Source organism: Lutra lutra, chromosome 3, assembly GCF_902655055.1.
Source record: "Lutra lutra chromosome 3, mLutLut1.2, whole genome shotgun sequence".
In the NCBI taxonomy this organism is placed as follows: Eukaryota; Metazoa; Chordata; class Mammalia; order Carnivora; family Mustelidae; genus Lutra; species Lutra lutra.
In genome coordinates this window covers 192,665,310-192,809,488 of record NC_062280.1, presented here as the reverse complement: position 1 = coordinate 192,809,488, position 144,179 = coordinate 192,665,310, and the positions used below count along the sequence as shown (strand labels likewise).

The following is a 144,179-nucleotide window of genomic DNA, read 5'->3' as shown; positions in this document are numbered from 1 at the left end:
GTGAGTCAACTGAAGAGCTTAAGTTGTAGTAACATGGAATGGCCTTCCAGATCTTTCCGTGATGGCTTTCCTTTCACTCTGTACTGAGAAGGAATGTCATTTCATTGCTGCATTTCCCTGCCTTCCATTTCCCCTCTGATTCTGTGGAACTGGCCAGCAGGACAGGAAGCAAAGGGTCAGGAAAGAGGGAGATTAATCCTGCAGTCTCTCCCACATCAAGAACTTTGTGAATCTACTATAGATAAGAGACTAAGAGTTCAGGCTGCAGACCAGACTGACCTTGAGTCCTTGAGTCCTGGCTTTCTGCTGTACCCTTTCCTGACTGTGTGACCCTGTGCAAGATTTATAACCTCTCTAAACCTCAGGTCCCTTACTGGTTACAAAAAAAAAAAAAAAAAAAAAAAGAAAAGAAAAGAAAAGAAAAAGTAATTATAAAGCCCTCATGTGTTTGATGAAGAGATAAATTAAGATAGCTTATGTCAATGCTACCACAGTGTTGTGATAAAGTTGCTTAGGATTATAGACTGTCATGAGTGCTCCGGGTCACAGTGCATTTTATGCCTTTTGAGTCCACAACAGTGACATAGATTAAGGAGGTTTGTCTGGAGGGGGCCATTGTTCTCAGTCAAGAATTAATGTTGAAAGCCTGCCTCATATTAGCACGAATATCCTATCTGCATCAGTTTCTTAGGCTGTAATAGCAAAGTACCACAAGTGAGTGGCTCAAAGCAAATTTATTCTCTCACAGTTCTGGAGGCTAGAAGTCTGAAACCAAGGTGGCAGATAGGCTTTGCTCCCCTGAGAGCCCAGGTAGAATCCTTCCCTGTGTCTGCAGCTCGTGGAGTGGCCAGTAATCCTCGGCATTGCTTGGCTTGTCGTGGCCTCCCTCCAATCTCTGTCTCCACCCCATGACCTTCTCCATGTGTCTCTGCTTTGGGGTTTTCTCCTCTTCTCATAAAGACACCTGTCAGACTGAGTCAGGGGCCCGTGTGCTCCAGCATCAAGATCTCCTCTTAACTAATTAGATCTATAACAACCCTATTTCCAAATAAAGTCACATTCTGAAAAATGGAGATTAGGTCTTCCATATTTCTTTTTGGAGGACACAATTCAACCCCTAACAGTATCTCCAGCTGGATCCTTGCAATGGTTTCTTTCAAAGGCCTTCCTGCTCCAGGCTCTGCCCATCCCCCACCACATAGAGGCACTGACACTGTTGTCTAAACAGAATGAGATCTGGGTTAACAGTGTGGATTATAACAAGTGTTGTGAAATTATTTACTCCTGATAAGCAACTGAATTTAATCAAGTTGTATTGAGCATTTTAGGATCTCCTCTGGACCATGCTCATGATTCAGGCATCTGTCATCATGTTTTGATTGGTTCCTTTGACAAGAGGCTCTCACTCTAATTTGAAGCAGATAAGATAACATGCCCCAAGCAGAACTTACACTGTGGACATCTACCTTTTGGGGGCCAGATACTATCCATAATAAGACCTTTTACCAATTCTTCTATTTGAGAATACTTGACAAATCTTTTGTTATTTTCATAAATTTGAAATTCATAAGGAGAACCAATTACCAGTCAACTGAATTGATGCTCGGGCACCGAAATGTTGGAACTACTTACTTGAAATGTTTTAACATCATCTCAGAAAAAATTTCAAAAGGAAGTTCTTCAGTAGTACTCCCAATCCTACAAAATGTTATTTTTTTTTAAAGATTTTATTTATGTATTTGACAGACAGAGATCTAAAGTAGGTGGAGAGCCAGGCAGAGAGAGAGAGAGAGGACGAAGCAGGGTCTGCACTGAGCTGGGAGCCCAATGAGGGGGCTCAATCCCAGGACCCTGGGATCATGACCTGAGCTGAAGGCAGAGACTTTAATCCACTGAGCCACCCTGGCGCCCTACAGAATGTTATTTTTATAAGAAACAACCTAAGAAAAACCGTGCGTATGACACCACATTCACTTTATATCAGAAAGCTTAAAGTGACAGCTTCTAAAACAAATGTTTTATTATGTAACCACAAACTTTTGTTCAATGAATCCATCCATCCTAAAATCCCCAGGACAATTTAGTTCAGACGTACAGATCCAAGTCCAGCCTGCTAAGGACTATGAACTTTCTGTCCACAGATTCAAGGATGGAAGTGTTCAGATTCTGCAAGAGAAAAAGCTTGCCAGGTGAAAAAAAATGCAACTCAAAGTCCAGGGAAAGGAAGGTCACAAGTTGTTAGAGTTTCAGGTGGTCTCAATAGTGACATGTCAGGGAAATTCAAGAATTGCTTCACGTTCTGTGAGTTCAAAGTTCTCCTCATTGTCAAACTACACCTCAACGCCCACAGAACAGAGAGTTAAATGCCTTTTGAATTATTTTCTCACAAAGATCATTAGGAAAGTAATTATAGAAACCACAATGTGGATTTTCATTATAAGAGGCTCACACTAGATGTATCCATGTTGGGATGGTCAATGTCATGCCTGCAAAAACGTTCTCTCACTATCCCAAAACCTTCTTGGTCACATCAGCAATACTACCATTGCAAATATATAATGTTTTAGATGCTTAGTATGTGCTAGACAGTGTTCTAGGGCTTTATAAACAGTCATCACTTAATTCTTCCAATAACTTAATAAGGTGGGTACTGTGATAATCTTCATTTTACAGATAAGCAAACTCAGCTGCCTGAACATTCTGAGCTCCAGAGTCTGTAGACCCTTAAACGCTATAGTATCTTGACTCTAAGTACCATTTTTGTCACAGCACTTATACTTTGACCATTATCTAATAGACATCTCACCTTTAAAATACCTGGGAAACAAAATGCCTTATTTCTCCCAACACTTATTTCTCCTATAATTTTTCTCATCTTTGTATGTGGTTTATCAATTCTTTCGGTTACCCAGGCTGGAAACTTAAGAGTGACCCTTGAATCCTCTCTTTTCTTCACACTCGGCTTCCCATCTACCAGCATCTCCCTTCTAGATATTTCTAGAATCAAGCCACTTACCGTCATGCCCACATATCACCCCCATTCAAGTAGCTACTAATTTTCACCTGGACCATGGCAGTAGCTTCTTCAAAAGCCTTCCTGCTTCATATACCCTGTCCCCAGCACATATACAACCATACATATTCTGGAGACTCTTTATTTTATTATTATTTTTTTTTATTTTCAAGTTTACTCTTTTTACACCTCCATTTGGTTATTGATTTCGTCTAGGTGATTTTTAAATTTCAGATATTGTACTTTTTAGTTCTAGAATTTCCATGTGGTTCTTTTTTTTTTAATTGTGTGTGTGTGTGTGTGTGTGTTTATAAATACTTTTTCTTTGCAGTATTTTTAAAATTTTATTTAAATTTGACTTATTTAATGTAAAATGCAGTATTGGTTTCAGGAGGAGAATCTAGTAATTTCTCGCTTACATATAACACCCAGTGCTCATCAAGTGCCCTCCTTAATACCCATCCCTCATCTAGCCCACCCCCCCCCACCTCCTTCCATCAGTCTTTTAAAACAAAAACAGATAGTGGCAGAACTCAGGTCAAACCTACCAAAAGTTCCCATTGTAATGGATGACCAAACTGTGCTTCCATTGAGAGACAAATTCCCTGCCCGCTGGGTCCCATCTTCTTCCCTCACCCAGGCACCTTCTTCCTGTAATTGTCTCCTCTCATCGGACATCACCTGTCCTTCTCTCCTAGATCCTCCCCATCAGCAAGGCTGTGCCAGGTGGGTCTTTAGCTACCACTGTTCTTCTTGTGTGTGCTCTATCTTGAAATTGCTGTGCAAACTCATATTAAATACTATCCCTAGTCACTCCCTAACTTCTCTTTTTTTTTTTAACAGAACACATCACTATGTAAAATTTATTTATATGAACACTGTTCATCAGCTTACGTACTTCTTGTCCCTATCGTTAGATTTCCAAGCTTCGTGAAACAAGAACTCTTGATCATAGCTACTCCCTGAGCATCTAGAATGGTGACTTGTCTCCAGTAGACACAGCAGAAACACCTTGGAATAAATTAATGAATAAGGGAGTAAATGGATAGATCCCGATACTCGTTCCATGTCTTTCCTTTACTATAAAGAAAATGCTTTATCTGGGATATGGGTCTGACTAGTACCCAAACACATTTCTTGGATCTTGCATATTTCCTTCTTATTTTAGTGTGCATTAGTACCTTCTATTAGTTTATTAAACTTCTTAATAGCAGCTCTATGTACCTACTACTATTTGATATAAATGCATCATCAACCCTGAATTGTATTACTTTACTCATCCCCATGAATTATTCACTTTATGTCCCAATAGTTGAATTCACCATCTCCAATTTCCCCTGCAATCAATAATCAACGCCATGGTTTCTTTGAACGCTCTCCATTACTTTCTGAAATCACTTTAAATTCAAGTTTTATTACCTACATTGTTGCAAACCCTTTTGGCAAATGGCTTGAAAGAAACAAATTCATGTATTTAAATCTATGTACTATCTCTTTTCAAAATCTCACTTCTTAACCTCCCCAACCTGCCTAACAATTATATACATCTCTAAGGTGGCTTCAGGCCCCTTTCCTCCTGAGACTACAAAAGCAATTACACTTTTAAAATGCTACTGCAAAAAACTAATCACAATAAACAGAATGAAATGTCATTCTGAATGACAGGACGGAGCTTTGGAAAACATCAGTATTTACGTGGCAAACCCGTTTGCGGAGCCCACCAACAGGTTGCACAATTCTCCCTACAGTGTTGACAAACACAATTGCCGAGGCTACTGGGCTGTAATAAGGAGAGCTGGAAAGAGGCTGGGAGAAAGCTCCTAATGATAGTATTTGGAGTTTATTGTCGTCCAATAAAGATAATCGCCTGCTCTGCCTGTAAAGTCACAGCTGACAAAGTCATATTGTCTCACACGGCTTAGTGCCATCCAGAGATTGGCAGGAGAATCCTGCCTCTCCCTCTTTCTCAGGTTCTGTAGAGAAATGGCATTGTGACTTCTAAGGAGAGGAGCCTGTCTTTGACCTAGGACGTGTTTGGGAGCCGATGGGAAAATAACAAGATAGCTATGCCCAGTGTTCTGGGCAGAAGCACCTGGGGTGTTCCTTATGAAAAAATAAAGTCTGGAGATCTGCTGTACAACATATGCCTGTAGTTGACAATAGTGTGTTGTGCACTTAAAAATTTAAGAGGGTAGACCTCGTGTTAAGTATTCTTATCTAATACACAGGAAAAGGGCCATCAGAAAACAAAAACAAACAAATAAATAACAAGTCTCCACTTGAGTGAAAAACATTGTTTCTGAAGCAAACTTCTCTCTCTGGAAAGTCTGGGACAAGACATCCTGGCTAAATATCGCAGTGCCCATTCGTGGAGCCAGTCTGGAGAAGACCAAATCCCTAGTCAATGTGTGATGTGGAAAAGCTTAGGGATGCTACCATGGGGTGTTCACAGGCAGGCAGGAAGAACAGGGACTCCCCTGTCACTCCCTCAAGGGATGACTGAGTGCCTGGTGATGAATTCACGCTGCCTATGGCCTTGGACTTGTTCTCCCAGGAAGTGTTCCCACAACTGAAAGTGGGAATTAGTTTATAGAACAATCTGTCTTTAACACAGACCATGTGTCAGTGCACACTCCTACAGTTCTGGAAGGGGAAGAAACAAGTTCACTGCTTTTCAGGAAGCGACATGACTGGGTATTCTGGATCTTTGAAATATTCAGTGGTTAAAATACATGTTTTCAGTGTCTAGTGCGGTAACAATGTTCCTCAGACATCAAGCGTTCAGGGGATTTCTTCTTAAGTTCCCTCAGGACAGAAGACAATCTCAGACATAGGGCTTAGAGTCCCCTCTCCTGTCTCCCAACATCCTAGGCAATCTCTGTAGGCAGCCTCATCCATCTGGTTTAAATATTGAGGTTCTGAGTAGAGGGTGTTTTTTTGTTGTTGTTGTTTTGTCTTGTTTTGTTTTGTTTTGTTTTAACCTGAAAATGATTGTCTAGTGATGGGTGCAGGAAAAAACAATATCTTAACAGTCCACTCTTCCTAATGGGGATGCTACCCTGAGACACACAGAGGTGTGTCTTAAGTACCTTGGGGAGCTCCGTGGAGATGAATATGTTTAGATTCATAGACAATAGCAAGATCTTGGGCCAAAAAACACTATTGGAAATATTTATGAGATTTCTCTTACACAGGATAAAAGCAACCAGGATTCTTGTGATGAACTAGGTTATCTGAGGCATTAGCTTTGTAAAGAAAAGAAAAGATATCTGGGCTGAGGGCATGTGACCTCTCTAGATTACCTGGATTACCATTACCTTACCAGTAAACTGATCAGCACTCTAGCTGTACAGTCATTTCCAAGCCAAGCACCTGCAAGTTAGGTCAGCTGGTCACTGCAAACAGGTAACTTCCAAGGTCGCGGTGCTCCTTCTCAGTCCTCACCCCAGTCCTTGTCCTAGGCCTAGTTGACCACTCCTTTCTGGGGACCCAGATAGCACCCTTCTCTGTTTCTCATCCTCCCTGCCCCCTACTTCCATTGAGCCACCTTGACTCTCTTCCCTCTTTGCTTCTATTTAGGGTCTACTTAGGGGCTGATGCTCCTTTCACCTGCAGCCACAAATGACCGGGGCCAAAGGAAAAGCAACTCAGCCAAAGAGAAAATGTCAAGACCCAAAGCAGAGACATGGGTCTAAATGAGGACCCAGGATCTGGTTGTGAGACCAGGGAAGGAGGGGGAGCAAAATGAGGTCCCAGAGAGAAGAACAGGGATGGAGGGAACGTGTGTAGACAGGTGATCAGGGTCTGATCAGGCTGTAACTTAAAGGTTGTAGGGTGATGTCCATAACACACATTACCTATTCTAGACCTCCTACCTTGTGTAGGCGGGCTACAACCATAAAGGGCCTGGGATACACAACATGTGTGCCCCAAGATTCTCTTCCAATGCCTCTCTGTTCCCATCTCATCTCACATTTTCATCTTTATATACCCAGAAATGCCAAGTGCATCTCAACCCAGCATAGCTAACATTGGTCTTTTATTCCAACCTGCTCTCATTTTCAAAATCCCCTGTCCCTTGCCTTAACCCAGGGGTCAGAACACTTCTCCTATAAAGGGACAACTAGGAAATGTTTTAGGCTTTGTGGCCCATGCAGTATCTTCACCAGTAGTCAACCCTACCTTCATGGCATGAAAGCAACCATAAATAATACAGAAATGAGCAGTCGTGGCTGTGTTCCAGTAAAACTTTATTTACAAAAGTTGTCAACAGGCTCAATTTATCCCAAAGGACAGCAGTTAGCTAAACTTTGCTTAACCACTCACCCAGTGTAAGCTGAACTCCTGAAAGTCATCATGCATGCTTCCTTCCTTCTTACTACCCAAACCAAACTGAAGACTAAGCCCTATTGATTTTATCATCCAGGTATCTCCAAATCCTACCATGCTCCTTATTCTTGCCTCAACTGTTACAATGGCCTCCTGACTAGATTCACCTCTCTCCCTTTCTTTTTTCTTTTAAAGATTTATTCATTGGGGAGTGAGATAGAAAGAGAGAGAGTGAGACTCTCAAGCAGACTCCCCATTGAGCACAAACATGGACAGGCAACTCAGTCTTACAACCTTGAGACCATGACCTGAGCTGATACCAAGATTCAGATGCTTAACTGATGGCACCACCCAGAAGCCCCTCACACCTCTCCCTTTCAATTTATCTTTTTCTCTTCTAAAAATATGTTGTACATAATTTTTGTATTATTGCCTGAATTAATATTAGCCAACAATGATTTTGGAGCCTGTAAGAGAAACTCAAAACCCTCTTCATGACCCCTGTGTAATCAGGACCCTCAGTCTCATATCCTTACAACCTCTTCACCACATCACACATTCCATCTATCCTGGATGTATACATGGCTGGCAACTCCTCAGATGCCTGCACCTTGCCTGGACTATTCATGTCATTCCTTCTACCGATGTTCTCCTGCATTCCCCACACTGGTCTAAATGGCTAATTCCAACTCATTAAGACCCACCATGGACACTCAGTGAACCATCATCCAGCAGAGCTGATCTGTCCTATTTTTCTGCTGCTGTACCTAATGCATATCTCTCTTAGAGCATCTATCTCATTTTATCACAAATATTTTTATAGGTATCTTACATCTTTTATAGGAAGCACTTAATAGATCTCTAGCACAAAATACCTGCTCATTAAATGGCTGCTGATTTAATAAATTAATGAATGAATGAATCAGTCATTGTATCCCAAGTCATATCCATGATGGCTTTACATACTTGGTGGCATTTGTTCACTTAGAAATTGATAACCGTAGGGTTTAATTCATCTTGAAATTACTTATGTACCTTAAATATTTTTTAATATGTTCAGTTAGCCACTGTATAGTACATCATTAGTTTTTGATGTAGTGTTCAATGATTCATTAGTTGCCTATAACACCAGCACTCATCATAACATGCACTCTCCTTAGTACAGCTTTTCAAGCAAGAAGTTGAAAGACGTGATTAGCAAAAACTATTCTTTCAAATTTTTATAACTGTCTCTAGAATATATTCTCAATACGATCATATATCCACTACAAATTTAATTCATAATTTAACTTATATTAAAATATTGTATGTAAAAATATTATTATTATTATTATTACTTGAAAACAAACTGCAAGATATTTTGGCAAGCTTAACTTTATATAGGCTCTAATTTGAAAATTCAAGTTTGAATTTGAAAGTTCAAATTCAACTTTCTTTTTTTTTTAATTTTATATTTTTAAAGGATTTTATTTATTTACCTGACAGAGGGAGAGAGATCACAAATAGGCAGAGAGGCAGGCAGAGAGAGAGGGGGTAGCAGGCTCCCTGCTGAGCAGAGAGTCCAATGCGGGGCTCGATCCCAAGACTCTGAGATGATGACCTGAGCTGAAGGCAGAGACTTTAACCCACTGAGCCACCCAGGCACCCCCAAATTCAACTTTCTAAGTTATTTAGAGGCTTGGTAATAAAGCATCAACTAGCAACACGGATTATGAAGCGTGGCTGTTTCTTCCACTACAACAAGGTTTGGCAAACTTTTCTATAAAAGGCTAGACAGTAATATTTTAGGTTCTGAAAGGCATAGTGTCCCTCTTGCATATTTGTGTGTGTGTGTGTGTGTGTGTGTGTGCTTTATAACCCTCTAAAATTGTAAAAACCCATCTTAGTTTGCATGCTATAAAAAAATCTTTTTTATTTTTTTATTTTTTTAAAGATTTTATTTATTTATTTGACAGATAGAGATCACAAGTAGGAAGAGAGTCAGGCAGAGAGAGAGGAAGGGAAGCAGACTCCCCGCTGAGCAGAAAGCCAGATGCAGGGCTTGATCCCAGGACCCTGGGATCATAACCTGAGCTGAAGGCAGAGGCTTAACCCACTGAGCCACCCAGGTGCCCCTAAAAAAAAATCTTTTTTTAAAGATTTATTTATCTATTTGAGAGAAAGAGCATGCATGAGTTGGGAAGGGCAGCGGGAAAGAATCTTCAGACTCCCCGCTGAGTGTGGTGACACAGAGGTTGATCTCAAGACCTATGAGATCGTCACATGAGCCAAAACCAAAAGTTGGACACTTAACTGACAGAGACAACCAGGCATCCCTATAAAAAAATTTTTTAAAATATTTTTAAAAAGCCACTAATTATCAGGATGGTATAACTCATAAGGTATAGTTTGCCAATCTTGTTCTACAACAATTTGTTTGCATTCTACTAATTATTTCATTTTAGCACGTTTTATCAATTGATTTATTAGATGAGTCTTAAATAAATAAGTAGTGCATTCATACCTATATGTACATCAGGTAATGGGAATTCAGTTAAATTCTTTGAGTCTCAACAGTGATTAGCACAAAACTGTATTTATTCTACTTTGTTTTTTTTGTTTTAGAAGGTAAAATCAAAAACTTATTGGCCAGTTATCATGGTATGTGGGCAAATATGTAGTCTAAAATGATCCCAGGTTTTAGGAATAATGGCGTTGGTGAAAAAGATGAGTAATATATCTGAAGAGGTACACACACATTTCTAACTGACTGTTACATTAGTTTCCCAGATGTTCCTTAGGCACCTAACACTGTACTGAAATTAGAAATATGGGAAGATCAGGGGGACAAAGAGAGTGTGTGCTGTACCATATGATGCAGCATGGTGGAAATATCCAACAGACAGATGTATATTATTGTCTTTAGACAGAAGACAGGCATGACTGAAGGTACATTCTTGAGAATCATAAGCATACAGGGTGTAGTTTAAACCAAGAGAGTGAATGAAAGTACCCAGAAAGAAGGTGTAGGAGAAGAAGAGGAGATATGCATAGGACAATCTTGGCAGAACATGGGAGTGTTCTATTCTTGGTCTCACCATGTAGGGTGTCACCTAAAGCACAGTAAGATAGTCATGGGGGCAATGGCTTTCTCTCTAGGAAGTATTTGCTACCCCATTTGTCCCAAAAATATATTCTAAAAGTGGTATGGGGAAAGGGGACAAATAAAGATAGGAGCAAAGCAACCCAAGACTTGTTTCCCTAAATCCCGTTGGTGTTTCTAAAAACTGAATGGAGTGACAACCACCATTGTCTCTGGGCACCTATTTCAAAAGAGGTTGGACTTATGTAGTTAGAACGTCACTGGTCAAAGGAATTACTTGTCTTTGTAGTTCACACATTTACAGTCTACCTGTAAATAGCTATGCACGCAACAAGAATCATAAATTCTCCTTGACTAGAACTCTACCATTTTTCCCATGGCTTCAGCTCTTTCCTGCATTTTCTGCAGCTACATCAAAGTGCAACAGATAGTCTTCAAGTAATTTTTATTTAGATTCTTTATAATGCATGCTCTTCATTATCACTAGTTTCATGGCTATTAACTTTGTTTTGTGATGTTCTCTAGGACTCGGTGTTAGCTTTGGAGAGGTGAGTAGCCACAGTTCATAATTATAGAAGATGCAATATATTTTAAAGAAACAAGGGCTTCAGTGAAAAATTACTTAAACAGCTTTTTCTATAATTGCTAAACTCACCTTCATGACCAACAGTGTACATTATTCATTCCTAAAAGAATGTTTCAGGTTAAGATTGAGTGAAAATGTAAGAGGTGATTAAATTCATGTTCATTCTCAGCCAAAGCTGACAATTTTAGAATTAAAATTTGAATCTTTCTTTGCTTTCAAGGTAGATTGGGTCCTAATACTGCATAATTTTGTAGACTAGTTTTTCCTACCTTTCAAACTACAAAACGGAATGTTGGCATGCAAAGGTCATCTCGGCCAGCCACTTTTTTACAAAACATGGTGCAGTGACATTTGAATTCAACCTTGTGTCTACTGAACTACTCACTAGACTTCCCTTGACAGATCTGAGTATGATGGATGCAGATTTCCATCCAAAAGGTTTGGCTAGGCCTCAGCAGTAATATAACCTTTCTTAAAGGTTATTTTTAACCACTTGCTAAAAATTCCTGAAGGAAAAAAAGTGACGTGCCCTTTAGTAAAATGAATACAATAATATACCTACAATTGATACCACTGCAGTGAGTTTGGCGAGTTGCCCAAAAGAGAATCTACTCCTTAATAGCCAGGGGCTGCCCAGTTCCTGCCCAACACCTTGATTGGGGGACTCAACCGAAGATTATGTAGAAACTGAGCCACACTCTCATTCTGAAACAAAGAGAAAGACAAGGAAATAAAACCTCTAAGGTAGTTCTTGCAAACCCTTCATTATATTGTCAATTAACTCTGATATTGTTTTTATAAAGTCAAATCAAATATAATGCAATGGATTTATTCATTAGGAATCTCATTGACTTGGTGAAGGTTAATCTAACAGTTAAACAATGTGTGGTTTTATTTTCAAAGGATTTTAGTATGATTCCATCTCTGAGAGATAAAGTAGAATTAAGAAGTGTAGCAATCAGCACATTGACTGGACCAACAAAATTAGCACCACTCCATTTCAGATAATAGCCTAAAATTATTTCCCAAATAAGACTCCATGTACTTTTATAATTTGTTAGTGATTGGTTAAGAAAAAAGGTTGTACAAATATAATTAATCTTCTGGCTCACAGAGTTTCAGTAATGCAGATTTCACTTTGACAGCATCAAAGCCAATAGATTGCCATTTTTAGTTCATAACTAAAAATCTATTATTCCAGGGTTCTCCGGTTATTAAGGTAATAGGAGTAATTAGCAGCAGCGCCATGCGGGCTACACATGGTTTGGACTGGATATTTCTGGGTTTGGGTGAATGGGTGGCAACTCATCAAAGCCTTCTCCATGAATCCCTGTTCCTTCACTGTTGGGCAAGCATGGATGTAGACAATTCCAGGAGACGGCTCCAAGGAAGATACAAATCTCTGGGGAAGATTTCTCCCATTCCTTCAAAGCAGAATTAGAAACTGCAGATAGGGCTTTGAGGCAATGTTCAGAGAGGGACAGAAACCCAAACAGGAAAGGAAGAGTTACTGAAAAGGATTACCCTTCTCTGAGATCAACATCATGATTTTGTCTCAAAGCCATTTAACTGTTTTTCCAATTTCTGCTTTAAAAAAAAAAAAGTAAACTTCTCTATTTCACTCATTTCTTTCTTAAAAAAGGTTAAGTGTATTTTCTCTCTTACTTTACAAAAAGGAGGAATTTCTTTCAGCCAATTTAACTAGTATAAAAGGCTAGAAATCAAATGCCCATGTTTTGAGATGCCTATCACTCAAAAAGAAGCCTTGTTTACCATTTTATTTCAACTACCTACTCAAATATTAATATTGGTTATTTTTTTCTTATAAATCAATTTACTTTTGGCCTCTGTGAGCACTCTAAGCTTAAGTCTACCTCAGGAAAGTTGGTAATAAAACACATGAGATGTAAGAACCTAATCAAAATTCCACTTTTAAAATCAACGTTTCCAGCTTTATTGATTAGACAATGATGCCTAGAAGTGTAAAGATAGAAAACCCTCACGGGAGGTTTGTAAATCAGTTTCCTGTCTCATTCTTTAAATGAATGAATGTAAAACTTTCCAAAAGAAGGGGTAAAACAATCAGGACAGGACGTCTGATATGTTTCAAAGTACAGAGATACAGTGTAAGTAACGTTTCCATTTTATGGATTTTGTGTCTTTAAATGCACTAAACACTGTCAACATGATTCTACTGTGACATCTTAGTTGGCAAATATATATTCACTTCTGAAATGCCCATTGGGCATTTAAGGCTCCATGAGAATTCCCACGGACACAACATGACCACAGATCATATACATGCACTAAAAAAAATTGACTTAGGTTGAAACAATTCTTCTAAAAAGTAACATTTTAGTAATCATTGAATTTAAAATCTTCTGGATATAATTTTTCAGCCTTCGATGTAGGATAAAATTTCATACTTTACACATTTGAATATCTCCAGTAAGCATTAAACCACACAGGATTTATGATAGGGATTGGTGAATGGACGGACAGATAAATGGGTGAATACCTCATATTTGCATGACAGGTTATAAGAAAACTGAATTAATAAAAAAATGCCAGGCCCTTCTTCTCAGAGGTGAATATTGAAATAAGAAGAAAAATGAAGGTAAAGCCCCTTCTCTTAAGGGATACTCTTACACCCTTAGGTCTGTGGCAGAAGAGACCCTTCTTGATTAAGGACTTGAGCCAATGAAGAATTCTAGTCAGAAGGAGGGTGGAAAATGATATTAAGAATAAAAAGGAACTAAGAAAAAGAAGGGAAGTTAGATTAGAGAATGAGAATGGCCCCAAATTTTTAGGTCCTCTTATAGCTAGTTGAAACTTTTTTTTTTTTTAAGATTTTATTTATTTGTTTGAGAGACAGAGAGAGATAATGAGAGAGAGCACGAGCAAGGGCGGTGGGGGAAGGAAGAATCAGTCTTCCTGCTGACCCGGTTCCTCCAGGACACCTGGACCATGACTAACCAGCTGAGCCACCCAGGCACCCCTACTTGAAACTTTATAATAGAGACAATCTGAAGAAAATGAAATTTGTGATGGATTTTATTGGCATTTTTAGAGATATAATTTTAGCGGTAGAATAGAGAAAAGATAATTCAGATGCGAAATGTTGAAACATTATACAAAGATGACAGCAAGGGAATGGAGAGTAGAGTCCAGGCGTGCAGAGCATTTCTTTCTCCCAAAGGCTAGGTCTTGAAGACCAATGAAAGGACGTGGATGGCAGAAGGGAAAGAGCTGGCAAAGACCAGCATCTCCAGCTCGGGAGAAGGGAGGTATGGTGAGATCATCAATGGAGAATTCAGGAGAAAGGGCAACTAATTTAGTTGGAGCAGAACTTAGTATAATTTTTCAAATGCTAATTCCACGGTAGGTGTGACACATTCGAGAAAAGGAATGTCTTGTGATTTCTGGAAGCCTAAGTCTGTCATTCCAGAGAGAGACTGCAATTGTTTATTCATGAAGCACCACCAAAGTCAAAACCTGAAGAACAGAAGAAAAGGGAAGGGACCGCTAATATTTATTAGCAAAGGAAGAAGATCCAAAACAGGGTGGGGAAAAAAAAAATCAGAATCCTAATGAGAGAATCAGGATAGGCTGGGGTTCTGGAAGCCAAAGGAAAAGTGGGTTTTTAAGAAATAGGAAGGAAATAGTTAAGCCAAACACTGTGGGGGGGAAAATCAAGAACAGTGTTAGTACAATATAGAAAGTCAGTGTTATTAAATAAGGCAGTTTCACCGTGTTTAGTTGGGGGAGTTTGAGTGTAACATGCTGGACAAGGAAAGCAGAAGTTACTTTGTTAATTCATGTATTCATTCAGCCGCTCCTTAGATATTTATTAACCATCTATTACATGCCAAGCACACTTCAAGACACTGGGGATGTTGCAATGGACAAAATAAGCACCTTTTTTCTTACATTCTGGTGAGGAGACCATCCTTCCAAAAGATTCATCACGAGGACTGGGAAGAATGAGCTATTGCTTGAATAGGGAAGCAGAGTAACGGGAAAGCTTTTCAGGACAAAGAAAACCTAAGGGATCTGTGGCCTGAAGGAAGGAGAGGTTGGAAGGTAAAGAAGGAAGGAGAGGTTGGAAGGTAAAGGAGAAGAGATACCAAAGAAACCGAACAATAAACAGGAGCCCAAGGGCTGCGGGAGGGGCAGGTGGCCTCCAAGCCTGCAGTAAAGGTTCCTTTGCCTCCAGTAATCCTCCCTCTCTGGTCACTGAAAATCCCCAAAGCCAAATACTTGAGGGGACTGGAAATTTAGGGAAGGCATTATAGCTGTTCAGTGATCCTGGCGTTGCTAAGTGTAAGACATCACCCAGATGACGGGCCAGATCTGTATGACTGGCCGCCACACAAACCTCCGAGAAGAGGGCACATCAGACCCAAGGAGAACTCAGGAAGTGCCTCTCTGGTTGACCTTGATCTCCAAGACCACACACCAGCACTGGGCGCAGAATCCCACACTGAAGGAAACCGCATCCCGGAAGCACCTACTCCTTAATTTTAAAGCCTTTAAGTGGAATTCCTAGTGAAGAGTTTAGCACAGGGGAGACCATGAAATCTTAAACTGATTTGAATGGTCTAGAAAACTCCTAGTAGTGGTAAGCACAGCACAAGCAGAACCAAAGTGCTTTAGCCAAACCATACATCACTACCTTCCTCAACACTGCATTAACCAGACACATATTGTGGTGGTGGTATTCTCAGACGAGTGGCTGAGCTAATTACGCTCCCTAGAACCCACAGTATGCCATGTTCATCCATGGTTACAGGGTTCCTCTGGCGTTTCACTTTGTTTCCTTTTCCTTGACTGTGTGCTCAGCTGAATTCTACCCCTCCCAACAGATACCTACCTCCTGTAATGTGTTTGAAATAGATCCTTAAATATGTGTGCATCCTTGTAAAACCGTAGTCCTCTGTTTGTGTTGTTGATTTACATAAGGAGTATTTGCAATAAATCCCCCACTGTTTCCTCTCTTTTCATCTCAGCATTAGGTTTTAAAAATCCATGCATGTTGCTGAATGTACAGTCTGTCAGTATAATGCAAATTAGCTTATGTACAAACGGTAAAGAGGAAAATGATGTAGGACTACAAAGAAGTTACACTGCTTCACAAGCTCTTTTCCCAGCTTTGGAATGTTTACAAACACTAATAAAGAGCCTCTGATACAAAGAACACAAGCCCAGCTGAATGGCTCGAGCAGGACAGACGGCAGTGGTGTTCTCAACGCCTGCTTAGCCCACATCCTCTTGTCTTGGCTTGACCACCTACCCACTTGGAAGGCTTTATATGTGCTTCTCTTCAGTCTTTTGTGCTTTTTACTCTTTTCTCCAAATTCAGCAGGCTGAACACTTCTTTACACTCCCTTCCGGCAGGCTACATTCAAATTATGGTGATAACCCTTCCTATGTGCTTCGGTATTTTTTTATGCATTAGGAAATTGATGTTTTTAACTGTTAATGCATCCATTAGAATAATTATTGTTCTTTTCAGTATTTTCATAGTGTAGTACGTAAGTTTGGAGTGACTTGCCCCAACCCTATTTTTCCCATTAGGGCTGTTAATGTTAGGGCACAGTTTTGCCCAACACGAGATTTTCAGTTTTCAAATATTTTGTAGAAGAAAAAGGGCATACATGTAAGCCACCTACGTCGCAAGTTGAGTTACTTATGCTCTTCAGTATTTACTCACCCATTGTCTTAATAATGAATATTGGGACCATCTCCAACATTGCAAATAATTCCATCAATAGCTAAGTGTAATACTTAAAGGAGACAATCCCTAATCTCAAGGAATGTTTTTAGTTGGAAAGAGAGAATAAATTCATAAAATGATGAATAAAAATAGTAGAAAATGGTGTATGCCTGTTCCAAATGAGTGATACAGCAAAACAATGGAAAGTAAAGGAAATATTCCATTAATGGTTTTAGCAAAATTGATTCTTTTGATAGGTTTCATTATTGAGATATTCACTACCCCTTTCTCATTGGACTCATTTCCATCAGGCCTATCTCTGGAAAAAGATAATACTTCTCACTCATGGTTATCAGTGTTGGTCATATCACTTGCATTGTCTAAGAAATGTGACTGGACATGATTGGGCCACAGCAGAAGAGAAGCTTTAATAGTCAAGGTATAATTCTATCACCTCTCTTTCTTTTCTTTGGCACATCACAGATAAAGCCTGATCCTTCAGGATCTAGAATAAAAAAAGACATGGAGCAGAGTCTTAGCTAAACTGAGACGTTGTAAGCCACTGACATGTGGGGTTCTTTGTTACTGCAGCTTAAACTTGAACTGACTAATGGAACTATTCATTTGGGATAGAAGGGGAAGAAGTTAAATCCTTGCTTTTCACTATAAGTAGTTGATTAAGGAAAAAAGTATAAAAGCATGAGGGAAAATGGAGTAATTTTTTGATATATCTGAGTACTGATAGACTTTATAAATAAGGTATATAATCCAATAGCCATAAAGTGTGACATTTTGAGCTATGTAAAAATTTAATATGCAACAACACATATAATTATACAGCCTGGGAGAACATTTTGATTGAGATTTTATATATATATATATATATATATATATATATATATATATCTCAAGCAAGTGACCTATAGCTATAATGCAAATATTGATTTCAATCCAAATCAATATGAAAAAATAATAAATTGGAAAAGTGGGCAAAAGCAATACAAAGAAAAAAATCAAATGGCCATAGAACATAGGAAGACATGCTCGAACTTAATAACAAGGAAAGGGAAGCAAATTAAAACAATGAGGTAGTATTTTTTTAGCCCTCAGTTGCCCTCAAACAGTCTGGGAAGGACCCTGCTTTAATAATGGTTATCTCTGAAAAGGAGAGGAGTCCCAGGCAAGAAACAAATGCAGCCCTCAACTCCCTTATTTTCTGTGGCATTTTATTGTTCACATGGACGTATACTGTTTGGGCGACTGGATTTCATGTATAAATTTAATGGAAAACTCATCATAGGACAATATGAATGATCAAGAGAGGCTTCATGGTACAAGGGACATTTAGCTTGAGGGATAACAAGGACTTAGAGCAGTGGTTCTCAACTATCAGAAAAGTTGCCCACTAGGGGACTTTTGGAGATGTCTGGAGATATTTTGTTATTTACAAGGAGAAAGTTCTACTGACAGCCCAGGGATGCTGTTTGACATACTACAGTATACACCCACACCAAAGAATTACCCAGCATGGAATATCAATAGTGTTGTGGTTGAGAAACTCTTAGTTAGAGAAAGAGATGGTGCCTTTCTCAAAGGGAGAATGGCCTGAGCAAAGGCATGGGAGAGAGAATGTCAACAGTGTAAACACCGATTAAACCAGTTATACTGGAGCAAAGGGCTCAGGTATTCTCAGGGGGCCATTCAACACACCACTAATACACTCCTAAGAATTTTATGCTCTTCAGGGGATGAAGCAGAGGGAAATGAGAAAAACAGCATTAAAGCTGCTTTGGTTGACTTGCATTACTTCAGACTTATTCCATTTGATTTTATACTCCATGATTATTTAAAAGTTTTCCATTTTAATCAAGACTATTTACTGCATTTTAGAAGTCTGTTCTGCATAAAATAATACCACATGTACATAATGACATTTTGAATGTTCAATTTGATGCTTTTTTAAAAAAATGAGTTCCACAAATAATAATAATAATAATAATAATTAGGAAATGCTCAGTTCTAGCCGATAAACTAGGAAAGCCCAGCATGAGGGAGAAAATAACTAAACGCATAAAACACTCATTTTTAATGAAATTTCTGGCACAGAGCGTCAAAAATATACTCTGGCAAGAATGCCATGCAGAAGGTGAACCTAGGAATCCCTGCATCCAAAGCTATTGGTGAGGAGATAAATCACCCTCCCTACTCAAACTCCAGTGGATATCCCTGCAATTGCAGTACCTCCAAGAACAAGGTTTTCATCCACATTCTCTACACAGTTCCACTTGATTAACTGTGACACGACTTCCTCTGGCAAACATCTTTTCAGTCCTGCTGCACATGAATGATCTGGTAGTGAGAAAGGGATCCTTTGGCCATATTCACATTTTTTTTTTAATGATTTAACTGGGGTTGTCAGTATATAGAGCATGAGACACAACTGTTTACATTTTACCAAGATGTATCTGGGCCATACGATGACTCTCCCAAGATTTCAATTCCCAATTACCTAGCTTACTGGGGATCCAGTCCAAAAAGCCCTTTTGATCTACCAGTGTGTGCCTGTAGTTTGACAGGATGCACCAATAAATCGCAAGGTCTGGGCTAACCCGGCAGATACTCTAAGCAAATGCATCACAATAGTCTAGTGGGACCATTTGAAACATCTTCAGTAACTGGAGAAAAAAGAGACATCCATCTCCCTTAGCTTAGGCAGCTACAAATGCCTGGGTCCTTAGCGAAGTTGAGCAGAGCATTGTGTTAACGAGACCAAGGTCACAGATCTGCGGATAGCTGTGTGGCCCACTTAATTCTCTTCTGTTACATGACCACGGTACATACATAAGTAAAACTCCTTGGGCTCCATGGGACCCAATGGGAAATTGTAAATGGAATAAAACAAAAGCAGGACAAAGAGGATCATACTCCCTTCGTATGGATTAGGAACGATGAATGCACAGAACTCCATTAACTAATCACTTTTGACATAGCATTTCCTGAATGTTTTCCTACAAAACTGCATTCAAATTGTAAACATAATCACTTTGTCGAAAAAGGACACTTTTGTAAAAAATGAACAATTGAGTGAAGATTAAGTGTCCAACTTTTGTGCTACCATGAAGATGAGTAACTTTTGAATGATTTTTTTTTCTTTATCATCTGCTTTTCTTATCATCATAGGAATAGACTCAAATGGAAATTGCGATTTAGAAAGAAAGGAGAGAAATCCTACAAACTGTAGGTTGTATGCCCCCTCCATTGGTTCTCTTCTTGGTGAAGAGATGGTGAATGAACATAGTCACCCTGCCACCGAATCTCTCCCACCAAAAATTTCTATGTAGCACTCTCACACCTTGCCTCTCCAAGTGCGATTCATGAACCAACAGTGTCAGCATCACTTGGGAATTTGTTAGAAGTGCAGGATATCAGGCTCTTCCCAGACATACTGATTCAAAATCTGCATGTTGATAAGGTGCCCAGGCAACTCGTATGACCATGAGAGCTGGAGAAGCACAGTCCTAATGGAGATCTGGGAAATGACAGGCACTGTAGCTCATACAGGTCACATCTGTAGGGTCACCTGTCCTCAGCAGCCATTCCTTGATGTGCTAGTCACCTGCTTTACAAGGCTGACAGCACCTGGAGTTGTTTTGTCATTGACTTGTTTGATGAGAATCCTTTTCAGAACTCATTGACATTTCACGTGGTGTCCCAGTCATGGAGATGTCTAAAAGATCAGCATGAGAGAGAAACCAACAAAGCTTTCTCAGCTCATGTTCCTTCACATCTGAGTGAAAATCAAAGGCTAACATTGAATACAAATATGACTTACTACGTAGATGTTGACTAACCAGTTAAATATGAATGGCTTACCTATAGTACCATCAAAAGTGGCCACATTGTATATGCTTGCCATTTGAACCTTCTGTGCTATGGAAAACATCATTTTGTGATTGAACTTGTTAGCTAATAAAAATAGTAATTATGGAAATAGCATAGTCTTCGATGACTTCATGTGCAAGTCACCCTTTTCAAAAATTTAGAACCAGTGATTACATATGGGACACAGGAAAGCCCATTGAATTTAACAAAGAAAGTCCATCTTTTTAATAAAATATTATTTAAAGAATATGTTTTTAAAAATGTGTCAAGTATTGGGGCGCCTGGGTGGCTCAGTGGGTTAAGCCGCTGCCTTCAGCTCAGGTCATGATCTCAGGGTCCTGGGATCGAGTCCCGCGTCGGGCTCTATGCTCAGCAGGGAGCCTGCTTCCCTCTCTCTCTCTCTCTTTCTCTGCCTGCCTCTCTGTCTACTTGTGATCTCTCTCTGTCAAATAAACAAATAAAATCTTTGAGGAAAAAAAAAATGTGTCAAGTATTTGTACATTTTAAAACCTAAACCCAAGAATGAGACAACTCTTAGGGAAAGGTATCAAGGTTCAGTAGGTCAAGGGCATTGAACATAGAATTCAATATTTACACTCAGTACCTTTGTCTCAGTATTTAATAAAGTAGATGTAAACAGTTAAAAGTGACTTACCTTTGTGACACGCATTTTTAACTTAAAATGCTGAAGGTATAGAACATGTTTCTAACCAAAATTCTGACTCTCTGGCTCTCTGTCCTCCAATTTTTTAACAGTGTTATGCTGTGCTATGTCTTTTTCAGAGACCACAATATTAGGAACAAAGGTCATAAAAAATAACAAGTGTGATTTCTTTGATCTGGCAGCAATCAGTCAAGCTGATTTTGTTTTTTTCTTCTTGGGTGGTTGTCTATTGCAAGTTGTCCTTTGTTAGAAAGACAGATTTCTCTATGTCCATTCCTCTGCTTGGGCTTGGCCCTGTCTTGGGCCCAGGCATCTGACCCTTGTGTATTGGGATATCAGTATGTATGCACCAAAGCTGCAAGTTTCTGGGGCATGGAGAGTGGCCCCCGTGGGCCAGGATGGAAGTGCTTACTGAATAAATAAGCAAATGGGTTACCATGAAAGCAGGCTAACAATTCAACTGGCAGGCTCTCACTTCAGACCAGCCAGCCACACTCTGCACCGCCTTCATCTTTTTTGCCACAGGCCACCAGCACACATTCCGTAGCAATTTTCAAAAACAGTTTTGGAGCAGGCTTATGTCTCTTCTGATTTGGCAGACATGCTGTCTATCGACTGCGATGAAAGAACATTGTCATTAAGCCCACAAACCCCTGACAGCTGGAAAAGGAATTCCAAAGTGGAAATGCCCACTTGTGACCCTTTCTCATCATAAAGACGAGAACTAACTAATTTTTTAGGGAAATTAAGGGAAAGGGATATAAACTGGACTGACCTTGTACTGGTTATAGTAACCTGTAAACCAAATGCCTGTGTTGAGGAGAAGGCCTGAAAATATTCAAGCAGATTCAGACTTTCTCCAGGAAAATGCATTGAGATAACTTTAGTGATGTTGGTTTTTGGTCTTGGACCTCTGATATAATTTCAATCTAAATCTCCTGAAATAAAAGGCTTCTTTAAACATGTTGATCCTTGACCTCATAGGAACTTGGAGGGCAAGCATACATGTCCCTGAGATTCATCTCTTTTCAATATGCAGGCAAAAATCTATCAAGTTTAGACCTTTGGAATTTATCTACTCTGTTTACAGTTTTAATAGCCACAAGGTTAGGCAGAAGTTAGCAGCTGGAAAACCCCCTTCCAGCAGGCTCTCAAAGTGCACTTACAAGCTGAGTTAATACATCTGTTGAAGAAAACCTCTTACCCTCATTTTGCTTCTCTCCCCAGACCAAGTGTTGGGGCGTTTCAAGTCTACTGGAGGTGGAAAAAGAGAAGTCAAGGTAAAGATTATAAAAAGTATCCATTCAAGTTTTGAAAATGGATGGTACTTCCAGGAAGGAATGGACTAGAATTACCATTGTTGTATTGGTTGTTCAAGTTTTACGTTGGAAAAAAAAATGTTTTAAGACTTTTGGTATAATTTCTCACTCATGTCAATAATGAACATAAATGACATTTGGTTAGAAAAGAAACCCAAATCACGGGCGCCGGCCTGCTATACAAAGTTATTTTTGCCTGATAATGCCACCTCGAATTGAATTACTGTCTACCGACAGACCCCATTTATAGACTTTATCCAAGAGTGACAGGACAACTCTCACACATGCATTTATTTCTTTAGATTTATATCACCAAGGCCTCTGGGCAAATGCACAGACAGAAAGTTCATGCACAGCCTTTCCGACAACTTTCTCAGTGACATTCCAGAAACGACTACAGTAAAATCAGTCTTGTCAACAAATTGGAGCTTCAATGTTTAATTTACATCAAAACCATCCATTTTCACTTGGTTTCATGTAATACCATTCACTAATCGTGGTGATAGATATTGAGACAGTATTCTAACAAATAATTGTGGGAAAGAATCTATCCTTACCCATCAATGCTGAAAATCCAGCATTTGCTATTGTACATGTCTAAAAACTTGTATTATATCCAACTACAGAATCAATACAAAGGCCTTCAATCCTATTAATATTTAACACAATCATTATTGTAAAGACAGTATTTAGAAATAGTTGTATTCTATAAGTATATTGTGGAATATTTAGCAAACATCCTTTCATGACATTCTTTTTAACTTGACTAAAATGTTGATCTATAACACAAGTCATATAGTACATAATTTTGATTTGTTGATATTAATCAATCCTCTTATTTTAATGGGAAATTTTTAAATTGCACCTTTCAAGTATGATGTAAATGTCAAAAATGATGTTCCATGAAACAGATGTTGTGAAATGAAGCTTTATCTTCTCAACACCAATAAAAAGTAAAATTTAAGCCCTTACTATCTTTGTGATGCCTCAGACACATAAATACAATTTTAGAGCTGGAAGACACATCTCAAATTCATACTCAATTCAATATCATCATTTTAAAAATTAGGTCTTAGGGGTGCCTGGGTGGCTCAGTGGATTAAGCCGCTGCCTTCAGCTCAGGTCATGATCTCAGGGTCCTGAGATTGAGTCCCGCATCGGGCTCTCTGCTCAACAGGGAGTCTGCTTCTCTCTCTCTCTCTCTCTCTCTCTCTCTCTCTCTCTCTCTCTCTCTGCCTGCCTCTCTGTCTACTTGTGATCTCTCTCTGTCAAATAAACAAATAAAATCTTAAAAAAAAAAAATTAGGTCTAAGAGCCAGAGATGTTCATTGACTTTCTCAAGGTCACAGGAGTAGTCAGAGACAGATTGGGACTTCAATACCCCAGCCAGTCTTCATGTGCTTCCCTTCTCAGAGTTTGGCACTTGACCCTACTACAGTGATGCCTTTAAAGATGCACACACCTGGCTCCAATCCTGTTAGTCTACTGGAAAGAAAAGAAGTGGCACAGAGGCCCTCTCATTGTCCAGGGTTATGTTTTTTAGAGACAAGACAAGTCCATGCTCTGTTAAGCCAGATGGGCTAAGTGGGGATTGAGGCAGACTTAGACATTTAACTATTAACCTTGGTATGGAGTCACTTTGATGAGATATTAAAATATTGACATCTTCCTGGGCAAATGTCAAGGAGGATTCGAGCTTCTGATTTTCCTTAGTCCTGTGATGTCTGTGGGAACATTTCAGAATCTGGGCACAGGAATGAGTTATCCAGAAATCCAGTTAATAGGCAAAAATAAATAAATAAATAAATAAATAAATAACAATAATAATAATAAACCAACACATTTGTGACTTATGGAGGGTGTGGGACAGAGAAAAGGCAAAGTTAGGCAGGTGCTCTTTGCATACATCAATCTTTCCAATAAACCAGAACTTTATTAAATAAAGAAAAATTATTCAAAATCTCCTTTGGAGCATCTTCTCTGTACCTCCAGTGCCTAAAAGAATGCCTGGCATTTAGTGAGTTTATTGAATAAACTACTCATTGATGTCCCTTCCATAAGTAATAAACCTATCAATACAAGAAAATAGTTGTAATGTGACTTTGGGCAAAGGCTGGCTGGTTTCTGGGGTTTTGCTTTATGGCTGGTAACTCAACTGAGATGAGAAAGTCCAGAGCCAGGTACAAGGTCAGCAGGATTGGAAGGCTGTCTGGGATGTTTATATTCAGGAATCAACAAAACTAAGCATCATTAATAATTTGAGCACAACTCAAAACCAGAGGTAAAAGAAAGAAATAACTTCCAGGCAATTGGCACTGGTCTCTGAAAAAATGAATGGGTATCTGGAGATTTTATTAGTGAAAGAAGGAGACATAATCCCTTTCCCTGTTCTGCAGATACACATGTATTTAGATATAATGGATGCGTTAAATATTCTAGATGTTTCATCTGTTTTCTTTTTCTGTTGTTAAACTGAACAGTGCTAAAGTTGAGTTGTGTGAATCATTAAAATTCTCTTTCCAGCTCTATATCCAGATATGGCTTAAGAACAAAAAGACAAAATTGTAATGGATAAGAAGCAAAGGTTCAGAACAGGGCTTCAACGGTGTTGGCCATGAATCCTTCTGGCAAATCCAATGAACTACTTTCATAGCAGTGTTTTAAGTGTATAAAATACACACATATATAAAATAAACAAAAATATTTAATATAAATATAAAGGTAATACAGGTAATTAGTATAAAATATAAAACAATAAAATACTGAGAACTACAAAGGAAACAAATTACATTGAAATGCACATGTCAGCATATTAAAATAAACGACTCTGATTTCTCAATAACTAAGCAGGATTTCAAACCTGCAACAATGGAATTGTGATAGAAAAATACCTGTGTTTTTTGTGAGTGATAAGTCTACAGACCCTATGGATAATCCTGTGATTGCACTCATATTAAAGAAAATGTTCAGCTTCAGTCAGAGGTGAATCGACACAAACACTCAGTTTTTTCCCATCAAAGTTCATGCAATCCCTAAATTCTCCCCACAAATTTTTGAGGACATAGAGATCCAGGTTAAGAACCCCTGATTTGGAGTAAGACAAATCATAAGTTGGAAATCTAGCTCTGCCATGGGTGATTTCTGTAAAAAGGTAGGCTACTTAGTTTCTAAGAGTTCCGTAAATAGGGAGGCATAAGTACACATCACGCGGACACAGAGCTGTTGAGAGAAATAACACGTGTGACATGGTTAGCACACTTCCTGGCACATATTAAACTCTCATTATGCTTTCGATATCCAGTGGGAAAATCTTCCCTGCCTGATAGTCTGGTCTTTTCCGGTAAGTTCCAAGTAAGCATATTATCTTCCTTCTCTTTTGCTGAGGATTGCATTCCTCTTCATCTTTAGCAACTTGATTCACAACAAAAAGAAAAGCAGTGCTGAAGGGATGAAAGTCCACAAGTGATTCTAGAAGAGCCCTAATATAAACTTTGCTAAACCAGAAATTAAAAGAATGCTTCATAAATTAAACAAAATAAAAAGTAAGCTTTCACATATCCAAATCCACACAGTCAGGGTGGAGGTGGGCATTGAATTTAGGGCCCTACATCCCTTAGGTGAATAAACCAATATGGCGCCTCCAACAACACTCATACCAATTTTGAATGTGCTGATCTTATCAAGTAGGTATTTGTACTTAACTGACCCAAAATTCTTTAGTTTCAGAAAAGCTAAGAAGAAGAAACTCTTTGGGTTGGTGATTTAATTTTAGTAGGGAGACTTCCTTTTCTAGAATGTATAACCAACCTATGGCCACTGTCAATCTAACCACCACTGATGGCCATCATGGGAATGCACAGTCTAGGGGGAAAAAAAAAATTCAACAGCTTCTACATCAAGATTTAAGTGACAAAATCCATGTGAAAGCATTATGAAAGTTTTTTGTTTTTTTAAATCATCAGTTCAGGTGTATTTTCACTAATGATCCTGAGTTTTACACCCTCGAATTAGAGCATGGAGAGTGGGGCCAGCATGTTAAGGATTTTTGTGAAGCAGAGAAACCTATTTCTTCCAAAAATGAACTGATAAAAAATTATGGTTTTCTTCCCTCAGAGTTTTGGGTGCCGCATTATTATATTATTTAGTGCTGCAGAGATACATGAAAACCTCATCAACATTGTTATTAATTATAATACATTCAAATTTGGAAAACTTTCAGTGGGGGGATTTGATTTTCCTGAGACATAAATTATACCTACAAGCCCTTAAAAAGTTTTACTCTTTCTAGAAAATGGGAAATATCCCTTTTAGCTATTAAAGTAAGAGTGAAAATGTCCTTTTTATGGCCATGAATTATTCAAATCTTACTTATGTGCTCTCTATATTGTACTACTTCATATTTTCTTTTTTAATTTCTTGTCTATCAACCTTAAATTCCAAACTATATGAACATACAAAACCTCATGTGCCCTAGTTGTGTGACCTTGGATAAGGTGTTTTATCTAAGACTCAATTTGTTCAACTGTGAAATGAAAATAATAATAGTAATCAAGTAGGATTGTTTGAGAGTTTTGAGAAAATCTGTAACAGGTGACAAGGTGCTTGGCACATAGAAGTACCCCATAAAAAATAATCACTATTTTTTTCTTATCTTCCAAAGCTTTGATAGTCTTGGCTTCTGAGCAAAACAGCTATATTGTTTAATTACATCTAATACTCTAAATGCCTTACAAATCACCAGTCATATATCCCACAGAGAAAAATCAGGAATTTGTCTTATATATATTTACATATGAGTCAAGGAAGTACTATAAAAAAACATATTACAATTAAGAGAAGGACTTTTGTTTCATGTTCTGTGGTTCCAAATTTCCTTTTTGTATTTTTATTACGTATTTTTTTTCTCTGAATGGAGAAAAGAGTTATATAATTTTCCATGAATCATTAAAATTGCAACTAGAATTAGTATTCCAATTTTTAAGAAAATTACTGCTTTTTAAAAACTTTTGCTTTATACTTTTCTAGCATAACAAATGATTTAATGTCAAAAAATAATAATTACATAGGACTTTACTCTTTATACAGTTACATGTAAAGAATAAAATGTTATAAAATGTTTACCAGACACTATAGACTTTGTAACAGAGACAAGCATTATTACAGTCCTACAGATAAGAAAGTCAGGCTTCAGAGCCATTACATGATTCCCCAGAAATCCCGTCCAACAGTCAGTTAGTGGCAGGAATGAAAATGTAGGCATAACAGGTTGGCAAGTGACTCTCAAAACACAAAACAAAACAAAAAAAGATCTCATTTGCCAGGTTTTTCAATACCCATGGTCCAACATGGCCCACTATCGCCAATTTCAAACCACCAATGATTTGACAACCAGCGTGTAAAATTCCTGAATATTTAACAATCGGCTCTCTTGTACAAAAGCACTTCTGTCCATCACTGGAGGGCTGTCTCCAGATTTTAAGCCAGTGCTGTCTCCACTTTACTAGGCCATATCTTCAACTTGCATTGCTGATAGGTCCCAAAATCACATGCATGTGTGGGTGTATGTGTGTTTTCTATATTTTTTTTGTTTTTACATCTGTGTGTTTCTGTTGGCAGTTATGAGCATGACCTCTGGGGTCAACAGCTGCCTCAGTTCAAATCCTGGGTTCCACCTCTTCTGTGTTGTGGATCTGACCTTTGGCAATTTACTTAATTTCTCTGTGCTCAGTTTACTCATCTGTGGAATGATGATAATAAAAGCTAATAATACTCACTTTCCAGGGTCATTGGGGAACTTAAATAAAATATGTATAAAATGCTTAGGACAGTGCCTGGTATACAGAGCACTCAACAAACAGTAGCTCACTGATATAAGTTCACAACTGTAAATAAATACAGGAAACACTAATACATACCAGTTAATACTTAGAGCTTGTAAGTGATGGAACTGAGACTAGAGATTCCATACTCTTTACCAACATGCCATACTAGCTGTCAATGCATATATTAATAAAATGAACTAATACATTAATAGGGATAATACTATATGATAGGATTATGGATTATACTTATCTTTTCCTTTATAATATTTTTCATATTTTCAAAACTATTCAAATATTACTTTTACATATATATGAGGATGTATGTGTGTACAAAGACACACATACACTTTTATAGGTAGAGATACAGCTGGCTTCCTAAAAGCAACCTCAGCACATGTCTATGTGTATGTTTATCTTAAGGCTCTAATATATAATATAATATAATATATTATACATATCAACTTTATATAATCTCCTTCTACCTAGTCTTCTCAATAAAGAGCTACAATTCTACAAAACATTAATGATAAATGTAGATTTTTCTGAAAATATTGATGGGAAGACATCCCTTACAAGAATCCCAAAACAAAAAATTCTTAGGAGATCTCTTCCTTCCTCTAATGTACCCCCCAGCCCACCTTCCTTCTCTCCCTACCTCCCGTGGGCTCTAAAGGCCACTGATATATTCTAAGTGCTTTAGATTTCAATTGTCATTCAACACAACAAAAATCAGTTCAGGCTCAGCCTCCTTTTGAAGCAGCCAAAGGGCTATCTAGGACAACTCCAGTGGGACCCTCTGAGGTTCAGTCCCACCCCTACTCCAAAGCATTAATATAAGGTTCACTCAACCTGCACCCCCCCAAAAGAAAGAAATTAAAAGGCATGTGTCACATTGGTTGGAGGGGAATCTGAGACTAAGAAAATACGATTTATTGGCTTTTTGCGCATTGAGAATACTACCAAACACCAAATTTCCGAAACTAACTGATACTTGTCATCAGTACTTCCATTTAGCTATCATCTTAGCCTTTAGCCACACAAGAGTGATTCAGATCATTTAATCAAGCACGTTCTGAAGACTATTATGTCAGTCATTCATATTCAACAATTGCTTATTGGTGTCAGCTACAGCATTAGATTCCGGAGGCTGCAAACAGATATGAAAAATAGTCTCTATTTTAGAAAGCTTATAGTTTAATGTGTAACACATTAAGCATACTCGGGATTCGAAAAAATGAGCCTTGGTTTTTCAACACTGGAAAGTAGACTTCTGGAACTAAGAGTGCTTGTTTCTCTGGTTAAAAAAATATATATATCAATGAGTTTTTTGGAGAATGAGCAAGTGAATGAATGAATAGAGGCAGGAAGGGTAGTTCCAGAGATATCTGTGGCTTGAATATATTTATACTAAGTGTTTGATGCATATACATAAGGATCTCTTGCTATCTCAAAGAAGTGTTTCCAATATCAGAACCATTCAAGACCAGTGAAAGGCAATAAGTTGATTAGTTTTCAAGAGAACACAAAATTAATCTGAAAAGGAAAGGCTTTCTTTTTATTTATTTTATTTAGAAGACCTTCAAGACTCAAAATTCCCAAAAAGAAACATTAGCATTAGTTGGAAGAAATAAAGAAGGAACTATATAACTTTAAAAAAAAAAAAAAGAGTTAAAATGAGTTGCAGAGACTGGCCAAAGAAGAAAATAGCAGGGAGGACCTTAGTGACCTACAAAACGACCCATCTGTGGACGACAGGACATAAGAAGCAAAGCCTTAGACACGGAAAGAACCACACGTTGTTCCGGCACAGGCTTTTGTAGGAAAGATTAAAAGAAGAAGAAGAAGAAGAAGAAGAAGCAGCAGCCAGATTATGGGAATAAATACTAGGGAAAAAAGGCAGACTGCTTTATGAAGTAATACATCCCCATCTCTGAAAGCATCAAAAGAGGATGTGGATAAAAAAGGATAAGGTAGACGTGATCATTCATCAAGTACCGGGTCAGGCTGTATGACATTTGAGTACTTGAGGTTCACTCTCTGTGGGAAAAAGTCTTTGTATGAATACTTTGAAACAAAAAGGCCTGAGGGCATACAGTGAGAGCAAAAACAAAGGAGACTGGAGAGAAACTAAGTGTTTAAAAAAAAAAATGGGGAGAAAAAGGAGTTGGGGGGGCGTGGAGAGAACCTGTCATCCAATATGAAATGCCAATCACACCATGTTTTCCTTTGGAAGACGCCACTGCGTGTCCACGAACACCTGCTCCTGGTGTTACTACAAGGGGAACCGTCTGTAACGTGGTCTGACGCAAACCCTTTCAGCGGCCCAGAATAAACCCTGGTTCTGATTACGGCACAGCAGCTGCAGGGGGGCTCCGGGCACAAACTGCGCCGGGAGCCCAGTCCACGGGCTCATACCACGGGTTCTCAAGGCGGGTTTATGAATCCCCCGGAGCCCACGAGTAATTCCCACCACGCTAGTTACTAGTCCAATAAATGCCTTTCCTTTGCTTGAGAAATTCACCCCTGCTGGGATTTGAACCATAGACCCTTAGATCCAGAGGAACTAGAATCAATCTGGTGATGACCAGCTCCAGGAATATTCATTTAATCATCTCCCTGTTAACTCCCCAAGTGCTTATAAGTTGCTAACAGAGAAAGGTTCATGCTCACGGAACCTATTGCCTTGAACTAAATGAATAATCATAGCTTTGTGACAAAAAATTGATAGGGAGACCAAAGATTTTGGTTCTTTCCCATTTCCCATTGTCCATTCTCTCCAGCAACAAGATCGGGTGCAGGGAATTAACTATTTTGTTTTCCTTTCAAAAGGAATCTGAATTTAAAGTTTCCTTATCCTCTGAGGTAATAGCTTTTTCTAGTAAGCTAATTTTTTTTTCCCTAAAAACATTAATTGTAGTTACTTTCTTTGGAAAATAAGTCTGTAACGTTTCAGAAATTGAGCATTCATCTTTATCAAGAATTCAAGTTCTTTAAGAAAGATCAACACTTCCAAAATTAACATTATAAATTATATGGAGAGACAGACTCTCAACCGAGTAAAATCCCTATTTCCTTATAAACTTCCAGCATTTATTTTCTTTTCTCTAATTTTATTACTCTAAGGTTCACTTTAATGCAGTTGTATTAGGACCAGGAAAATTAATATTAAACTACTGGAAATGAAAATCAAGACACTTCTGACTTAAGGGTCTTTGTGGGGTTTTTTGTTGTTGTTGAGAGTGGGATTTTTGGGGTCTTTTTGAAATGGTGCCTCTGAATTTGTTTTCCTGGCTGTTTGGCTGTTCATTAGTATGTTAGCAAGAACCAAACTTTCTTTCAACAATGTATACATAATTCAGAGGCTGGAACATGCCAAATGAGAATGAGAATGTCCTCATTTAGTACAAGTTCTTCCATTTCCCCAGACCCTACAATATTTTGAAACATTTTTACTGCAGCAGTAATATATTCTATGCAGAAGATGCTATCATACACCAACACAGAAAGCGTGATGTCTCCTGCAGTAAACACACAAATGAGGCAGAGACCCTGCCCCAAATCCCTGTTTCTGCTTTCTCACAAGGTCTGGTGGTCCTGCTAAGTCTGACATTAAAAACTTCATCTTTATGACACTGTTTTGATTTTTAAGCCAGCTACAAGAAAAGAGCTCCACAATTTGCAACTTTGATAGGTTACTGATATTAAAATACCAATTAGTATTTCTTCTTCTCTTTCTTTGTGAATAAAGAGAGAGGATAGATTTCAAAAGATGGCAGATTTTAATTATTTCCCTTTTGTGAAAACTCTTTGTTTCAAAGTACAATAAAATGCTTCTAGGCCATAAATGTACCGTTTATGCCAAAAAGGAGATGTAGTTAGATGTGGAAATGGCATCAACAAATTTTGTATGTTGTGCACATTTTCCATTTGCCTGGTCTTCTGCTAGATTTTTAGGACATGATTCTTCACTGAGGAGAATATAAATTCACATAAATCTATTATGAATGAAATAAGGTGGTGAAAACTGTCAGAGGGGTCCAAAGAGATGTGATTTACATTTGGGGGAATAAGCAGAAAACTTCTTTAGTGGAGGTCCCTAGGTGAAAAAGGCCAGTTTCTCAGATGAGAAAGGCATGGAGAATGAGACAGGAATTCACACTAATCTAAAGAATACAATGAGAAAATGTAAGGGATCAGCCACCAGTGAATGCTCAAGGCAGATTCAGGGAAAAATAATAGGCCTCCCTGATAAAATAGAGAATAAGTATATGATGGTCCTCTGAATGTAAGATGCCATGGGTGCTTGATGGAAAGAGCTTATTAAAAGGACGTACTCCCTACAGCCAGTTAGAGGTCAAAGGAAAGACTCAATACAGGAAATGGCCTCTGGGAACAGAAAGGTAATTTTCTTTCTAAAAGTTGAACCAGAAATATGAAATGCTGATGACAGTATCCATATGGTGAAGTCATCATAAGGGAAGTGTTATCTCAAAAGGAAGGAAAAAAAAAGATCAGGGGATCCTGGTCATCTAAGGATAAATTCTAGAATAAAACCTATCAAAAGCAGTATTTTGGTAATGGTAATAACCCAATAGAAGAAAGAATATGTGAGCAAAAGAAATGTTATTTCATGCAGAGAAAAGGGGCATTCAGACATCATGGCAGATTTCATTTTACAGAGGTCAAAGGGAGAGGCTGGGCCATTTGTCCATTACGGCAACATAATTCCCAAAGACAGGGCTCATGAAGTGTCCTGGCTGGAAGTATGCTTAAGACTATCTACTTCCCTAGCCCAGATTTTATCTCCTCTTAACTTATTAAATTTAACTGTGCTTCCTTGGGATAGACTACCCAGACTGTGGGTGATAGCATCAATTTGCAAAGCTTCCCATTGCAAAAAAAGAATTTGCATTCCAGTGTATCCATTTGTTTCTCATAAACAAGGTGAGGCTGATCAACACTTAGGACACCAAAAATTCAAACTGAGCGTTTTACTAAAATACTGATGTCTTCAAAAATGTTGTCTGGGTCACAGCCCACTCCACTCTGCCATTTTTGTCATACCATTCTTTAACTTTAGTGAAACTTTGAAGAGGCAAAACCTATTGATGTATGTATGTGTGGTGAGCAAAATAATGCCCCTTCCAAAGGTGTTTGCCTTCTAATCCCTATGAATATATTAGGTTACATGGCAAAGAGAATTAAAGCTGCAAATGGAATTGGGATGCTCATCAGATGACCTTGAAATAAGGAGATCATCCTGAATTATCAGACAGCCCAAGATAATCATAAGGATCTGTAAAAGTGGAATAAGGAGGCAGAAAAAGAGAGTCAGAGGGAGATTTGATGAGGCAAGCAGGGTCAGAGAAATGCCTGCCTGGCAGCTTTGAAGATGAAAGAGGAAGCCACCAGCCAAGGAAAGAGAGTGTCCTCTAGAGGCTAGAAAAGGCAAGGAAACAGATTCTCCCCCAAGAGCCTCCAAAAGGAACACATCCCCACCAGCACCTTAGTTATAGCCCAGTATGACCCATGATGGACTCAGACCACTGAAAGATAATAGTGTTGTTGTCTTAAGCTACTGTCTTTGTGACCATCTGTTACAGCAGCAATGAGAAGCTGATACCACATGTATACTGCAAAACTGCATCACAGTTACAGCAGCAATAAGAAACTGATACCACATATATACTGCAAAACTGCATCACAGTACAGTTGAGTTAGACTTAAGCCGGCTGTGTAACCGAGAATCTAAGTCTGTCTGTCTACCAGGATGATTAAGATAATAAGCTTTGACAGGCTCCCATGCTCAGCACAGAGTCTGCTGGAAGATTCTGTCTCTCCTTCTGCCTCTTCCCCCCACCTCTCTCTAACATAAATAAATCTTTTTAGAAAGATATAATAAACTTTGGAAGTAGACAAACCCAGATGCAAATCCCAACTTGGACCATTTAACAGCAATATGAGTAAATTATTTAACCTCTTCAAGCCTCAACTTCATCCCTTCTTCATAAAAAGAAAACCTACCTCACAGACTGGAGTGAGAATTTAATAAGATAAAGTTGCCTAGTCCAGTAAAAATGTCTGTGAAGCACTTGCATTTTGGGAAAGTGTTTAATAAAGGGAAGTTATGCAATGATTTAAAAGAACTAATTAGCACTCCTATTAGTGGCTGAGGCTGCATCAGTGAACATGTCAGACAGTGAAAAATAACCACATGATTTTAACATCCTATCATAAACCTTTGATGAGCATGTAGGAAGTTCTGTTACCACATAAGGGGCACTTTGGCTGGATTTGTAAGTCAGAGAACACTTCTTAGAGGAAGCAAACTCTAAATGGAGGTGTAAAGAAGAAATGGGAAGAAATGGGAAGGAGAAATGAGCGAAGGAAGAGTGGAAGACCCTTCTAGACCCAGAGAATAGTGTGGTCCAGGGCATGGAAGTTTGGCAATCAAGGGAATGGGAACTAGCAGTGAGAGACATTCATTTCTGAGCTAAGCAGAAGTCAACACGTGAAGTGTCTTCTATCCTGATCACCCTATTGATTTCTTGCAATGTTTTAACTGGAGAAGAGACATGGATCATGACTGTGTTTTAGAAAGATCACGGCAGCCACAGTGGAGAATGAATTTGAAAAACTAAAAAGACAAAAAGTCGATGGGAACCGATTGGGAACGTGTTATAACAATGCAGACAACAGACTATTGCTTTTATAACAAAGCATGTGCGCATTAGCAATGAACATGAGAGAAAGATGCGAAATGACCCCACGAAAGCAAACCCATCTACATATGTTTCATTGTAAGAAAATGCCATGCCACAGCATAAGAGAGCAAATTTTTGGAGATGCAGGGAAATAGTTCATCAGCTATTTCCAGGCAAAGGAAAAGGGGACCAGGATGGGAGTGGGCTGTGGCCTCCAGAAAAAATCTCAGACCTAACAAAAGATAAAACTATCCTAGTCGAGAGTAGATCTGTGTCTCATTATCACTGGGCTCTCCCAGGAGAACTCCCCATGGAACTTAGACAATGAAAAGGCAGGATGTGACTTGCCACAGAAAATTTCTGTGGAAATTTGTGCTTCGGAGTAAAGAGAGCCATCTTGAGAAATAACATTCAAACGCACAAATACCTCAAAACTTTTCCTAATTCTGAACTAAGGTGGAGGAACAGAGGCGTCATTCCACTGGGCTGTTCCTCACCCAGGGTAACTGGGTTGCCTTCCAGGAGAAACGTATGAGCTGGATGAAAGGTCCAGGAGAATACATCCAGGCGTGCATATGGGTGCCTTGGGGAGTGGGAGACACAACACGGGGAGCGGGAATGAAAAGAAGCAGAGACATTACCCACTCCCACTCAGGTGCAGCAAGGCTTTCATAAGGAATCTGGCAGAAAATATCCTCTTGTTTCATAGGAAAACACGTCTGTGTCAACTAAACTTTTCTACTTTGCAAATAAATCCTTCAGGAAGCAGAAAATGAAACAAACAAGCTATTTGACCAAAACCGAGAACCAATACTAAAGGATATAGTATTGGATAAAGGGCAATTAAAAAAAAAGGGGGGGGTTAAATCATGACTCATGTAGATATAAAAATGAAGAAGACATGCTCAAGATTTTACTTAACACATGAATGGCAACAGTGGTGGGGTGTCACCCCCAAATCAAAGGTTAAAACAAACAAAAAGAAACAGACCTACATATAGACAAGAATATCGAAATAAATGTGCACATGGAACAAACTGGCTCCTTCCAGAATCAGAGTAAGGAAGTTGATTCAAACGAGCCTCCACCGGACAGAATTGGCATGTCTACAAAACAAGCAGACAAGTGTTCTTCCCTTGTTATGAGTTATCCACAGCTTACAGAGTTGTAAACCAACACCTGGAGAATAGAATCATATGCTATAGACAATCATAGCTTTGCACTGAAACTCACATTTTCCCTGAGTGTACTTCAACCAGCATTTGTCTTCAGCAATTTACCAAAAAAATACTTGCAAGTGCTCATACAATTTTTCGAAAAAGAAACCAATCTCCAGTCCACATTTTATGCTGAGGGCAATAAAGAGAGGGAAGAACTAATGAGTCACTGAACGCTACATCAAAAACTAATGATGTACTATATGTTGGCTAATTGAATTTAAATTAAAAAAATATATATATATAGGGAAGAAGTTAGAGAAGATGATTACAAACAATACCCAGAGCACCTGGTCTTTGAACAGTCAGTGGCAGAGCCTGCCTGCTCCAAGTTCCTTATTTCTCAGTTGTACTCCTCCCATTGAAGAATGCTGTAGACCTTGAGAAGGCCTGAACCTGGCCTCCGGTCCTGACACTATCCAACCACTGAGGCTGGGTCTGGGAGATTCCCCAGCCCTGGCGTAAAATAGGGAGAACCCAATCCGTCAATTGTGGTTCCGTAATAGCCAATGCTGAATCCATGTGGCATTTCCACGGGCAACGCTCAAGCCTCTCCGATCTTGTTTAAGCTACAGATGTTAACAGGATGAGAGCTTGAGGAGGTTGGACCATGGAATACTAGACAATGACCGGAACACCTTACAGACCAGAGCAACTCAAAGGCCTGCCTCAGTAAATGGGTAATTTGTTCTGAAACAGAAAACATAAAGCATGCAGGGCAGACAAAACAAAACAGTAACTTCCACATGAGGTTTATGAGAAAAAGTACATTTTAAAAGTCCAGGGAATTCCCAGAACCTCAGATAAGAACAAACAATCTGCCAATATGTTTCAAAGGCAGTGGATTTAAAAAAAAAAAAAAATGTTAAGTCTAGGTTGAGAGGCAAATTTTGACTCTAGATGCCAAAAGTAATTGTAACACAATATGGGATAAACATTGAGACGTTCCCAGAAGCAATTTTACATACACAGGGTGGTCATTTCCAATCATGTAGATGGAATGACAACGAAAAACGGCTGTAAGAAATGAGAATATAAAGTATCGAGAGCAAGAGATTTTAGTATTCTCAGATGTGGATGGTTACATGGAATTTTTTTAAGAAAAGCAGTTTTCTTATTTATATTAAAATTGTCTTTCAGCTGAATCAAACAAAATAAAGACAAGAGTAATATATTTATGAAACTCCATAACAAAGAAATAGCTACTTGTCTTCCAGGTTAGAATCTGAATGCTCTAACTGTTAATGGAAAATCCATTATGGCATTTGGAGAGAACGCATTTTGTTAAAATAAATAAGAGTATTTCCCATCTCACTGACATCGCTCTCTCAGACTCCAGAAATTTTGCAAGTATCAACAGTGGCACGTTATAAGCTGACATATCATTAAGTCACAAAGAGATGAAGGAGAAACAAATACTTATCAGAGTGGCCAGACTTAGAGCTAAGTGTTCTCTCCATCATATCTTATTAAATTGAAACTCCAGTCTTAGATACATACAAAGGAAAAATGTTTAAAAAGAAGAAAACTCAGAACTAAATATTCATGGTTGCACCCAATTAAACTGTGGTGTTCGGTTGCAAATCTGATTCTAACTGGAGAGGAATTCACATCGCCCAAGGTGATGGGTAGAATGTAGTCTGGGTTATCTTCCTGGATTTCTCAAAGTGATACTACTCGACTCGACAAAAAATATTTTCAGCACCTACCACATGCCAGACATTGTTCTAAGGTGTGGGGACACGTCAACACACTAAAAAGAAAAAAAAGAAAAGAGAAAAAAAAAAAACAAAAAAACAAGTGTTGGAACCAAGAAGAAAGTTTTGTTCTAATAGATATACATTACATAAGGTATAGGTTTTCTGATATCTTTGGGGAGAGACAAAACATTTTGCTCATGGTTTTTTGTTTTTGTTTTTGTTCTTTTTTAAATTAACATTCCTAAAGCTTCTGGAAGGAAAGAAATCAGACCGAGCAGTAGTGTGGTTACATTAACAATACTATGGTTAAACCTCCAAGCATGGTGATATGTCACCACACTTAGGAGCACTACTGTTCCGGTAAAACAGAGGATTCCTTACTGACTTCAATGTGTGATGGAGTCAGAGTGTAGGATGCTCTTCAGTGTGTGCTACATTCCCCCTTCTCCTTGACTAACACAAGGCAAATCACTCCAGATCTCTAGAACCTCGTTTCTCCAGCTGTAACATAAGATAATATACCTCTTCCTGGTTTGGGTGAGAGAATTAAATAAAGCTCAAACAGAGAGAGCTCTGGGCTTAGTACAAACCAGTTGTAAGCTTCAACAAATACTGTCACGACATGAACCAGGCCATGACCTCTATCCAGTGTAGTTTTCTTAAAAGTCAACATCTGTGCAATACGATGAATGCTTAATACTTAATAAAGTACCCTTAACTGTATTGGCCATGCTAGAGGACAGAAAATGTAATAGAAATATTTGGTGTGTGTATACACACACACACACAGACACACACACACACAGACACACACACATTAAAGGGAAGAAAATAATGTATGTTCTGCACATCCCCAGTTCCTAATGCTCCCCATTATCTTGCTTGTCCTGTATTATTGCTGCATTTCACAGAAGATGAAACGAAGGATCAGAGTGGTTGATTACATGGCCATGGCCACAGAGCCCTTAAATGGTTATATGCAAACCGTAATCCTCGTCTTTTTATTCTGACACCTAGGTGCTTCCAGCTCTACCATGCTTCTCTCATTATACTTAATAATATTCAGTTCTGTATTTTCCCCCTATATTCATAATTGAAAATTTTTTCCACATATTCTAAAACTTCCCAATGCCTCCATCTAAAAGCATGAAGCCTCTCTGTGAAAACTGTTTATGTTCCCAGGAGTCCTTTGTTGGCCAAGAATCCCTAAATCTTCACTCCATTTGGGGGAGGGGGAAGCCATCTCTGAGACTGACAGAAGTTCAGGATGAGAAGAGCTTTCCTCCTTCTCTAAACAGTTTAGAGCCACAGCCTCAATGTGACCCATCTGTGATGATCTGGGGCCAGTCAGTGGATGAATAAGTGAATGAATCAATGAGTGAACCGGATGTGATTAGTTGAGGAATTACTGATCAGCAATTATTCCAGATACTTAAGTTCCCCTGCTGTTCACCCCGTTGTTCTTTTCTTAGTCTATCCCCAAGGTGCATCAACAGAGATTCTATTTAAAGCACATTAAGTAAAGACTGATAAATGAATGCACTTTCAAATGTGTCCTTATTTCAATGACTCTAATGTACCATAAATACTTGTAAGCATATATTTTGTACATTGAATTGTAATTCAAGCAAGATTTGGACCTTGAGAGTCACCCGATTTGCTTTAAGAACCACCATAATTCTTTCACTTCCAAGTCGGTCATTTACAAAGTAACCCACACACTCCACTGTTTGTGTGCATGGGATTTACCTTGGCTACCTAGAGAAGGACGCAAACATAACCTTCCTTGCCAGAGGGCCATAGGTCCTCTCAGTCCTCTGAATACATATATCCACCAGCCTCACATAGGAAGTCTCCAAGATCTTCTGAACATCGTTATTTTACCCATTCTGTTTATAATCAATTTCAGTTTTTAATTTCATTTTGAAGTTGTAGTTAATCAAAGGATATTCTACTTTTAGTACCACATTTTCATTTCCTTCCAGGCAACACTGTAATAATTGGAGTTTCAGCAACTTAGTCCTCATTAAATGCCCATTAGAAACACCTTCTCCTCTGTATGTTTTGGATGATAACTTGTACTTCTGATCCCGTTTGCCTTTTTTATAGTACTCACAATTTTTCACTGATAATCATACATTGGTTCCTTTTCATATGAAAGTTGAATTTTTATTTTTCTTTTTTCGTTTTCCTTGTCAACATTCCAGATTAAGTTTTATGTAAATGCTTCTTGGAAAAAACATAAATATTATACCAAAATCCAAAAGTCGGAAAAGTTGTATTTCTTTTTTTTTCTTTTTTTTTTTTTAAAGATTTTATTTATTTATTTGACAGAGAGAGATCACAAGCAGATGGAGAGGCAGGCAGAGAGAGAGAGAGAGAGAGGGAAGCAGGATCTCTGCCGAGCAGAGAACCCGATGCGGGACTCGATCCCAGGACCCTGAGATCATGACCTGAGCCGAAGACAGCGGCTTAACCCACTGAGCCACCCAGGCACCCAGTTGTATTTCAATAAAATGGTACTAATATATCTAATATTCCAATTCACTTTTACTAGGCTTCTAGGCAAGCTAGGGGGAAAAAATGACTCAAAATTACCATAATCTATATAGTTTAAAATATTAATGATTAATTTAGCCCAAAGGTCAACTTTCTAACAGAAAATACTTGATCATTCTTAATAAAATATTTAAAGAGTAAAAAAATACCTGGAATAAAACATTTCAAAAGAATTTGTGATGTTTAAGGCAATCAGCATGCTCTTTTCCTTGGGGGTCAATATTCAGAAAAAAGCAGTTCATGTGATTTTATTGACAGCACAGTGATACTTGGCAGGTTAGATATTTTTCCCCTTTTTAAATTTTTAGAAATTTAGTGTTGAAGACCTGCCAGATTGGCAGCACTGGAAACCTAAGTCACTTTGTGGAACTGGCTCTCCTATCACTGTGCTCCTCAGTTTAGGGAGTAGATTTTATGGGGACTTTTTTTCCTCCTTTAATTACTTTCCCCCTATAGCACAGACATTAATGAATCAGAGAAACCACTGGAAAAGTGATTGACCCATTCTGTCCCCCATGAGAAATTACACTGACTTCTTAGTCTTACAGGAGAGGAATGTGAACAGAGAAAAGGAATACTTGAGGCCAGGGAAAATGAGAAAAAGGAAAGAGAGGAACAGTTATAGATCATGTAGTCTTGGTTGTTAATATCATTTAATAGGTTGTCTGCGTGGTTTCTAACCCCATCTGAGTGAGACACAGGAAATACCTGAGTTTCACAGAAGATCCTGCTTATTCCCATATGCAGAACTCCAGAAACTTCAACTCCAGTGGTTAAAGGAGGTTTGGGCAGAAATAGGACTCAGAGCTAATGTCTGCATCCTTTGTAACACATGCTTCCCAGGTGATCATCTGTTCTTCCAGGGACAAGAAACTTTGTATCCCCTAAGGAAGCTCCTTGGAGAGATAGATATTCTTTTCACTGGAGTTAAAATGTCTCTTCTTCCTAACTTAGACTCTAAGTGGGGTGCCGGTCACTGGACCTAATGCTGTCCCTTGCGTTCTGTTCCTCAGAAACATATGTTGGGTTTTAGACTCTTCCTCTTTCTAGTCAAGTCAAAGTTAATCAAAGAAAACCATCAGTCTCATAGACTATCAGTACTTCTGTCTCTAGACTTGTTTCCAAATGAACCCAAGCTACAAGACAGGTCTTCATTTTGCTCTTAGAGGTTTGGAGTTTGTTTTGAAACTGAGGAACCCATTTTTATTTGCTTATTCTTTATTCCAGAAGTGTGCATCACTATGTTTTCAAGTGTCCTTTAAATATCTTTCATCCTGGGGAACATTTATAGACCATTTCCAAAGTATAGATAAAATACATCTGTGGTTACTGGGATATTATTTTTAAAAATGCAAAATCCTGGTTTCACGAGAAAATGAGAAATTTTCAATTTACATTTTTAAACACATAAAACACCAAAATAATTTTGCCCTAAGTGCTGATCATAACAAAACACGCTACAGTCCTTGGTCTAAACCGAAAAGCCCCTTTCTGAGATGCAAACGGGCAATATCACACAGAAACCACCTCGGATGACTTTTTCTTCTAAACATACAGTCAAACCAAAATAAGCACATACATTAGCTAAATAGAAAATTAACGGAAACCATTGAAAATGGGCTTCTGTTTGCACTTAGGGAATTACCCAGAAATGCAGGACACATAACCAATTAAAGGCTTATTTTCTGATGTCTAAACTGTTAACATATTCACTATTTATAAAAAATGTCATAGTCCATAAACTACAGCAAAATGATATGTGTGACAGTTGCACCTTTTTGCCCTATAATACATGTTGTTGAAGACTAAAAAATTTACAAGAGTGACAAACATTAAGGAATTCTGCATGTCATAAATAGTGAATCACCCTTTTTAGAACCAATGCCAAAAGAGAACTGTGACAGGGAATAAGAGATTAGAAAGGTACATCTAGAGAATGTCTACAATAGGTTCTCTTTGCCTATGGACGCAGACTCCAGGAGAAGCCCATCGATTCCAGACTAAAATTCCTAAATGCCTTCTAGCAGCCTCTGAAATTTACACTGCCCATGAAAGACACTTGGCATCGCAGATTCTCTTTCTCTATGGCCCACATGACCTACCCTCTTGGAAAACAAAGTGAATGTTGAAAGGGAAGTAGTCTGAATAGGAGACGTAGTTTCTGCAGCTTCTTTGGGTTATGGCACTTAATCTCTCCTTCCTCCCAAGGATCTACGCAGATGTCTGAAATGCCTCCTCCCGGGGCAGCAGGCCTCCATCTCCACCAGCCAGTGCTCCAAAGGAGGTGGCCTTGGGCAGGTTTTCCAAGCACGTGTGAAGAGAAACCCCTGCACTGGAGAACCCACAAACCGTAGTGTTGGTCTGCCACTTTGCAGGAGCAGGAAGACCAGAAGGAACACACAGACGCCAACACTCCTTTTTACAATAAAGCAGGTCAAGTTCATTTAGCTTAAAAGGAAGTTTGTGGTTAAATGTGACCATTTACTTTTCTTGACGTCCTCGGATCCTCTGACCCAGTTGTTTCAAGAAAAATGCTGAACGAAGTGAAGGTAAAATATCTTCCTGCTTTCACCAGTTTGCCCCTGTTCTAAAACCGTGGGAGGGAAAATTGGTGTGCATTATTTTCATGTATTGTATATTTTCAATGTATTGGATAAATTCATGTTATGAGGGAGACCTTCAAGTTAATAGGATAATATAATCGTTTTTCAGGGTACTACTCCTCTTTGGAATATTCAGAATATGAACCATCTACAAGGGGATGTTTTTACAGTGCAGTTTGATATAGATAGAACGCCTTCTCTAAAGATGAAAAATCATAATTAAAAATGCAATCTATGTGCTGCTTTAAAACATTTTCTAGTAAGGAAGCTAATTCAGACTTACAGATAAGAGATGAGTAAAAATAACTTCCTATCTGCTGAAGACCTCTGGGAGAAAACCACTTTACTTCCCTCTCTACATGGGTAGTATTTTCACTAAAAAAAAAAAAAAAAACAGTTCCGTGTCTTTTCCCTACAACCACATATACTAACAGGCAAGTAGAAATACCATAGATACAAGTCAAGGAGGAAGAAAAATCTACTGAGGGCTTATCAGAGGCATTTTAATATGACCCCAGTACAGATGACTCACCAAGAACAGATCAAAATCTTGTCCGGAAAAAGAAAAATAAGCAAGACAATGCTTAGAAATAAGATAAAAACAAACATGGAAGAAGTAGAGAAATTAGTTTCCACAAAAATCCAATAAACCCCCCAATATCCGTAAATCTTGCTTCATTTGAAGGTCTTGCTTGCTTGTCATGCAGAAGCTGCTTACGAGGTAAGGGATATTGACTATTAGTCCAATATGCCAAGCATTTTTTTCCTAAATTGGATCTTTCTAAATTTCCATCACAAATGAAACCAGCATACCTACAGTTAGAATTTACTTCTAATAGGAAGTGGAGTTTTGTATTCTTTTTTAGTGACTCTGTAAATCATACAAAATTCAATGTCATGTAAACAAAGCAAATTTATTCCCAAGGAACAGATTATAAAATATGACAGTGTCCTTTGGGAGGCCACTTACCTGATTTAGACAACTTTACCATAGTCTTTACATCACTGTACCTTATAACCTTCCCTTAAGTACTTTAGTTTATTTTTAAATAACCATCTGTTTTTCAAGTAACCAAGTGAACCTAACCTGATCATATGGAAGCTATTGACTTATACAGCCAGTAAATATTACACAGACCAAAGAAGAGTAGAAGTTTATGACAAATGGCATTGTGTTTCCTTTTAGATGTATTATAATACACCAAAATGATTGCCAGTACCATACTTTAAACGACACAATTGAGTCTTTTCTAAAATAATATTTTGACAACATTGATATACATATGTATAGATAGATAGATATCAAATGCATCATGAGGTAAATTGATTTTATTTGAGTTTGTAGACTACCTCTTCCTTAACAATTAAAAAAAGGGAAAAAACACTCTGTCAAAATTAAGAACTCAGAGAAGGGAAAAAAAAAAAACATGGAAAATGCATTTGAATTAATGGTATTTAAAAAAAGAGAGAGATATCTAGTAAGTAAGTCCAGACTGGATTTAGAAATTTGCTCTGGAGGAACTGTGTAGATGATCATCAAATGCCTGAACCGTAACTAGAAAGTTTACAGCTTGGATCAATTATGAGTAATTGATTCTCTCAGTTGCGTTGGCCAATATGTGTGTGAACTCATTATCCATAACATAAATAGAATGATGTCTGTCTCTAATATAGACTAAAAGCAGCTACTTAGACAGGGACACTTGAATGAACTATGCATGTGCATGTTGGTACAGGGAAAGTGTCTTACAAGATACTCAGCTTTTTAACAGATCCGACTGATTTCCTTTTTCTTTCTTTCTTTCTTTCTTTTTTTTTTTTTTTTTTTTTTTTTTTTGGTCCCAGCAATATGGAGAGGGGGTTGGGCACCACAGCTGAACCCTAGCAACGTGTTTGCTGGAGAACTGACAAGACAACTTGGCCAAAGGGCTGCATCCCACTCTCTTGGCCTTTCCCAAATTCCCAAATTCATTTCTCTCTCTCCCAGAGAGATTCACCAAGCAGCTAGAGATCATGCTTAATAGTCTTCTGATAGAAGGAAAAGATTGTATTTAATGGATTTAAATATCCTTTCCCTATCATGCTTAGCATTTCCCAATTGAGGAACTTAATTGGTTTGCAAAGGTACAGATTGGGGAAAGAAGGGTGCTCTGGATTTTATATGTAGTCCTTTCCTGCCCCCTACTGGAAAACATGAGCCTGGCAGCCTAAGAATTCTAATTGTAAGGTATTTTCTGATTGATTTTTCCTATACATCAGCTCACAAACCCGTATCTACTTCAAGAGGAAATGAAAGGTAGTAGAAAGGTGTAGAAAAGCTTTAATATCATTAGCTATGCATTTTATTGAAAAAATAATGAATTTCAGAAATTCAATTTGTTAAAAGAAAAAAAAAAAACCTCGGGAGCACAAAAGTCAATTTTCCAATTGCATAGTAAGAGTAAATCCACCATATCAAGTTGAACATTGGTGGAATTCTTTGTAAATAGAGCTTAAGGGGAGCTTAACATTCAGCAGGATTTGTGGAAGATTATAGAGGAAGTATGTTTTCTGTTTTTAAATATTATTCATGACTTCTTGGGCACCAAGAAAAATAATTCCATTAGAAAGGGTATTTCAATAATATCTTTATTTTTGAAAGCACACTCGCCATTTTTCTTCAGAACTATTTTTCGCCACGAAGCACCTAGGGCTTCTGGATCCCTTTTTGATCATTTTTCTTTCAGGAGTGAATTATTAATGTCTTCTTTTATTAGGGTGATGACCATCCACTATTTCTTGAGTATGCTTTTTAGTTTTCATGTTTCAAGACCTCTGAACATTTTTTTTTTTAAGATTTTATTTATTATTTATTTTGACAGAGAGAGATCACAAGTAGACAGAGAGGCAGGCAGGCGGGGAGAGAGAGAGAGAGAGAGAGAGAAGCAGGCTCCCTGTCGAGCAGAGAGCCCGATGCGGGACTTGATCCCAGGACCCTGAGATCATGACCTGAGCCGAAGGCAGCGGCTTAACCCACTGAGCCACCCAGGCGCCCCAAGACCTCTGAACATTTTTATACAAATACAGCTAATCAAAAATTGAAATCTGCACCATGATTTACGTTCTCCCTAGACCAGCATTCTTTTTTCATCAAATTCCAGTGATTGTGAGGTTGATAATAAGTATGAGCAGTCGTCAAACACAGAAGAGTTCACTCTCCCAAGGTAGCTCCTGGGATGCGCCTCTCTGACTTTTTATGCCTCTTTAGGTCTTTCAGACAACACTGGTTCCCTCCTGGGTGTCAGGGACCTTTGCAAAGACTTCTCAGTCGTAAACAACACAGAGCTTTTTACTCAGTGACCTTATCGTTTCAAATGACAGGTCACTTCCACGGTGTAGAAAATGTCTTCCTGCACTCATATCCAGCAGGCAATGGCTCACACGGGCAGGCGAGAGCACCCCATGAAGAGAAGGGACCCTTCCCTTCGGGCAGCTATCCTTTGACCCTGAATGTCTTCAAAGGCCAGTTCTTAGCGTGATACCAAGACAAGGGTTGTGCCCCAGAGGCACCAAGTGGACACAGCTCCCCGTTCCCCAGACCTTCATGGCAGCCTCTCGACCCTTGGCTTCAGTGGAGGGGGGGGTTCCCGTCTCCTGGGGGGTGAGCATTGCATGGATTCCTCTTCTGCTCACCATTCTTCACGCAATCCTTTTAGAGCAAAGAAGGAGCTAACCAGGTGAGACAGAGGAGGACTAGTATCTGTGATAATAGTCTTTGAAACCCAAATTGCAAACACGACTCCAAGGCAGAACCTATCCCTTCCTAGTAATAGGCATCTCTAAGGAGGCAGGAAGAGGGCAGAAATTCAAAGGTTTAGTTTCACAGAATGCCTGAGAAGGATCTTGAACCTTTTAGAGCTAAATCATTCTTTCAGTTATGGGCACCAGAGATGCTTCCCCTGAAAATCACCTGCTCTATAAATAGCAAAAGACAAATCTCTGGGCTGACTTTGCTGTGACCTGTACAAAATGAGCATCTTCCAACAAATTTCCCAGCAAACAAGGATGCATATTACCTAACATGGGGTAATAAAACCTCCCCACTCCTTCACAGTGGTAAGGGCTGGAAACTGGGGACACTCAGAAAGTAAACGTCTCAAGTTGAACCCACATGGGACAACCTGGGTGGCTCAGATATGTAAGTGTCTGCCTTTGGCTCAGGTCATGATCTCTGGGTCCTGGGATCGAGCCCCAAGTCCCGAGTCTGGCTCCCAGCTCAACAGGAAGTCTGCTTCTCCATTTCCCTCTGCCTCTCCTCCTGCTCATGCTCTCTCGCTCTCTCTCTCTCTGTATCTGTCTCAAATGAATAAAAATCTTTAAAAAAAATTGAAACCACATATGAATAAACTCAGCTCATTGATTACTCTGCGTAATAACCTGCTTCAGAAGAAAGAGGGTCTGTTATAAACCAATTTGAAAAGCACCAAAAAACCAGTCTTGTCTCAAAAATGTATGTTCCGTTCTAACTCCACCTTAATATTATTACATCTTTGTCAAAAGCCTGTCTTTTTTTTTCAATGAAATAATGACAGTGATGTAACATCATGTTTCCTTTGGTTTGCTTTTGTCTTGGCTTCCGGATAATTTAGCGCAAAAACTTTGTCCCTGATGGTGGTTAATTCTCCTAGTGCAGGAATTTTGATGCAAATACTATTTTTATTCCTTGAGTGAAGCATTGTGCAGTTCCTGGCACATAGTAATTGCTCAATAAACACCATTTTCCTACTTGCCTTCATTGTAGACATTGAGCAAGGTAAGTAACCTTTCTTAGTCTGGGTTTCTTTATAAGTAAAATAAAAATATGAATAGCATATATTACAAAGTGTTGTTGAAAAGATTTAATGAGCTAATACCTGGAAAGTGCCTGCAAACTTTTTGAAGAGTAAAGTAAGTAGCGATGTCATTGCTGCTTTTGTTACACTACTAAATTTCTTCGTGCTAATGATGGTATTGTATATTTGTCTTATAATCTGCTGCAAATCCATCAAAGAGGGAAATTAAATAATATGTAGAAACATATCTAAGGCAAACAAGTTCAAAAGAACATCTAATGATGTGCAATAATCATAAAGAAGAAAACCTGCCATTATTGGAAGACTTTTTGAGCTTTCAGAAAAAAAATAGTACAAGTCTATTTCAAATTATGCGGTGGCCATCAGAAACTTTTAAGACCACAAATGGGTCTATTTTATTGCCTGAAGACACCTAGAAGAAATTTCTGCAGGAGGACACTCCTGGGAGATCCTGGGAAGGTAGAAAGATGGTCTGAGACATTTGGCTGTACATTCACATCCAGTGGCCAGTAGAAAAAGAGGCATTTCTAGATGTCTCCCTCCACTGCTTTGGAACATCAGCTACAGAAAACACATAAGGAGTGAGTCGTCTTAGACTCAGCAAGTCTGAGACCTAGCAAGACTTCAATGTTACTGCTTCACTTGTCACCAAATTAGTCAATGATGCTATGAATGAATAAGTACATGTATTGATGTATCACTTCCTCAAGGCTACTTTCACTTTTTCTTCCTATGTCTTTGCTCATTTTGTGTTATTTTTCACACTGCTGGAGACAATAGTCAAAATTCCTGGTTTCATTGGATCTGCAACTGAGTGTCATTGGAAAACCAGAAGACTATCTGAAAACAAGAAAACAGATGGGTGTATCCTAAAATCAGTCTAAATAGTTGAAGGGTTTCTTCCTTCCCCAAACCTCATCCAGCCCTCCATGTAGGGTTTTATAGAGGATTCTTGTGGTTCCTTCCTATGACGGTTATGTGAAGAAACACATAAGTAAGTAAGAACAGAATAAATGAAAGGAAAAACCAGGAGTAACAGGAAGGAAATAAATTAAAAGGACCTTTTCAAATTTGTATTTTGCATCTGAAATGCCATGGTTCTTCCCTTGGTCTCTGGACCTTTGCCATCAATCAGACCCTTACTGGCTTTACCCTCTAGCTTCTGGTTCTTTTTCCTTCGTGACTCCAATGCTCCCACCCATTCGTTAACACGAGCTATTTACAAATATTAACTAAAATTCAGAGAAATGGGTAATTAATGAAAGACAAACAACTCCTGTCTTCATTTACTAACTCATCATTTCATCTTAAAGAAAGAGCTATATTGCCATGACTTCTAGATGATTCTTTCCTCCTTGAGAGAATCAGTGTTGTGGTTAAGCCGTTCCTTTAAAAAAAATAATAAAATAACTATGGCTTATTTCAAAAATAAAATATGAATAACTGAAATGAATTTTGATTTCTTTTGACTGCACAAATTATTTTGAAAGCTAACAGCTCTGCACATTTTAAAATAGATTCAATCATTCAAACTCAATCACAAATTTTCTACCCCATAATAATTTCTAATCATTTCACAGTGCACACACACCCGCATCTAAATGCCTTCTTCCACATGTCAAAATAAAATTCATATCTATTACCACACCTCTGAACCATCAAATCATTCAAAATGAAGATCATAAAATGAAGATATATGGAAATGATGTGTAATGCCACAGTGGAATGTATTCTGCAGAGGTGAGCTATCCAAACTCTAAAATTATACTTCTAAAACTCAACAGCATTTTGCCTTTGAAATAATTTATTTTTAACTTTCTAAATAGTTGGTAATATTTACAACTTAAGCCAAACTTTGCTGAAAAGAAAACAGCTCCAATTTTTACTGAACACAACATCACTTTTAAAATCATCTACTGGGTGAACACTACTGATACCATTATTACTGTCCCTTATCCCACTTATAAGGAAGTTGTAGTAATTCATGCAGAAACCCAGATTACAGGGAAAAAAATAATATACCTCAACAAAAATAGTTCATTAGCAGATAACTAGAAAATTGTATTAAGATGGAATCATCTATCTACACTTCCCTTCCTCTAATAAAGACAATGAATGACCCCCTTCAGGACTTCCCCTCCTGTACACCCATAAAAACAAACACTGAAAGTCCCAAGTACAACATACCTGCACTTGCACAATATACACACCTTCACACACATACACACTCAGACTCACACACACACAGGCACATGGACATGCACATGAAGACAACCCAGTTAGTTTAATACAGGTGACGTGATAGGACTGTCCTTCAACATACCTTTGTGCTGGGCCCTGACTCATGCACCAGAAACATGTCTTCTGAGCCTGTGTCCAAGGCAGAGAACGGTGACCTGTAAGATGCACTCGGCGCTATTTGGAGCAGCACCCCTGCTAAGTTAGCTGTTGCTCTAGCTGGCACTGTAAGCCAGCTTTTCTACCAGAGGCTAAGTTTTGCCTAGAGAGGACAATTCTATTCTCCCCAGGTATCCATGTCCCCTTTTCCTCTCTTGGCTGGGTACCCCATTCCCAATACCACCTCTCCTCTGTCTTCTCCTGATTGATGACACACACTGAAGGGTGCCAGAGGCTTGAGCAGTCCTTCAACTGAAGACTTCGATCAAATGCCGAGAGATGACACACAGACAGGTAGGGGAGTCACTCCTTCCCTCAAGGTCCATTCCATGGACCCACTCAGGAGGACAAAACCCAGAATAGCCATCTCCTTCCTCCCTCCACCACCTCCTCCCCCACTAGACTCCTGCTGACTTTAAGCAGAACTATGCTGTTTCCCGTCCCCATCTCATGGACCGCCCATCTCTGTGATAGACGTGTCTCTTCTCTAGTCACTCCCTGTGTGTCTTACAAACTCAGCTACATTGACTCTTCCATTGAAGGTCAGTAATATCTTCAGCTGGTCTGTCCAACTTGGAGCACTTCCATGAAGGGAAGCTCCAAGAGTGACTTCCTTTACCACGAAATAGCTTTGTTTAACTGTTCATAACTTAGTCCATTTTCTAAGATTCTTTCCATCCGTCATTCAAGAATGCCCCCAAACTTCCACACATTTCTCTGACACTTGTGCTTCTTGAATTAACACAGCTTCTCAAAGCATACTATTTGGGTACCATCTGTGAAATTCACATCAGCATACGTGTTACTGCTTAAATGAAACATTGTTTGATTCATCAGTTAAAATAACTGAATTTTCATCTAGAATTTACTCTTTCCCTTCTTAAGCTCTCCTAAACCCCAATCTGAGGAAGGATATGACAGGGGTCATGTCGTGTTGCTTGCTTCTCTCCAGAATCATCAACCAGCTTACCTTCTGATGGTGTCAGTATGAAAAGGGGGCAGTCTTGTATGCAGGGATATCACAGAGAACAACAAAGTCTACTAAAACAATGTCGTTGTTGTCATTGTTGTTGTTTTCTTTCTGGGCAAATTCCAGTATCATTCATTTAGCAATCAGAGAAGATGGCTTTCCTGGTTAACTGCATAACTGGGTAAGCAAAAACGAAAGGAAATAGTAATAACCAAATGTGCAGCCTTACGGAATTACAGGCAGAATGTCTGTCTGCTGACCCAGTCCCCCGAAATAATGTTTCCAAAATAATACACTCTATGGCTTGCATTAATCTTCTGTATGAATCACCATGCTATCATTTACCTTTCCAGAAGGCATTTTAGCAAATAACTTCCTCTCCAATCAAACTGTTTAGAAATACAAGTTTAGCTTCCCCTTGAGCTTCTTCTAAATCTAACTCAAACATCCTGCAGTTTTGTTTTTTTGCATCTTTCATTGTTCCAGGTCCCACTGAGTCCAAGTTCAACTCACACAAAACCTCCGTCCCTAGCAGTATGAACAGCAAAATTTCTAACACATGGGTTTGTAAGAATGGGCACTTATTATTTATGTCATTCATTTACTAATTCACTCAAATAGTATTTCTTGTACATCATCAATTGTATTGCACTGCGTTAAGAGCTAGGTGGCCACAAAACTGAACAGACTATATTCTTAACCTTCATGATATTTCAGTCCTATGAGGGACTATGAAACATGTGCACAACAAAAACACAAACTAAGATAAGTACAAATAAAATGGCTTGGAGTTCAGGAGAGGTAAAGACGAATTCCATCTTAGCTGTTATGAAGACGGGTGGTTTCAGAGAGGACATGGCATTTGAACGGGGGCGGGATAGGTCGGATCCGATCATTTGTGAAAGCAGTAGAGGGAGAGTTGAAAGGAGAACGCCCTGGCAGAGGGAAGCAGACTAGCGAAGGTGGGAAAATGGGAGGTATGGCCACAGAGAGCAGCACTCCCCTTCATTTGCCTGCAGCGATGGCTCAGGAAGAAGGGGAGTGATGAGAAACACATTTGTTAGAACATATTGAAACTAGATCAAAGACAGCCTAGCACGCCAGCTGAGAAATTGCTCTTTATTCTAAAGGGAATGGGAAATCTGTGAAAGGTTTGGAGCATGTGAGTAAATAATCAAAGGTTGTTTCAGGAAGATTGCCAGCTGCGTGTAAAAAGCAGAGTGGAACACAGCTGGAGACAAGACCGGTTAGGGGGCTAGCTACGGCAATGGACCGCACAGGAGAGGAAGGAAACGGCCAGAGGGTGTAAGACAGACCTCAGAGACAGGGCTAAAAGACTTAATCAAATCAATCTTAGGGGAGAAGGAGGGAGAATCATGGTGCCACTCATAGGGAACATACTGGAAGGAAACAGAGATAATAACTTCATTTTTCAGGTGTACAAATTTGTGTAGTATTCCTGTGAATTTTAGGTGCATTCCCCCAACCCAGGAAAGCATGCCAAACCATCCACAGAAGACAACTGCATTGGATAAATGTAATTCATGTTAATTCTAGAGCAATATCTACCCTACCAGAACATCCACATGGTTTCCACCTAATCTGCTTCTTTCTGACTTCCCAGCAACCAGTCATGCCAACTGATGGTTGGCTTAGTTGGCTTAGCGGTTCGCCCATGGCTCACAGCCTCCATACTGGCCATCCCTTGACCTTAGATGGAGCAGCCGCAGCCCGCTCTCACCAGGGTCTACTTGACAGAGTCACCAATTTAGCAGACTTGTGCCAAATTAAGTCCTGGATGGCTGGGCCCAGACACGACCTGCAGTGTCACAGGGGATGACCAAATGACGGTGGCTGACATCAGCTGAAAACGCAAGATTGGGGTTGAGAGTTCTGAAGAGTTGGGAGATGTCACAACAATTGTCTTCACTCACTGCCACAGTAAAGATGACCATGAAATGTGCCCACCCATTCTGCAGGGCAGCTAGGTGTCCAGAAGAAGGAGCCCTCTGAGGGACAGAACGCCGGAAAGCCTGGTCTCCTACACACATTGGATGTTTTCATAATAGGTGGATGGACAGAGATTAAGGACTATTTTTGGCATCGATTCTGCCATGTAAATGTGCGCTCTGACTGTTCATGGACATAGAAGGAACACCGGGGGCCCATTCTGGCCATGAGCAGCAGGCACACCCAGCAGAGAGAAGCCCTGGGGGGCTCAGAGGAGCTGAGGTAGAATGAACAGAGGTTAAACGCCCTTACACTCACTTCTAAGTGACAGGTTCTAATTAAACATAATTCACACCTCAATGGATCCAATCAGCCCTGTAGAGCGTCCAGGTTTCTGCCGTGGCAGACCTGAAGGCTGACAGGGAGGGAGCGTGAGAAAAGAGGCCGATGTGTGGATGGGGCTGGAGGGGGAAGAGCTGAGACTTGTATGAACTCGTGAGAATTGAGGGAGGAAAGAAAATATGCTAAAAGGAATATGCTATAAAGTAATGTGGTTTTACTCTACGTGGGATGGTGATTTCTAGGTGTTCATTCTCTTTAAAAAGTAGCTTTATAACTTGGCTTTGTGAAAAAATATCTTGTATCCCAATGTTATTTTTTTGCCTGCTCCAAAAATTACTGAAAGATGTTTTATATTTCATGATTTCAGAAATATGATGGATGCAAGCATTCCCATTATATAGATTCAACCACAGACACTGAGAAACAGGCACCTACTCATGAGGAGTACGGGGTCCAGGCTGACAATGGAAACCCTGATTCTTCCAAACAAGCCCCCAACCCATCAGGAAGACAGTCTATCAAGACCAATGGCTTTTGCAATTCAAGCCATTCCCCTTTTGTTTGCCAAAGCTAAAAAATTAAAGACATAAAAAAAATTATTCCTGCTAAAAATCTATTTCTGGGGTCACAGCTGCAGGATTAACATATGCTAAAGCTAGAAACACTGAAGGTTGATTGTGCACATCTTTTCAAGTGCAGCTTAATCGCCCAAGAATGCAGAATCACATTTCAGATGTATTTAAAGCGTGAAAAATATTTATATAATTATTGTCTCATCAGATTAATATTAAAATCCTGAACCACTCTACTTAAGGTCCCTGAAGTTTCTGTGCAGACTCCTAACTCCATATTAGGCAGCCCTTCGCTGCTTTGCAAAATCCTCTCCAGCCACACCAGTCCTGCTGAAATTCCTCATCCTCCATGAGGCCTCCCCCTGTGCCCCAGAGGGAACTAACTCTCACCTCTGTGAAAGCCCAGAATGCCTTGTCTCCCTAACGTGTTACTTATGTGCCATGGATGGCGGTTCCCTGGACATGCACACGTCACATTTCCCTCTGTCCCTGCTTCCCCCCGACCCAGCATCATGCAATCCCCAAGGGAAGGAGCCATAAGTTACATATCAGCATATCTGCTCTAAGAGCCTAGTGGAAAACATCCTGCTTAAGAGATGTCAAATATATTTTGTAAATGAATGATGGCTGCACAAAAATTCTCCAGGGTCTTCAGGCCTCCCTTGTAAAGCTTTGTCTAGAATATGGAAAGCAAGCTTCTGCCACGGCACCTAACCCATAGTGACCCCTTCACCACTAAATCACAAATGAACACCATCTGCTGCCCCTCTCCACGGGCCCCTCTGGAGAGTCCCTTTAGAGTAATTGGTCACTCTCTGTTCTAGCTTGGATTTCTCTTAGTTCTTATTCCTGGGGAAATCTCACTTGGGCCAGGGGTCTAGGATGCTGGCTTCTAAGTTATAGGCTCAACACCATATGCTTTTCCTCTTTAAACTCCTAATTATTACTTTCTTTTCGGTTACCTTCATTTCCACCCCCTCCTGAAATGTTCTGTTTCCAAGACTCTCCTGAAACTATCTCCTTTGAGCCATCTACAGAGCATAAGGCAAGCAGATGGTACTCCGATTACACTGGTAATTACCCCCTGAGAAAAGCATCTTTGTTCCCAAAGCAGGTAATTTGGGCTAAAATAGAACTTTCAATAGAATAACCCAGATAAGTAGGGTGTTGAGCTATATCCATATACGATCGTATTTTATATAACAGAAAGCATTATCATTAGTTTTCGACAAAGCCACACTGTCGCTCCCTGCAAAGAAGGGTGGCCAACGTCGGAAAACCTAGGATGAATGAGTTTCTAAGGCCCCACCCACTTCCAAGTTAGCTCCACCTCTCCGATGGGTTGGAGGTACCTGAATCACAGTTGAGAAGCTCTTGAGATCCATCCTTGCCAACCAACATGTAGGTTCCTCCTCACATCTGGTTTCTAGGCACAATGACTTTATTTTTATTTCATTTTATTTTTATTTTAGATAGAGTATGAGCAAAGGGAGATGCAGGGTACAAGAAGAGGAGAATCTCAAGCAGACTCCTTACTGAGCAGGGAGCCCTACTCCCCAGAGTAGGGCTGAGATCATGACCTGAGCTGAAACCAAGAGTCGGATACCCACCTGACTGAGTCACCCAGCCACCCCATGGACTTTTTTTTTTTAATGATACTTATCTTTTTTAATTGCTGAAATGCATTTTTTAATTTTTTTTTCAGTGTTCTAAAATTCATTGTTTATGCACCTCACCCAAGGAATACGTGCCCTCCTTAATACCCACCACCAGGAATTTTACCAGCATATACATTATTTTGACTTTTTGGCAATGTCAGTATCAAATCCTTGAACGTAGGCTTGGGTGAAATGGGATAAACAAAGGCTTCTCTTTGCTCCAGAGTAAGCAGAATTCTGACCACACATTCAGCAGTCTCTGATCATAACTGCAGACCATGATCTGCTGAAGTTTTTCTGTAAGAGCAAGACTAGCTAGAGTGTTTTTAGCTCAAGAACAGGGGACTCCATGTCATCGGACAAAAACGGCAAAAGGTCATCCAAATGAACTTCACATGAGAAGAGAAGCAGTAAGAAATGGTAATTGCTTTTTCTAACCCAGGCCAGGTGCAATCACCATCAATTCTTTGTGGTGGGTTTTTTTTTCCTTGTCTTTTTATTTATTTATTTATCTTTAATATCTAATAGTGTGATCATCCCAACACTGCAATTTAGATGTAGGGCTCATTAAAAAAGAAGGTTGGGATTTTAATATGCATACCCAACACAAAAGCAAGATATTTATTGCACTTTGCACATGGCAGAGGTTAAAATTCCATTGAAAAGATTTTTCAGAGATTAACATAACTACATGTATATTTTTCCTCCTTCCTTTCTCCTAGAAATGCAAAATAGAGCAGGAAAAAATCCTGATGGATGAAAAAGCTCTTGCTCCACTTGTCAGCTTTATCAATACTAGGGATAGATGATAGCCAATTATATAACAAAGTACTTGTGGATTTTGTGTTAGACTTTTGGATCTTAATTTAGAAGGCGGTTTTGTACTATGTGGTAATATTCTCTTCCTCTGCTTTTTCTGACATTACAAATTACCCAGACTACTTGTGTTTTCTGTTATTAACCTTCTAAACGCCCTTCCACTCTGCACTAAACTTGCTGGGGAAAATAAAGAGTGGAAAAAGTGAGCTGCTGGTTTATTTATTTTTTATTATTCTACTTAAATCTCTTAATGAAGTATTTTGCTACTTAAAAGTTATTCCTCTATATCCATGGGAGAGAAAATGCATGTGACCTGAAACAGCACCAGAAGCTCACAAGCATTCACATTTCAACTAATACATGATCCTCTCCGTCTGGTGACTAGGCAAAAATAATTCTCTTGGTCATTCGTAAGAATAAATTTAAACCAAATAATTCCGGTTATGAGGCTAGCTGATTCATGAAGTAGTGAGAATGACAGCAGAGATCCTTGCACAGAGGAAGTAATTGACTGATAAAGGATAATTAACTAATTAGTATTATGACTAATAGTCAGTAATTGGCTAATACCTTTTACGGACTCTGCCAATGCAAATAGCTTGATTTTCAACCCAACTGATAACGGCTCTTTACAGTAACTCAAATTAGTACTTTGGAACAGTCCTTGATAAAGTAAAGCCATCAACTGTGCCTCTTGTTCACGGTACTTTGATGTTATTTGTAAAACAATTAACATGTTAAACCAGTGTTAGGCTATGTCAACATGGGCACAGGCTATGCATTGGACACTCTGTGTGCACCCTCTAAAATCTATACTTAGCAATTTGTTCAATTAGGGTCTCCATTTGATCTGTTATGAACAATGGTAATTCATTACCTAAAAGGGAGCCTATGTCTGATATAAGTCATCCTTCCACAAACTGTAGACTGAGGCGTGAAGCCTTCATATTCCTCATATTTGTCAAAGTCTCTTTGCTGACCAATGGACAACCATCACTGGAATACTCGGGAGCAGTGGTGTTCAAAGTGGGGTCCCAAAGAGCAGTGGCAGCATCACCTGGGAACTAGTGAGAAAAGGCAAACTATCAGGCCTAGCCCCAGACCTACTGAATCAGAAACTTTGGGTGTGGACCAGCCATTTGTGTTTAAAAGTCCCCTAGCGGGGCACCTGGGTGGCTTAGTGGGTTAGAGCCTCTGCCTTCAGCTCAGATCATGATCTCAGGGTCCTGGGATCCAGCCCCACAACGGGCTCGCTGCTCAGTGGGGAGTCTGCTTCCCCACTCTCTGTCTCTGCCTGCCTCTCTGCCTACTTGTGATGTCTCCATCAAATAAATAAATAAAATCTTTAAAAATAATAATAAAATAAAATTAAAAAATAATAAATAAATAAATAAATAAATAAATAAAAGTCCCCTAGTGATCCTGATACATGCTTAAGTCTGAGAACCACTGTCCGGGAAAGAGATTTCTCCCAATGTGGAAGAAGGACCTTGGGCGTTAGAATCACCCAGGGCTAATCTCTGAGGATTATCCCACCCTGCTGAATTACAGCATCTAGCAATGCACACTTCTGTAAGGTCCCCAGTGCACCTGGTCACTCAGTGCACCAGAAAGTTTGAGCAACACCTAGTTGGATTTAAATGAATAAAAGATTCTTCCACAGAAATGCCAAGGGGGGATATGAACCGAACAATTGGACTCACTGAACATGTTTCCTATTTGAAGATATTGGCCTAAGTCTCCTCTTCTAACTTGGGTGCAGGCCGAAAGATCTCTGCGCTGGTTAATATGTGAACAAAAGCATGTCTTCTCATTGCAGCTTTCAAGAAGTCGTTAGCCAAAGAAAAGGGTGACTATTATCTAATCAAAAAACAAGTAAATAAATAAAGCTGAACTAGAACTAACACTTTAGTGTCCCCAGATCATTCTGTAACAGGAGGATGCAAGTAGCCCAACAACTAGGCATTTTTAATAAATTGGGTCTATTTGGGTTTCATTTGCTTGTTTGTTTTTTGAGGGAGGGAGCTTTTTGTTGGTCTGCTTGTTTTGTGGTGTAGAATTCTTGTTGGTGACAACCCAAACATCCCACATCACTAGCAAGCTGCCACACCTTCCATCAGTAACATAAAGACTCTCCCTCTCCACCAAACACAGGCAAAATTAGTTAAAAAAACACTTGCCAGAACTAACAAATAACTTCACCTAAAAGGAGGGGCAGCAGATACTGAGATAGGGGAAGAAGGAGAAAGGAAAGAAAACGGTATAAAGGCGATAAATTCAAAGACAGAAGCCAGGCTCCATCTTAGCCTTAGTAAAGTCAATTATCCCCCCTCCTTTATCCTGCTGAATGAAAATAAAAATATCTGCAAGAGCATCAACATTCCTCTAACAAAGATTATAATCATGGCAGCAGCCTCAAAATCCCACCCTCTTCTTCTGAGCTCTCTGAAAATAAAAATCCACAGAAACAAAACATCCCATAATTAAAAAGCCGCACAATATAACTGTTAGACAGATCAGGTTTTCCCAGCAACTTCATACATCTTGGAGCCTTTATCAAGGCAACCCTTGGATTTGGCCAAATTAATCCTTTTTAGCCTTATCATTGTAAATTCATGTGTCTACTCTCCAATATTGCGAACAGCAACAAAAAACAGATGAAACTTTCAGATATTATAGGAAACTGCTTTCTCACAGACAATGTGATATTTTGGAGAAAGCAAAATGTTTGCAGCAAGAAGGCCCGGGTTCAAATATCTGTTCTCCCATTTAATTGTTGTGGTAAAGGGAGCAAGTCTGTAAAACCAATCTGCGTTTTGATTTTCCCATATAAAAAGGATCCCTCAGAAAGTAGTATATCATATCAGATAATGTCTGTGAAAATTCTTTAAGTGTAATGGGTTTTTAGACATTTCACTAGACTCCAAGTTCTAACATTAGCAATTGTGTCTTTTTATCCTTTTCCCTCCAAGGAACAGAATAATACATGATTTGTTTAATTAGTAGAATAATTAATTAGCTGTTGTCTGAGCCTGTCAGTGAGGATCAGAATTGGCCCCAGAAAACTAATAGCCAAATAGACCCAGACCCCAGGGTCCAGAGCCAAACCAAGAATGGAAATTATCCAAAATGCAGCTGCCAGTTAGAATACACCTATCTCAGAAGTTGAAAGGGGAGGGTCCAAAAGCAGATACTAAATCCGTCCTCTAGCCCAAGAGGTTGGTGCAAGAGTCAGCACTCAAGGCCACAGCTAACCATCTAGGAGTAAACAAACAGAGGGGTGCAGAGGGAGGGGAAAAGACAGCAGTGTCACAAAGGACAGGACAAGATGCCCCAGAGAACCCTTGGATTGAGTGGTTGGCTACTCTAAGACTTGGGTGACAGCCTGATCTAAAGTCCTGGTGTCATGGCAGATAGCCAGTTAAACTTTATTCAAAGGAGTGAACACAGTGCATTTGAAAGAAACATGGGTAAGTTTTAAGCCAGAGAGAATCAAGTTCAAATTCAATTCTGCGGTTTACCAGCTGTGTGAACTTGTATAGCACACCGAATATCAATTTCCCCCTCTTCCCATAAAATTAGGATCATAATGTCTTCCTCACCAAGCTTTTGTGGGCATAAAATGAAATCAGGAGTCATGAAGGACCTGAAATGAAATTTGACAACTAGGAAGCACACAAAACACATTAACTTCCTTCTCCTACCACGATTTCTGAACTCTTCTCTTAGCCATATTTCTTATTAGCAGTTTACTATCCTTATAACATTTTTAGTCAGTAAATCCTAATTGAAAAAAATTATACTTTAATTGCTTATAGCCTTATTTCAAGATCTAATTCCAACTTTAACCATATCCTTTCTCTTGATTGTAATCATAAAAAGCAGCAGCAGGATGTTGGAAAATCATTTACTAGAATCCTCAGAAGTAGGGTCTTCCATAAACGAAAACAACTTGCCACATGCTGACTACATATGGCTCAATAATTATTCCATAGAACAGAGGCTTTCCCATGAGCTAGTACTTTTTTTTTTTTAACGTGAAGCCTGGAGATTGGCCTTCACAGGTGATACACTAAGAGATCATGAGAGTTGACAAACACATATTTAATTTATTAATCTACTCAACACATATTCATTAAATTCACACTATATTTTATGTATTTGGTTAAATGCTTTGGACACAGCTTTGGGACAGATGGACATTGTGCCTGCCCTCAGAGTGCTTAAAGCCTATTTATCAAGATTGCTTAGTCTAGCCTGCATAATAAAGAAAACTTAACCTCTCCATAATATAATAAATGGAGATGTGTTTCTCATTCATTTTAGGATCTAGCAGCTCTCCTTGAGAACTCTCTCAGTGATGACACATGGATCTGAGTTCCTTCCATCTTTTCACAGAAGATGGCTTTCTGGATCTTTAAAGAACGAGAAGAGAATAGGTGGTCAATAGACCACAAGCCTGGAAATGATTTACCCTTTACCCACATCCCACTGGCCAGAATCGAATCACATGGTCCCAACCTACTAGATAAGGGGGCTAAAAATGTAGTTTTTGTATTTGCCCAAGGATTAAAAAACAATTACAGTGGGGCTCAGTGAACGTACGAAATTATATCTGACACATCTATTTGGAAGTTGCTGTATTGGATAGTAAGAGACAGATGCGTTCCTTTCTCCTAGCCCCTTTCCAGGAGCTTCTAATCTCACAAATGGTGACAAACATACATACAAAACTGACTAGAGATAGACTTGACTTATGTTATTATAGAGAGTCTGAGCCCCGGAAATATTGAGCTACTGGAGCATATTGATAGAAAAAAATCAATAAAGAAAGGGAGGGAGCAAGTAAGAGGAATTTGTAGGTGAGGAGAATTTGAGAAAATCAAATGTTCAAGAAATGACAGGGAGCCCAGTGTGGCCAGCATAAAATGCATATGACATGTGATAATTTCTGAAAGAAAGGGCATGGGTCAAGTTGAGCAGGGTTTTGAATGTCACGGCTAAGTTTGAAATTATCCACATACACAGCAGGTAAAAGTAGCAGAAGGTCGTTTCAAGATTGCAGTCGAAAGGCACAAGGCACTGAGGTTCTCAACTGAGAATATTCCCATGCCATTTCTTGATCCCATGCCCCTTGAAAGTGAGTACTATGTCTCAGTCAATTTCTTTTCTTTTTGATTTTGTGTTTAATATCCCTCAACACCCACCTAGATCGTAGACTACTCACTTAGATAGATGCTGATTGACAAAATGGCTGACAGGATAAATGTATGACTAGAGACTTTCTGACAACAGTGAACTCCATTGTACACTGATAATGCCCCATGTGTAGGGGATTCACATACAAACTTGAAGGAGGGGAACAAGTGGAAAATGACCCACTGCTTGGGCTTATTTAAGAGTTAGGACCACACATCACTTGTTCTGCAATGCAAGAGTATGATTCGTAGGCCAAGGCCCAAGAAATGGGAACAGAAACACATTCATCTGTTCTTACTTTCACATCTCCTGTGGTGAGAAGGGCCTGCGTGCTGGTTGCTGGGAATTCGGAGCTCTAATTTGCCTCCACGGGTTTCTGGCTGATTAGCCTTAGACAAACCAGGTGCTCTTTCCATTTCTCCATCCAAATGCACTGATGTGGACAGTTCCCTCACCCAGGTTTTAGGGAGGTAAAAGAAGATGGATGTAAAAGCACTTTAAAAGGTGCTTTTAAAAAAAAGACTCAAGTCCTAAATAATGTATAAAGTACCCATTTTGATGAAAAGCATGGCCTTCAAGTAGAAAGAGCAAAGGGCCATGGACGCAGAACACTGGTTAGAAGAGGATTGAACTCTAAAGCTTTATTCTCCCTAGCCTAAGAAACACCCAGATGCTTGACCCATTTGTGACGCAGGCTTCCAATTCCAGCAGATTCCAAAAGGTAGAATCCACATCAGCCACAGAACCAATTTCATACCCAAAGAAGCTTCTGCCTTGGGCTTTGTAGTTGTGATTAGCTTCTCTTATTTAGTATCCGGAGGGATTGGCTTGAACCACACTGTAGGGCAACTTAATTAAAGAATTAGATAAACAAAGAAATGCCTCCTTCTCTGAATCAAGCCAAGTGTCATGAAAAATAAAACAATTAAGCAGAAACAAAGGCACCAATAACATATTAAAGCAGAACAAGTTTATACAGAAACGTAATGAGGTTTCATTATTACAAATCAGAAGGCTGAGAGGCAACATGGTGAGCTCTCCATGGCTACCTTTATCAAACTTACCTATAATGCAATGGTGCTGAGAGACCAAAATACACACTTACTCCGGAACAACAACAGGCCACATCTGCGTTCTGCATTAAGATTTCCTCGGTGTTTCCAGGCATCATCTCATTTCATCCTTACAGCAACCTCTCTGAAATGGGTGTTAGCTTCATCGTACAGATAATGAAACAAAGACTTGGGGAGTTTGTGTGACTTGCCCAAGTTTGCATCATGATGAAGTAACCCCTGGAACTCCAGCCTAGACTGCTCACCCAGGTGCTTTCCATTATGTGTCAATTAAATTCTAAACTAACCTGCACTTGCTTGATGGGTGTAATGGAAGGGAGCCATATTTTCTCATTCAACTGCAAAAACAAATATTGACTGATCATCAGCTACGTTCACAACACTGTGTTAGGTGAGGTAGATAAGATGGTGGAGAAGTAGACACAGGCTTAGATCTCAGAGTATACATCACTTCTCAGGGAAAATTCAAATACTTAAAATTTTCTCTGTTGTACAATTTTTAAAACTATGCCCAGAAATAGTCAGTCTAAGAAATAAAATTACAATGTCCCCCAACATACACCACACACACACACACACACACTATTTTCCAGAATTCTAAAGTGAGCATTACTTGCTGATGTAATAAGATGGCCATATGAACATCAATATAGAATAGAATCAAGATCACCAATAGGTTCTGACCAAGAAGGCCTTAACAGCATTCCTCTCAGCCTGACTGAAATTTAGACAGGTTTTCTCATGACTATACCCCTGCCCTCCCTTTTCATTGGGCATTTCCTTTAGAAAACTTGACAGTTTTCTAAAGCTTTGCTCCTTTGTGATATAAATCTTCTACAACCCAGAGATGTCTTTCTCAAGGACCTGGGAGACATCCTTTTGATGTGTGAACAGGAAAGACAGTACCCCATCTCCCAGTTTCTGTGGGAGGGTAGGAGCTTAATTTCTATAAGCACTAGTCAGAAAACACAGATGGCCTCATCACAGTGACCAACATCCCCTGATGTCCTCCAGTACCTTTCCAGGAGCTCAGCCCAGGGCTTAAAACCTTCCCACATTTTGTACCAGTGGAGCTGATGTCGATCTCTTTTTTCCTATGGTAACTGTCTTGATTCCATCAGTCTTAAATAAAAGACTTTCCTGCTATTTAACTAGTCTGGTACAATTTTCTTTTTACAGTTCCTATGTGTTAAGTAGGATGCAGGCTACAAGTCTTGTAGATATGAACAGGACAGGCTTCTGCCCTGAAGAGATCAAGATACAGATCTGTGGAAGCACTACATCAAGATCTGTAAGGAGACAACTGTGAGATAACTCCATCTTTGATAACAAATCACTGAAGATTCATAAAATGTAACCTATAAAACATAGCCTTAAACTTGAAATTATGTACCTTGTTAACTGATAACTTCCACAGAAGAACTTAGAGATAGAAATTTTGTCAGGGGGTGGAGGGAGAGGGGAAGAAGAGATGAAAAGCAAGGAAAAATGACAGAAACACCAACATCTTCCTTTCTCCTATTTTTGAGAGATTAGCCTGACAAATCTCTGTCTGGGTGTTTCTAATATCAAGAACAAGGTGACCATCAGGAGCTGTGCTTCCCCAGTTCTGTGTCCTGATTGCAAGCTGAACTCCCACCCTCCCCTTCCCTGCTTCATGGCCACACTGGACCCCACATCACCACAATGAGGCACTCCATTTGTATGACTCACCCTTGAGGCTACAATTTTGATGTGAGGGAGAAGAGATGAAATATGGAGCTCTTGTGACCTGTCAGAAGGCAAGACTTTACACTTTATAGTTTGAACCATTAGTGATTCTTCCAGAGGAAATCTCAAAAGAGGTAGCAGATGCTATTAGGAAATATTTCTGGGCAAGGAAGGTTTTGGAACATGCTGCAAGGCAGTATTGTCCATTCCTCCTACTGAACTACCACCACCTTTGCATCTTACTCTGAGGCTCCTTCCTCTCCGCTGAGTAAAGCTGACATGGGGGACTTTGTTCTGTGATAATGGATGCATATGAGTGTGAACAATTGATAAATACTAACCTCAAGTGTAGTATAATTTGTGAATTTGCAAAATGCCTTCTGCTGCCAGACCACGTTTGTTGTTGATGGCGGTGGTGGTGTTTTACATGAGAGGAAATGGAAAACAAATGCCAGATCTGAGACACTGAAGAAAAGGGGAGGGGGGCAGAATATGAAGATGGGAGATAGGCTGGTGGTGAATAGAAAATCCTATAAATGTGGGCATTTGTGTTAGCCAGGACATGAGCTTCATAACCAGGAGAATACCAGTATTGACAGCCACAAATTGGAATGGTGGAGTCAATGTATAGTTGAGGTGGGGAGCACCCGAAGTTCCTGGAGGCACGCAATCGTGAGAGTCTTGAAGTGTGGGTGGTAATGGACGTGACAAAGAGAGTAAAGGCAAGAGTCAAGTTCAGACTCAAAAGTAAAACATGGATAATCCATCATGAGAAAAAGTAGAGGGCCAAGGAGAAAGGAGTCAGTGCAGGGTAGCAGGATAAAACAGAGAAATCAAGAAGCAAAATCAAACCAAGAAGACAGAGATCCTCTGATAGAGATCAGTCAGAATCCCAGCAGGGAATGGATAGCATATTCACACTCAGATAATTGGGTGAAGGGGGGCAAGGGGGTGTTAATAAAAGAGCCCTTACAATATGGAGCAGGGCATTGAGAAACCGCACTAGAGAATACAGAATCTCAGGACTATGGGGGCCAAGAAGCTATTCCCATCCCGAGGTCTAAAGGGATGTGAAGAGGAAATAGTGGCCACATCTATAAGGTGAGACTTACAGAGTACCATCTTGAGTGGAGCCATGACCTTTGTTCAGTGATCACAGCCAGTTTGAGGTTACCCTGCCGGGCAGGTTCCTAGAGACTACGGACTCCAACCCCACTCCCTTCTCCCTTTCAGATCTCTTCCTGGGGCTCCCCATTGGCCAGATCCAACCAGAAGCCAGACAGCGAGGGTGTAATTCTTCAAGTCACCCTCCCCAGCCACAGAGTCAAGAGGAGAAAAGTGGACAGGTGCAGATGGAAGCTGTCCAGCGTAGAAGCGAAGGGGGCAAGACCCAGCGTCTAACCTTAGTGCAGACAGCTGAACGGCTTCCAGCTATGAAATCTGAGTGCAAAGGAGAACACTGAGGGACTAACTATATATCAAAGCTCTGTGCGGGAGAAGCCAAAAGCTATTTCCTTTATCAATCATCTGCTCATCAAAACAGATACACACACACACACACACACACACACACATAAATAATTTACTTTGGCATCTATTGTAAAGCATATTAACACCAAGAATAGAATTTACTCTAATGAATCTGTTGAGGAAAGCAACAGAATATGACCAGGCAAAAATTCTAGTTGATTAATTAGTAATCACAAAAGGCCCTACCACAGTTTTCCACCCATGAGTTACAGAGCTCTCATTCAGCCTACACGAATGAAGAAGTCAGGCTCTGGGCTGCCAGCCCTCCACACTCCAGGGCCCAGCCACTCTTTGGGCAGCATGCCTGTGTTCACTGCACTAACTCATTAGTAGTCTCACTCCCTAAACACGACCCCCCCCCAACCCTGCCCCGGTCTACCTCTTTCAGTCACTGGAGAGTTCTCTTTGGAACGTGGCATGCTGAGGTTTAGAAAATAAACACAGGCGCTTTTTTTTTTTTTTTAATGTGCCAAAGAATTATGGATACCATTATTGCTGTCCCACATGGCCACCATTAGTTTCCAATGATCATGCACCTCTCATTTATTAAAGACTATTTGATTTAGAATGTAATAATAAAAAAATGTTTTTCTACCTATGGCATCAATTATGCAGATTGGCTTTTCTGGGGGGAAAAAAATAACGAGACATCATCAGTATTCTTTGAATTTCTGACTTAAATCACACAGTTACCGTGAGAGTATAACTTATTATTTGGTACCCGAGGTTGATGAATTCTCCACAGGCTGTCAGTAATTATTCTCAAGTATCTATTATGAGGACACAGAAAATTGCTATTATGTGCTGACTCAGTAGTGTGCGTGAGTACTCTGCTCCCTCCCTACTTGGTCTCCAGGCTCTGAGATTTCGCCGTGATATATCTTAGATGATTCATACTGGAAAGTTCTATTAAATTTCAAATTATCTAATCACACTACTGATGTTACATTAAGATATAAATAAAAAGAAGCATAGACATGATTTATCTGTGCACGTTACCTGGCAAGGAAGAAAATGCAAAATGAAACCTCAGAATGATGTAACTGACAGCCACAAAAATATTTCAGGGGATCTCTGTGGCTGTCTCTTCTCCTTAGACTTTGATCTCAAGTTTCAGTGGAACATGAGAGACCCAAGCACAGCACAGCCCTCCCTGAGATGCTGTTGAAGTTACGACCCACTGGGGGCAAGTGAACACAACCCAACTGGTTCTCAAGGAAGCAAAAATGGAAGTGGTGGGATCCCATAAGTAAGAAGTCCAGCCTCAGGAATGGCAGACACTCAAATTACGCTCAGACTGCTCTCCTTCTACCTCTAAGATAGTATCTCAGTCCTCCTTTTTGACCCCGTGTCTTGGTTTTGCTGTTCCTTGTTGCAGTGATATTTGTCCTTGAGGCGTGAGGAGGAAAGGCCTGGATGGGAAGTTTAAGGGCCTGGAGTGGAAAGCAGAAGATGAGCCTCCCTATAACTGAACACCCTGTCAGGACCATACCAAGGGGGGAGCAGGCATCTCCTCAAAGGAAGGTGAAGTCATTGCCAACAGAGAAGCAGGAAGGAGTAGTTGAGTTGACAAGATCAGGAAAAGTCAATATGGATTTTAACACTGCAGGCCCTGAAGCCTCCCCTCCAGGCAAAGGCAGCCGATTTCTGTGCGAGTTCAGAGAGGCAAAGACAGGATCCCAGAACATACATTGAAAGTCCTGTGGTCTTGAATAATGCTCTTTAGCCAAAGCAGTTGCTTATTATGTCATCCCTTCCCCTCCTGTCCCAGACGAGGGGGAAAAAAAAAGAGCCCTTGGAGGAGGAATAAACATATCATGGAATGCTGGACACCTGGAGAACCAGCATAGACTCCTTCAGGAACATTTCCTCTGCCTTCTACATACAAATTAAACAAACAGCCACCAACACAAACCAACCTAATTTTCCTTTAGTTCTTTCAAGCCTTTTAATAAACATTCAGAACCTACTGAGAACCTATATATCACCTAATAGTCCTTTAACAAGGTAGAAGAACATAGGATATTTTTATTGAAACAGTTTATATCTAATGGCTCTCCATGGTGATTTCTAGTTTTTGTTTTTGTTTTTAAATGATGAACATTCTTTTGTTGTTGAAATGCTGATTGATTGTGTATTTAAAAAGTGGTATCTGATAGACAGAGTGCCCTTCCAAAACACCCCTCTCACTAGCAGACAAGTCTGACCTGATTAAACAGGACCGGAGGCTCCTTCCTGCTCTGAAAAGGAGAAAAACAAAACACTTACTTGTGGCCCTCTCCAGCTCCTGCTTCATTCACTCACCAATGTCTTCCCAGAGCCCACTGGGCAGAGAAATGAGACATGGCCCCTGCCCTCCAAAGTCCAGGGAAAGACAGTTACAAGTACCAATAAATCCTAATATGATAGCAAGCGTGTACATGGGAGAAGCCCAGTGGTAGGCAATAAACTGCCTGGGGAAGCGGTGGAAACTTCAGAAGAGATGCCAGACCTTGAAGGACAGGAAGGACTCTGCAGAGCACCCGTGAGGGGTGTGTGGGGGGTGAGACTGAAGCACTCCAGGCAGACAGATCTGTTGCAAGGAGCCAGGAAATGGATAAGGGCACAGTATGGCAATTCGGATATGAGCACTAGGTGCTGAAAAAAAGCACTAGAAGATGATACTGCTACAGGATATGGGCTGGCAGGTAAAAGTCTATATCCCAAGTGCATTAGCTCCCTAGGACTGCCATGATGATCCCAAAATCAGATGACAAAACAACACTGATGTTCTCTCAGTTCTGGATGCCGAAATCCTGAAATCAAGGTGGAGGTTCTAGGGAAAAACCTGTTTCATGGTCTCTATCTTCTGGTGATTTCCAGCAATCTTTAGAGTTCCTCGGTTTGCAGCTACATCACTCCAATCACTCTGTCTTCACACAGCCTTCTCCCCTTCTGCATTCGTCTCTGTGAGTTTTCTCTTCTTACTAGGACACCACTCATATTGGTTTAAGAGTCCACCCTACTGCTGTATGACCTCATCTTAATTATGTCTTAATGACATCTACAAAGACCCTTTTTCCAAATAAGTTCACATTCATAAGTACCATACCTTTCTGGGGCCAATTCAACCCACAATACCATGGTAACTGGTGACAAAGAAAAATTATACCAGATAAGCTAAACAGGTAAGAAAGACTTTATTCAAGATTATTGCAATAGAGGTCAAGACTTTCATAAAAGAAGGAGGAGATTGAACTGGACCCCACTGAAACAAAAGATGGGAAAGTTTATGTGCTAGTGTGAGCTGGTGGAAAAGTACCGGAAGACATCAGGTGAGGTTAGTCACTGTGATAAGGCCATGTGGGTTTGCTGACTAGTGCTTATGGAAATTAGGCTCCTACCTTCCCACGGATACTGGGTGATGGGGCACTATCTTACTTGATGATGTCATTTCAAAGGGATGGCTCCCAGTCCTTGAGAAAGACATCCTTGGGATGTAGATCTACATCTCAAAGGGCAGGGTAAGAATTTACAGTTGCAAGTTTCTAAAGTAAATTCTCTAATAAAAGATAGGTCAGGGGTCTGTAGTCAGGAAGAAACATGTCTAAAATTCAGTCAGGTTCTGCGTTAACTGATAACTTGTAAACCATTATCACTTTTGCCCTCTACAAAATAAGAGGCAGGAAGAATGGGTGGGAAAAAGAAAGGAAAGATGGAGGTCTATAGATGAATGAATTATAGTGGTCATTTTTCCAAACCGAAAGGCAGCACTCACTCAAAGACTACTTCAGCAGCTCTTGATAAACTCAAGACCCCCCAGAGACCATGGGTTTGTGAAATACATGTTGTCCTTGGTTCACAGATTTTAATGTCCTTCAATTAAAAAAAAAAAAAAAGAAGAAGAAGAAGAAGAAGGAGAAGTGGTGCAATGAGCCTCTCTAAGAGTTCCACAGGGATCTCGTTGAATATAACAATCATCTTGTCCTTTTCTGCTTGGAAAGAACTCAACTAGTATTCATCTTAGAAGATCTAGAGATACCAAGCTGGGCAATGTTATGTCATAACCAGTGTATATCTAGTGAGGCCTATGCTCTCAGTGAAAGGTTAGCAAATTTTTGCAGAAAAGGACTGGAGAATAAACATTTTTGGCTTTGTAGGCCACACGGTCTCTGTCACAACTATTCAACTCTATCGTTGCACTAAAGTAGCCAGAAATACTTGGTCTAAATGAAAAAGCAATTGCAAATTCCACATATTCCCAATGCATCTCATTTTCTTGCCTTGCATCAAAATATGAGACAGTCATATGTGGAGAAATATCCCAGCACCCATGTTGATAACAAGAGAAAGAGGGGTCTTATATTGTTTTGCCAGTATCCAGCCTTACAAGAGCCAAATAGTACACAAGGCAATCATTAACTAACATATTCAATGCATGTTTATTGAAGGATTGCTCTAAGCAGTCCTTAGTGCTAGATACTCGGAATATATACAGCAGTGACCAAAACCTTTAGCCTCACAGACTTTACCCCCACACCTAAGTGAGCATTAAAGTCACCTCCACCATTTTCAAAAACCACAGATGGTGGATAACTTTTAAAAATATTCCCCCAGACCAATTAAACCAGAATCTTGAAGGTAGAGCCTGTTCATCCTCAGAGTGATTTGCTTTTGAAAATTTCACTGGCCACACTGTAGCCTCCAAAAGTGATTTGGTTGCTCTGGAGTGGGCCTGGGCACAGGTAGTTTTTAAAGTTCTCCAGGTAATTCTAAAGTCCAATCAGTATTGTGAACCCTGGTCTAGCCCTTGCAGGTAGGCAAGTTTGATGCCTGAAACTCATGGGGGCCAAAATTTATGCCCACAGCTAAAAGTACTTTGGGGAAGAGTCACCAACACCAACACTGCCAGCCATAACTTCATTTCCATGAGGCCAGAGTGTTCAAGCTTTGGCTGGTCTCTGTGAGCCCCAGACCTTCCACAAGCAGGCTTAAGTCTTATAGCTTCTCCCCTTGAGATCCAACTTCCTCAACTACCTCCCTTCCTCCACATGTTCTTATCTCCATTGTTTCTTACTCAAAGAATTTAACCTTTAAAACACAGCTTTCTTACTATTAAGAGCTATGTAGTGTAGTGATTCTCAAAAGGTGACCCCTGATCCAGCAGCATCCAACTCACCTGGGACCTCGCTAGAAATGCATATTCCTGGCCCCACCCCAGACCTATGAATCAGGTCCTCTGAGGGGGAGGTGGTCCCAGCAGCCTGTGTTGCAACAATCCCTCCAAGGTGATTCTGTAGCACACCCAGGTTTTGAGAATCGATAGCACAGAGAAAGGAAGAGTATGGTGAATTTTGAAGATCCTACCAAATCAATTAGCAGGTTTGTTTGTTTGTTTGTTTTAATTAACGAATGGACTAAAATTTGAGGAGCTAAGTGTTTTAGAATTGTAGGTCTTGATCTCTTAGGACACTCAAACTTGAAAAATAACAGAGCTATTTCAACCTTAAAAAAAGAAGGAAATCCTGACATTTGTGACAATAAGGGTGAACCTGGAGGTCCTTATGCTAAGTGAAATAAACCAGATCCAGAAAGAGAAATACTGTATGGTCTCACGTATATATGGAATACTTCCTTTTTAGAAAAGTCAAATTTTGTAGTAACAGAGAGTAGAATGGTTGTTACCAGGGCCTGGGAGGTGGGGGATATGAGATGTTGGTCAAAGGGCACAAGCATTCAGTTGTAAGTTTTGCTGATCTAATGTTCAGCATGGTGACTGTTAACAACACTGCATTGTATACTGGGAGTTTACTGTGAGAGTGAATCCCAAGTGTTCTCACCATACACAAAAGGTGATGGCAAGTACAGAAGGTGGTAGACAATGCTAATTAGCCAGATGATGGTAATTATGTCCTAACAAATATGTATATCAAAACATCACCTTGCATACCTGAACTATGTACAGTTTTTATTTTCAATCATACCTCAATAGAGCTGAGGAGGGGAATAATAGGGTTCTGTCAGCCCAAAACTGCAACTCATGGGGATCACTACCTCCAGAATTAGAATATTCTCTCCATCTAGATTTTATAAAATATATCAAAAGGATGTTTCCATCATCTTTTTTTAAGAGAGAGAGAGTGGGGGTGGTGGGGTAGGAGTGGTAGAAGAAGGGGGAGAGAGAGAACCACAAGCAGGCTTCATGCCCAGTGCAGAGTCCAGGGCACAGCTTCCAGACCCTGAGATCATGACCTGAGCCAACAAGAGGGGGATGCTTAATCGACTGAGTCACCCAGGTTCCCTGAACATTTCCATCATTTTTAGGTCACCAGCATAGAACCTAAGTTGGAAGTGGAAGATAGAGCTGTATTGCTTGCTACAAAATTAAACTCCTGAAGAAGGTTTGGGTCAGCTGGTGGAGCAGGCATTGGGTGGTTATATTAGCCTTAAAGTTTCCAAGAGCAGGTTAGCATGGAGCTGGGGAGCTGGTAACCGCAGGATTACTCTCTACCTTGGGTCCTATCTAACCGTGGTATTGGGATATGCTGTTTTCAGAAGCTCTGTTCCCTTTTGTTTTCAGCACTCCCCATGTCACAAAAATGGAGGCCTCCAATGGACACAGAACATGGGTTCTACACAACCATTGTCAAAGACAACAAAGCCAGACATTTGTTGAAGTGATAAGGACAGATTCAAATCAGTGATATACTACTGCAATAGGGGAAAGAATCCAGTGTGAACCCAACTTCCATTTGTGCAGAGGCGACTCCCTGTTGTAAAGGGAGGAGGGAGGTATGGGGTGTGTTGGACAGCAGAACTCCAGAAGAGTCACGAAGTGAAAAATTACAAAAAGCAGGGGGAGATGTTGGTGCCTACGAAACCATCCAGATTTGCTAACTGGAGCTTGTGGAAGTTAGGCTCCTACCCTCCCATGGAGATGGGGAGCCAGGGGCCCTCTCTTTAGGTGCTGGCTGGGACAGTCAAATGAGGCCGCCTGTTCGTGCATTTGGGAGGCATACCATCCCTATGTCCTACTGTGTGTGTGTGTGCAAAGAATGGTGCCAAAATCTCTCCAGCCCACTGAAGAAATGGTATTAGGGGGAAATGAGCAGAGTTAAGAAGCCTTTCAAAGGTATTTTTATCTCAGAGAAAGTGGGTCTTCACCCACGGCTGCCTCTACCCAGGAGAGAGCCTGTTTAGAAAACGCTGATACACCATGAACCTTAGAAGAGAGGTTCACAGAGACATTTCCTTTTTAACTTCAGAAAGAGAGACACAACACTAAATATTCCAAACTGCTGCTCTAAATTTGTCAAAGAGACAAAAGAAACAGCAAAAGAGTTAAAGGCACGGTCATCTAAACACAACAGATGGTAAGAAGCCTGTCTCTTGGGGGGAAAAAAAATCTTGAAAAATAATCCGTGTACAACAAATACTAAGTGGCAAAAGCAAACACTGTAAAATACAGGTGGAAAATATATTCTTAGCTGTAAGCAGGCTAGAAAACAAGACAAATATGAAACCGTAAAAGACTTTGGAATATAATTAGAAGGGCAGTAAGAAATAACTGCCAACTAACAGAGAAGGTATGGAGGGAACATGCACTCAGTGTGTGTAATGAATTAAGTACAAGGAGCGGGAGAAAATATGTCACAGATTTTGACCCTCAGCCTATTCCTATTAAATTTCAATTGGAATCGAAGTTACACATGCAGAACAGCAGGCTTAAGAAGATGTAACATGAATAGATGTAAAAAATTCATTCTTTACCCAAGAAATTAAATTCAATCGCAATTCTCTCCAGTACTTTCCCCCCATGTTCTGTCCAGTGTTATATTTGATCACCCCTGCGCTCAGAGAATCCCATGCAAGTAAGGACATGAAGCATGATAATTGTTCTACATCCCACCTACAAGGCTCAAGACATGCTGCAAGTTAAAGGCAGGTCTCAGGCAGTGAAAACTTCCCACAGGTTCTGTGGTTAAGAAGGGGCAAAAGGTAACCTCAGGGATGGTGGTTTGAACATTTTCCTGACTCAGGTGAGGGGCAGTCCCAGAACGCAGATACGACCAGTAGGAGGGATACGGAGGGCTGTCAAAGGAACAACTCCACGAAGCAATGAACAGATTTGTCTGCATGGTTTTGGAGGTTCTAGAACTCTAGAGGGTATGTTCTAGAGGGTATGTGCAGACCAGTGCTTCTCAGCAGTGGTGATTTTATCCTCCAAGAAACATTTGGCAATATCTGGAGACAGTTTTGTCACACTGGGGGAAGGTGCCATGGACATTTGGTAAGTGCAAGCCAGGGACACCGCTCACACAGCACCCCGCCCCCCAAGGGAGATTTATCCAGACCTAAATGTCATGAAGGCTGAGATTGAGAAACTATGGCACAGACCAAGAAACTAAAAATAAAAAAAGAAAGAAAAAAGAAAAGAAAAGGAAACTTCTGAAGAGTGAAAAGGATCGAGCTTGTGGCAGAAGAATCAGTATTAAATTTGGGGGGATGACAGAGAAATGGCACAGCAGATCAGTAGCATAGCATCCAGATGTTAGGGTGGCAGTTGTGTTCTGAGCAAAAAGGGACAAAGACATTGGAACAGGATAAGAAGCCATACTGGCTCCTTTACTCAATGCATATTAGTGGGACAAGTTTGCACTGAATGTTTGGGATTTCATATGAAGTAAGATATGCAAACAGTGCAGAGCGAGGGGGATGCCTGACTCCTGTGTAAGTCACGTGAGGTGGGCTACGAGAAGAGAGAGGCTGGTTGGATGGAAAGCACGTGAGCCGATGGCTGGAAGAGAAGGAAGGCTCACAGTCCCTCCCAGACATGGACAAGGTATGCAATCCTTAGACTGTGGATTTACACGTCCTTAAAATAAAGCCGTTTGCATGGTTGGAGAAGCAGCTTCTGCCCTAGAAGGAGGCTGAAGTGGGGAAGTTTCCCAAACAGTAGAACATAGTCTGAATATATTGATTCTCCTAAGTAGAGAACTAGAAGCTAAAGTGTCAGTCGCCAGTGAATATCCAGTCAAGAACTTCTTCCAAAAATCCTTGATTTAAATAGGGCATCTTGGGGCCTAAGACCCTGGGACAGACTCAGCCAGGCCCTAACAATTAGGAGCAGGACCACTGACCACATCAGACCAAAGCCATTCCCAGGGCTGGGATTCATTCTGCCTTGTGCTGACCTGTCCTCGTGGAGCCAGAGCCAATAGCAAATTTAATAAATCCCACAGATTGTGGTACTCAGTCCAAATCTAGTGTGTCCCCCTCGAGGGTTTTGTTTTATCATACTTTAAGCAGTCTCTTTGGAACTCTCTGTGTAACTATGATTTTTTTTTTTTTTTTTACCAAATTTGTGTTCACTGATGCATAGATGTCATGATACCATCACAAATCCCTACAATACCAGGCACGCTTTCAGAGGTTTTATTTTTGGTTGCTCCTTATATTCTCATCTACTTTGATGTGAAGCAAAACCTTTACACAAATTTCAAAGGTCTACAACATTAAAAGGATTACAATGGCAAAATGTCAACAATTTTTCACAATAAGCTGAGAAATGTTTCTGAAAGCCAGTCTCTTTATCAAAAGAATATACACATCTAGTTATTCTGAATCTGTGCCAATCTTCTTGCAATTCTGTCTTTAAGAGCATTTAAAAGGCCTTTTGCTCCATTACTATGGCTGGAACGATTAAAAAAATACATTTGGAAATGATACCTCAGTAAGTAAATTAAAAATGAAAGGGGGGACTTAATAATGCCAAGGCACATGCAGAGTACTGTCATCTTTTAAAATCTGTTCACCTGGTTCTCTTAGATTGAACCACCAGAAAGTGTCATATCGACCCAAAGATACTCTAAAAAAATTACACTAAAATAAACAAAATGGCTGCTTCAAAAAAGTTTACATATATCATTTTTCTTTTTGTCAGAGAGTCTTTTTCAATAACTGTAAAGTTGTAAGTTTCTTTGGAGAATTCCTTAGTTTTCATCAAATGTTCGTGAATGTCACTTCTTATAATCATTGACCTCAATTTTCCTTTAAAAATAAGTCCGAAGAAACACACATAAGCATGTCTTGGGAACCTAGTCTTCACTTCAGATGACCAGAAAAAAAAACTATGAAAATTTTAAAGCTTGCTGCAATCTTAAAAAGTTTGGTTTTAGATAAGAGGTAAATTATATCCAACTTAGGACAACCTGCAGACTGTGTTAAGTAAATCTGAGTATCACCTATTTAATATTCTATTTCTATATTTGCATATTTCTAAGTAATTGACATTAAGACAAATAATTATTATCTTAAAAACACTTCAAACTTACCATACCTTTTTATATAGAACTTTTTTTAAAGATTTTATTTATCTCTTTGAGAGAAAGAACACAAATAGGAGAGGGGCAAAGAGAGAGAGAGAGACAGAGGCAGACTCCCTGCTGAGCGGGACTCAATCCCAGGACCCTGAAATCATGACCTGAGCCGAAGTCAAATGCTTAAACTATTGAGCCACCCAGGCACCCCATAAGGAACTTTTACCATATCACTTAAATATGAATCTTCACATAAATAAGTTCATATAAAAGTACCTTGCAGGAAATGTTCAGAAGCATGATAATAATCAAGTGTGCCACAGGAAAGGATTAAAATATTTCCTACTAAAATAATGATAACAAAAATTCTTTAGAAAGATCTATTGGCCAACGGATAAAAGTCAAAAATCACAAAATATTAATTTCTATTTAATACTGATCTTAAGTTCTTGATTTTCCAAAAAGGAAAAAGAGAAAAAGTAAGGGAGGGGAAAAAAAAAACAATATTCTGGCAGTACCCACCATGTTCCAGACACTCTGCTTTGTGTTTTGTGTCAATGACCTCATGCCATTGTAGGAGTAACCATGTAGGACTGTGTCTTGCATGTAAGAGTCTAAGTGTATTACCTTAACGTACCCAATTTCTGACAGCTAAACTTGTAGTAAATATAACTAGGTTTCCCCGTGTGTCATACTTCTTTGACTACCCCAGAATTTTCCACAAAGCCCTATAGGAAACAACACTCCTTGATTTTCTTTACTTCAACATTTCTCAAATTAATTTGACCACAGAACGCTTTCATTTTCCTACAAATGGCTGTTGAGGGAACATGGTGCTATACCAGTCTTCTTAGTGTGGATAAACTGAACATATTGCTGGAAAATTCAGACTGCACAATTCATCAAGGACACTCAAAACAAGTTCCTATGAAGGAATGTTGACTTAGGTGCAGTGCTACTTTTCCCCTCTTGCCTCTTTAATACAGACATACCTCAAAGATATTACAGGTTTGGTTCCAGGCCACTGCAATAAAGCAAGTATCACAACAAAGTGAGTCAAATGAATTTTTTGGTTTTTCTATGCATGTAAAATTATGTTTACTGGGGTGACTGGATGGCTCAGTGGGTTAAAGCCTCTGCCTTCCGCTCAGGTCATGATCCCAGAGTTCTGAGCCTGCATCGGGCTCTCTGCTCGGCAGGGAGCCTGCTTCCTCCTCTCTCTCTGCCTGCCTCTCTGCCTACTTATGATCTCCGTCTGTCAAATAAATAAATAAATAAAATCTTTAAAAAAAAAAGTTATGTTTACACTATACTGCCATCTACTAAGTGTGCAATAGCATTATATCTTTAAAAATGTACATACCTTTAAAAAATGTACATACCTTAATTTTAAAAAAATGCTTGATTGCTAAAAAAAAATACTAATCATCATCTGAGCTTTCAATATATTGCAATCACTGATCACAATCACCATAAAAAATATAATAATAATGAAAAAGTGTGTAATATTGTGAGAATTACCAAAATGGGCCACAGAGACACAGAGTGAGCACATGCTGTTAGAAACATGGTGGTAGGGGCACCTGGGTGGCTCAGTGGGTTAAAGCCTCTGCCTTCGGCTCAGGTCATGATCCCAGAGTTCTGAGCCCATATCGGGCTCTCTGCTCGGCAGGGAGCCTGCTTCCCCCTACCCTCTGCCTGTCTCTCTGCCTACTTGTGATCTCTGTTTGTCAAATAAATAAATAAAATCTTAAAAAAAAAATGGTGCTAACAGATTTTCTTGATGCAGGGTGCCACAAAACTTCAACTGTTAAAAAAAAAAATACAATATCAGAAGCAAATAAAGCAAAGTACAATAAAACGAGGTGTGCCTGTATTCTAAGAATCTCAACTTGCCCCCAAACAATTCACAATAAATAGTTATGGCATAACTGGCTACTCTCCCCAGAAACATCTGCACATTAAAAGAAGGGAATGGTGAGAATTCTCTCCTTGAACACAAAAGTAAGCTCTGAAGTATTAAGGGTTTCGCTGGAGCAGCTAAGCTCTACTAAGCCCCTCATATCTCAAGATATCACACTCAAGATGACCTGCATGGCGTATCTCGGGACAGGCACCCACTTGACCCAACTGCATCTTAGTTCCCTCAAGAAAATGTGTGTAACAAGATGTCACTTTGCACAGATGTACAGAAATACTTAACAAATGAGTGAACTGTTTGTAATGCAACTTGAGCTGCCCATACAAAAGGTGTAGAAGAGAAGGAGGCCTACAAATGGAAAACACGCCTATCTGGTAAAGTCATTGGATTGAACTTAAAGTATAGGTTTCCATTTTTTAAAAAAAGAGCATGAACAGTGAAATGTACAACTTAGTAAATCCAAAACACATCATATGAAAATGACTTTTTTAGTAAACCAGGAAGAAACTAAAAATGGTTTTGACTTTGAGTTCCCTGAAGGATGACATTGTTACCATAATTTCCATATTTAAATATGAAATAAATGTATAATTTTCATTTGTCAAAGTGAATATCAGGAAGCCAAAGACAATTGAAATTGAGATAATCTCTTTTTTTTAATTTTCTTATTACTGACTTTTCACAAAAAGATCAGCAGAATAAGTGAGAATGTATTACAGAATTTCAGCTCTAATATTTTCACAGATTCCTTTATTTGTAGGGTCTTTTTCTCTGCATTATTCTGTGTGAAATATTGTGCTAAAATGGGACTCTGAAAAATTCAAATCGAAGTTTTAGAAACTGCAGGGATTCACAACTCTCCAAATATTTACTTATTTTGCAAAATTAAAAAAAAACTGTTGCTATAAAATAATTCATATCATCTAATTCCTGTATCCACAGATAATTCTTTAAAGATCAATTTTGGGCCCAGTCTGTGCTAATGGTACTGTAGGAGCACACTAGCACAAAAAGTTTATATAACGTGGTCCCTGGCCTCACAGAAGTAAGAATTCAATTATGAATTAAAGTAACAGGAATGATAATAGCCAAACCCCTCACTACAGTATAGATCATTGATATTCTTGAGAGACACATCCAGATTTCTTCATGGGTCCCAAAACATCAGGTTCTCCCTAGGGCCCCCCTGGGTTACTGAGCTGGGTAACACATCAGCTAACTGACTTGCAGAGTGAAGCAAGAAGAGGAGAAATAATTAAAAGAACATTCATAGATTCCCAAGTCTACGTACACCTTTGCACAGACCTCGAAAGATAAATGAAATCTGTCTAACCTGAAGGGAAGGAAGTAAATTTTGATTTGTACTTAGATCTATTCACTGCCTGATTTTTAAATATTTCTGATGCTTTTGAGAACATTAAAAGGAAGACCAAAGCTTCTCCTCAGACTTCTATTCAAGATGAATCATCAATTCCTGTCCATTTTCTCCCACCAGAGCACCTTCTTGGAGCCCACTGAACTCATCTGGTGTTCGTGGCTTTCTAACTTTCTTCACTTTATTCTGGAAATCTCTTTAAAAAAATAAGAAAGTATAATCAAACTACTCACATATGGCTCCATGTGAAAGGAAAACTTCTGAGAAACCATTTAAGTGTCTGATTAAAATTTTTTAAAAATCCATGGTGGCCTTGGTGCTACCAGCTTATAGTAGCAGAAGTTTTAAGAATGTAGAAAAGGTGAATTTTCAGACTGCTGTCTGATAAAGGTGTTCAAGCATGGTTTGGGAAAAAAAAAAAAGGTGAGAACTAATCATGCAAGATGATCTCATCCTAAATATACATTAATTTATGAGGTGTTAACAGCATGGGAATTAACCTATGAAATAACTGCTCATTTTATTAAGCAAAAAGGATCAAAATGTGCTACTCTCGTTATAATAGAAATATGAAATACATCATACCAAAGGACAACTAAATAATGACCAAAGTGGGTTTTATAAGGGTAACATGCCTACTAAGTGGTCCAACCCCTTTCAAGTTCAAGATACTAAACCAGGAACTAACCAAGGAACTAAATTTTCAAATTTTCAAACTCGCTCCTTTAGCCCTAGCAGACATACGCAGGCAACTGGTGGCTGTTTCTGTGTTTCAATTTCCTTAGCTATTCATTGAGGAAAATACTATTTCTCTACTTCCCAAGGGGTCTCTTTTAAAGTTGTTCATGTTTGCCAATTGCTAAGTATAATGGTTTTCTCTAATGTGTGTCTGTAGACCTCAAAACAATTATTTTCAATTGTCAAGGCACACACACACACAAAAACCAATGCATCATAGTTTCATTTATTGGCAATCTGAAAGGTCATTGGAGTGCATAGTCCAATATCCTGAACACCACTTCCTTGGGTCTAAGATTCATCATGGAGTTTTCTGTTGAGCTTATATAAATGAGAAAAAAAAAAAAAAGGAAAGAAAGAAAGAGAGAAAGGGAGAAAGAAAGAGAGAAAGAAATCTGAGCATTTAATTGGAGATGAGAGTTTTAAAACCCTGCTTCCTTCATAAAGCCTTTCCCAATCAGCTACATAAAAGCGATGTCTCCCTTCTCTGAAATCCTGTAGCAATTATGGCCTGCATTACTCATTTGTCAATTTATTTTATACTGCTTTTGATGACTCTTCTATCTTTTTGCATTTAAGTGTTATTTTAATATTTCATTGTTACATTTCTCCATACTTAGGACTTATTTAACCAGATTTTTAAGCTTTGTAAGATGAAAGACTATAAAAATTAAATAGCTACATAGCCCCTCCTTCATAGCTAGACATTTGGGGTAATATTTAGAATATTCAGTCCCTCCTGACAGAACATTGATTAGATTTTTTCATCTTCAATAAATTGTTGGAGAAAAGCCTGTAGCTGCTTTGTATTAAGCAGCACCAAAGCAACTAAGGCTTCCAGAAAATATTCACTCAGGCCTGAATAAGTCAACTTATAAAAATAATCACAATCTTCAAAAAATGAAGATACAAAAGGTGTGCATTCAGGAGCATTCCAGGAAGATTCTGAGAAGAGTAGGAAGCACCAGGGATCTGTCTCCCCACCTAGTACACTTACACCATCCATGCACTGTAACTACTTGGAGCTCTGGAGTCTGCTGAAGGATTGCAACTTCCAGAGGAAGACTTGAGTGATAACTTGTGGTTAATGGTGGTCAATTCCAGTTCTTAGCACAGTAGCAGCTACCCATTCCCTAACCCTACCCCAATGGCTGGCAGCTATCTTCCTGGAGCAGCTAGCATACAGCTAATGGGAGCCAGGTGGGGAACAAAAAGGACTCATATCTTATCAAGGGATAAATATTCAAATATCAGAAATCTGTGCTGTGATTGCTAATGCTGCCTCTAATCGCAGAGGTGTAGACAAAGAGGAGGCCAACTACCACTGTTCCATCTCCCCCCCCCCCACTATTGCAAGACCCTCCTTCTCCAGCTGAAGTGACTTCCAGAGAACTTGAAGGGTCAGAGCCCTTTATTTCACTTCCTTTTACTTTTCTCTTTTTTTCCTCTTTTGGGAACCAGACACTAAAGAGTAGGGCATGATGAGGAAAATTAAAATGTGACTGCACATGACCAGAGAAAGGCACAGGCTCAGAAAAGAACTGAGATTACCTTAACTTTACACCGCAGGCTGGTCCTGGACACAAAGACAGCCTGTAACAATCAAAATAACAAATAAACAAACAAACAAAAACAATAAACAAAAGGATGACAAAACCCAGCAAACCCTGGGGGAGAAGGAGAATCTGATTCCCAGAATTGCCATTACATTGGATTCAAATATGTGCCATTCAAAAGAAAATAAATTAATCGACAGAAACTGTCTTTGAAAAAGAGTTGATAGCAGATCTACTGGGCAAAGATTTTTAAAACAACTGTCTCAAAAATGCTCAAAGAGCTAATAAAGGAAGATGTGTAGAAAGTCAAGAAAATAATGCATGAACAAAATGGAGATATCAGTAAAGAGAAAGAAAACCTAAAAAGAAACCAAAAAGACATTCTAGATCTGAAAAGTCCAAGAACCACAATGAAAAATTCACTAGTGGAATTCAAAGGCAGATTTGCACATAGAAAAAGAATCAGCAAACTTGAAGATAAGAAAAGCGAAACTGTCAAGTCTGAGAAACAGATACAAGATTGAAGAAAAGTAAAAATCACCTCAAGGACTTGTAGGACACCAGAAAACAGGCCTACACATACATTTTAGGAAACCCAGTCAGAGAAGAAAAGGAAAGGGGCATAGAAAATATTTGAAGAAGTAATTTCTGAAAATCTACCAAATGTGATGAAAAACATAAATACTTCCACCCAAAAAGTTCAACAAATTCCAGGTAAGATGAACTCAGCAAGAACCACACTAACACACATTATAAGAGAACATTCAAACGCCAATGATTAAAGAAAGAAGAATATTGAAGGTGGCAAGAGTGAAACACTCACATGAGATACTTGGAGAAGTCAAAATGGTAGACCCAGAAAGAAGACTGGTGGTTGCCAGGGGCTGAGGTGTGGGCATGCAGGGGGACGTTATTGTTTAATAGCTACAGAGTGAGTCTTACAAGATGAAAAGATGTTTGAAGATGGATGGTGAGGATGACTGCACATTATAAATGCATTTAATACAGCTGAACTGTGCTGTAGTTCAGTTTACAACAGTTACAATGGCTGTTTAAAAACAGTACTGTGGATTGAAAATCAGAATTCTGTAGAGAGCAAAACATATTTTGATCTCAGAGAAACTTGGGTTCAGTTCTCTGGCACTCAGCTCATTGCTTCTATGACATTGTGTAAGTTACAAAAGTTCTCTAAGGCTCCATTTCCTCATCTACATAAAGGAAATGATAATATCTCCTTTGGAAAATTGTTTTGAATATGGAAGGAATACATTTAAAACACCTGGATAAGAAAGAGGCTCAAAAGCTGTCCACAGATATCGGGCCCTTCCCTGGACACTAACAGGTAACGTCTGTCATTAGCCAGAGGGTCTTAAAGACAGGGAAAAAAATCTTGTAACAGAGAATATTATTTTGTTTGGTCTTTATTTTTAAGGAAATGCGGGCTTTTAGCTTCTAGCCCTACACAAGTTCTGCTACATGAACTTTTGTGAAATAACTTTCCTTCTAAACTCATCTGACTTGTCTACTTCTGTTTTACTCTTACTCAGTATAATGTTTCCATTTATGTTTTGTTTTATTATATTGTATGTGTTTGTGCAACTGTAAAATTTTTAAGAAATTTCCTAAATGCATGAACAAGGTGAATCAGCTCAATGTTGGATGTTGGTGAATTCCTAAAGGATTATCTAGTTCAATTATTGTTTTCTAAGTCAATAAGCAAGAGAAGAAAAGAAGTTAAAACAAAACAATCAAGTTTCCCATTTTTCAGTGGATTGTTGTATCATTAAATAGAAAACCTGTAGTTATGGCAGTGGCTTATAAAAGCAAGTATTCTCATGTGTTGAATTAAATAGGATCTTACAAGAGCATTGCTATGGCATATGGGGAAATCACAGCAAAGAATAAAAAAAAAAGGGTATCATGGTTTTCACTAGTTTTCTCTATGCCACTCATCCTCCATGAATGTCATGATTTTCTCATTCTACTGAGTTCAACAGGAAACCAAAAATTTCTGGAAAAGTTGAGATTTCTAGGTTAGCCCTATCACTTTATAAATGCTCTTAACAGCTTGAACCATGCAATTTTGTACGCATGGGAATACCCCCCAAGTCATAGAGGTTGAAATTTTGACCTACGCCTCTTACTTAGCACAAGATATCCCACTGCACCTGGTCTACAAATTAATGTTTGTAAAAGTCCCCAACTCCCCCCCCGAAAAAAGCACACTGAGTTTTAAAATTGTGACTGAATCATTTCTTTGAGACTTTTTCAGAAAAATGCTGATCCTAACAGATTTGCTTTCAAAAATCTGGATATGATTTCCGTAACATTTTGAAGGCAAAATGCCAAATGCTCAGAACCATTAAAGACAGGGCAAATGACCAAGCAGACGTACAGAAAGCGTTATCAGCTATAAAAGTCATTGACTGGAAAAGTCTCACTGTTAACTCTTGCGTTTCTTCAGCGATGACTTTTCTGGATCAGCTTTTTCAGTAAATCTGATTATCCTTTGACTGAAAAAGGAATCACAGTGAATGGAGAGAAAATTGGTACTTCCCTTGGCGTAAAGTCACAGTTAAGGTGTTACCACTTCTAGGTATTCTCATGAGGGTTGCTATTTCTCCATTTAGGTAGTGGGTATGCTTTGTGAACATTTATAGAGCCATATAATTATGCGTTGTATGCTTGTGATATGTAAATCATAAAGATAAAAGTACTTTTAAGTGGTTCTTAATAAGTGATATTGATCTGAGGCTAAGCAGTAACTTTATTTCTCCAACACATTTACTTTTACCAAAACAAGATTTATTCATCCATTTCATTGAAGAGATATTAAACTAAGTTAGAGCTATGAATGTTTTATGTGCATATCCCCCTGAGACATATACTGAATCCTACATATTTTGAAATCCATATCAAATTCGTTACAGGCAATAATGATCTAGTACAAGACAAAGAAAGACGGGGATCAGAGAACCCTAACGCTTTGCCACCATAATGGGTATAGCAAAATTCTCTCACTATAAAGAAAGCAAAATGTATTTCCCAGAAAGAAATGGGGATCGACAGTTCAGTGATTATCACTGGGATTCCATGATTCAGTCCGACGTTCACTCATTTGCACAATGCTTGAGAAGTATTTGTAAATAAAATTATGACATCGGCACAGTATTTATCGATAATTGTTTTATACTTGGATGTTCAGTGATTTTCCTTTTTTTCCTACTCTGAATGTTGCACCAAAGAATTTTCCCCTTGACTTCTTCTTCTGTTTTGGCTCCAGAAAGGATATGGCAAAGCTAATCAACTCTTGCAACAATATTCGTATTCACTTTTAAAATGATAAAAAGAGGGCACCTGGGTGGCTCAGACGCTTGTCTGCCTTCAGCTCAGGTCATGATCCCAGGGTCCCGGATGGAACCCCGCATTGGACTCCCTGCTCAGTGGGAAATCTACTTCTCATCTTCTTCTGCCCCTCCCCCTGCCCATTCTCTCTCTCAAATAAACAAATAAAATCTCTAAAATAAAATAATAAAAGTGATGTTTATTTTCAGGTTGATTTCCCAGATTCCATATCCTGGGGCTCGGGTTACAATATCCCACACGCTTCTCTTGATCATTATGGGTTAAGAAATCTACGTATCAATCTGAATGATGGTATATATATTTTTCTAACCAAGAGTTCAGCCCATGTGGGATTTAGGTCTACTTATAGGAAGTATACATAAAAATGCATCTAGTTAAAATGTGTTTTGTGCTGAATGTGTTAGAGAGAGAGAGACAGAGAGAGAGAAGCAGAGACACAGGGAGACAGAGAGCAAGCACGAGAATGCTGGTTCTTGGAAACTGATCATTCCACATATCTATCACAACCTACCAAGTTTTATTCAAAAGCTACAGATTTTGTAGCCCATTTTCACTGATATCCAACAAAAACAAATTACATATTATAAAGTCTTTTATGGCTATAAAGCACTTTTATAGGTATCACCTAACTTGATAATTACAACTACCATTTTATAACGTAGGAGGACAGCCATTAGCCTATCAGTTCTGTGGGAAAGAAACTTTTCAGTAAATGCTTTAGAGAAAGAAAAAAGAAAAAAAAAAAACCACAGTTAGTACAGGAAGCATTGCTTGTAGTACAAAGTCAAGAACAATGGAAATGTCAAAACTTTGTTTCACAGAAAATGTATAATGTTACTGAGAAACCTGTTTAAACAATTCAGCTTTATATTTTATTTGATTTTTTAAAAATCTAGCAAGTAAAACAGATTAAAAGATTCAAATCAAGCCATTAGTCGTGGTTTTCAGAATATCTCCCATAATTAGAAATGCTTTTTTCTTCCTTAAGAAGTACAAGTAAGAACCTATGTTAATGGAGAGATGATAAGGGTGTTCTGAATTATCCAGGCTGACTTCACTCAACATATTCACTGATTACTGATTTTTCCATTTTAGATAATTATGCAAAGCAAGGGCAAAAAATTCAAGTCAGTTTTAAGCAGACAGTTTTTTGTATATAAAAGTTCTATTTTAAAATAAGAATCCAATTTTTTCCGGTCATATATGATAGCTATTACAAGAGTGTCATATATTGCAGGAAAACTTAATTATAAAGAATTACTTAATGAGATTAGCAGATTTCAAGTTTTAATGGACTAAAATAAAGGTCATAACTTTGTCAACACAAAGTACCTTTCACATAGTTGATTAATAACAAAAGTACGTATTTAGGACTTAATTTTTTTACTAGCTTCCCAGTGTTAGATTGTGATAGACTTATCACAAATATGATAGATATTCTTAATCAGTGATACTAGAATTCTCATTAGGTACTCATTAAACTCCCGCACCTTAGGATAACCTTGAGAAGTGTATTAGATACAAATGAGTAAATGTCTTCATTACATAACTCTTATTAATGATAATAGAATGTACATGTGTGCACTAAGCGAAGATAGTATAAACTGTAAAAATAATAGTGATTGGAGTTTCATACCTCAAGACCAAAATAAATTATAAATTTGCTGATTTGTTAAGATAAAATTGTCTGCATAATGCCACACAAAGGATATAAATTAGTTCAATGAAAAAAAACCTTTAGACATTTAAAAATACTTGTTTGTCTGTAAAGAGTTAAGATTAAACATAATGATTTTTTTAAAACAAGAATGATTATTCAAAAACAAGCACTTTAGGTTTCTGTAAAATGTTACAGTGAAGTTCCTTAACATATTACTTAGCAATATAGTTGATGAATTGATAAACCACTGATCTCCCTTCTGCCCTTTCTTTTTAATTTATTGTTTTTGTTATTGTTTGCCTTATTTAAAATATCCCCATGCTCAAAACTAACAGTCTTGCTGTGGGGAAAGACATTATATAGGTCAAATTAAACCATGAGTTGGAGGTAATATGAGCCTGCCTATTCACTTCCTCTTGACTTTGAGCACAAGCAACAAAATTATTTTAATAAATGACTATCCGAACTATTTCTCAAGTTAATCTGCAATTGAGATTTCCGAAGGCTTCCCACAGACCAACTCATGAATATTGTTGTCTTTCAGGAATTTCTTTTTTCTTGCTACATTCCTTGCTAATGTACTTAAATTCCATTTATTCTTGAATCCTCTCTGGAGATAGGAAAATAAGGTTGCCATCTTGGAATAGTAGAATCTTAGACCTGAAAAACCTGAAGAGGTTGTCTACCAAATAGTAATCATTCTTCTTGCACACCACTGGTTCTGAGACATCCGATTATATAAAAGGCACCCGTTTCGACTGTTAAAACATTCTTTCTTATAATTAGCTGGAATCTCTTTGGTGGGTAATTTCTTCCCAAAAAGCCTGGCTCTGAAAGCTTAATGGAGTAAGTTTAATTCCTCTTCCACACAGCAGATCTCAGATACATGAAGGCTTGTTTCTGTGCTGATGGCTCTTTTTCCTACTGAACCACAGCACCTTCAGCCATTGCTTATGTAAAATAGGGTTCATTACCCACTGACCTCTCCACATACATGTCAGAGAGATGCTCTCCATCCTCAAGCAGGCACCCAGAATTAGTCACGATTCGCCCAGTGTGGGTTTAGTAGTGCCGAGTACAGGGAGCTTATTATCCTGTGTGGACTGGATGCCATGCTTCTCTCTATTAATGCAGCCAAGGATTGCATTAGATCTGTTGTCAGCCTTGTCACCTCGGATAACCCTCCATATCCCTGGATGTATGACCAAGAGGGAATTGAGAGGAACTTTTAACAGACCATCTAATCTGCCCGCCTGATCCCTTGATCAAATAACAGTGCTTTTATAGCAGGCTATCTGGAAACCTATATAAATGGGTCATTAAAAATGCTGTAGTTTTTGAACCACTAAAGAAAGAGAGGGGGAAAGATCGTTCAAATATCCCTTCTTTCATTCCTGTCCTCACAAATTCAGTATTTATGATCGAGCTGCAACCATGTGTCTGTCTGGGACAGAGAGATGAGGACCAGACCCCTGAATCTCCATTCTCGGGTTTTCCAGACAAGCCAGACAACAATAACCTACTGTGCTGAGTAGTGCGACGATGACTTGTGGTGGCAATGTGAGCACACAGAAGAGGAACACCTGACGCGGTCTCAGAGGCAGCACCCAGAATCCCACCTAATGAAAAGTGAGGGTTCTCCTGGCTCCCTCTCTTCCATGCCTTAGATGAGAGCCTGGGTGCTGAAAAATAAATGAATAGAAGTGTAAAATAACATACATGAAAAAGGTGGGTGAGTTTATTAATTGATGGAATTATTAATCAAAGAATTAATTAGAAATAGACTAGCATAAGCCAGTCACAGAGATGAGAGTCTGACCTATTCATAGACAGGTAAGTGGTTTGGTTAAGTTACAGCTTGACCTTGTAGAAGAAAAACAAGACGTGGGATTAGAGAGGGAAGTGACGGAGAAAGGACTGTGAGGGGAATGACTGGATGTGGAAGAACCAGTTAGTACTTATTTGGCAAAAGTCTGGGAGAAAAAAAGAGAAGGAAAGGTGGGGGTGTATTTGAAACATACCGAGGGCCAAGTATAGGTCAGAAGTAACGGATAGAGATCATAATTTCTTTGTTTCCTGATTAAGCAGCTGTAAGGAAGAAGATTGCATTCACCAGCCTTCAGACTACAGGTAGCACAGGTGGAGAGGATGACAAACCCAGTTTTATTTGGATTGAACTGAAGATGAGGTATCCACAGGAGACGAGCTACTTACACCCCAAATCCAGTCGTGGAGAGGAATCTAGAGTTATCTGACTCATCAGAGGTGTAAGTAATAACTGAAGCCCTTGGTGAGATAAGATTGTCCAGAAAATTGTACAGTGTGGAGAGAAAATGCCAAACAAAAGCACTCAAGAACAAAAATATCTAAGGGGCTACCTGAGGGAAAGAGTCTGCAATCCAGACTTCAGAAAGTAGTAAGAGGTTTCCTGCGTAAGAGGGGTGGGTTGAATATATTTGTGTGTGAAGTAACAAAGGCCAACTGAGCAGGAGCTGGAAACATAGGAAGGACAGAATAATTAATGAATCAGGCTTCTTGCATTTACCTGTGGTTCTGAAGAGTTCTACTATCCTACAGACTTTCATTATAAGAACTGTATTCTCAAATAATATATTTTTCTCAGAAATCAGCTAAAAGGTGGTTTCTTAATTATTAATCACTTTTCCTTTGGCATCTTTCTCATATTCAGAGTTTCCATTCAGCTACCTTCTATGCTAAAAATTTCTAGAACCTTCTGGAAAAGTTAAGAAAGAAGGCTAAATCCAAATATGGGGCACTGAAATGGAGTTTATTTCTAGTCTCTGTGAGGTAGGAAGCTCTGAATGACAAATATTCAGCAGCTCTGGGCTGCAGTGTCCAGACTTCACCAGTAGGTGCTGACGTCTAACAAGACACCTCTGCTTAGGACCTCAGTCCTGGAGAACCCCAGGAGTATGGATCATTCTAGAGAGCTTGATGGTTTACCTCTTTAAGCAACCAAACTGCTGTCCACACCCTTTTACATTTTTTAATAGATTTTTCCCTAAAACTTGGCTACAAATATTTCTATCTTTAGGTCTGTTTTTAATCATTTTATAGCGAGAAAATAGAAGCAATGAGGGGACTTCCCTTATCTCAACACCACCAAGTTGACTAGCCTTTTCTTATCTATGTCTGTTGTCTGCCTTTCCTCCTTGCCTGGATCAAGTGGCTCAGACTGTATCAAAATCTACACTTCCCTTGGTGCTTTTCATCCCACCCTAACTCACTTGGCAAAGACTTTGCCTAGCTATTATCAGAAATTATCTCATCTCCCCCTCTCTTCTACATCCTTAACTCTCCCTCAATACTAGAAATTTCCTTTTAAGATACAAATACACTATACATCTTCCACCTTCACACACAACTACCTTGACCAAGGTCTATGCTCCCCCTTACAGAATAACTTCCAACGGACAATGGACTATTTTGTCTCTACCTTCTCACTCTCGTTTTCTCCACAACTGATGTTGCATCTCAATTTCCAATTCTGAAGTAGGATTTTGATCAGATTTCCAATAGTGTAATAGAGCCCCAGTTGGGTTTCTGTTCAGTCTATAAACTGACCAAATGAAGATCATCAGCGAACTCCATGTTGGGAGTTTCAGTGGTCCCTCTTCAACCATCATGGTATTCTGCCTTCTCCACAATGCAGCTGGCCACTGCTCCCTTCTTGGACCACTTTCTTCCATTGTTTTCTTTTTTTTTTTTTTCTTCCATTGTTTTCTATGACAACACTAGTTCCCCACTCACCTGACCACCTGCCCCACCCAGCTTCCCTTTTCTCATTTTTCCTCCTCCTCCCATGATCTCCACTCCATGTACATGAAGAATCTCCCACTCTGCACTGCAAAACAGAGTCTGTGATCCATACCCCGAGTCCTCTCTTGCTGTTCCCATTTCAGTAAACACCACCAGCAGCCAGTCAGGCCCCCAGTTGTTTGAGTCAAAAACCTGGAAATCTTCCTCCCTCCCTCTCCTCTCCTCTCTTCACTCCCCACATGTGATCCACCAGCAAATCTCAGCAGCTCTAACTTCTGAAATAGACCTGGACTTAACCCACTTTTCCCACCTCTATTGCCTCCTCCCTGGACCCATGACCCTCCTATCCTGCCTGGACTTTCCTAACTACCTGATAAGCTCTCTGTTTGCACTTTTACTTACGTGTAATCCAGAGTAATCTTTTTAACTCTTTTCAACATATGTCAGCTTCCTGAATAAAACTCTCCAGTGGCTCCCTAATTCATATAGACTAAATCCGTATCAGGACCTCATTTATGGGCTCAGCCTCCTTCCCTATTTCACCTTTTCCAGAATTCTCTCTACTCACTGTGCATCACCTGAGACACATGAGCCCTTCTGTTCCTTGAAATCATAAAGCCCGCCCTTGGCCTTGGACCTTTGCATTCATAGTCTCTCTGCCTGAAACCCCTTTCCCCGAGGTGGCTTCTCTGCATTCCGATCTCTGCTGAAAGCTCATCATTGTTAACAGCCTTCCCTGGTCTGGTCTAGACTCCCCTCCCCCAGCCATTAGTTGGGTCTCTATCACATTATCCCATTTTCTTCATCCCACTTTTCATTATCAGAAATTAATCTTTTATTTCTTCTTTATAGCATTATCTATCTCTTTCCACTAGAATATAAATTTAATGAAACCAGTATCTTGCCAGTTTAAGTCACTTCTGGATCTCCCCAGTGCCTAGCATATATGAAGTGTTTAATAAATAATAAATTAACAATAAACCAGGCATAAACGCTGCTTGGATTTGCTTCTGAGATGTCTGATAAATCAAAATAACATTTACGGAAATGATCATTTTCTCTCTTAAATGTTAAAAACTTCATGCCCTGACTAAGGTATTTGAAAACCTCTTATTTAAAAATTGCAAAGATGGGCATGGAGCCTGAGGATTTTATTCTGACTTGGAATCCACGCAAGGCTGTGTAAACACATTTTTAAGTGACCTCTCCCAATGACATCAAATATTTTTTAGAATTTTAAGCATTGCTGATTATTGTTTAATAGTAAAGGCCGGAATAAAACATGTTTAAAATAGCCTAATTCCATTTTCAAATCAGGAAAACAAACTTTGTTGAAAGTAACATACACCAGTGTGAAGCAGGGACCTTGAAGAGTTTTAAAATTTGCAATTGCTCACAAGTGAGAAGTAAGCATTTAAGTGTCCATCCGTTGCCCTCTCCTGTTATGAGCCCATTATAAAACCAGCCCACAAACAGACATAAAAGACAGTGAGATGGAGCCTCCAGCAGAAGTTGACTTAAGAGATCGGACATGACCCTTAGTCAGTATCCCAAGCACTAAAGGCTCCCTAAGTTCAAGAGCTGCTCAACATGTTTGAGTCCCTCCCTACCTATATCCCTATTGTGATTCGTGCTCTAGATTAGAACACAAGTGCCCTACACTTGTCTTAGGGGAGTTGTGGAGGACCAGGAGGGGGTGCTGACAAGGCTGAGGGGGATGCTGTGGGTTTTCGAGACGAAAAGAACTGGTCAGAATCACTCGAGCCTCCAGCAAGAAGGGAAAGAGAGCGTGGGGATCCAATTTGAGTCTAACAAGCAGTAGAAACTAGATTTGCAGTAAAAGGGACTGATTTCTCCACACTGCCCCATCAGCATTAACGGCTCTGTGGAGCCATTTCCTGTCAAGACGTCCCTGTCTGCTCCTTGACTTGAACCTCAGGGAGTTGTTACTTGACCTTTTGGAACTTAGCATTCTCATCTGTAAATATGTGTAATGGTTACTATTTTCTCACAGGCTTGCTGGAAGAATTACATAATATTAATAAGGCCGTAGTGAAGACTTAATGGAGCTGTTATTATCATCACACAGGAGAGCTTAAACCATGGGTTCTGTGTCTGCCTTCCAGCTCTTTTGTCCACACGTTGGCTGTTGGGCCAATATCTGCTTTGGGTAACTCTTTCCTATCCATCCGACTCATACTACTTACCTGCTTAGCGTCTGGTTGGTCTCAAAACTGCCAGTAAATTTATCATCTTTTCCCTTTGCTATAAGCTCCATGAAGGCAGGCAAAGTCTGTCCTGTTCTCCTTGGAGACTCCCAGCCTCACTCTGGGTTGAAACAGACTTCTACTTGACTTCTGACTCAGTAAACATTTGTTGAACTTGCTGAGTGAGTGGCTAGAAATCTGATAATCAGATCCATCTCCTAGTGATAAATGAGGATGTGAGTGACAGTTGGGGGCTCCTTTATGAGAAGCATGCATGGAGGCACCTGGGTGGCTCAGTTGGTTAAGTGTCTACCTTCGGTTCAAGTCATGATCCTGGGGTCCTGGGATCAAGCCCCTTGGCTGGGCTCCCTGCCTAGGCGGGAGACTGTTTGTCCCTCCCCTCTGCCCATCCCCTCACCACTCATGTTCTCTCTCCCTCTCTTTCAACTAAATAAATAAATAAAATGTTTTTAAAAATTGTTTATGAGAAACATGCATAAGTATTTGTGTATGAACTTTTTAAAAAATTTATTTTATTTTAGAGAGAGTGTGGTGGGGAGGGGCAAAGGGAGAGGGAGAGGGAGTATTAAACAGACTCCACACTGAGCACAGAGCCCAACACAGGACTCAATCTCATGACCCTGAGACCATGACCTGAGCCAAAACCAAGAGTCAGATGGCCAACCAATGCACCACCCAGGCACCCTGTGTATGAACTTCTTACATAAGTTCTCAGAGGGTACTTTTCTTACTTCAGTGGAAAGAGCTTTGGAGAAACACTGCCAGGGGCTGGGGGAACATTTATCAATCTCTGTGACTCCAGGCCAGCTGACAACATTGAGCCTGAATCATCTATTTATAAAATGGAAATCATCGTGAACCCACAGGAATGCTGTAAAGACTCAGTGTGATATAGAAACAATGTGCAAACTTATTCTTAACTAGGAATAGATGTTTTTTGGATGAAATATGACAGGAAATCCCAAGATACAATGGGTCCAGTGGAGCTTCAGTGGGAGGACTGTCTGCTTGGCCCTCCAGGAAACCTCCTCAGAATTCAGAGCTCAGGGCGCCTGGGTGGCTCAGTGGGTTGGGCCGCTGCCTTCGGCTCAGGTCATGATCTCAGGGTCCTGGGATCGAGGCCCGCATCGGGCTCTCTGCTCAGCGGGGAGCCTGCTTCCCTCTCTCTCTCTCTGCCTGCCTCTCCATCTACTTGTGATCTCTCTCTGTCAAATAAATAAATAAAATCTTTAAAAAAAAAAAAAAGAATTCAGAGCTCAGGGGCCGCACTGGCAAACCCATTGACACTCAGTCTGAGGGAGAGTATAATAGGGTTGCAGTAAATTCCTCTGTTTTTCTCCACTGCATTTAGCTGAGTTTCCTTGATAAATAAGTTATAGGTTAAAATCAGTAATAGATGAAGTCATAGATCAGAGGAGGGAAGGAGTGTGTGACTTTCCTCCAGTATGAAATTTAAGTTCTCATCTTAGAGCCATACAAAATAAATGATCAGTCCTCTAAGTTTTAAATTGTTGATATTGTATTAAAAACACTCAAATCATTAAACATAAACTACAGGCATAAAAAAAAAAGAGCACTTGCACCTGTCATCTTAGCTAAATTACTTAGATAACACTGAGTCCCATCTAGGGATAAAGCAGGAAACATTATTTGATCACCGCACAAGTATGTCATGGTACAGGACCATTTCTAGTAAAAGCAACCAGCAAAAAAAAAAAAAAAAAAAATTTAACAGCTACATATTGACTATGAAACGCACAGGTGATATTCAATTTGTTGTGGTTTTTAATTTCTCCTCCATCAGAAGAGGGAGAGAGAGCTGGTTCCTGCTGTTTTCTGGCAGCTGAACCCAGTCCCAGGATCGATGTGTTTGCTCTTCTCTCCCCGCCAGGCAGCGACCACTCGGCTCTGCCACAGGCTCCTGGGTCTGGCATAAGCTCTATGGTTTCTGCCTGTCACTGTCGGTCCAGGAATCTCATCCACCCCTTGGCTTCACCCTTTCTAGAGGGGGATCCCATCCACTAATGGACCTCCAGAAAAAACAGTTCAGTTCCCCATGCGTCCAGGGCACCGTGTATCAACCTTTGCATTTGTTCAGACTCCACTTTAGCTGATGGGCCTTGGTTTGCACTTAACAGTGTTTTCACTCTACCAGCAGGCATCGCTCTATCTATTCCGTGTCCAAAAGATCAGCCCCTGGAGTCAACTTGGTAGGTGGTCTGTACAGCCTAACAAGAGTGTCAGGATGCCTTTTTTTCCCCTCTCAGTTCATGGGAAGCGCTCCCAGCTCCCCCATATGGAACTGCCTCTCTACCCCAGGGGCAGCTCAAGATTTGAGGACATTTTCTAGGAATGCGGCAGAACGTCCAGCTAAAATGCCCTCTTAAGAGAACACAATGCCCAACCTGAACAAGAACTCAAAAAATGACCTGGAAATTTATTTTTGTCTCTTATCCAAACCTGTGTGATGCCCCAGAGAAGACATCCAAGACTCAAAACAAACACATTTACATAATCCTTTGAGTTTCCCAGTCTGAAGGGAGAAAAAAAGTGGAAGGAAGCCAGGCTTAGGTAAAGCCTACCGATGCTTATCATCTACCAGTTTAATTTTTAAAAGGGGGAATATATCAAGTGCTTGTAAATGATTTCTTAAGGTTGCTTTGAAAAGGCACCATAAAACATCATCGCTTCAGTCCCTGCAATTCCTTTCATGCCAGCCGAGCATGGACCAGAACCAACAAACCCTTTTCTTAGGAAGGCAGGTCTTAAAGGAACTTGATTACTGCTTGCTGCTCCCCAGGCCATTCTGATCAGGAAAGACAAGGAGTGGGCTGGGGACCCCATTCCAACAGCAGAGTCCTGAGCCAGGCTGTGTCAAGGAGCAGTGCCTGTGGGGTTAACACGCTACATAAGAGACACAGTGAAAAGTGTCCAGGACAACAAAGGAGTCTGTGGCCTCAGCCACACAATACAAGGAGACCTACACCATGTCAGAGACTGAAAGGCAGGGCCAGGTGGGCTCTCCACCAGTGAGTCTCCTGGGCCCTAGACTAGCACTGCCTGAGCTTCTTTGTTAACCAAAAACAAAGAACAGTGTAGGAGGAGTCAGAAAAGCAGGAAAAGGAGATGGAGATGGAAGGGAGAAGCAGGGACACAAGACCTGGGTGACAATGTGATTCCTAAGGAGAAGACAGTTTTCCTTCTCTAAACTAGCCTCACGCACATGACAGGGTGGCCTCAAAATGTCTGGCCACCTTATTCCCAACCTTATTTCCTTTCTCCACTGGTTGAACAGAGGGGAGAACCACTGGTCCAAGGAAGAACACCCACAGACTCTTCTAGGGGTATGGAATTTGGAAACAAAAGAGATTCTAATTCTTTCCGGAGGCCAAGATCTGTGGCATGCTGGTTTAAAAATAGCAGACAGCCCTTGTTCTAAGCACTTTAAGTGCAGGACCCATTGGGTTGGGTGGGAAAGCATTTCCCACCCACCGACCAGGGAAGCAGAGATCCAGCCTTCAGATGCATTAGAAATGAGGCAGATAGAGGCACAGGGCTCAGGGCCCAGACCACGCGTCTCCGTGGGCAAGCTTGCCCAGGAATATTCCCACTCTCCCAGTCTGGACCAGGAGGAAATCTGCCCCACACTTAAACACTAACCAGAAGGTCCATCATTCATTCATTCGGGTGTATTGGTTGAACCAAGCGCTGTTCTGGGCAGTAGACAAACTGAACAACAACAGTAAAACACTGTGTCCTTTGTAGAACTCACATTCTAGTGAGAGCTGATTAAGAAAAGACAAGACAATATAAAAAACATATTATAGAGCCTGTTAGGGTTGCGGGTGGGGAGGAAATAGTGTAGGATGAGAACTGCAAGTGTTGGGGAATTCTAACAGTTGAAATTCTAAGTTTCAAAGTAAACTTTTCCCAAGTAAGAAAAGATTTTAAGGGAGTGAGGAGGTAGGTAGTGGGTATGGAGGGGAAAAGCACTCCAGGAGAATGAAGCAGCCAGTACAAAGGCCCATGGGTAGAAACAGCAAGGAGGCCATTGTGGCCAGGCAAAATGAGGGTGCAGAATGATGGGAGTCAAGGTCAGGAAAGGAAGGGGGCACAGACTATACGGGGTCTTGCAGGTCATTGGAAGGACACTTTCTTTTGCTCTGAAAACAATCAGGAGCCATTGGTGGCATTCACTAGGAGAGCAACATTATCTGACTTACAGTTCAACAGACAGTTCTCACAGATTCAAGACCAATGACATGAATAGCATCAGGAAAAGCTGAGAGACAACAGTGGCTTGGATCTAGGCACTAGCAGGAGAAGTAGTGAGGGTCCCTCAACTCTTATATTTCCAAGGTGGAAACAAAATTATTTCTTGATATTAATTTGTGTTATTATTTTTACATGATCCTCAAAACACTGACCACCCATTTACTCATTTTGCCTCATTTAGCATCTACTTTGTGTTCAGCCCAATGTTAAGTTTTCAAGCAAGGAAGTGTGATTCAAACAAGGATTCCAGGTTCCATGGAATTTACAGGCTAGCTGGGAGGCAAAAAGGACAGTTATTTAAATAATTATACTATTTGAGGTGGGGCCTGAAGAAAGCAGTTTCACCAAAGACAGGCCTCCTTGCCAGGGCAACCCAAGCTCCTTTCTCCCATTCAGGACCACTCTGAAAGGTCCTCCCTGCCTCAGAGCACCACAGAGAGCTGCCTAAGGCCTCACAGAGACTACGGCTTGTCCTGATTTCTCTCTCAGCACAATCCTGCTATTTTCTCTTCTCTTCTGGAGGGGATGATCCCAAGAACACACCTGAACAAACTTTTTGTGCACTAAGCACCTTCTCAAAGTCTACCTTGTGATGAACACCACATGTAACACCTTTGTGTAACTAATCTAGTGAGCTAGGTACATGGACTTTTTTTTTAAGATTTTTTATTTATTTGACAGAGAGATCACAAGTAGGCAGCAAGGCAGGCAGAGAGAGGGAGGGGAAGCAGGCTCCCTGCTGAGCAGAGAGCCCGATGTGGGACTCAATCCCAGAACCCTGAGATCATGACCTGAGCTGAAGGCAGAGGCTTCACCCACTGAGCCACCCAGGCGCCCCAGTACATGGACTTTTATACTATGTTCCTGTCAGCAACTAGATCCAGATTAAAGTTCGTCCTGATTGAATCGCTATGACTTATTTTGTCAGGAAAAACAACTCTAACCCCAAATATTTCCTGAAATGTAAAGCTAAATAAGATGATAAGCTATAAATAAAAACACATTTCTGTTTGGAAGCATTGACTCCCTCTGATCCTATTTTTCAACCCATCTGTCCTTCTTCCCATGATGTTCATTCTTATAAGACCCTCAAATCCCTTTGCAAGAAAATTGGCAGATAGTCTAGGAAAAGATATTCGCTGCAAGGGTTAATCATTTTTTAGGCATTTCCAGCTGCCTGAACTAGAGGCCAAAGACTGCTCATACAGAAAACACTTCTTAACTTCTATAGCCTGGATGAGGTTTTGGCTTCATCTTTAAAGACCATTCAAAAAAGATGCAAATCCAGAACCAAAAACCTTGAATAGCAAAGTACATTTTTACTGAAGTTGAGGAAACCAAGTGAGCCAAGGTGACAACAAGGGTACAGAGCAGAACTTCTATAACCCTGCCATTATCTCTCGTCTTAGAGTGGTCAGAACTCTGTTGATTACAGGTTTTTAGAGATTCAATCAAATTAACATGAGAAAATACATAATTTCTTTTCTCAAATACCTGGAAAGTCCAGGAGTGGACCTGCTCCTATCGTTGCTAATCCAGAGTCCCCAGTGGCTTCTTCCTCTGTCACTAGGTTCATCTAACCTCTGTATTGGTTTTAGCCTCAGGCATTCACAACATCATGGCAAAGATGGCCACTAGCTCCTGTGGGACTACATAGTCATCACAGCCATTGATCCCAAAGAAGAGAAGCCCTTCCCTTTCCCAATAGTTCCAGCAAATGTTCCAAAGAGCTCTATAACTGACACTTTGGGTTCACATGCCACCTTCATGATGGGGTGAAGATGCATCTACCTAACTTAAACCACGTGAAACAGGTTTAATATAAGAAACAAGAGTCCACAGAAGTGGAAAAGGAAATGCATGCAGGAAGACAAAAACCCCAATTTCTACAATGCTCAGGTACTCTTCTTATGCTCTTAAAATTCTAGCATAAGGTCATTTCCTCCTCATTCTTCAGTCCTCTCTTTGGATCAGCTCATCTAAATCTGCCATACTCCAAGATCATATTTTTTTTCATCTACATATTACCTCCCTCTTCTTTGTTGACCATTGTCTCCAGTTTTCTAATGCTGTCTTCACCACTCACAAGGATCAGCAAAAAGGAGGCCAATTAGCTAAATATGCAAAGACTCTTTCATCATCAGGTGGTAGAGAAAGACAAGGGATTGCAGATATTATGTTTTAATATGATTGGGACTTATTGTACCCCTGGGTCATATGTTTATAACTATTGACATGTTCAGCAGCTCTCGGCTCATGAATGAGGAAGAGATTTTGATTGGAGGAGAGGGTCCTCAAAGAGGGAGAAAAAGCTGAACAGAAGGTTTTTTTTCACTCATGTTTCCAGGTCAGGCTTTGAGCCTGTAGTGAAGAGAGTAGGAAACAAAATTGAGAGGAATAGTCCCAATAGAATTTGAATGACTCTAAGCTCCTGAAGTCTAGGAGCACCAAGTGGTAAACTGGGAGGAAGAACATTCTTCCCAACCTCTGAACCTAGCAGTGCTCTTACACCTGGGAGAACAGAAGTTTGGGAACATACAAAGACAGCATCTGTGGCGTGGCCCTTGGCATTCTTCTGATAGCCAGCAACAGATCAAGACTCTCTAAAGGGTCTATGGGCCAGAAAGCACCCCAAAGTTGTGTATCTACTCTGTACCATAGCTGGTACCCTGGACCATGGCCAATGTCAGGTACAACTTTGAAGTTTCTAATGGGAGGCACTGGAGAGTTGCTGATTTCTGTCAGTCAAACTGAAATGGCCCCATCCATAGTAGAATTATTTCTGAATTAAGTCTTACTTTGTAGCCATAGGCTGAGGAGGATAAGAATATTTGAGTTTCATATATAAAGAGTTAAAACACATTTCTAAGAAAAGCACTGAGAATAAAATAGATAGATGTACAGAAAATAAATTTTATAAATGAGGAAAGATAAGGAACATTTTAAAATGTTCAACACCAATGGCAATAAATATTTCCAATCCAAGGGATTTTTTTAACATAGAAATTTAGCAAAAACTGGTAACTACTAGATTAACAGACTAATACATTACCATTAACAACAAAAAGTGCCCAAAGTATATTGAAAATTGATTTAATCATATGCATTAAAAGTTTTTAAGTCTTTCCCTGTGAAATACTTCTTCCTTACCTTAAAAACATCTTAAATAGATAAAAGCACTATGCAAAGCAATGTTCACTATAGAAATTTTTATAATAAACATCTTATAGAAGAGTGGCCAAATACACTGTTACATGCACTCAATTAAATTTCATGCAGATATTAAACGTAAGGATTATATAGGCTACATAATAGTTTTTGAGAATAAATTTATGGGACTAGTTTGTGATACAATGTAAGGTAAAATTATATATCCCATATAATTAAAAGTAGTATAAAGTTACATGTTGTAAAAGAAGAATATGTTGAAAAAAAGTAACACTAAATTCAGAGATGTAGGCAAGATAAAACTATGGAAATATTTCTATTCTTTTTGCTGTATACCAAATTGTATCATTTTTATAATGCGAACATAAGTCTGTGAATATTTTCTACCTAGAAACTGGCAGAAAGTAAATAAAAATAATCCAATCTTCTTCTGTATTTATTTTCCACTTATACATAACTGAATTTTCTGTAACTTATAGGAATGCAAGTGAATAATTAAATTATTACCATAAAAAGTTCATCATCAGAGTGTCTCACATTTATAAAAGGGACTTATTTAGGACCCTTACAGAAGTTAGAAAGATACAGGACTTAATGCTCCATGCAGATACGGGATTTAATGTGTAAGAGGTTTTAAAGGAGCATTGTAGGTATGACAGTGTGACACTCTCCATGCATTTTTGCATGTTTCTGAGGCCTCCTTGACTCTATCCTCTTGGTGGGAATCAGTTTACCACATCCAACCACGGAAATGGAAGAACCCAGGTGTTCCTCTTCGCGCCCCACCACACTGAGGGGGCTGGACCTCTTTTTGACCAATGCCCAAGCCAGCAAAATGAGTAAGTGGTGCCAAGATGAATAGCAGGTTGGATTGTCTTCACTGCAGAAATAGTAACAAAGGTATCCTGTGATGCAGTAGGGACAAAAATGGCCTGACCATACCCTGTCAGGAAAAACACTGATTGTGTTCCCTAAGTCCCAACACCTTGCTCAGATGTTATGTTGGCCACCACAATAAAAATTTATTCAGGTAAAAATCATTTCTGGATCCTTAAGTGGCTGAGTGAAGGTTGATGAGACATAAGATATTTATGATATCTCCAAATGCCTTCCAACAATTGTATCCTAATCACAGAAGGGAAAATGGTAACTTTATAGTGGAGAAGACTGCTAAGCAAGTGATCGAAGTTAACGACGCAGATCGCCAGACCTCTCATCGGGCTGTGAGACTGTGAAAATGTCTTATTCATCTTTGCCCTCCCAAATTCTATAACACCACGTGTAGGAGCAAAGGTGGAGAGACATAACATTGACTGGAAGCCAAGTATGTACTCACAGTTCTCTGTCAGGTGATAATTTTCCCATTTGACACAGGAAGCAGCTGATGGTCAAAGACAGCAAGGAACTTGTTCAAGGTAATTGAACCAGTCACATCCAGGATCCAAATTCGAGCCCCGATCTGCCTCACTGCAAAGCCCATGTTTCTTCTACAATGTTTTTTTTTTGTAATATGAAATTTAACCATAAAACAATTTAATCAGAGAAATTTACTTATCACAAGAATCAAGAACAAAAACTTTGCAGAGGCAGGCGTCGCAAACTCAAAAGCCAATGACTGGTCCCTTAAGATACAAAATGAGCGAGTTAGCAAGAAAATGGAGCATGGTGAGGGTGCGGTGAGATGAAAAATGAACAAATCATCCAAACAGGGCAGCTGCCTCTAGATTGGCTGGTACCTGTGGATGAGAACCGAGTGTTGCCAGCTCTTCCAATGTTTCATGAGGGAAAGGAGATCTGGCTATATGAAAAAACTTCCTGTTTTTTAAACATCACAGCTAATTTTCAAAAAGTAAGACATTTAGCGGTCCAAACTCAACATATCCTTGTGCCATACTTGGCTTCCAGTCACCACTGTGCAACCTCTGGAATGGAGCATCGTTCTTATGACTCCTCACACTATGAGGTGTGTGCCTGTCTTCCTACATGGTGTCGGTGTGGGGGCATCACCCTTGGACCTACCCTGGAACTGCTGCCACAGGAACACAGTGGACTGACCTGAGCCTCAGCAGAAGTCAGAGTGAACGTGGAACAGGCTGATGCAACCGCTGGTGTTTCCTACCGGATCATCTGGGGGAAGAGGAAAACTGGAGGAGAACCCAAATTCCTTGCTCTGTAACATCTCTCTTGTCCCACTGATTGACATTGCCCACAGCGTCATGAGGCTTTGATTCTGTGACCACAACCACCCACCATGGGCCCACAGTGACAACACTGATAAGAAATAATGATGTATGCCTGAGAAATACATATCCCAAGTATTTGTAATGCTCAGAGGTTATGTTAAATTGGCCAAAAAAAAAAAAGTAAAAAAGAATATGATTGTCTAAAATGCTTTTGGACTCTGAAGAGATAATTTGGAGTTTCCTTCCTACACGTATTAAGTTAATACAGCACAGGCACCTCCATTCAAATCCAGGGGCTACCGTTCATCGTCTACGATCTTTGGGCAAGTTACTCAATCTGTGTATCAGTTTGCTCATCTCCCGTATGCAGGTAATAATAGTATCCACCTTAGAGAGCTAGTGTGAGTTTCAGGGGGAGATGTGATGACACAAAAGCAGTATGTTCTAAGTTGTTATCTATTTTTATTATTAAGCTTATAAGAAAGTGGTTGATTAAGAATAATGTAAGGAAACAAGTGAAGGTATGGCCATAAATTAAAACTTGCAAGTTTTAATTTGATGGGAAAAGAAATAGCTTCTTACAAGTTTGTTTTAAATACAATAATTTATTAAGAATCTCTTTAGCAGTAATTGAATGATGATAGCTACCAAAGTCATTAGGATTCTGCATAATTTGAAGGAGATAACTTTCTTTATAGATATTCAGGATGAATTAATAATAAATGGAAGATGATAGAAATGGTTATAGATACTTAAGTAGAGTATTTTTCCCAGCATAAAAAGTCGATGTAACCATGACTCTGTACAGAGGTGACATAAAATATCAATTCAGAAAAGGGATGATAAAAGCTTTTTTTAAAGGTTTTTGTCAGATACCTCCTAGAACAGCTAAATTGCCTTTCTATTCTCAATAGCATGAGTCAAAGGCCTCAAAGCCAGTATAAAAAATGTGAAACAATCCATCTCTGAAGCAGCACCTGATAGGAGAAAACAGGATTTCCAAATCAATTTGTCATGATCCAATATGGATTAAGCAGTTTATTTGTTTTGACATTTCTCATTTGCTAAGTGCCAGTATGCCAAAGTAATCTCCCTATGATACACACACAGACCAGAACATTTATTATTTTTTATTTGGGGGATATATAACCCCTTTCCTCCAGAGAAGTCATTCGAAGGCAAAAATATTTGAAAATTGGGACTGCAGGTGGTTTCACCTGATAATAGTTTAGATCTCATCACTGTGCTCCTACAATGAAAAACCTTGGAAAACCTCTACGACCCTGGACAGAGTAGGAAAGGCCTTCCAGATTTACATAGTGAGCACAACCACCCAGGGGTAGACTTGAACATCCACCCCTGACAAAAAGTGATAGGCAGTCATTGGTATTCTAGAACCTTCTGAGTCCAGCATATTTGAATCCCTTCCCATCCTTCTTCCTGTTGAACTAGGGACAAGTAGACACTTAGAGACTGTTTATAGGGTCTGTTGAAGGTTAGAACTACAAGAGATAGAACAGGGGTAGTAAAAGGATCAGCTGATCTGGAGTCAGACTGATTGGAGTTCAGATCCCAGTCTTTCATTTATTGGCTACTTGACAGTAAACAAGTTACACAGTCTCTTGGAGCTTCAGTATCCTCATCTATAGAATAGTGATAGGATACTTTTTTCATTGGATTATAGTGGCATTGAAATCAAAGACTATGAGTAAAATGGCAAGTTCAGTGCCTGGACCCAGTACCTTAAAAAATGCTTCACCTCTCCTTCCAGCACCCCTGAATCCTCTGGGCCCTCACGTTGTGAGTTTGACAAGGTTGGAGGTGGGGGAGGAGAAGGGAGATACAAAAAAAGGGATTGGACATCTTTCCGATGAGGTGCACACTCGTATTACTTACAATGACTCCCAAAGGCCCCACTCCCCAAAACGTTCTATTCAGCCCACTTTAGGGAAGCCTGGAAAAACATAACAGGTCATAGAAGATGTGAGAGAAGAGGGGGTAATCAGAGCAATAGATCAGTGTAGGGGTCTTTCCCTGACACAGGATAGTAGGCCTCCTAACAAGAGAAGAATGTCAGAAGAAAACAGTCATGTCCAGTATCTCAAAGCCTGCTGTCCCAGGGGGGTTCTTCTTGGTGTGAACATCAACTTACATAAACTACTACCACTTTTACTTGTGTATATTTATATTTCCTTTTGAACATTTTGTATGTTCATTATTTCTTGAACATATTGGCTTTGGTGCACTTTAGCATTGCCAATTACAGTTTGACCTGAAAAGAGTGGACTACAACACCCAGCTGGAGAGCTTCTGCCTTAAAAAAAGGGGGGGGGGGTTATTAAGGCCATGCCCACATAGAAGCTGATCTCTACCTGGTAACCAATGAAGGAAATGTAACTGGGACTCTCCCAGACTGAGAACAACACCTTTGCCTCCCATACTCTGTGTTCCAAGAGCAAACATTCTAGAAGAGTCTGTCTGTGTACTCAGCACTAGGCTGAGCATTTTCCCACACACACCTGTGCCTGGTCCCCCAATGACACTCAGAGGGCATTGCTGAGATCAGGAAACCCAGCTTTGGAGGTAACAGGTCCATGCTGTCACTGAGGCTTTTCTAGTTCTGAAACCCACACATAATTTTAAGTAAACCCTTCCATATCAGTCTGTATCCTGCAGGGTGGACAAAAAAGACCCTCGCTTGGAAGATCTGGGCTTGGAAAGTAAGTGATGAGTGAAAGGTCTAAAGTGATAATTATCTGAAGGAAACCTAAGGAAAGTTACTGGCTAAACAATTTTTATGTACTTAGCTGCCTAGATTCACTGCTGAAAACAAGAACCAAGAAAGGAAATTCAAGAGGGGGCTATAAAATAGGGTTTCAGTAGAGCGGGCTTCAGACCAAGGATTACAGTCATGAACTAAAAGGGATGTCTAAAAAGAGTGAACCAGGGCTGATGGGAAAAAGCAGAAGACGAACTCTAAATTTAGAATGAAGTTCGAGCTAGCCCACGAGGTGGTGCAGGCTCTGTCCAAAGTAGAGCATTTGGTGGCAGATCTTTGAGGTGAATGATCACTAACATCCTCTGGTTCCCAGTGGCTACACAGCTTAGAAACCAGGAGAAGTGGTTCCTATGACTTCTAAACGATGTTGTGGTTAAAGAGTGAGTCATAAACCACAGTGGTGATGGATGTGCAACCTGCTGCCACTTGGACCCCGATCTTGCTCCAGCTGCTGCATACAAACATGGAGCCTCTGGTCCTAACTCTCCACAATGAAGGCATGATTCAGTACGCCCACCTGCAAAAGGAAATAGGAAAGTGTGTGTCTGGCATTTTTCCTTCTATAGTGGGAGACTGACTCTCCTCTCCAAATACTCAGAAGATGGGGAATTCCCTAAGCACAGGCAGGGAAATCAAAAGAATAATAAATCCCACTGAGGAAATGTTTCAATTTATGCCACTTTACTATGGCCTCTGAACACTACCCAGATGGTCCCAGAAGGCTCTCTTCACTACATACCAAAACTTCAGCAAGTCACAAGATTCCAGGCCTTTCTGTGGAAAGTATAAATTGCTTCTTAAGCCTATCTTGCCCTTAAGATTGTCCATGTTGGATCTGATGAAATCTCAAATTCCCAGACCCACCACATTCTTCCCCGGAGTGGTTGGAAATGTCTCAAACCATAGAATTGTTTTGGAATGAAACATTCCTAAGGAAATCGCAGGACTAAATATATCCCAAGGTCATGTCACCATTCAAAACTGTGCCCCTAAATGGTCCCATGGGGCCATGTTGCTGCAATGAATCCCCCATCATGGACACTTTGCCCTATAGGATGACAAATCTTGAACACTCTCAATTCTGGGGATCCCAGTATATGGTGAGGTCTCTTTTATTTGTACCTACCTGGCCTCATTCCACAACATTGTTTAAATTTAAGTTTAGCTATGTTTTAGCACCAGAAGAAACAGTAGATTAAAAAATAATATTATGGTTAAAGAGTGAGTCATAATTAAGACCATCTGGCTCTACCAATCACTAGATGTATGACCTTGAGCAAACAGAACCTTTCTGAACCTTAGTTTGTTCATCTGTAAATTAGGGGTGCTAACAGTTTCTGCCTCGTAAGGTTTTTTGAGAAGATTAACAATACTACACAATGATGCATTTAAAACTACCTTAAATGGTTTCTGACATATTCAATGCCTTGACAATCCTAATATCAAAATTGAGGCTTAAGAAGATTAAGTAACTCATCCAAGATCATACAGCCATGTGGAGGAGGGCCTTTTTTTAAATTCATTTCAAAGAACTGGCTAAGGATTCTGATGAGCTATGGAAAAATAAATGAAAACCTAGAACAGAGGATATAATGGACAACAAATCAAGAGATCCAAACCCCTAGTTTCTACATCTCTAAAATGGGTAGTCTGAGCTTAACTTCCAGGTTAAGATGGTGTTTGTATAGCAATTCCCAATCTTCTCCATATTTCCCTCACTGAAAAAATTATAAAGACATGGGAAAATTTTTAATGTGCAATACTGCAGGAAATTAAGGATAAAGTAAATCACTTGTGGGTTTGGGAGGAACTTCTAATATATAAAAAATGGTCAAGAATTTAAAAATAGAGGAGTGTCTGCATGGCTCTGTCAGTTAAGTGTCTGCCTTCAGCTCAGGTCGTGACCTGGGGTCATCAGATCAAGTCTCGCATCAGGCTCCCTGCTCAGTGGAGAGTCTGCTCCTCCCTCTCCCCCTTACCCTGGCTTGTGCTCTCTCTCTCGGTCTCAAGTAAATAAATAAAATATTTTTTTAAAAAAGAAGTTAAAAATAGAGCTACCCTACAGCCCAATAATTGCATTACCAGGTATTTACCCCAAAGATACAAATGTAGTGATCCAAGGAGCACCTGCACCCCAATGTTTATAGCAGCAACGTCCACAACAGCCAAACTGGGGAAAAAAATCAAGATGTCCATCAACAGATGAGTGGATAAAGAAGATGTGTGTGGGGGGGGCAGGGGTGTATACAATGGAAGATTACTCAGCCATCAGAAAAAATGAATACTTACCATTTACATCAATATGGGTGGAACAGGTGGTATTATGCTAAGCAAAATAAGTCAGTCAGAGAAAGACAATTATCATATAGTTTCACACATATGTGGAATAAAAAAGCAGGGCAGAGGACCATAGAGGAAGGGAGGGAAAACAGAATGGGAAGTCATCGAAGAGGGAGAAAACCATGAGAGCCTCTTAACTATAGGAAACAAACTGCGGGGTGCTGGGAGTGGAGGGAATGAGATAACTGGGTGATGGGCATTAAGGAGGGCATGTGATACGATGAGCACTCGGTTTTATACACAACTGATAATTTGTTGAACACCACATCTGAAACTAATGATGTACTACAAGTTGGCTAACTAAATTTAAATTAAGAAAGAAATTTAAATTTAAATTAAGAAGAAAAGAAAATGAATAGAGATAGACTCATTAGCAAAACTGCTGGTCCACATATGTGTTGTTCTCTAAAGTAGAACATTACGTCCTGCTTAGACAACGGTGGGAAAATGCCAAACTTTTTACCCACTATCTCACTTCCTGCTTGGAGTTAGAGGACCTGCAAAATCATAGATAGATAGATAGATAGATAGATAGATAAATAGATAGACAGACAGAATCATCCATTCCCACCCACCTTGCCTCACCCTACCATGCACACAACCTTTTTTTATAAAAGTTATAACCCCACATGTGGCCACCACCATACCACCATATCCCACATACACATAAAAACAAACTCATTTAGCAGTCTAAAAGACCTAGAACTTCAAAAACCTAATGACCAAGAAGACAGTAACATTTTGGGAAATAAATGAAGACTGTCAGATGAAAACAGACAAAGGTTATTTAGAGTTTGCTATAACAAGAGAGCGAGCCATCATCACTTGGATTTGGTAGAAACTCAAAGGCAAGCAGAGGATGGGAGAGTTTTACAGGAAAAAGGAAGGGAAGTTTCCAGAGGTGCGCTGATTGGAGTCTCCTGGCCTGGGAAAGCTGGAGGTAGGCTAAGAATGAGGGTGACTAATGTGATTGTCTAAGGTGCACATTTGGCTTTCTCTGGTTGGTCCCAAGATACGAGGGGAGTTAATAAATTAGGGAAGCCATCGGTTATTAATTAAGTCCTGCCTTTTGAGGCCAATCATTACAAAGCTTATTGTATGGTTACTAGAGGTAGTGGTGGAACTTCCATTAGGTTTGACTTACTGATAGAACGCTGGCTTCCTGAGCTGGATACTCTGGATAATGGGTTCTTTCCTGGGCTGGTTGCTACAGATCTCCTTTTATATATTGTCTGGCCATTTTCTTTTTCTATATTCAACCTCTCAACTTTATTACGTTTTTGGGATGTGCACATGAAGGCAGAGACAGGGAAACTCTAGTGTCCAAATATGACACAAATTCTAGTTTTTCATATAAATGTTTCTGATTGGAAAAGAACCAAGGACAGCCACAAGTGATCGGGGGATAGAGTTTCTCAATCCTGCTGACAAAGCACTTAAGCTGCAGGCAAAGAGAAGAGCTCATTCTAATCTAGGAGAATTTTACCGGATAATTTCTGCTTTTAAGATACCAGACCCTGGTTTTGTTCTAAGTTTTCAACAAGGCACCTAAGTGGACACTGAGCACAATTAAAGGTAGACTTTGGGGGCACGAGGGTGGCTCAGTGGGTTAAAGCCTCTGCCTTCAGCCCAGGTCATGATCTCAGGGTCCTGGAATCAAGCCCTGCATCGGGCTCTCTGCTCAGTGGGGAGCCTGCTTCCCTTCCTCTCTCTCTGCCTGCCTCTCTGCCAACTTGTGATGTCTGTCTGTCAAATAAATGAATAAAAAAGGAAGACTTTGTATTCTATCTGTTGGCAAAACTAAAACTAGACCAATGCCTCCTAAATCTAGATAAGACACAATAAATTTTCATTTCCCTTATGAATGATTATTCTACCGTCTAAAGTCTTAAAGACTTCAGAGAATCATACCTCTGAAAACAATTTGCTTTAATTAAAGGAAGAATTTTTAGAAAAATGTTTTCCTTGTTCACAAAGATAAACAAGAAATCATAGATTCCATTGAAAAAATAATCATATAGAATAGGCTATCCTAAAAAGAGACCGAAGACAAGAAGACAAAGGCTGAGATTTAATCTGAGATAAGAAAAGTTGTAGATCCTCCCTAAAACTGCAAAGGCAGAATTTAAATCCAAAGGCAGAGATTTTTAGAAGGAAGAATCTATACACATTTAGCTCCTACTAAAGGAAAAACTAAAGTTACCTAGAATGCGAAGGAAAAGATAAAAAGATTGGGAGTAGATGACACAATGGAGGAAAAGTGGCAAAAGGAGCAAAAGAAACTAATATAGATATAGATTAGATATAGATATAGATAAATTTAGAAATTAAAGAGAAATTCCCTGAGCTGGGGGAGGGGGGGAACCTATCTCTGTAGATCAAAACGATTCACCTCATTCCAGGAAGAAAATAAAATGACAAAAATTTTAAATTTCAAAGATCAATAACAAAATTCCTGGTTTTCAGCAAGAGAAGACATACCATATTAGCCTCATATGTCTCCTCCATCAGACTAGATTCCAGAAGAAAATGGACTTAAGTCTATAGAATTGGATAAGAAATGAGAGAATTTCCTACATCAAAATAGCTCATTTATTTACAAACGGAAGGAACATTTTTTCAGGCACATGCTAGGAAAATGAAAAAATAGCTTTCATATACATTGCCTAAAAAACATATATTACAGATGACCAAGAATTTAATCAAAATGAAAGAGCCAAAAATATTCAGAACAGCATAAAGAAAAATCTAAGAATGAACACTGAAAAAAATTGAGTAGTTACATGTCTAAGCATTAATTTTGGTAAATGAGATAAAATTAATATAAAATTTTAAAATTATCTTTTATAAAATAAAGCCAAATATTTTTTTAAATCCTGTAGTTTACTATTAATAATATGTACCAATAAATTTCATATTTATTAACAAAATGGTAAAAAGGTAAGAGTTTGCTGAAAGCATGCTGAGTTTAGCTTTACATAGGTCAGAGTAAGAAGTTATTATATTGCTGCTCATTGACAATTAGAAAAATTTAGATTAGATCGTGCTTTTGAAAAACTTACAAGATAATCATTACTGACATTAAGAACAGGATGCACACCTGTTTTCCAAATCATTACAGAACAAAAAAGGAAAATTCAAGAATCTGCAAAGAATAAAAATAACTAATATTTATTTAATTCACTCTATGCCAGGTGCTATGCATACTTGTTTTTTTTTTCTCATTATTACTTACAACTATTCTATAAAATAATTCTATTTTTCCCATTTTTTAAGTAATGAAATTGAAGGTTAGAAAACTGTAATAATTTGTTCAATGACAAATAGTGACAGAGCCAGTATTTTAACTCAGAAAGTTGGACTTAAAGTTCACATTCACCCATTACTATGTGTTGTCCCCTCTACGTCTACTGAGAGCTTATGATATGCCAGGAGCCATGCCATTAATTCATTTAATGTTTCAAAAGTTCTACAAAATAGTCAAGAATGTAAAAAGGAGAAGCAAAAAACAAAGAGTTATCAAGCATGTCAGCTTACTAGTGACTTAAAAATTTTATATTGGGGCCCCCAGGTGGCTCAGTGTGTTGAGCGTCTGACTCTTAGTTTCGGCTCAGGTCATGATCTGATGGTTGTGAGATCAAGTCCTATGTTGAACTTCACACAGTGTCTGCTTGAGATTTTCTCCTTCTCCCTCTGCCCCTCCCCACACTCATACACACTCTACCTAAAATAAATAAATAAGTGGGTTTTTTTTAAGATTTTTTTATTTGACAGACAGAGATCACAAGTAGGCAGAGAGGCAGGCAGAGAGGGGGTGGGAAGCAGGCTCCCCACTGAGCAGAGAGTCCAATGCGGGGCTCAATCCCAGGACCCTGAGATCATGACCCGAGCCGAAGGCAGAGGCTTTAACCCATGGAGCCATCCAGGTTCTCCTAAAATAAATAAATAAGTCTTCAAAAAAAAATCATCAATAGAAATTTGGAAAATTGATCCTAAACTTGGCCAAAAAATCTAGCCCATAGTTATAAAAGTAGAAATTACAGAAGCCAGATTTTCTGATTATAAAACTATATAATAAATTAATTTGTTCATGTAATACAAAAAATTCCTTGACTATTACAAAACTATTCAAATATTTAACAATAGAACAAAAAGGAGAGAAAAATACTGTAAAATAAAATTATGAGGCCACAAAATATTTCAGAGCTTAGAATGTTATTTTTTTTTAAGATTTTATTTATTTATTTGAGAGAAAGAGTGAGAGAGAGAGAGCATGGCGAGGGGAGGGCCAGAGGAAGAAGCAGATTCCCCACTGAGTGGAGAGCCCCATGCAGGACTAAATCTTTGGACTCCAGATCATGACCTGAGCTGAAGGCAGTCGCTTAACCAACTGAGCCACCCAGGCGCCCCAGAATATTATATTTTTTAAATGAAGAAATCACTATAACTTAAGTAGTCATTTAAAATATTAAAATTAGGTGCCTGGGTGGCTCAGTAGGTTAAAGCCTCTGCTTTTGGCTCGGGTCATGATCCCAGGGTCCTGGGATCGAGCCCCACATCGGGCTCTCTGCTCAGCGGGAAGCCTGCTTCCTCCTCTCTGCCTGCCTCTCTGCCTACTTGTGATCTCTCTCTGTCAAATAAATAAATAAAATCTTTTTAAAAAAAATTTTAAAAGTAGAAAAATTTAAAAAATAAAATATTAAAATTATGTTAACCAGAATATAATACATTGTGCATTATAGAAAAGAATTTAAAAATAAGTGTAGGAAAATGTAATATTAATATTTAACTAATACAGAGATTGCTTCTTAGGGAATAAATTAAATAACAGAAACACCAAATTAAGAAAAAATCAAAATTAGTAAAGAAAAAGTTAAAATAACTTTTAATATGGAATACTTGGTATAATTTCATGCTAATTATTTGATATATTTCAAAGAAAGGGACATTTCCCTGGAGCAATATAAAATAGCCAAAATCAATTAAAAGGAAGTAGAAAACAAACATATATCTATAAACAAAGAATGCACAGGGAAAAGACCACTTCCAAATACGTCTCTGGGCACGTGGCAAGTTACTTCAAACTTTAACATGTTAGATTATTCTACCTATTTATATGCCCTTTCAACATCTAGGGAAAAAAGTAAGCTGAGCAACTCATTTTACAGATCCACTATAATCCTAATCTCAAAGTTTGATAAGAAACAAAACAGAATCTAGAGCTCATTCTCATAGATTGCTGTATGTATATATGAAGTCCTAACGGAAATACTAGCCAATTTATGATCCACTAAAATCAAGAGCAAATGCCTGGATGCTTTAATAAAAGTTTCAGCCTCGAAATGATATTATTAACTCAAGTGCGGGAAACCTTGTGGTTGCCTCGACTTGGGGTTAAGAAAATATTTAATAAAGCTTAGCCATTATTCTTGATTTTATAAGCATTAAAAAATCTAGGAATTAAAAACATGGGACCCAGCAACAATTTCATACCAAAAGCCATTGCCATTATTAAGTCAATGAGAGTCGACCTCATTAAAGGAAGGGTATAATCATCCCTCTTTTTTAGCATTGTTCTGTATGCTACTATGAATTTAAAGACAGATGACAATAATTAGGAAGAGATAATAGTGTCATTATTAATGACAAATGTGGCTGTACATCTAGAAAGTCTACATAAAGAAGCTGAAAAACCTCTCCTAATTCATGATGAAGTTCAGCAAAGTGGGTACACATAAGGCAAATCCACAAAAATCAATAGCTTTTTCAATATACCAATAATAACCTTGCAGTAAAGTTTGTAGATTTTTTAAGACTTATTTACTTATTTTGTAGGGAGAGGAGGGGACGATGCAGAAGAAGAGGGAGAAAGAATCTCAAAAACGGTGACACTTCTATGGTGTTTTCTTCTTTATATTTTTCTGTGCTTCTCAAAATTTTTATAATATGATATAATAATATAAACTACTTTTAATTAATCTTAAATAGGATGAGAGCTTGAAAGAGATCACCTCTAATGGACTTCTAGTTATGAAGGATTCTCTTGCCATACAATGTCACCATTCAAGTTCCCACAATTATTGTCTAAGTATAGGGGAGCCCATATGCACCGAAACCATTTTTAAGAGTAGTGATGGTCTACCATGAATTTTAAATCTCTACATCCTTAGTCAAGCTTGATGGTATATTTTTACTTCTCTTGTTTCAATAAAGTGGTCTATGAAGAAAATCACCCAGCTTATTCTAAGAGTATGTTAAGATGTAAAGAATGGGAATACTTGATTGCTTAGAACATATTTGAAAATTCTACAAATTATTTAGACTCTTCAATGAGGAAAGCAAGCCTTTACATACATACAAATATGAAATAATACACGTTTGAAATACCTGTCAAAGTTTCTGCGTATAGCCTGACGATTTGGGTAACATAGAATGAGTTGAGAAGGAACTGTATCATTTGAGTTTTTAAAATGAGGGGAGGGTGTAGTGTCTATGACTTTGCCTAGACTCGAGAGAGACTTCTGTCATCTGGATTTAAAAAGGAGAGAAGGGATGCCTGGGTGGCTCAGTGGGTTAAGCCTCTGCCTTCGGTTCAGGTCATGATCCCAGGGTCCCGGGATCAAGCCCCGCATTGGGCTCTCTGCTCAGCAGGGGGCCTGTTTCCCATCCCCTTTTCTCTGCCTGCCTCTTTGCCTCCTTGTGATCTCTGTCTGTCAAATAAATAAATAAAATCTTTAAAAGAATAAAAAAAAAAGGAGAGAAAAGTTCAAAGATGCTGTCATCCATTCAATTGTTCACATGAAGGAAACCCACCAGATAGTTACTCATCAATTCACATCTACCAGTGCAGAATGTGATCATTGATTTTGCCTATTTTGAAAAACAAATAAATCAGTTTGTTGTCATTATTTATAGTCTCCAATTACACAGGGAAATAAAATTTTAAAATGGAAAGTATGCAGAGGATCTGAGTGGCAGTCCAACTAAATTATGGGCCCCAAACAGGCTTTCAAATATATATGACTTACATAATTAACTCAATGTATTTTGCTCTCTGTGCCTGGGTAGACACAGGCAAGAAAATCCTCCCTTCCCTTCACTAAAATAAAACTGAAGGTGTCATTGATGGGTTTGCATCTCATAAAGACTATTACCCTTATCTCTTCCTTATTTTAGTGTTTAAAACTGAGATTTCTTCATTTTCACAAGTTCACTATTCTTTAGGAATCTAAAGGGAATACCTTCAAAATTTGCTTACCCAGTCCTAGTAACGGCAAGATTGCTTTGGGGAGAATGTTTCTTAGAATAGAAACTCCATTATTTCCCCTCTATTGTCAAGATCATCTTTTACTACAGAGACAAATTCCCAATCTAATTAATCATTACTCTGACTTTCAGTACCTAAAAATTAGAAGAATTGTGCAGTTTCCTATGTATTTGTAACACTTGAGCTAGACAGAGCTAGTGAGTTCAGTGAAATAGTTTCTGCTACTAACTATTCTCTGTGATAAACTGTTTACCTCAGCGACAGGTTTGAGTCAGTCAAAATACTGTGAATCATTTGTTATTGGAATAATTTGATTAACCACTTTAAGTTTCTGGAATCAATCCACAGTAAAATCCTTTTCTTATTGTTTTTTTCATCCACCATATGCACTCTTCCTATTTACCTTGTTCTGTGTAAATCAGGAAATCTGCAACACATCTTAATTCATACAATTTTGTTCGGGTCTTCATGTCAACAGATGCTTTGTAACCATGATCCTGTCTTCAACTTCCTTTCTCTCAAATTGTGAAATCTTTCAATTTCTTATATAACCTATTCTTCTTAACCCTCAATGCATTTTTTTTGTTCACACTGAACACTGTTGATTTCAACCTCTTTCTAAATTCTGAGACTAACATTTTCTCTAATACATTAATTCATCCAGTGCTTTTACACTAATTGAGCATATGACATGTACAGAGTCCCATGGTGGCCTGTGGGGGTGAGTAGGTGGATAGCTTGAATAATTACCCAAATGGTGTGAAAGACCACATTCCCTCTCTCTCACTGGTAGTGCCTCTCTAACCATGTCACAGCCACTTGATTTCTGTGCAGTGACAGGGAGTGACTGGTTCTCACCTGATAATGCACTATCATTTTGACTAATCGAACCATAGAGTTTCTAGGTCATTTCAATATCCTTTAGCTGGGTTTGATGCTGGTCCCTACATATGTACTTTTGGTTTCAAGACACAGTTCTTAATTTATCAAAGCCACTATGCAATCACAGACATCACAGACCAAAATCTCGGTGTTTATTCACTGAACTCACATGCTGGATCTGGATTGAAAGATAATTTCTGTTAGTCTTCAGGAGTAACCCATTCGACTAGTAATTTCATTCTTGAGAAGACACACTGTGCTTAGAACCCATATGACAGGTGTCGGCCTGGAGGCAGTGGTATCTGAGACTTTTGGGAAGTAATTCCACCTACTCGAGAAAGCAGACTTTATCACCTCTTTTGCCTCCTGGTTTTGCCAACTTTGATTAGAACTCACCAAAATTGAAAAAGGAAATATTAAGACAACTAGTGAAGCCAAAATATAATTAAAACAGACCAGAGAATGGATGAAAGATCAATACTCTGAAAGAGTATCAACAGCATCAAATAGGTTTTCTTAGTCCCTAGTATTTTCAGAATACCGTTAGAGACTTAGACCCTCTGTTCACTACGCTTCTCTCCTCATCAACAGTGACACATCCAGCTATAATTCAGAATGGGCAAGGAATTTGGTTTGAGCTTAATGAGACAGAAAACACAAAATAACAGTGGCTGAAGCAAGAAGTAATTTATTCTCTCTCAGGTAGACAACGTATGATGGTTCCACAACCTGTGGGATCTCGGCCATTCTTGCCACACAGCAGATACCCTGTGGATCAAGATGGCTGCCTCAGCTCTAACAACACGTCCAGAAGGAAGGAGTCAGAAGGAGAGAGGAAAGGGCAGAAGTGTATTCTCCCTCCCTTTAAGGATCTTTACTGGAAGATGCCTCTACCACTCTGTTCACAGCACTTTGGCTGGAATTTAATTATATGGCCATAACAGCTGTGAAAGAGATTAGGGAATTTCATCTTTATCCTGGGAAATTATGTTCCCAGCTAGCATTTGGAAGTTCTATGATTAAAGAAGAAGGGAGAATGGATATTGAGGAAAAACTATCATTATCTGCCGAGAACTAATTATTTTTGTTAAATAATGATTTGAATCATTTAATGACACATGAAATCGCACCACCTTTTTTCTACTTATGCTCTCAGTCCAGCTTTCCCTCCATAAAGTCTGATTGAGTCATCTGCCCTAAAAAGCAGTTACAGTGAACCGTGATTGCAGGAGAGATACCACTGAGCACAATATCTACATTTACTACAGATAGCACAAGTCTGTATTCAGATTTATTAGACCAAATAATCTAGAATTTCACATAGAAAAATAAAATACATATTAAAGTCATGAAAATTGATCCCTTAAATCTAAGTAATGTTTTGATAAACACATGAAAATGTGCATCTCTTCCCTGACTGTACTTTGGCATCACCTGGGGAGTTTGTCTTGTTGTTCTTACTATTTGCTTCATTATCTTCTAATAATTCTAATGCCCAGCACATACTTGAGACCAATTAATCCAGAATCTAAAGGGTGTAGGAAAGGAAAGTGGGACCCAGGTCTCTGTATCTTTGAAAAGCACTTTCTCAAGCATAGGACTCCAATCCAGAGTAACTGCTAATGAAGTCTTAGACTATAAGCATTAAACAGGGCAGCACCAATGCTTTTAATTGCACTCAAGAGTAAAGTGCAATTAAGAAAATCTGTGATGTGATTGATCTCTCTGTATATGGAAGATTTTGCACTAAATAAAGTAAGTCACTAAGGTGAATTAAACACATTTCTGACTTTCCTTTGAAATCAACATCTTTTTTTTCCCCTTCCAAGTTAATTATATAAAGCAACTGCCATGATGTAACACATAGTAACAAAATACTGTACCTGCAGAAGGAGGGGAGACTAAGGGGCTCAACATGATAAAAAATGTAAGTTATAACTGAGATCCTTTAATGTCTTCACAAAACTGTTTCGATTCAACCTGTTAGTACCTGATGCTCCTTCAGCTAGTCAGTCTTTTGGTTGTTCCAGCATTCCTAAGTGAAAGGGACAGGGTAGAAGGACGATGCCTGTCCCCTAAAAAAATAATGTAAGGGCAAAATCCTGTGACCAGGCAGAAAAACACTTTGATTCTAAGCCTAAACCTGCCCAATTTCCAGTATGACTTCTAGTAGCTCATTCTCCTTAAAGCAAGGCATCCTCATTTGTAAAACACAGACATTTGACCAATGGTGTCCAGGTCCCCTTCTAGCTCCAGAATCCAAAGTTTCTACCCAGCAGTCATCCTACTTGGAGAGAAAATTTCTAATTCAGATTTCCTGTCCAAATAATTGCATCAGCCTTCCCTGACCCGGGTGATAACAGAATAGCAGCAATGACCAGAGGACAAATCCTCAATTGGAGCCTCTCCCAGGTCCTCCTGACAATTCAAATACATTAAGTCCAGGGCACATGTCTAGAGTGTGCTCAGAGTTTACACACATAATATAGAAAACACCTGGCATGAGTTCCTCCTTTTGTGGTCTCTAGGGAGGACCACTGCTTAAAGCTTTTGAGACTTTCTCGGAGGTATTTAAAGGTCATGGGATATATAACTTTGCAATGGTCCAAAGAACACAGCTGACTTCAGAATGGGTGGTAAGAGGGCTGAGGTTCCAAGGGGCTAGATCCCATAAAAATTCATATATTGAGGTTCAATATGGAAACATGGACAGGAAAAGAAGGAGGCTTTTGGGTATGAGACAAGCCTGGAATGTGTCTTCTTCCCAGACCGAAGAACCACGGATATAGCTCAGGATATGCACCACGCACCTCAAAGATGGAGTCAAGATACTTGAGAATTTGTACCAAGTTAAGGAATCAGAGTGAGAAATGGCGTAAGGTTAATGAGAAAAACACTGAGAGTCTAGGGAAGCATATATCAGAAACGAGAATACCAAAACTACCCAAAGGCGGGGCCAGATGAAAGAAAGATTGATCATTAGGCTCAGGAGGGGATTAAGTTGAGATGGATATCTTAGGCAGATTGTACACCAGTATCCCTCCCATTGCTTCCTAAAGAATCCCAGTCTTGTTCAGGGCAGCAACCCGTGCTGCTGGAAATAGTCTCACAGCTTCCCATGCATGAGTAGCGGCTATAGAGGTGAGAAACAGAGTCATGAGAGAGCTCTGGCCCCGTGTGAGGAGACAGAAACTCCTGGAGGTGCCACCCCCTCCCCAAAAAGGACAGATAGAGTCTCTGCCGGAGGCAGGCTGCTGGCTCTCCCACTTCCCCCAGCCTGAAGCACGAATATGAAGCTGGGGCAGAGCTGGACCTCTGTCTCACAACCACGAGGTGTAGAGAGGGAGACAAAAACCATAGGGTAAGGATGGGAGGAAAATGATGGGAGGAGGCTAAGACAGGGAACATCCCAGAACCGCCAGACCATCCTGGACTCATGCTCCAAGGGGAAGGAAAATGCTATTTGATGAAGCCAAATTACAGGCAAACTACAACCTTCAATAAGCCCAACAGCTCATTAATTACGGTTTAATAATATGCATGAGTCGACAGTGCCGAGGAACCAAAAGCATGAAAGTCTGTACAAAGAGCGTATCCTGCTCTTCCAACAGCTGCTCGTAGGAACCAACTAAACATCTCCTGTCTATAAGGTAATCTCCCTTGAGATTAAAAAGAAAGTTAAAAACATCTTCAAGGAACCAGATGAACTCAGAACTCCAAGGCACATGTGACCAGATGCTTTGCATGCCCCTACCAAATGCGGGGTTGGGGAGGTGTTTATGCCGTTTCTATAAACAATGGAGGAAAGATAGAAAGGAACTAAAATTAGAATCATGCCAGAACCCTGACATTTGAGATGATATTAAAACTACAAACTGGCACTTATAAGTGATGAGAAATTCACAGGAGACGAGCACATCTGCCTCGTGTAGCTGATTAAAGTTTGAAAGGCAGCATTAAGACTCAGCAGTTACAGATAATGCCTGGAGAATTTCGGATTAGTTGAAGAGGGACAAATAGGAAAACATTACTTTTCTAGTTCGGGAAGAGGTATTGAGGCCTGAACACCTGGCTGCTGGAATAAATGAACTCCCTCGGGGCTGCACTGTATTTATTGCTGGAAGTGGGTAGTCTGACTTCGGGATGGATGGGCCACAGCACGTCAACAATGCGGCTAAGCCTGGCAACGTCAGTGGTGCACAGCCATACCGTCAGCGACCAAGCGGGTGCCATTGAGAGTGCAGAAGAAGGAAGGCATCCCTGGCCCCAGGAGTTATTTTTTTTTTCCGGAATTTATTTATTTGACAGACAGAGATCACAAATAGGCAGAGAGGCTGGCAGAGAGAGAGGGGGAAGTGGGCTCCCCACTGAGCAGAGAGCCTGAGGCGGGGCTCGATCCCAGGACCCTGAGATCATGACCTGAGCCTAAGGCAGAGGCTTAACCCACTAAGCCACCCAGGCGCCCCTCCAGGAGTTATTTTTATTAGGAAAACCCAAACTTTCAGAGGAGCTTCAGTGCAGAAATGCAGCCAGCAATGTTTTCACCACGTAGTACAAGTGCAACCCTTCTCCTTGCCAACCAGCAACCTGACTATGGCCCCTCCAAAATTCCACATGTCCTGAACCCTGGTCAAGGGCCAGCACCAGGTAGGACCCCAGAGCTGACTATGGCCTCACCACTGCTGGCTCCGCACAGGCAAGCTGAGCAGCCGTGGTATCTGGAAGCTCGGACGCCGGCAGGGAGTCAGCCCTGAGAGTGCCACCAAGACCACCCTGCCTCCGCCCCCAGATGCACCCAAAGGACAAATGAAGCTGAGCTGCCCAGGCAGGGACAGACACCATGCTGTGAGGGCAACAGAGTTTGAAGGATGTCTCCCCAAACTGCGAAAAAACTTAACTGATAGTCAAGTTCATCTCTGGCCAAAAGTCATGTCAGGAAGCCTGGACTCCAACAAAAATGAGAAGCACTCCATGGAAGGAAGCTTGAATTTTAATTGTGACTGTACTAAGCAGTTGAAGAAAATCATAGCAACAGGAATATCTTTGGAAAAGGGGACAGTGTGTTGTAAAAATGAGGCAAACCTGGATCGGAAATCCAACTTCCCTCAAAACTAGTGGTATAGGTCTATCCTGTCCACCCTCCCACAGAACACCAGCCTCCATTAAAAGGGCATCACCACAGCTCCCTGGAGAGGCTCAGGGAAGATTAAATGAGACAGCACCTGCAAATCACTTGGCCCTTTGGTAGTTAGTAGAATTGTGACATCGTTATAAGCAATCTCTAAAATGTGACTAATACTTCCTTCATGAGGAGAATATAGCTTCAAGATTAAATTCTATCATAAATGATAGTCACTAAAAAGGGACTTCTGACCCTACATCTGAAAAGTACAAATCACCTTGACATGGGAAGATCCTGGCTTCTCCAAGCCACTGGCTAACTGGAAAGACGAAGTTCTGCTAGTCCAGAAGGGTGCACTGCCCTTGATCCAGGGGGTGAACCCCCCTCAAAGGAACACCAAAGAGTATATGTCTCCAGACCAGGAGTCTCCTGGGACGGACGTAATAAGGAGTGAGCTAGAATGAGACAAACCCACAGTGTGATGAAGATCTGGGGTCCAGGAAGAAGAAGGGATGGTTGGTCTGGCACATGTGGGTTCTAAACACCACAGGTCTCAGAACAACAGTGAGCACTGTCTGCACAAAGATCTGGAGAGCAAAGAAGCTGAGTACAAGCTCAGGAAGTCATACTGGTAACAGTTCCATCACTGAGTGCCCACCCTGAGCGTGTCAAGTTATCCTCACTCCTTCACTGAATGCTGACAATCAGACTATGAAATAGACCTTGTTCTCTCCACTCTATGAAGAAACAAGTGTCCCAAAAAGTTCAGCAAAAGGCCATGCAAAGTGTCATGAGTTTCCTTACCCCTTTCAATTTCACAAGGAACCAGCTGCCTTTAGGCTGGTTCCTAGCTTCTTAGAGTATCTTTACAGTGACAGATAACTTGGGCCTTTCTATTTTGCTCTCTTGGGTCCCATTCATTCTCCAAACTTTTCTTATTCCAATTTCCTAACCATAACCTGCCTATGTCTTGCCTGGTTCTCTCATGACAAAGACAATCTGGTAACTAGATAATCTGATAAATGGAGTTGTACTAAGGTAAGCAAAGGTCATACTGTTCATCTCCTTCTATAGATAAAAATAAAAAGGTCCTCCAAGAGTATGTTCAGCAACCCTAGAAGTCCCCAAGAACTTTCAGTGGTCCATATGGCCAAACCATTTTTTAAATAATGCTGAAATATTTGCCTTTCTCAGTGTTGATTATCTTCCTTGAAATGACTGACCTATTGAGCTCATTTTTAAGAAAATATCTGCCAATACCCAAGTCTAAAAAACCATAGTTTGTCCACCATTTTCTCAAGTCCACCAAAAAGATTCTCACAATTCAAACAACAGCGCAAGGTCTTTTCTTGGAGATGACCATCAAATTTTGGTCTATAGCAGAACTCAATATACATACTTGTCATTTCATTACTAATGAATGGTTCTAAAAACATGTACTAAAGGATGGAGATTTAATAAAAATAATAATTTTTGCTATTTCATCATGAACCTGCTTAAGGGAAACTGATTTTATTTCTTTACTTCTGCTGCATGGAGTGGGGAAGAACGCCATGACTGTCAGTCCAGTTTGCGATCACGGCCATGATTCATGGGCAGGCACCAGCAGTTTTATCCACTTCTGCTTTTGCACTATTAGTGCAAATGCCCACACAGGGGAAAAGGCAGATTTGTTGCCAATAATAAAATTTGAGCTTTCAAGAAAAAAATAAAAACTTAGAAACCTCATATTGTCTATATGAGTTTTTCAAAACATAGTTGTTTTTTTAATAATGGACCATTTCTCTTTTTTTCTGAGATTTTATTTACTTATTTGTCAGAGAGAGAGACAGCACAAGTAGGGGGAGTGGCAGGCAGTGGGAGAAGCAGGCTCCCTGCTGAGCAAGGATCTGGATGCAGGATCCAATCCCAGGACCCCGGGATAATGACCTGAGCCGAAGGCAGACATTTAACCAACCGAGTCACACAGGCATCCCTAAAACTTAGTTTTTTTCTGATAAAATTAACAGTGATATTAATAAATGTGGGTTTTGATATACTAAAAATTCATTAATTAGATGATCTTCATAACTCTATGGATCAATATTTTCCAAATTATCATGAATGGGATTATAAAACCATGCATGAGTAAGATCTATTCAAAATACAAACCATTGGACATTAGAGTAATAGATTATAAAAAGTTATTTGATGTGTTTTTATATTCCACATTGCAATTAACCTTTTAAAAACCACCACCTGTCTCACTTGTCAAATTCTGATGTTGTATTAAAGACGTATACCCACAATTATCTGTAATTGAAACATCCCTCCCCCCCCCATTTTCCAACTATATATCTGTGTGAGGCTGGATATTATTCATATACTTCAACCAAAACAGCATCTTGCAAGAAATTGAATGAAGAATCAAATATGAGACTCAACTGTCTTCTGTCAAACCAAAGAGATTTATAAGAATATGAAGCAAGGCCACTTTTTTCACTAAAATTTTGTTTTAGAAAATATGTTTATTTTTAATTAAAATGTTATTCATGTTAACATGCAATACATTTTGTTATGGACACTTAAAATGAATTAATAAATAAGTGTATTTAAATTTTCTCCGTTTTAATTCCTAATGTAGTACATATCAATAGATGGAGCCCAGCTAAACTAAAGTTCTTTGGCGTCTTTAAGAATTTTAAGAATGTAGAAAGGACCCAAGATGAAAAAAGTCTGAGAGCTGTTGCCTTAAGTCAAAAAAAAAAATTGTAAGTACTCAAAAAAGTAGTATTTGGGAAAATAGGTCTTTTTGTACCTTCCATGAATTATTCAAGAGATGTATAGTGCTAGGCAAATTATAATCCCACAGATGTCCAGGTCTGTTTTCCTGGAACCGGGGGAATATGTTACTTTATGTGGCATGAGGGAATTAAGGTTGCAGACTGAATTAAGATACTAATCAACTGACTTCAAGATAGGAAGATTATCCTGGATTATGTTGTGGAAGAGCAAGCCAGGAAGGTCGGTGTCAAGGTGAGGCAACATGAGGACAACTCTACCATCCATTGCTGGCTTTGGAGACTGGAAGGAGCCACAATCCAAGGAATGCTACAGCCTCTAGAAGCTAAAAAGTTCAAGAGAGTATATCCTCCCCTAAAGCCTCCAGAAGGGAACACAAGCCTGTCAACACCATGACTTTAATCCAATGATACCCATGTCAGACTTCCATCTTCCTGAAGGTAAGATGATACATTTGCATTATTTTAAGACCCTGACAACTTTGAATTTTACCTAAGCCCTGTCACCCTGAAAAACAGCCAACTGAAAAACTCATATTGGTATTATGTGCTTTGGGAAACAGCAAAGAACCCCTCTTCCCCAAGTGACTTAGATTAGACACAAGGATGCCCTTCTTATTTACCTGAGACAGGGCCAGACATGGACCTTCCAAATCCCTGTTCTTTGCCTCATACATGATTGAGTGGACTGTTTTGTCCACATTGACAATTAGAATAAAATCCATGTTGACTAAACATCAGTTAACTTTCTCTCCGTCCTCTTTCTCTCCTTCCTCCACGTCCCTGAACTTGACCCAGCCTCAGCCAGAGCCCCTCCTTAATGTCCTATCTTAAGAATAGGCCAACCTCAGGATAAAACACTCTCTGATCTACTGTCCTGTCATCCCACTGCACATGCCTGCTTCTACCAATAGCCTTATTCACTCATTCTTATGAAAGAGAAGCCTTTTGCTGCCTGACCTTGGAGATGCTTACAGATCTCAGGGAGAGAATGTTCTCCCTATGGCAATAGTCACTCCACCTCTCTTGCAATAATCCTTTCAAATAGAGTGCCTCCTTACCAAAGTCCACATCTGTTCCTCATTTGACCTCATTAAGCGTACTGTCATTTGTTACAGCAGCAAGAGGAAACGAACACATCTCCTAGTTCTACTAACAGTGCTTACCAGCAAGAGCCATCTTGGGAGAATGAACAAAGCACGAGCAAGAGAAAATGACCTCATTTTCCACTCTGCTGTATTTCCCACTGCATTGCTAGTATGGCAGTGCTCAGACCAAATGTGGTAATGATTTGGGATTGAAGGAAGTCACCAAGAGGAGAATCTTTGATCAATCAGATCAATGATCCCTCCATCCAGACTTGCAGGTGGAATGGCAGGAAGTCTCAAAGAACCACCTTAAGTTCCTCAATCATCCAGAGTCCAGGCGATCATCACTATGGGGCCTCCTTGGCAGCCCAAACAACAGGGGTGCACTTGACCTCTGAAGATGTTCCCCCTTCTCACACATGTCGGTATGTGAGAACTCTTGTCCCATTTCAAAATCAAAAACTACAAGTTGCAGAATTCATGCAAATCATACCATTCACCAGGGTGAAAAATGAAAAGAGAATCTTCTTGCAATCATTACAGTGTGGAACCCTTGAGGGGTACCCCCAAACCTCACGATGTATAGTATTTACAAGGATGTCCTTTCAACAAAAAGTACTTTGTTTTCTGTGTGCATTATTTCAAGCATTAAGAGATACAATACGAACAGGGCCCCTCATTGCTGACATCTTGAAGTCGCAAAATGAAACTGTTTAGTTCTTAAGAAAGCAATATTTACCTCCTAAAAGTCACCCTGCTGAACCAGATGTTTGAGTAACACTGGGTACTGTTTTAATGTCTTAAGTTCTCGTTCTTTTCTTGAAGATTGAAATATGATGAACCTTAGCCACAGAGAGAGCCTGGCTGGGGAACAAGTCACACACATACGCTTCACACACATGCAGGCACACTTCTGTCATGTGTATTCCTCCCACACAGACTGCTGTTCAACTCCCCCTCCCTAAATCCAGAGTTCACAAACTTTATCTGCCCAGAGCACTCCCTACCGTGTAAGGAATCCCCACTGTGCTAGAGACAGCCACCAAGCGTCCACCTGAGCTCAGTCCCCGTCTTTTCTACACAGTAAGTAGAATCTGAGATTTCTGACTTATCCTATAAAACTCAGAGCAGACAATTTAGGATATCTCATAAAGTAAAAAGGTTTTCAATGGGGGGACCTACCCACAGCTGCACTCCTGGCCAAGTTTTATTACTATTTCGGAACCCAGAAGCCTGGTTTGCATTTTCCCTGCAGCTTGAAATCTGCAAGAGGCCTTTCCCAGCTGAGTGGCCCGCAGCGGGGACCATGGCCCTTCTCCAAGGAGCACACAAGACGACACACGTGCTGCGTCCAACTAGCCACCTGGCAAAACTGTGAATTGCCCCCATGTGAGGGTTGCATGTTATGGAGGGGAGTTAGAAAAAGCAAAAGAAAGAAAAGAAACAGCGGTTGTGCTTAAAATGAACTCAACATGTGTGTGGACAAACGCCCGTCCCTGGTCCACCTTGGATTCCTGTGTATGCAAAGCATTCCCAACCCAAGCTCCCCAAGTGGGTTTTGGGAGAAAGATGGTTTCCTGTTACTAGATGCAAAATGGGGGGGCGGGGGTTGAGCAGAGGTGGAAACTGTTTTTATCAGATTCTCAATAAAAGGTTAAAACCCACCTCAGTAAGTTTAAAATTCAGTTGAGTCAAAAACATCCTCTTTAAACTCTCCAGCACAGCTCAGACTATTAAAGGTTATCGTTCTCATATCTGTATTTTAACTTCAGTTGTCACCAAAGGGAAGTGTCTCTTTATTTTTTTTTTCTGTCTCAAGAAAAGAAAATTAAGGGGAAAAAAAGGAAAAGCAAAGAAAAAGAAGGGAGGGAAAAAACGGTAGAAGACAAATTAACTTCCAGATAAAAAGAAAAGGTAAAGGTTATTCTTTGATGAAAAATAAGGATCAAATAAGAAATTGCCACTGTCTGAGAATCGGAGAACTAAAGGGATCACTTATGGGGTACCTGGCCGGTTCAGTTAGAAGACCAGGAAATTCTTAATCTCAGGGTTGTGCATTCGAGCCCCATGCCGGGTGTGATTATTTTTTAAGAAGTTAAAACACATTTTTCAGATGTCTTTGGGGCACCTGGTGGCTCACTTGGTTAGCCTCTGACTCTTGGTTTTGGCTCAGGTCATGATCTCAGGGTTGTGAGATCGAGCCCTGTGTGGGGTTCCATGCTCAGCAGAGTATGCTTGTCCCTCCCTTTTCCCCACCTCCCCATTCCAGCTCTCTCTCTCTCTCTCCAATGAATAAGTAAATAAATAATCTTTTAAAAAATAAAATAAAATGAGATGCCTGGGTGGTTCAATCATTAAGCATCTGCCTTCAGCTCAGGTCATGATCCCAGGGTCCTAGGATCAAGTCCCGCTTTGGGCTCCTTGCTTGGCAGGGAGCCTGCTTCTCCCTCTGCCTGCTTCTCCCCATGCTTATGCGCTTGCTCACTCTCTCTCTCTCTCTCTCTCTCCCCCTCCCTCTGGCAAATAAACAAAATCTTTAAAAAATAAATTAACAAAAATAAAAAATAAAATAAAAGGATCACTTATTCCAACACTCTCTCTTAAAAAGTAAAAATAGTGCTTTATCAAAGACCATAAAGAAGGCTAAACTTTTGCCTGAATACCCCCCCTTACATCCCTAAACCAGCAGCCAGAAAACTGTTCAGGGGGAGTGGGCAGTGGTGAGTCATCACAAACTCATCATCTACTGAGTCACTAACAGGCTTTTTACCTAAAATATGTCCCTCTGGGTTTGCCTTTAAAGATATTATGGATGCACAAAAGAATGCAGTGACAATGGGACCAACAGGGACCAAATTCAAGTGCAGATTTTTAAAATTCTACTTGGTGTTCCTTTGGTTATAATACTTTTCTTTCTTCTTACCACTATACCCTAGGAATTAAAAGAACTGGATTCAGGAAACATTTTTGCAGTTGCTGAATGTCTGATTCCATTGTTTCATGCACTTCTTGGTGTCTGTGTGCATCTTATTGTTTAAGAAGATGTGTTTCAAGAGCATAAAAAGATCTAGTCAGAACCTGCTGGGGCGTCAGGGCGCGATTCATGGATCCTCCATTCCTCCACTCTGACCCCCACACACTTGGGCTCCAGCATTAGCCTCCGCCAGCTCCCTTGCAGTGGGCAGGAGAAACGTAGGCTGGTCAGGTGTCTATGCACCACGGGCAGCAGCCTCATCCCTTCCTGGCTTTGACCCTGTCTGTCACCTTCTCTCCAGAATGCCTTTCCTCTTTGTCTACCTGGCAACCATTCACTGGTATTTCCCTGACCTCGCCACTGGCAGAAATGCCCCTCTTTCCATGACCCCAGCAGAATCTAAGGTCACTGAATGTAAGAACCACATCTTACTCATCTCTGAAGACCCAGCTCTGCCAGAGAGTCTGGCATCTAGAAGGAAGTCTCTACTGTCAGGGTTGAGCTGTAGTTTTAATGAACTTAGAATTTATTCACCTGACAAGCATTTTCTGATCATTTACTGTGTACCTGGTCTGTACTATGAGGAAGGGATGTAAAGATGAATGAGTCACAGTTTCTGTTTACAATGAGCTCTTGGACTAATGAAAGTGAATGCAAATCTGTCACCTCTACAGAAGAAAACATTTCTAAGTTTATTCATTCCCTCTGATAATAGTTCAGAGGCTTTATAGTCATGATGAAAAACCTACCCTTGTATTCTACGGGGGTAAGATTATTCCACCATTCTTAGAGGAACTCGCTTAACTGTATATCACATCTATGCCTAATGAAGGTTTAATAATTTGATATTTTTAAAGTTAAATTCAAGTTAACAGAGGCCTGAAGATATTAGATTTGGGGAGGGGGAGTACAAGTGAGAAAGGAAGAAAATTAAATATGAGAGCAAGAAAAATAGAAAAGATAATCAAATTTTACAGTAGGAGATTTCATTCTATTTCTTTGTCTCAAAGTGAAGGCTAAGGAGAATTTCCCTTTATTCTTTAGAAAATCCGCAGCTGGCCCAGGAGGCCAGGCACGTATCCAGTTCCCACCTCCAGACTCCATTTAGAGCATTCTCCTATTTTTAAAAATGGATTTCTGTAAAACGTTTCATAATGTGGATTGGTTTCTTCGGGGTCTGCCTCTGCACTATACCCGCATAAAAAAAGACATTAATAACTTCTCCGTTAATGGGTTTTTCAGAGTCTCAAAAGACTCACCTTGTACATTATAACTTCCTCCCACTTAGCCCCCTGGCTAAGTCTTGATTGCCCTTGTAAGGCGTCTTTAGGACATATTGCCAAAGTTAAAGATGGTCCTGAGGAGAAGTAAGTTCCCTACGATGCGCAACGCGAGCTCACGCGCCGGCCGAGCGGAAGCCCCTTCACTTCCTGTGTCATCCCACGTTAATCCCACCACTGGCTCTGCTCCGGGAGGGCTGACCCTACCTGGGAGAGGACGAACTTCAACGACAGAGGCCACGGAGGCTCCCAGACGTGAGGGGGAACTTCGAGCCAGTCAGTTCACATCCTTGTCCTTTGTCAGGACACTGCAGTCAGCTCACCTGACCGTCATGTCACAAGGTGGTATGTGGTATGCCAGGGAGAAGTGGGAGAGAAGCCTAGATACATAGTACGTGTCCTGTAGGAGTGTCTCTGCACACATCCACACGCACAGGAATATCCGTACACTCGGGAATGTGTGCTTAATGTGTGTGTGTGTCTACGTGTGTCTACGTGTGTATGTGAGTATATATGTGTGTATATGTGTGCATGTGTGTACGTGTGTATGCATGCACAGCCGTGTGTATTTGTATATACATATGTTGTGTATATATGTGATATATGTGTAAATATGCGTGTATGCGTCTATGTGTGTATGTGTATCTGTACATGTTTGTGTGTGCGATATGTGTGTGAACATGTGTGTATGCATGTATGTGTGTATATGATGAGTATGAATATATATATGCTATTTATATATCTATAGCATATAGTTATATAAAGATAGCAAAGGTAGAATCTTGCAGTGGGTCTCAGATTTTGCCCCATAGGGGCTGACAGCCCAGGATGTAAATCATCAGAGGGCCGGAATTCTGCTGGCTCGTGTTTTCACTTCTTCTAGTATTAAATTTTAGCCTTTTCTGGTTCCAACAGGAATGGCACCTGCGTGTCTCTAAATGTCTGCCCTTGGGACTAGTAACTGCTTTGGTTCAACAAGTAAAACCTGAATTCACTTGAGACAAGCAAAGAATGGATGGTCTTCTTGCTGAAGCAGGAGTTCCTTACCTTATATAAGTCACAAACAGCTTTAAAAAATAAAACAATGTTTGGGCGCCTGGGTGGCTCAGTTGGTTGGGTGACTGCCTTTGGCTCAGGTCATGATCCCAGCAGTCCCCGGATCGAGTCCCGTATCAGGCTCCCAGCTCTACGGGGAGTCTGCTTCTCCCTCTGACCTTCTCCTCTCTCATGCTCGCTCTCACTGTCTCTCTCTCAAACAAATAAATAAAATCTTTAAAAAAATAATAAAAATAAAATAATGGTTAAAACTGTACTCCATAGGTACTTACCCACACCCATTTGCATGCGATTTTTGGAAGACCATGGATGCCCAGCTAACTTTAAGGCTTTAAGCAGAGACTTTAAGTCTCTGCTCTTTCAAAGGCAGCTCACTTCATCTCCTCCCATTTTTCCCCTTTTGCCTCCATGGGGGCGGCTCACTGTCTCTCTGTGGTCTCTACCGTCTTCAGTGCCACCCAGAGAACACTACCTATTCCCACCACCCCTTGAAGCCACCAGGTAACCGTGTGGTGTGTGTCTCAGCCCACAGCAAATGACAGTCGGACTAACAAAGCAGCACTGGGTTTAGACAGATGACAAAGCACCGGTGGCACTGAGATCAGATTTGAAGCAAACGGCTGTCTCACGCCGCTCACCGCTCCGTCAGGGGACTGGCAGGGGCCGCCGGCATCCCGCGCGTCCCGGGAAGCCTGGCCAACTGGTGCTGGGAGGAGATGACATGTATCAATGGCATCAGTCTTCACAGGCCTCCGCGGGCCCCCCCAGATGTTCAGACACAGAGCAGGATGAAGGAGAGTTATGCTGGGCTGGCAGCTGCAGATAAACGGCAAATAATGAAACCGTGCTTCCAAAATTCGGATTCATGGCTGGGATGCAGTATAACGTGTTGGCTCAAAGCACCGGCCTTGGGCTGCCGCACACCTCCTCTGCCACTTACTCGTCCACTAGTTAGGGAGCCACCCTGACCCTCGGTTTCTCCTTATAGAAACTGATAGGTATAATACTATTCACATATTATATAGATAGATAGATAGATAAAGATATATAACAGATATAGATTATATATCTATATATATTATTCTAGCTATTAGGCGGGGGAGGATCTCCATTTCCCAGGGTTACAGAGAGAGAAAGGGAGAGGGGTAGAGCTCTCTGGTGTCTCTTCTTATAAGGACAACAATCCCATCAGATCAGGGCCCCATCCTCATGACCTCATTGAATTTTCATTACTTCCTAAAGGCACCCTCTCCACACAGAGTCACACTCGGAGTTGGGCCTTCAACATATGAGTTTGGGGGGCATAAATCTGTCTGTAGCAAGAGATAATAGATTTTATGTATTCTGAGTAACTCAGAATGAAGATCTTAAAACTATGATGTTATGTCTGATTTTGAAATTTTATAAATTTTGAGCTGAGGGGAAAAAAATAGAGAAAAAATCCCATGTAAAAGATATTTCTTCTCCTATGGGTTCCGGGAAGCAGGCTAAGCATGGAAATTCTTCAATATTTAACCTGCTGTGTGAGAATATTTGTACAAGTTGAGCCAGATGTAGGGCACAAGGCACACTCCAGCAAGTACACGGAGAGCACGGCTGGCAAAGAAGGTGGCTCTGCCCCGCACCAGGCATGCTGGGCTCAGTGAAGGAATTTGGAGAGAATTTGGAGAGAATAGTCAAGGTTCACATCACCAGGGACGCCTGAGTGGCTTAGTCCATTGAGCATCTGCCTTGGGCTCAGGTCATGATCTTGGGGTCCTGGGGTCCTGGGATCTTGCCCCGAGTTACACAGGGCTCCCTGATCAGGAGGGAGTCTGCTTCTCCCCTGCTTCTCACTCACCCCACCATTCCCCCTGCTTGTGCTCTCTCTCTCTCTCAAATAAATAAATAAAATCTTACAAAAAAAAAAAAAAGGCTCACATCACAACAGGAGTGAGAAAAAGAAACGGAATATTTTCTGAGATGGCTAAAACCTGCCTGGTTTTCTACGAAATCTGCATGGTTTTCTATCTGGGGAAACTAAAATACAGGAAAAAAGGCCTCCAACATTTTCATGCTTCTTCCCGTGCCTGAACACCACTCTTTTCTTCCCAGAGGAGGAAGAGAGCTCCCCAGACTCGGGCCAGGCAGCACTTACCTCCTCCAAAGGGTCCACATTCCCTCCCTCTTGCCCCTCAGCATATTCCTTGACCCCACACTTGACAACTGTGTGACCTTTTCCAACGCTCTTCATAGCCTCATGCCTCAGCTTCCTCACCTGCAAAATGGGTACAGTATTGCTGTGTATCTCACAGATTTGTGATAATTCCTGAAATCGTCATCTTCCGTGCTTCATGTGGGTAGTTTATAGGGCTGTTTTCAAGGTCTCTGACCTTTATTTCTGCAGTGTCCAACCAGCTAGCAAGCCCATCTAGTTCATTTTGTATTTTGGCTATTGTATATTTCAGCTTTCTAATTACACTCGGTTCCTCTTCAATCTTTAATTTCTGTTCTTGTTGTGTTCATGTTTTCTTTTAAGTCCTGGAGCATATTTCTGATACTGGCTTTAAAGCTCCCATCTGTTACTTCCATCATCTCTGTCATTTCTAGAACTATTTCTATTGACTTCTCCCACCTAATTATGGGTCACATTTTTTTTTCCTCTCTTCATACTAACAATTTTTCACTGGATGGTGGGTTTTGTGAATCTTATGTTAGAGTATTTTGTTGTCTTCCTTAAGCAGGACCATGTTTGCTTGGGCAGGCACTTAAATAGCAGTTTAATCCTCTAGATACTTGTTTTTGGGTTCCAATACTGTAGATTCAGAATAATCCTAATTCTGGGGCTATTTTATCTCTAAGGCCTGAGGCACGAACTCTTAGAGTCTCTGCTAAGTCATGCATGACCTTCTGGAATCTTGACTGAATGCCTTAGGTATTCCTTCTGACTTGTCAGAAAATCAGTGTCTTTTAGTGCTGTGTCAGCTCTGGGAATTATTCATTCACAGTCTCATCCTGGTTATCCTTGGCCCAGCCTTGTGGAGTTTCATCCTTTGCCTATGCGGCTTAGTGGTCAGCCAAAGATCAAGGGCAGACCTATGTACAGACTTCTAGAGCTCTTCCTCCCAGCAGTTTCCTTCTACAGCACTCTGCTCTTCACATTCTAGCTATCGCCTCCTCTGTCTTAGGTCAGCACATTGGGTATGTTCTGGTTGTGTTCCCTCTCCCTGCACTGAGGTCCGGAAAGTACTCTCAGGCAGGAATCTGGGACAACTATAAGATTCACATTGTAAGCCTTCCTTCTTCAGACTGCGCTGCCTATTGTCAAATATCTGAAAACAGTATTTCCCACATATTGACCAGTGTCGTAGCTGATTACAGAGGAAGGGGAGTCCTATGTCACTTCTATGCACACTTGTATACACAATTATTATAAACCTTGTCATTGAAATAGAACCATTTTTAAAATTAATCTTCAACATCCCACCAGACCACAGTAGGGTGGAGAATTTTTGTCTTTCCTATTTGTAGAAACTGAATCCAGCAAAATGCCTGGTATGGAATGAGCATTAGCATGAAATACTTGTTGAATGGATATATAAGGTTTCTTCTTCACTCTTGACCCTGGGCTGCCAGCTTTCCAGGTGTGACTGGAGGACTGACTCCAGTTTCTTTTTTACTGACTGTGTTCCTTCATCATTGCCCTTGCTTCCTTCTGATGTAGACCTATGTGGATTAAGGCTGATCTGGGAACTCTACCCTGATTCCGATTTATTTCTTTACTTGATTTTTGATTTGGGGATTTTTAACTAGACCATATTCCAAGTCCAACTAGATTAGTAATAGAGCATAGAAGATGTGGACTTTCCCCCTTGACCAGCCTATACACATCAGCATGTGACAATTCCTGGCACATAGGTAGTAGCTAACAAATGTGTTACATTTTTATACCCTCAACCAATCAGTCATGACAGAATCAGAAAGAGCCATAGGAATCCACCACATTTTCATTCCCAAATACAAATTAAGAGAAGCATGCAGTGGTTAATTTGCCATTCTAATTACATACATGCTTTTTACATGCAAAAGTCTTAATTTGGCTTTGATCTCTAGTCACTGTAAGGGTTTTTGTCCCCTTACTTACTAGTTTCATGTTTTCTGCTGTTGTCTGTCTGTTCTTCAGATACATAAGCTCCTGGTAGGCAGTAATATCAGGAAGAGCAAATGCTTATCTAGCACCTACTCTATGTCAGACACAATTGCAAATATTATATGTCTATTAACACATCTAAACTTCCTGAGGTGGTGAGTATTATTATTATCTCTATTTTAAAGATGAGAAAACTGAGGGTCATAAAGGTTATCAGTGTATGCAAGGTCACCTAACTAGGAAGCATAGGAGCAAACCCTAGCATAGGTTTGAAGCATAGATTCAAACCCTAGAACCTAAACTCCTACCTGCTGCAAGTTATTGCTTCTGCAAGGATAATCTTATGTCCTCTGACAATGCTCTGTCCTCATACACGAATATGGTATGTCTTTATTTGGATACTAGACCAGTTTATACATCTCCCACATCCACTCAGCTCTATCTGCCCCTGGGTCTCTGCTCCTTGCTTCATCTCCTAGCCAAAATGGTTCTAGCAGAGACTCGCATTTCTATAGTCATTTCTTCCTGTCTCTAAACTCCAACAACATTCTCAGCCTCTTCAGATCACCGGAATCAGGCTTTGCCATGGCTTCTGTGCATTCACCATTCCAAGAACTACACAGTCCCAGTACCCACAGCCAACATGACAAGACCCTTGGAGAGTCTAGCTTTCTCAGCAGTGGTCCAGAGGGACAAAATGATATTACTGAGGAGTGTAAAGGGTTAATGCCCCATGGGAGTACTTTGACCTAAGGCAGACAGGAGGAAGCTAGCAGATAAATTCCTCTCCCTTCCTCCCCACTTGATTGCTCTAAGGCACAGTGGTGTCATATCACCTCCCCACCCTTCTGAAGACACCTCCTAGGACTCAGCAATCAACTACATTGTCCCCAGAAACTGAGGCCAACTTTGTTAAGCACCACTTTGAATTTTTTCCTGTCTTCCTCACCTCACTTTTCTTTTTCCTTCACTCTGGCTTCAAGATTGTGTCTCCAATATAATAAAAGCATGCAATCTTGACTTTAGGCTCTGTTTTCTTAGGCTAAAACAACTTGTTTCCTTTCAATAATACAGATTAATTGGTGCTGACACATGTATCTTCTTTCTTGGTATATTAATTAGTTTTTGTTGTATAACAAATTATCCTACACTTAGTGGCTAAGAACAATAAACATTTATTTTCTCATGGTTTCTGTAGGTAAAGAATTCAGAAATGACTTAGCTGGGTGGCTCTGGCTCAAGAGGTTGCAGTCCAGATATGATCCATGGCTGCAATCATCTGAAGGCTTGACAGGGGCTGGAGAATCTTCTTTCAGGATGGCACCCTCACATGGCTGTTGGCAAGAGGCCTCGTTTCTCACTGACTCTTGGCCTTATAAGGCCTTAGTTCCTTAGGCCACATGGATCTTTCCATAGGACTGCTTAAGTGTTCTCAAAATGTGGCCACCAGCTTTCTCTAGTGTAAGTAATCCAAGAGAGAGCAACGAGAAAGTTATAATTCCTTTCATCACATAATCTTTGAAGTCACACACCACTATTTTCACCTCACTCACTAAGTCTGGCCCACACCCAAGAGAAACAAAATTCTTTTACTTTTTGAAGAAAAAAGTGTCAAAGAATTTGTGGGAAGATTTTTAAATCACCACACCTGGTTTCCTTAGTTTCCTAGAATAAATATTTACAGGTGAGATTGCTAGGGATAGAGTCTGTAGGTGAAACAGAGTGATGCTAATAATCCTACAAAATCAGTAAACTAATGATCGTCGCCAACTACCGTCTTATTGTATTGTACTATCAAAAATGGTTCACACATGGTTTTAGATTTAACTATAATGTCAAGGAAAGCACTCTGAAGTCTTCTTATCACCAGCTAGACCCCAAGACCTGACCTTTACTGACCACCTGCTTGTACTCCCCAACCTTGGTCCCACATTTTTCCTTAGGCTCTTCTTGCCAGTTTCTCTCTTAACTTGGGCAAATGGAAAGTGAAACCACTTCCGAGCTATAGTGATTGCTCTGAAGAGACCTCCAATGGGCCCAGACCACACTGACCAGTTTGAGCTTAACCCCAACTCCTGTCAGTATAAATGGAGTGACCTCTAGAATGATTAGCAACTACCTTGACCTCATTATAATACTAAAATCTCCACCCAAGGAAGAACACAAGCCTCATTTACATAACATACAATGTGTGGATAGGCATGTTTCCATAAGGTACATGCATGACCTTCTGCCCACCTACAATGACAAGTCTTCCCTATCTAAATATTCATCCTAACCCTAAATAAAAAGAACCTGTCCTCCCTTGTTTGGGGAGTCATGATTTTGGAAGCTATTCCCTGTGATCTCCTTATTTTTTGCAAGTAAAGTTCACTTTGTGTGACAACTCCACCTGGTGCAGCTTCTGACTCCTCAAGAAGCAAACTAACATTGGTTCAGTTACAATCTGAGTATATTGTTTGTTTCCTCAGATCCGTATCTCCATGTTATAATCAATATCCCAACGTCTGGCCAATCTGACTGCATCTACCAAGAACATTGACTGCATCTATTAGTGACTGTTAACAAAAATAAATGTTCTCATTTGTAAGTAATTGCAAGGTTATTAAAAGAATCAAATAATTTAGCAGATGAAAAATCACTTTGGTGTACTACTTGGCACAGTAGATGTTCAATAAATGTTCCTTTCTAAATCAAAACAAAACCAAAAAATCTATACCAACCACCAATCAGCCAATAGTTCTTGACAATGGCCGTTGGAGTCACTGCAGCTATGATCACGTAGGCCTTAGAACATATAACCTGATTTTCTTGCTCCACTCTGGCCCTAAACGGTAGAAAATAACTTGTCTCTTTCATCTGATATTTTATTGGTACAAAATATATAAAAATAATAACATGTCAAAAAAAAACATGTCAATTTGAGCATTTTTCAGCTTAACTGTCTTCTTTTCATACTTAGTCTATCCCTTTGCCTTTAACTTTGGTGAAACATGAATCTCTTTTCACACTGTGGTTTTAGTGACATTATTACCCTGTATATCCAAAGAGATAGTGGCTTATGTCATAAGTTTCATACTTCAAGCTATATGCCTTCAGCTGTTGGATTAACCTTTTAACTGAAAATAAATTTTAATTGCTGATTATGACTAGAACTTTAGATGGAGTATTAATATTATTATTATTATCATTTAAAATGCATATCTTACATGCAAGAATGATAAGCCTTGTGAGTAGACACTCACTAAAAATGTTTCTGTCGTATTAAGTTCCTGTGTACAGTTGACTTAATTATTTGTGATGACAGGTGATAACATAACTGAAACTAACAATCTAATAACTCCAACCTGTTTTCCAAAACCCTTTCTCTTTGCCACAACACCTACCACACTTAAATAACTAAAATTTGATCCCTTTCTATTTCTACTACCATTTTTATAGATGAAATGCTAATAAACAATCATCAAAATAGGTCAACTAGAAGAAGAAAAGAGATTAGTGTACCCAAAAATGAATATTCATTCCCTAAATAAATAAGAACGAACTGCACTTCCTATTATAATGAAGAAAACAGGAAGACTTGCCACAGTGATAATGATAAGCGATGTGCCATCAGGTCAAGAAACAATGTTGTTCACTACACCAATCATTTTCAGCTCATGTCCCATCTGTAACCTAAGGTACATGATGCTAAAGCATTGCACTGGAAAGGTTTCCAGAACCAAGGATATGGATGGAGGGAGGGTAGTGGCATATCTTTCTCTTTCTGGGCTTTTGAGAACAGCCTTATTCATAATAAATTGCTTAAACCGTTTCATATTCATCATGCTCACTTAATTTACATAAGCTTCAACTTTGGGCCAACCATACCTTCCATTTCTGGGATGTAGGTTACTGTTTACCATTCACTTCCTGCACGCCACCTCCACCAATCCAATGGCCCCTGTGGATTCCTCATAAAAGTCATTCACTCTCAAAGGAGGACAGCAGCAATGAGATAAGTTATATGCAAAGTTCAAGCGGGAGAAGGAAGTAGAGAAAAAGAAAAGACAGCCATGCTCCATAAGAAGAGTCAGAAATTATCACAGCTTTGGAAGGGACTTGTAGTTCTTAAAGGGAAAGAAATAATACAAATTTGATGTCCCTGGAAATTTGCCTGGTAATTCACCGTCTTGAGGATAGACCCAACTCACCTTAAGGATCTCTACTCACAGGTTAGAGAAGAAGGCAAATGGGCTTCCACAGCCGGCTTGGAGCTAGACTCCACCTGTCAGTACTGGAAGACACTTCTTTGTTCAAAGCAGTAGCTTTTCTGTAAAAGGTCAATGTTAAATGAAAACGCATTGAAAAAGCATGTTTACCCAGAGCCTAGTTTATGAAGGAACACTGTAGATATACTGTTATCATGTGCAGTTATCTCTATCAGATGACACTCTGGCAGAGAACTTGACACTCATGGCCCCTTTGGAGGTTAGCGCAAAGTACCAGTCTGGCTTATCAGGGAGAGAGTCCAACTCTTTCTCTAAAAGAACAAGGAAACTACTCCACAGTTACTTTTCTCAGACACCGGGGATCCCTTTATAGTCACAGAGGAGCAGTTTCCCTCCCCCTGGTTCTGTGCAGCTCCCAAAGCACAGTTATGCCCCAGCTGTCTTTGGCACCCATTTCTTTAATGAGTGCTTCGCCCTTAGAGAGCTGATTCAGACTGATGTGCAAGGGCCCCACACTTGATGAGTCTGACATCCTGAACGTCCTGCCAAACAAATGCCCAGTAGCTGAGCCCATTTGTTGAAGAGACAATTGCATTTGTTCCCGTTACAGAGCTGCAGGCAAAGTCAAGCAGTCCGGAAACCGAAAGAGGGAAAAAATATCTTTGTATTATTATGGCCTCAGCATGACTTCAATCAAAGTAGCAAGCCCAACAAAGTCACAGGGTCAAACACATTTACACAAAAGACCCCCTACACCAATTTTAACATGCTTGTGCATCTAGTTTGATTAAAAGAAAAATCTGTTTCCAAGACTGAATCTTAATCTTGCAAATTCCTAATCGAATTCATTTATGTTAATAAAATGGGTCCTTGATGAGATCCATGTGTAATTTTTACCTGAATGTCTATGACTTTAATATTGAAACGTTGGCTTTATTATTTTTTAAACCTCCTAGACTACTTACCTACATAATTGCCTTTTTTCCTATAAAGTTCTTTGTAAGCTGAATTCCAGATTGACCACTTCCAGGCTCTGAACTTGAGCAAGTCACTTCACCTCCTTCTGCCGCCATCTCCTCACCTATGGAGTGAGGCTATAATAGGGGTGCTGAAGGAACTTAAGTGTCAGTACATTGAAAAGCACACTGAACTGAGACAAGCATAGACCCATGACATTTTTGGGTTGAAGACAGCCTCAGAGAGAGAGAAAAAAAAATCAGGTTACAATATCTGAGACTTCAATATTGTATAGTGAACATTAAATAAGTCTTAGCCAAAGGTCAGCAATAGGCCCTATTACCCAATAGGGCCATATGCCAGGGGTCCCGATTCTGGACACTCTTATCTCATTACATCATCTCTCATTGATAATATCCCCACCATTAGCTCACTCTTGACTTTTTAGACTTTCCATCCTCTCCGGCACCCTGGCATGATGACAAGCTTAACTTCTGTGGTCCCACTTCTCAAACTCTCCATAGACATGGTTTTGTACTTATCCTCTGGCTCGGATCTCTTCTATCTTGAGTAACTTCATGCAATACCCGTCCTCCAATGCCTCCTTCATAACACCTTTCCTGAAGTTGACTAAACAAAGATGTGCAGGTGCCTGTGCACGAGAAGTACCAGCTCCAGTGCATCCTGGGAGGGCATCCTGAGCAGGCACGAAGCAAATCAGCACAGGTGCGTCTTGGGAGCTTGTTTGAACTCAGTCTTTCTTCCATCACTTTGCAGTTTAAAGAATGAGAAATAATATTTTTGAATGTTACAGTCATGACATTCAAATAGAAAGAAAATTTGCCACCAACTGGATTCCACCAACTAGATCTGCCACCAACTGGAGCAGCCTTGGCACGTGCTCATGGAACTCCTGTTCCACTTTCTTGCTTTTCAGAAAGCCCAGAATGGAGGAAACTTTTGGAAAAGAAATGAGATACTCCTAGAAGCAGCAACGAGTTGACTGGCTGAGCCCAGCCAAGCTTCCTTGAAAGCCAGCAGCAGGCACCCGCACACCATACATTCTCGGCTCTCCATGACTACTACCACCCGCCTCCTTCCTTCGAAGGCCTTCACAGATTAGCCTCAACCTACCTTTCTGGCCTGATCTCCTCTGATGATCCACACACATAACACACTCCAGCAAGGTTGAGTTATTTGATGTTCCCCAGTGATCTTTCTCAATGACTTGTGATCTTATTTCCACAAGAAAGTTCTTTCCCCATCTCTCCCCCAGCCTTGTTCCTTTTCCATATTGGATTTTACTTCCTCCCTGAGCACAATCACCGCATCCTCCCACTCTTGCAACAAGATGTAATCTCTCTCCACCTAACCTCTCCTAGCACCATGGGTGTACCTGTCCTTGGGCCCTTATTCCATTCTACTCTATGTTATAATCATTCACATATTGAATTGTTTCCTTTGCCACCATCAAGGCGTATTCACCTTGAGGGTAGAGACTGTATCGTTGTATCCCCTGCCAGGCCTAAAACACAGCTTGGCATGCTGAAAGCACTGAGTAAATATTTTTCATGTTGAATTAAAGATTGCATTGTGGATAAATATCCTTTGATTTACTTTATACTTATTTAAATGTATTTTGTTTTATTTTGTAAATATTACTGACTGTATCAACTTAATATTGCTTTTCCCCTGTTTTGTTCCTGTTACTGGCAGTGAACAGTATTCTCAATATGCTGTGTAGCTGCCGAAACCCAAAAAAGCAGAAAGAGCAACAAAAAATGGAGAATCAGGCCTTGTATTTAATCTCCATGTTTTTTAAATTTTCAGGGGAAAGTCCAAAAGCATCTCATGTTCTCAGATAACCTGCATACTGAATGAGGCTATGGCTCTGCAGGAATAAAATGAAATTTTAAAAGCTAGTTTATTCTTCTACATATAGCTGCCCAGTTTTCCCAGCACCATTTATTGAAGAGACTGTCTTTTTTTCACTGTATATTTTTTCCTGTTTTGTCGAAGATTTACTGACCATAGAGTTGAGGGTCCATATCTGGGCTTTCTACTCTGTTCCACTGGTCAATGTGTCTGTTTTTATGCCAGTACCATGCTGTCTTGGTGATCACAGCTTTGTAGTAAAGCTTGAAATCAGATAACGTGATGCCCCCAGTTTTATTTTTGTTTTTCAACATTTCCTTAGCGATTCGGGGTCTCTTCTGGTTCCATACAAATTTTTGGATTATTTGCTCCAGCTCTTTGAAGAATACCAGTGGAATTTTGATTGGAATGGCATTAAAAGTATAGATTGCTCTAGGCAGTATAGAAATTTTAACAATGTTTATTCTTCCGATCCAAGAGCATGGAATGGTCTTCCATCTTTTTGTGTCTTCTTCAATTTCTTTCATGAGTGTTCTGTAGTTCCTCAAGTACAGATCCTTTACCTCTTTGGTTAGGTTTATTCCCAGGTATCTTATGGTTCTTGGTGCTATAGTAAATGGAATCAATTCTCTAATTTCCCTTTCTGTATTTTCATTGTTAGTGTATAAGAAAGCCACTGATTTCTGTACATTGACTTTGTATCCTGCCACGTTACTGAATTGCTGTATGAGGTCTAGTAGTTTGGGGGTGGAGTCTTTCGGTTTTCCATATAAAGAATCATGTCATCTGCGAAGAGAGAGAGTTTGACTTCTTCATTGCCAATTTGGATACCTTTTATTTCTCTTTGTTATCTGATTGCTGTTGCTAGGACTTCTAATACTATGTTGAATAAGAGTGGTGAGAGTGAGCATCCTTGTCATGTTCCTGATCTCAACGGGAAGGCTGCAAGCTTTTTCCCATTGAGGATGATATTTGCTGTGGGTTTTTCATAGATAGATATGTAGAAGAATGAAACTCGACCATTCTCTTACACCGTACACAAAGATAAACTCAAAATGGATAAAAGACCTCAACATGAGACAGGAATCCATCAGAATCCTAGAGGAGAACATAGGTAGTAACCTCTTCGATATCAGCCACAGCAACTTCTTTCAAGATATGTCTCCAAAGACAAAGGAAACAGAAGCCAAAATAAACTTTTGGGACTTCATCAAAATCAAAAGCTTCTGCACAGCAAAGGAAACAGTCAAGAAAACAAAGAAGAAACCCACGGAATGGGAGAAGATATTTGCAAATGACAGTACAGACAAAAGATTGATATCCAGGATCTACAAAGAACTCCTCAAACTCAACACACACAAAACAGATAATCATATCAAAAAATGGGCAGAAGATATGAACAGACACTTCTCCAATGAAGACATACAAATGGCTATCAGACACATGAAAAAATGTTCATCATCACTAGCCATCAGGGAGATTCAAATTAAAACCACATTGAGATATCACCTTATACCAGTTAGAATGGCCAAAATTAGCAAGACAGGAAACAACATGTGTTGGAGGGGATGTGGAGAAAGGGGAACCCTCTTACACTGTTGGTGGGAATGCAAGTTGGTGCAGCCACTTTGGAGAACAGTGTGGAGATTCCTCAAGAAATTAAAAATAGAGCTTCCCTATGACCCTGCAATTGCACTACTGGGTATTTACCCCAAAGATACAGATGTAGTGAAAAGAAGGGCCATCTGTACCCCAATGTTTATAGCAGCAATGGCCACGGTCGCCAAACTGTGGAAAGAACCAAGATGCCCTTCAACGGACAAATGGATAAGGAAGATGTGGTCCATATACACTATGGAGTATGATGCCTCCATCAGAAAGGATGAATCCCCAACTTTTGTAGCAACATGGACGGGACTGGAAGAGATTATGCTGAGTGAAATAAGTCAAGCAGAGAGAGTCAATTTTCATATGGTTTCACTTATTTGTGGAGCATAACAAATAGCATGGAGGACATGGAGAGTTAGAAGAAGGGAGTTGGGGGAAATTGGAAGGGGAGGTGAACAATGAGAGACTATGGATTCTGAAAAACAATCTGAAGGGTTTGAAGAGGTGGGGGGGTGGGAGGTTGGGGGAACCAGGTGGTGGGTATTAGAGAGGGCACAGATTGCATGGAGCACTGGGTGTGGTACAAAAAACAATGAATACTGTTATGTTGAAAATAAATTTTAAAAAATGATTAAAAAAATAAAAGCTAGTTTATATTATTATCCTTTGAGACTGTACTTCTCAATTATCCTTTGGTTTATCTCTAGTTTTCCATCCCCATGAAAGTCAGCTTTCTCTCACTTTTTTCATTGTAAACAATTCACTTCACGAATGTACAATAATAAAATTAGGCTTCACAGGAAGAAGTTCTGGAAGCTAATAGAAAATAAATCTTATCTCCTTGTCTTCCCTGAGCCTGGCTTCTCAGTCTCTCTGGTTTCTTGTCTCTGGATCTGTGCCTCTTAAATGCCTTAAGATCAAAAAGCAGGAAGGTGGATGGGCACTAGCTCAGTGTTTTAGTATCCGGTTCTTGATTTTGGCTCAGGTCATGATTTCAGGGCTATGTATGGAGCTCGGCATTCAGCTCAGTAAGGA

At 39.9% G+C, this 144,179-nt stretch overlaps 1 long non-coding RNA gene across 1 annotated transcript; it reads right to left on the bottom strand.

The window, feature by feature from the left end:
- Positions 1–49,028: 49,028 nt before the first annotated feature.
- Positions 49,029–128,405, bottom strand: LOC125094811 (uncharacterized). Its single transcript, XR_007125708.1, has 3 exons — positions 127,978–128,405; positions 51,396–51,572; positions 49,029–49,415 (listed from the first exon to the last, which is right to left on the bottom strand). It is a non-coding gene; the product is annotated as an uncharacterized LOC125094811 (long non-coding RNA).
- Positions 128,406–144,179: the final 15,774 nt, after the last annotated feature.